The 144,179-nt window shown below is 44.6% G+C and overlaps 1 protein-coding gene across 2 annotated transcripts; it reads right to left on the bottom strand.

Moving 5' to 3' along the window:
- Positions 1-75,917: 75,917 nt before the first annotated feature.
- Positions 75,918-135,954, bottom strand: LOC308467749 (ras-related GTP-binding protein A-like). 2 transcript variants are annotated; one of them, XM_080989455.1, is made up of 11 exons: positions 135,844-135,954; positions 105,053-105,086; positions 102,991-103,090; positions 101,963-102,029; positions 100,174-100,245; positions 99,804-100,026; positions 91,359-91,454; positions 88,192-88,314; positions 78,114-78,205; positions 76,811-76,926; positions 75,918-76,150 (listed from the first exon to the last, which is right to left on the bottom strand). In XM_080989455.1, exons 2-11 carry the CDS (start codon positions 105,077-105,079, stop codon positions 76,053-76,055), a joined length of 1,014 nt encoding a protein of 337 aa, XP_080845581.1. In that variant the 5' UTR covers positions 105,080-105,086; positions 135,844-135,954; the 3' UTR covers positions 75,918-76,052. The 2 variants fall into 2 exon arrangements, with proteins under 2 accessions (XP_080845581.1, XP_080845582.1); XM_080989456.1 differs by lacking the exon at positions 100,174-100,245 and having other exon boundaries at positions 135,844-135,953.
- Positions 135,955-144,179: the final 8,225 nt, after the last annotated feature.

The following is a 144,179-nucleotide window of genomic DNA, read 5'->3' as shown; positions in this document are numbered from 1 at the left end:
AAGACTGGTTTCATTATGCTCAAATTCAAGAGCTTTTTAAATTGGATAAAAAAACAGGATTCCAGGTGGAAAAATCGAAATTAGAGACAGAGTTGTTGGAACCTAGGACTAAGGTACTTTCAAGAATGTATAACTTGCTGCTTAAATGGAACACACAGGATGAGACAGTTAAATCAGCCATGATAAAATGGGCTCAGGATATTGGGCATAACATTATGTTTGAGGACTGGGAAAGGTTATGGACCACCGGAATGAAATTCACGGCATGTAATGCCTTGAAGGAAAACATTATGAAAATGATATATAGGTGGTACATGACCCCAGTCAAGCTTGCTAAGATATATCACCTGTCTGATAATAAATGTTGGAAATGTAAGGAGGTTGAAGGGACATTCTTTCACCTCTGGTGGACCTGCCCAAAAGTGAAGACCTTCTGGGAAGTGATTTACAATGAGTTAAAAAAGGTATTTAGATATACCTTTCCTAAGAAACCAGAGGCCTTCCTTCTGGGCATTGTGGACCAGAAAGTGTCAAAGAAGGATAAAACCTTTTTTATGTATGCAACTACAGCAGCAAGAATCTTAATTGCAAAGTACTGGAAGACACAAGATCTACCCACACTGGAAGAGTGGCAGACGCAATTGATGGACTATATGGAATTGGCAGAAATGACTGGCAGAATCCGTGATCTGGGAGAAGAAACAATGGAAGAGGACTGGAAAAAATTTAAGGATTATTTGCAAAAACATTTTAAACTATATGAATGTTAAGAATGTGCATGATTTGGAAATTATAGCTTCAGCAACTAGATTTGATGAATTGGAAATTAAGTTATAAGAAAGACAAGGTAGAAACGTGAAGTAACTTTATTATGTTTATTTAAAGGTATAAGTAATTGGGAAACAGCATTTTGAATTTAGAAACATAATAACTGAAAGATACAGTGTCAGGGGTTCAGGAGCAGAGGCACAGGAAAGGGAGGAAATAGAGAGCGAGGGGGAGGAGTCCGAAGGAAATGTTAGCGATGACAGCGGTCCGAGGTCTCTGAGTCTTTCCAGCGAATCGGAAGATTCACAGAAAGGGGCTCCCATGGTCAGAGCAAGGGGGGTGCCGAGGGGGACACCCCAGGAAGAAGGGGCCAGAGGGGACTCAGAGAGCAGCAGTTGGAAATCAGGACCAGCGTCCACACCAGAGTGCAGTAGGGGGGAGGAGTCCCAGGCATCGGGATCAGGCGGCGCACTGCCAGTGGGAGGACATGAGTCAGGATTGGCCACGCCTCCATCGGGGAGCGAGGAAACGGTCGAGAGGAAGGTTGAAGGCTGGGCGCGCGCGCCAAGTTCAAATGTACAGGAGGGCGGCGCAGTTGGCAGCCCGGATAGGGAGCCAGGTCCCAAAGCCCGCCGAAAAGAGGGGGAGGAGTCAGGGGGGTCAACGTCAGCGTCAGAAGAATCCAGGAAGGAAGGGACCCCGGGGGGTAGCAGGACCCAGAGGAGAAAGGAGAGACGGAAGAGGTGGAGTAAGGCTAGAATCTTAAACTGGTGTACAGGGGGCGGAGACTCAGATGGAGCTTCGCCGATCTAACCCCTAGACGTAGAGCTGGGGCGCTGCGGCTTGAAAATGGAAACTGTACTTCAATAAAGACTTTTGTACATTACTGCCGGCTAGCGTTGGTCCTCTGTGAGCTGGGACCTGGAGCCAGCTCTGACATACAGCAAGGTATAAAACAAGGTAACAAATTGCTGATGTTTTTATTGTAAAGAACGCAGGGTCTGGAAGATGTGGGGAAGTCCGATTAGATTGGCAAAAATGGTTTGGAAAGTTGGTTCTTCTTATATTTCTTTTTCTTTTCTTTTTTTATTTTCTTTCTTTTGTATTACATTATTGACTTTGTATAAGAAAATCTAATAAAATATTTATTAAAAAAAAAAAAAAAAAAAGGAATACAAAAGAGGGAGGTATGAGGAAGTCCAGAAAATAAGCAAACTAAAAAAACGGAAATGGAAAAGAGATATTGTTTTTAATTGTTATGTTTTTTGTCTTTTATTGTTGAATTGTGTTCTTTTTTGTGTGTTCTTGTTACCTTTTTTTTCTTTTTTTTGAGATATGTATTGTGTATGTTTTTCTTTTCTTTTTTTGTTGTTTAAAACTTAAATAAAAATTATTCAAAAAAAAAAGGAGCTGCTATGAAACAGACGATCCTCAAATCACAGCTGTTTGATACAAGGATGGAATCAATCCTTTTGCTTCAGTAAAAACCTCAAGGGTCGTAGGTTGTGGTTAAATGAACTGGATGGTGTTACGAAGGATCTCAAAATGAAACACCGTTTTTCGATTTGAAAACTGTTGAATGATCTTTACCTATCCTGGGCAGTTCCACAGACCCTCCTCCTCTGCTCAAAATGCATACAGACCCATCTTTGCACAGGGAAGATCCAGACAAAAGGAATCTGTTTTCAAGGTGTGCGAACCTTCAAGCTTCAAAGAGGTTCAGGAGTTAACCTCTAAAGATGCTGAGCCATGGCTTAATGCTATGAAGGCTGAAGTTGATTCCTTGGATAGGAACCAAACTTGGGAGCTGGTACCAGTAGTCCCAGGAATAGGACTGGTTGGCAGCAAATGGGTCTTCAAGGCCAAGACAGACCAGACTGGCAAGGTTGTCAGGCACAAAGCCAGATTGGTTGCCAGAGGTTTTTCACAGGTACCAGGACAGGATTACCACAAGACCTACTCACCCACCGTCAAGTATGAGAGCATTAGACTTATGCTCAAGATTGCTGCAGAGGAGAAACTGCACATCACGACATGAACACAGCTTTTTTTGTACGGGGTTCTGGGGGAGGAGATTTATATGCTTCCACCTGATGGAATGCAGGTACAGAAGGGAATGGTCTGTAAGCTACAGAAATCCTTATATGGTCTCAAGCAGAGTGCCAGGTGTTGGAACACAAAACTCACTGAGACATTGCTTTCTCTTGGTTTTCACCAAGGCAAAGCTGATCCATGTGTGTTTGTCAAGGAGGAGGGGCAAAACAAACTGTATTGTTTGTGTTTTGTTGATGATCTTCTGATGTTTTGGAAGAATCAGGCTTTGTACCAAAGCACCCTCGCTCAGCTGAAGGAGCACTTTGACATGAAGGATCTTGGTGAGGTATCCAACTTTCTTTCTCTGCAGGTGGAGAGGGACCAAACAGGTAATTTTCTGGTACACCAAACACAGAAAACACAGAAAATTGCTGATGTATTAACCAGGGCAGGGTGCTAAGAGATTGTTCAGACCAACTGGCAGGAATCTTTACGAAGATTTTTAACCAGTCTCTGGCCCAAGCCACCATTCCACCCTGTCTGAAATCTGCTACCATTATACCCCTGCCAAAAAAAATCAAAAAATAGACAGCCTGAATGATTTTCGCCCTGTGGTGTTGACACCCATTATAATGAAATGTTTCGAAAAACTGGTGAGGAAGCACATCGTATCTTGTCTGCCAGTAGGACTTGACCCTTACCAGTTTGCGTACAAGGCAAAGAGATCCACGGAGGATGCTGTGGCAATGGCTTTACATGCTGTCCTGACTCATTTGGAGAAGCAAGGGAACTACGCGAGACTGTTATTTGTAGACTTTAGTTCTGCATTTAATACTATTCTTCCGCATAGATTGGTGCCCAAATTATTAGACCTGGGACTTCCACCATGTTTGTGCAGGTGGATATTACATTTTCTATCAAACCATTCCCAAAGGGTCAGGTTGGGTTCCCAGGTCTCTCTTTTTTTTTTCTTTTTTTTTGAATAATTTTTTATTAAATTTTCCACCATAATAACACAAGCCACAAAGCAAAAGAATACACAAAAACAGAAAAGGAAAATGAGAAGAAGAGAAAAAAAGAAAAAAGGGAGGGGGAAAAGGGGGGGAACAATAAACAAATAGACAATAATAACAAACTTAATTCTTCACAAATCCAACTTTTTAAACATCTTGATTGACTTCCTCAAATCCCTCCCTTCTGAGTTTCCTTGTAATTTAAAAGTAACAGCTTTCCAATATCATCATTAAACTAAAACAATTTCCAATTATAGTCATCTTATTCACTTTTCTTGACATTCTGAATCCCATTTATTTAATTATAACTTAAGGGACTTCCGGGGTGGCGCCATCGGCAATGGCGGACTCCCTCTGAACTGGAGGGACTAGCTCCGCGCGAAACGGGTCTTTTCCGCTACGGTGAAGCGGGGACCCTTTTAAAAATCACAGGCAGATGAAGCCTGTGACCATGGGACTCGGCGGGCACCCTTAGCGCACCCCCAATCCGCAAAGGAACCCACTAACGGGCTCCGAAGCGAAGAGGGGAAAGTGGCGCGTTGCTGTGAGTCAACTGCTATTTCCGTGGAGCGAAGCCGCATAGCCATTGCCGGAGAGCACTGCCTTTTTCCTGGGACAATTTGGCTTCTAAAATAAGCACCCGTGAGTACTTAAACTTTGAACAATTGGACTTTAAATAAGGACTTGCGAGCAGAAAGGAATTGGACTTAAAAATTTACTTCAATTTGGTACTGAAACAGGAAGGTCTAAACAGGAAGTCAGCCTTCCGTTTCTTTGTAGACAGAATAAAGCAAAGACAACGTAAACTAGAGCTCAGAAAATTGCTTCTAAAGGATTGGCTTTCATCATTTAAAATTCTTGAACCCCCGTTCGGCAGCAGGAGAAGAAGGGGGATCTTTTTTGGACTGTTTAAACCTGCAGAAGTGAGTTTAAAGTAAAGTAACTTTCCACCGTCCTGATCCTGGAGCGGGGTGTCAGGACTGACGTTTGAAGCTCATTGACCAGAGACAAATGTTTTTGACAGATAGCTAAAAGAAGAGAAACATAGTGATTCCACTGTTTCCTTTCGCATTTTAAAGGAACAAATATTGACAAAATATCTCAAAAAAGAAACTTTGTTGCAAGAACAAATAGAAGTTTTCCCCCTAGAGGGAGACTGTGAAACTGTAACTAATTCCAGGGAGCTTGCAGCTGTCACAGATTACAATCGTGGGAATAGGCTTGTGACCTTGTAGGACAATGTATTCAGAAGCTCTGTTGTGTGCTCTCTGTAAAACAAATGCCCTACTGGGACAGTTAACTGAGAAGACGGATTTGATGACTAATGCGGTCAGAATTTTTGAACAGGCAGTGGGAAACTATATGGAGCCCACCCAGGAATTAAAACAGGAGTGTGCCCTGACAGAACAGATGAGAGAAGAGGATGTTGCGGAATTTTGGGCGCCAGAGATGGAGGGAGCTGCGGCCCAGCAGGAACAAGAGCTTTTGGATTTGACAAATGAACTTGGAAAAAGCCAGATTTGGAAAGATAAAGTTTGGACTGGTTTGGAAATGAGGGGTTGGATAGACCCCCCTATGCAGGGATGTTTGGACTTTCCAAGTCTGGCAATGGGCCGTGAGTTGTTTGGAGCTGTGGGGGCTCTCAATTTTGGAGGGATTCTGAAACATGTTTTTAAATACCACATGGAGTTTAGTCTGGACTATGGAAAAGGGGCTGATTTGTTGAAAAGGGTCAAAAACATTACCAAGCTGGAGTTCCCACGAGTGAAAGGTGAATATGAAGAAGAGCTGCGGAAGGGACATGGAAGAGACTTAAGGGCCTCGGATATAAGGTTACCAGGTTAATGCGTTAGATCAATGGGATAAAAAGGACTGACAAAACCCGGGACCAGGAGGAAGGGACGCTGGATGAAGATTGGATTGTTTCTATTTCTTTTTTTTTATCACTAGGATTGTTTTATAAAATTGATGACTGTTAGAAAAATGTTGGAATGAAATTACTTGGCTCTAGCAAAAATGTTTAAAGAATTAGGCAAGAATATTATGGTTATGAGAAGTGGGTAAAAATAAGATTTAAGTTTTAAGTTTTAAGGTTTTCTATAAGATAAGATGAAAATAGATTAAGGTAATGTAATGACAGAATATTATGAAATATGGAAAGGATTTGCTGCGATAATTATTAACTAGGATACAAAAAAAGGGAGGAGGAGGAGGTCAAAGAAAGAAGGTAATGAAAGTTGAAGATTTGAGAATGATGGTTTTATTTTTATCTGTTTGTGGTGTATTTTTGTTTTTTGAATTTGTATTGTTGGATGTGGCTTGTTTTCTTTTTCTTTTTTATTTTTTCTTTCTCTGCTTTGTCTTTTTCTGTAATTTAAAAAAAAATATCAATAAATATCATTTAAAAATATATATATTTAATTATAACTTAATTTGTCCTAGGCCTATTTGTTTCTTTCAAGTAATTTCTAATTTTTTATATTAGAATATTTGTTCAAATAGTCCTTGAATTTGCTCCAGTCCTCTTGAAACTCCTCTTCTTTCTGGTCGCGGATTCTTCCAGTGAGGTCAGCTAGCTCCGAAAAGTCCATCATCTTCATATGTCAATCTTCCACTGTTGATAGTTCTTGTGTTTTCCAATTTTTAGCAAGTAATATTCAGGCGGCCGTTGTGGCATACCAAAATAATTTAACATCTTTCTTGGGCAATTCCAGACCTGTTATTCCAAGAAGAAAGGCCTCTGGTTTCTTAATAAATGTATATTTCAACATTTTTTTCAGTTCATTATAAATCTTCTCCCAGAAGTCTTTTTTTCTCATTCTGTATCTTTTTCCTTATCAAGTTCTGTTGTATGAGGAAACCTCTCATTACTGCCTTACTTGCATCCCAAATGACTCTTGTTTCAACCTCTGTGTTCATATTTAGTTCAAAATAGTCTTTTAGAGTCTTTTGGGCCTTACTAATCATCTGTTCATTCCTCAACAACTCATCATTCATCCTCCATCTAAAGGAACCCTGCAGGTATAATTTCATCTCCAAAACCACTGCATTATGATCTGAGCAAGTCTTAGGGCAAGTTTCTGTTTTAGGAACCTTAGGAACCAAATCTCTGGATACCCATAAATAGTCGGTTCTCGAGAAAGATTGATTTGAATTTGAGAAAAAAAGTGAAATCTCTCTCCATTGGATTTCGTAGCCTCCATATGTCCGACAAATCATATTTATCAGTCATATCAAAGAAAGTCTTTGGTAGTCTGCCGGAACTTGGATTTTTCTGACCCTATGTTTTATCCATTAATGTTGATGCTACTCCATTCAGGTCTCCCATTAAAATCAATTTGTAATCCATATAATCCATGAGTTTTAAGTCCAGATTCTTAAAGAATTCCACTTTGCCATCATTTGGTGCATAAATTCCCAGGAAAAGAAATTTATCACCTTGTGCCGTAATTTCAACTGCAATGTACCTCCCTTCCTCATCTTTAAACAACAATTTGGGGTTCCATTTTTCTTTAACTTAAAAAACCACGCCTCTTTTTTTCACTTGGTCGGATAATTCCTGTCCAAGTTTCTTATTTTGGAGAATTTTCCTGTGAAGTCTTATAACATGTGTTTCTTGTAAACAAATTATATCCAAATTCTGTCTTGCCAGTACATGATAAACTTGATTCCTCTTAAAACACGAATTTAGACCATTCACATTCCAGGAGTAGATTTTCAAAGACATCCTGATTTGTTAGGGGCCCACTGCCCCTGCCCCTGATGAAGGAGAACTTTCCAGTCCAAGCTCTTTTGCGTTTTTCTCCAAAAATCTTACTTTCTCTCTGACAGTTGTTATTCTTTGTTTCCTTCCTTGAAATTTAAAAGATAGTCCTTCTGGGAACTCCCACCTGAAGAAAATGTTCTTTCTTCTTAGGGCACTGGCCAAATCCGTATAATTATTTCTCAGGGCCAAAAAGTATGACGGAATATCTTTAAACAGAATTATTCCCTTCTCAGCTATCTTTAAACTTTTTTTATAATGGTGGCCTAAAATAATGTCTCTCTGCTCTTTAGTTTTAAAAATCACCATACAGTCATGTGTGATCTTAGTATCTTTTTTAGGTCCAAATCTGTAGGCCTTGTCTATCCAGGAATTTAATTCTTCTTTTGAGAGGCCCCAGTACGCTGCAAATTCTTCAATTAACCAATCCTTCAAATTATCCTGCTCTTTCTGGGGTATGCCCCTCAATCTCAGATTACATTCCCTCTGTTTTAGCTGCAGAAACGCAATTGAAATTTGAGATTGTTGCTGATTTGCCTCTAAGTCAGGAATTCTCACAGTTTCCAAATGTGCCAGTCTTGACTCATGTGCTGATACATCTGAATTAACTTGCGTCAAATCTTGTCTTAATTGAGCAAAGTCACTTTTTAATTCCTGTATAGACTTTTGATTTCCTCTTACTTCCGTTTTAATTTCCTGAAACAGTTGCAACACAGAGTCCTCAAAAGATGGTGACTTAGAATCCCTCCTTGCTTTGGTTTTTGTTTTCTCTGTCCTCTCTCCTTTCTCTCCCCCCTCCATAACTTGCAATTCTTTTGTTCAAGGTCAGTCTCAAACACAAAGAGGAGATAAGGAAACAGACAGTTTCTCTTCTCAAGCCTCTCCACCAGTCTTAATATACAAGTCAACAGTCTCTCTAACTTGTAATCCTTTCTTAATTCCCCAGAAGTTGTTGGTTAAACAAGCCCCCTCCGGAGAGGCTGGCCCCTCTCACTGCTCTCGGAGCTCGTTTACCGGTAACCTCCTCTGGCTGACATCCCGGACAGACCAGGGAGATTTTGATAGGCGACATTTTCCCAGCTTGGGTAAATGCACACCCCCTCCTTCTGCTGCCCTAGCAGGGAAAGGAGACAGTCAGAAACGTCTATTTACATCCTTTTATTTCTGACTTTAGAGCACTACAGAAAAACATGTCCGATCAATTCAGTTCTTCTAGCAAGTCTGACAAACTTCCTGTACATACGCAAACGGAAGGTTTCAAATTACACTCTTCACAGAGCTCTGAGAAGCCTGTGAACTTCCGGGAAAGTTCTTTCCCACAGATAGCCGCATCATGTGATGTCAACAAGCTACCGGTTTGCAGCTGCATTGCTTTCATATACTGACAGAAGTTAATAACACAGTCACAATTTACAATTTATATCTGGGGGTAGGGGTACTGTTTAAAAGAGAAAGGGAAAAGGAAAACCTTTGAGTTTGGGCAGCTGCAGTTACTTTTTTCCCCCCAAGTAGGAAAACGAAAGTTGAAAGTGTCCTTTTCTTTACGACGTCACAATGGAGTCTAGTCTTCCCGACGGAGTAGTCCGCTTCCACGAAGAAAATACCTCGTAAATCCAAACTGTCTACAAGGATTTAAAAAGTCTGAAAAGTATCTCCCCCCTGCTAAAAGGAGGAATACAAAGGTTAACTTGAAAGTCTTTAGAAAGTCGTAAATTTTAGATCGCGGCTTTGGCTAATGTAGCTGTTTTGTCTCTTAATCAGAGGAAGGGACTGACCTACGTTGTTTTTTTAAGCCCCTGTCCTTTCCAAATGAATGTCCAAATTTTTACTCACTCTTTTCCAATCAAAGTTGCTTGGAGAAATTGGCCGCTCATGATCGCCGGACTCGGAGCTTCATGAGATGAAGGAAGCGAGTCTATTCCCAAGTGCCTCCGTCTCCAACCCCACCCGCTCTCGGAGCCCTTTTCAAGAGCTTACCAGGGGGTGAGGGAGTCATTCCAGGCACCCGCAGGAACACCAAGTCCTCGGAATGCTCAATCCGAGGTTTTTAAGGGGTACCGCGTCGCTCTAGCGGTTTCCCCAACCTTCAAAGCACCGGTGCTCTTTCAAGTGAAAGAGCTCACCCTTCGAGCAGAACAGGCAGCCAACACGGAAGTGGGTTCCCAGGTCTCTGCAGATCTCATCACGAATACGGGGACGCCGCAGGGGTGCATGTTGAGCCCGCTTTTATATATGCTCTATACAGCTGACTGTGCCCCCAAATACCCCAGTAATAAGATCATTAAGTTTGCAGATGATACAACAGTGGTTGGTTTAATCACGGCTGGAGAGGGGGAGGCGGCCTATAGGAAGGAAGTTGAGCAGTTGGGGGAGTGGTGCAGGAAAAGCAACTTACTCCTTAACTTAAAGAAAACAAAAGAGATCATTGTGGACTTTAGGAAATGTAAATTGAATATTCAGCCACTTATTATTGAGGGGAAGTGCGTGGAACAGGTCTCGGTGTTTCAATTTCTGGGAATGGAGTTGAGAGACGACCTAACCTGGGGAGAAAACAGCAAAGACCTGATGAAGAGAGCACAGCAGAGGTTATATTTTCTGAGAATCCTCCGGAAAACAATCTCTCTCTCAAAAGACCTGTTGACGGCATTTTACCATTGCACTGTGGAGAGTGTATTAACTTATGGTCTGTGTGTGTGGTTTGGGAGCTGCACAGCCAGGGAAAAAACAATGCTGTCCAGGGTTGTAAAGACTGCAGAGAGAAGAATTGGGTGCACTCTTCCCACCTTAGATCAAATCTATGCTGTCAGGTGCCATAAGAAAGCGGCAGAGATAGCGCAGGATAGTACGCACCCCGGAAATGATCTCTTTCAGCTTCTGCCTTCTGAAAGAAGGTATAGGGTTATAAAGGCCAGGACTAGCCGCCTGAGAAACAGTTTCTACACAAATGCAATTCTGGTTCTAAACGCAGAATAAGGGGTCTCTATAGTATAGTGTATTTTAAAATGGGGTGTAATGGATTAAGGGGTTGCTCGTGCGTAAGTTGCCGCCACTCCTGGCTAGGTTACCTGGTTAAACCTTTTCTGTCTGGACAGCCCTTCACTTCGTGGCTGTTTCAGTCGCTAGCAGAATCCGTCAGTGGGCGTTTCTTAAACCTTTTCCAGCATAAAAGCTGTTTGACGCCAAGTCTCCTCCTACTCTCCCTGCGCGGAAGTCTTCTGCGCAGGGAGGGTGTGGGCAGCGGAGGACCCGTACTCTCTCCGCTGGTCTCCGGCGAGGAGTCTTGGAGCCTCCTCTCCGATTCCCCCATTTGCCCCCCTTCTTTACTGGTGTTACGCTGATTTCCTTCCACAGTGGACGGGCTGCCTCTCTCCCTACTGGGACCCTCTCCAGCATCGCTCTGGAGCCTTCCCTCCGCCTCTAGCTCCGATGGCAGTTCCCTGACATCCATCTCCCCCCCAGGACCCCCTCCACCCTCGGCCCGACCTTCTGATCCAACCTCGTCCCTTTCCTCGGCCGATGATGCGGGGAATCCCCTGAAGGAGCTGTTGCCATCCTCTGAGGATTCAAAACCCGCTTCACACCCGCTCCGAACTCTTACCGCGGGGTGGGCCTCCCAGTCTGATTCTTCTCCCTCTGACACCTCCCCTCCCTCCTCTTCGGAGGCAGGAAAACCCACAAATTCCTCTTCGTCGTCTGTGGTTCCAAATTCTTCCTCCCATAATCTCGCTAGTGGTTTTGGTTTGTCTGGGAACAGGCTGTGGAATTCTTCCACTAGATATCCATCATTGACCGCCTCAGCGGGGACCCACGTGTTTTCTGACCCGGGTTCTCCTTCCCAAGCTACTAAGTACTCCACCTGGCGCCCTCGCCACCTTGAATCGAGTATTTCCGTGGCTTGGTGGTGGAGTTCCCTCTCCTCTACCCACGGGTGGGTGGTGACTGCTCCCTCCCGCCCCGGGAATTCCCGTCCCTCCCTGTACGGTGAGAGTAGGGACCTGTGGAACACCGGATGTATCTTCATGCTGTCAGGCAACTTGAGCTTGAATGCCACAGGGTTCACCTGCTGTGTTACCTCAAAGGGTCCCAGCCGTCTTGGCTGCAACTTCTTGCACCCTCCCTTTAGGGGTAACCCTTGGGTTGACAACCACACTCGGTCTCCCACCCGTATGGCCTCCCCCTCCCGACGGTGCTTGTCTGCCTGCCTCTTATAAACTTCCTTGGCCCGCTCCAAGTTCATCTTGAGTTGCTGGTGCAAGGCCTCCATTTCTTCCACAAACTGCTCTGCCGCAGGTACACTCCACCCTTCCTCCCCCCTCCCCGGGAAGGCCCTGGGGTGACACCCATAATTGGCCATGAACGGGCTCATCCCCGTGGACACATGTTCAGCGTTATTGTACGCAAATTCAGCCAGCGCTAGTTTCTCTACCCAATCTTTCTGTCTCTCGCTGACGTAGCAGCGTAGGTATTGCTGGAGTATAATGTTCGCTCTTTCTGCTTGCCCGTTGGTTTCCGGGTGTCGCGCCGTCGAGAAGCCCACCTCTACCTGCAGCAAGCTCATGAGCTTCCTCCAGAACCGGGAAGGAAATTGTTTCCCGCGATCTGAGATGCCCCTCGGAGGAGCCCCATGCAACCTGAAGATGTGATCCACAAACAACTTGGCTGTCTCCTCTGCCGTCACCGCATGTGAGCAAGCTATGAAATGGCACATCTTCGTCAGTAGATCGACTACTACCATGACTGCTGTCTTCCCCCTTGACTTGGGCAAATCTGTCATAAAATCAATGGACACCACCTCCCAGGGTCTTCCCGGCGTGGGTAAGGGTTCCAGTAACCCTGCGGGGGCAGCCCTCTCCCCCTTTGCCCTTTGGCAGCAGTCGCACCCCCGTACATATTCTCGTACATCTTCACTCACCCTTGGCCACCAGAACTGCCTGGTGAAGAGCAGCATGGTTTTGTGCTGTCCAAAGTGCCCCGCTGTAGGGTTGTCGTGGAGTTGAGTACCTTCCCCCTTAGGGTCTCCCCCGGTACATACAGCGCCCCCTTATAGTGCAGCACCCCTTCCTTTTCCTCAAACCCTCCATGGTTTTCCCTTCCGTCTCGGAGTTCCCTGATTTTAGTTTGAGCGAACACGTCGTTTCTAGTAAGCCCAGCCAGTTCTCGTTTCCCAACCAAGGCTCCCCCACACACCCATCGGTCCTCGGGGATCACGTGTCGGATCTCCGGCGGTCCCTCTCCTTCCATGTACTCCGGCTTCCGGGAGAGAGCATCTGCTCTTACGTTTTCCTCTCCCGGCACGTATCGGATCTCGAAGAAAAACTTGGAGAACTCCTGTGCCCATCGAATCTGTCTCTGGTTGAGTACTCGAGCGGTCCTCCAGTATTCCAAGTTCTTGTGATCAGTACAAACCTGGATCTTGTGCTGCGCCCCTATTAACAGATGTCTCCATCGGCGAAACGCCGCATAGATCGCAAGCAGTTCGCGGTCATACACCATATAGTTTTGCTCCGACTTGCTCAGCTTCCTCGAGAAAAAGGCACACGGCTTCCAGTCCTGCTTGCCCCCCCCCCCCCGGCTGCAAAAGTACCACCCCAATGGCTCGGTCGGACGCGTCGGTGTCCAGCCTCATGGGCTTCTCCAGATCAACGTGCAGGAGCTGCTCTTCCGAAGCGAACGCCTTCTTCAGTCTTTCAAAGGATTGCTGGGCACTTTCTGTCCAGGCGAACTTCCTTTTGCTACTGAGACAATCTGTGATGGGCGCTGTCAAGTGGGCAAAGTTCTTGATGAACTTCCTGTAGAAGTTGCTGAACCCTAGGAACCTCTGCACATCCTTCCGGGTTTTGGGGGTTTTCCATTCCAGCACTGTCTGCACCTTGCTTGGGTCCATAGCTAGGCCCTTGTCTGACAACTTGTACCCCAGAAACTCGACCTCTCTGGTGTGAAACTGGCATTTTTCCAGCTTGACCCACAACTGGTGCTTCTGCAGCCTCTTTAGCACTTCCCTGACGTCTCTGACATGTTGCTTCTCATTGTCTGAATAGATTAAGACGTCGTCCAAGAAGGCTGCGCAGTTCTTGTACAGCAGGGGCCCCAACACGTGGTGCATGAATGCTTGAAAGCAGGCGGAGCCCGATTGTAATCCAAATGGCATGACTAAGTACTCAAAAGCCCCCAGGGGGGTGAACATGGTGGTTTTCCACTCGTCCCCCTCCCTTACCCTGATCAAATTGTACGCTCCCCTGAGGTCCAGCTTGGTAAAAAATTTCCCCTGCCTCACCCGTGTTAAAATGTCGTCAATCCTGGGCATTGGGAAGGTCACGGGTTCTGATACCTGGTTTAACGCCCTGTAATCTACGACTAATCTAGGCCAATTAGTCCCTTTTTTGTCCACAAAGAACACCGGACTGCCCCCCACCGCCTTTGATTCCCTAATGAACCCCCTCTTCAGGTTCTTGTCAATAAACTACCGTAACTCCTGCATCTCCCGGTCTGACATGGCATACAGCTTACCCACCGGCAGCTGAGCCGCTGGGAGTAAGTTGATTTGGCAGTCAAAGGGCCTATGGGGGGGTAGTCTATCCGCCTCCTTCTCGCTGAAGACTTCCTTTAGGTCAGCATATGGTGGTGGCACCTCCCCCTTTGTTTCCACCGCCAGCCCAGCCACCCTGGCCACTGTCATTCTTGGGGTTCCCCCCCCCCCAGACAGTGTTCCAAGCAGTAAGCTGACCCAAAGGTGACTGACCGCTGATGCCATGACACTACTGGATCATGCAGTGCCAGCCAGCTCATCCCCAGTATTATTGGGGGTCCTGCCAGTGTGGCCACGTGAAAGGCAATGGTCTCCGTGTGCCTGGAAACCCTCATTCGCATTGGCGGGGTCTGGTGTGTCACTTCCCCTCCCAGAAGTTCCCTGCCATCAATGGTGGTCACTTGCAAGGGAAAATCCAGGGGTAGCAAGTGTAGTTGGTGCTCCAAAGCGAAGTCCCTGCTGAAGAAATTGCAGGAGCTGCCCGAATCCAGCAGCCCCTCAACCTTGACTGGGTGCCCATTCAGGAGTTCTAGCACCACTGCTATGGCTATAGCTGCCCTGGGGGGGTCAGGCTGGGGCACTTCTATTGGTTGCTGGCCTGGCTGCTGGCCCCTCTGGTTGGCAGCCAGGCGTTGTCGTTTCCCTGTGCCTGCCCTTCCTCCCCCTTCTCCTCACAGCCAGCAGCCCCCACCATCCCTTGCCAGGCCTTCCTTTGAGGGCAGACCCTTGCAAAATGTCCCGGCCGTTGGCAGAGGAAACACTTCTTGGTGGTTTTCCAATCCTTCCCCTCCCTCTTGCGACCTTCACTGGAGTTTGAAACCTCGCGCGCGCCATCTATTTCCATTGGCTCAGCCGCCTGGGAAAGCTGTCTCGGTATCTCAGGAATGCGGTAGTCATGGCAACGTTCCCCTCTCACTTCGCGTTTCTCCTGAGCCAGCGCTTCCTGCTGCACTCCAATCGCAAGCACAGCCTTGGTCAGCTGATCCATCGACTGTGGCCGGGGTGCGCGGGACAGCTCGTCCTTCACCGTTGGGGACAACCCGTCCTCAAACAGCATTTGAATAGGTTCAGAGTCCAGATCCCACCCGAGCCGGTGGATCAACATTGCAAAGCGCGGCCAGTAGTCTCTAACTGACTGGCTCCCCTGCTTGCACCCCATCAGTTCTTGCCGAGTCACACTTTGCTGCACTTCACTGGAATACATCGCATCCATCACCTGAAAGAATTTCTTAAGGTCCTTCAAGGCATGATTTTGCGTCGCCATAAGGGGCCTAATCCATTCCCGTGTCCCATCCTCCAGATGCCCCACAATGTAGGCTACCCTTTGCCCATCGTCAGCAAAGTCATCATGCTGCAGTTCCAAAACGTACTCTATTTTCGTTCGGAACGCATTGTAGTCCTGGGGTTTCCCCCCAAACTTGTGTACCAGCCCCAGTACCTTCCTTGCGATGGGGGTGGGTCTGACCTGAGCATCCTGAGCTCGTCTTTCGTCCAGCCGCACCTTCAGGAGAGCAACATGCTGTTCCAAGTCTTGGTTTCTCTCTACCAGACCTTGCACTCCAGCTGCTTGCTCCGTCTCTCCGGCTCCTCTGGTTTGGCTCATCGTGCTGCCTCTCTGGAGCTGCGCACAAGCAACGTTGGGGACTGACGGATTGCTGTAATGGATTTAGGGGTTGCTCATGCGTAAGTTGCCGCCACTCCTGGCTAGGTTACCTGGTTAAACCCTTTCTGACTGAACAGCCTCTAGCATCGTGACTGTCTCAGTCGCTGGCAGAATCCGTCAGTGGGCGTTTCTTAAACTTCTTCCAGCACAAAAGTTCTTTGACGCCTAGTCTCCGCCTAGACTCCCTGCGCGGAAGTCTTCTGCGCAGGGAGGGTGTGGGCAGCGGAGGACCCGTACTCTCTCCGCTGGTCTCCGACGAGGAGTCTTGGAGCCTCCTCTCCGATTCCCCCATTTGCCCCCCTTCTTTACTGGTGTTACGCTGATTTCCTTCCACAGCGGACGGGCTGCCTCTCTCCCTACTGGGACCCTCTCCAGCATCGCTCTGGAGCCTTCCCTCCGCCTCTAGCTCCGATGGCAGTTCCCTGACATGGGGTTTCAGAGTTTTTAGGAATTTTTGAATGTTTCATGTAGTTTTTCAATTTCATTGTTCTGCATGGGACAATGACAATAAAGATATTGTATATCGTTTCATGTGGCCATCTTGGCAGGACCTCCCATTATTCTGGGAATGAGTTGGTTGGCACTCCATGACCCGGTGGTGTAATGGCACCAGCGATACCTCACCTTTGGGTCAGCACACTGTGTGGAACACTGTCTGGGGGAGGAGGAGCCATGGGAGGGGATGGCTGCCCCTCTGGTGCAAAACTGTGGAGTTTGGTTGGTTAAACTCCTTGGTGTCCTGTATCTGGGGGAGGGGCCTTTACGTAAAGCCGTGCGTCACAGGCTTTGTCTGTCTTTGTCAGCTACTTTCGATTTAGACTGAGTGTGTTTCTAACACGGAAAGATGCCGGAAAGCTCCAATGGTGGATAAACTATTTATGGCTTGTAAATAAAGCTTTAGAGATAACAAGAAACTGTCTCTGGACTTGATTTATCCCTCTATCTCACAGGGACGGCAGGACTGCTGCGACTCTGCATTTTCTGCCCAGGTCGGCCTCAGCAGATATTACGCAGGGGAGTGCGACTGGACGGCAGATTGACAGCCATAAAAACCTTCTTTAGTTCCTCAAATCCCCTTTGCACCTCCTCAGTCCACTGGAACTTTTCTTCCCACTGAGGCAAACGGTTATGGGCGCTATCAAATGGGCAAAGTTCTTGATAAACTTTCTGTAGAAGTTGCTGAAGCCAAGGAACCTCTGTAGATCCTTCTTTGTCTTGGGTCTTTCCCAATCCAAAACCGCCCTCACTTTCTCCTGATCCATGGCTAGTCCCCTATCCGACAACCGGTAACCCAGGAACTCCACTTTCCAAACATGGAACCAGCATTTCTCCAGCTTGACCCACAACCAATGCTCTTTTAGCTTCTCCAACACTTGCCGGACATCTCTCACGTGCTGTTCCTCGTTTTCTGAGAATACTAGTAAGTCATCCAAAAAGCAGGCGCAGTTCCATTACAGGAGGGAGCCCAGTATGTGGTGCATGAAGGCCTGGAAACAGGGGCTTCCGCTTTGTAGTCTGCAGGGCATAACAAGATATTCAAATGCCCCTAGGGGGGTAAACATGGTTGTCTTCCATTCGTCTCCCTCCAGCACCCTGATCAGATTGTATGCTCCCCTGAGGTCCAGTTTGGTAAAAATTCTCCCCCTATGGACTCTCGCCAAAATGTCGTCAATTCTCAGCATGGGGACGGCCAGGGGTTCTGTCAATAAGTTGACAACTCTAAAGTCAACCACTAGGCGGCATTCTTTTGTCCCTTTCTTGTCCACAAAGAACACAGGACTGCCGCCCACTGCCTTGGATTCTCTGATGAAACCCCTTCTCAAGTTCTTATCAATAAACTTCTTCAAATCATGTATTTCTTGGTCAGACATTGAGTAAAGCTTACCCGCCGGTAGCTTGGCCCCTGGGACTAAATTGATCTGGTAATCGTACGGCCGATGAGGCAGTAACGTGTTGGCCTCCCTCTCGCTGAACACCTCCTCAAAATCCACATATTGCGGAGGGATTTTGTCCTCTCCCAGACACACCGTCGCCACCTTGGCTCTCCTTTCCCGTGGTCCCTCCCCTCCCAGACAGTGCTCTACGCAGTGTGCCGACCCGAAGGTGAGAGATTGCTGTTGCCACGACACCACTGGGTCATGCAGGGCCAACCAACTCAATCCCAGAATAATGGAGGGTCCTGCCAAGGTAGCCACGTGAAAGGCGGTGGTTTAGGAGTGCGTGGAGATCCTCATTCTCATGGGAGGGATCTGGTGTGTGACTCCCCCCCAGCAACTCCCATCAAGAGTGGTTATTTGCAACAGAAAGTCAAGAGGAAGCAGGTGCAGCTGATGCTGCAAAGCAAAGTCCCTGCTGAAGAAGTTTGCACTAGCCCCAAAGTCCACCAAGGCCTGTACTTTCACTGCGTGGCCATTGGGAAGCTCCAGCAACACCGTGACCACTATGTCTGCTTTGGGGGGGCATGGTCGGGGCTCTTCCACTGTGCTTCTGCCTGGCTGTTGCCCCGATTCCCCATCAGCCAGGCATCCCCGTTTCTCTGTTCCTTGGCCCTTTCCCCTCCTACTTGGTCGTGGCCCCCACCATCCCTTGCCAGCCTCAACGCTGAGGGCAAGCTCTGGCAAAATGCCCTGGTTGTTGGCAGAGGAAGCACTTCTTGGCTGTTTTCCAGTCCCTTCCCTCCTTTTCCCTTGGCTGCTCAGCGTTTGAATCTTCCCAGGCCTGGACTGCTTCTATCTCCATCGGCTCTGGCTGAGTCCATCGTTGAGAAACCCCGGCTGGCATCTCAGATATGTGGTTTCCATGGAAACACTCTCCTCTGCTCTCCCTCCTCTCTAGCGCGCGGGCTTCTTGACGCACACCAATGGCTTGTTGGTTTCTATTTCCCTCACTGAGCAACAACTGCAGTCACAAGCCATTGTTTTGCATTCCACAGTCAGAGTTACTGTTGGATTCCCACGGGAATGGGAGACTGGATGTGACGTACACTGGTTTCCTGTTTTTCACTGTTCTCTCGGTGTTCTTTGTTTTCCGAGAGGGGTTGCTTCTCTGCTCTCACAGAGGCAAGATGCATGTTTGTATTCTCTCAGCATAGAGTGGAAATAAAATTAAGAATGTGGCACATACTGCTTATCCTTCTGCTGTGTGGACTACTCTGTGTGGGCTCAAGATGAGACGAGCCTGTATCAGTTTCAGGTGGGCCGAAGCTGGTCAAAATCTCACATTTTTGGTTCCGGGCCCAGAGAAACGGAATCGGACTGAAGAATGGCTGCTGGCAGAGGAACAGAGGAACGGATCGGACGTTATCTGCTCTGCGCGTCAAGAAGATTGATGAGAGGTATGTGCTCATTGTTCCGGGAAGCCTGCCAGCTCCTAATTAATGGCTATAAGACTGGACTTTGAACTTTTAAGCCTGCTACGCAGAGGCTTGAAAAGCGAAAGTACTTTTACAAGTGCTTTTGGAAGCTGCTGTACACAGACGCAGCTTGTTTAAAACAGCAGAGATGGCTAATGCAAGGCTGGCTGATGCTTGTGGGATTCCTAAGCTCAATAAGAAGAATTATGCGGAGTGGATACTCTACGCCGAGGCTCTTCTGCGTAAAGAAGGTCTGTTTACAGTTATTACAGACAACCCCCCAGCTCCAATAACAGATGAATGGGCAGCTAAGGATTCCAAAGCAAGGGGAACTCTTACATTGATAGTCTCCCCAGAAGAGCTCTGTCTGTTGCGTGATAAGACCTCAGCCAGAGAGATTTGGGACACTTTGAGAGAGGCTCATTTGAGGACAGAAGCTGGTGCTTCTTTGTTCTACTATGCCAAGCTGCATGATATGGCACTTGCTGAAGGTGCAGATGTTCGTACACATCTGATGGAGATGCAGAATCTGAGACATGAGCTGCAACAGAGAGGACTCACCTTTCCGGAGGCTGTGTATTCCTTCATGATACTACATTCTTTGGGTTCAAGTTGGGAGTCCGTTGCCACTCAGATTGCTGTTCTGCCAACTGCTCAGATCACAGTAGCCCATGTTACTGCCGTGATTCAGAATGAAGCAGACCGCCGGGGTGCTAGCTGCATCGGTAAGGGGGAGTCTTCACAGACGTCATCCCAGAATGCAGTGGAACCACCAGATGGCGCCAAAGCTTTGAAGGCAGTGAAATGCTACTCGTGTGGACGTCTAGGCCTTATGAAGAGGGAATGCAGATTTCCCAGGGCCAAGACAGAGCAGCACAGCGAAAGCTCAACACGTGGAAAAGGCAAAGGCAAAGGTCCGGTGTCCAGGACAACGCAGCACAAGGCAATGGTCTCACGCTTCACTCCAAAGGTTGCAAAGGTCCAGAAGACGTCTAGATCTTTCTTCGTGGTGGATTCGGGCGCATCGCACCACTTATGCAACAACAAGCGACTGTTCGTGTCTTTTACACCGCAGGAAGGTGCGATTCACCAGGCGGATGACCACACGATCCCCAGTCAAGGCTACGGAACTGTTGTTCTTCACAGTTTGAACTTGTCGATACATAATGTGCTCTACGTTCCAGAAGCTGCACACAATCTACTCAGTGTTGCGCAGCTGAATGAACAGAAAATTGACGTTTCCTTCAAGAACAAGAAGTGCACCATCACAAAGAAAAAGGATTATGTATCGCATGCTGAATATGTTGATCGTTCGTTTGTTTTGTATTTCGATGATGATGTGCAGGATGAAACTTGTTGCATTGCAGGTTCTAACAAAAGTTTGCATGCAGGATGTATTCATGATTTTCACAGGAAATTTGGTCATTTGCATTTTGAGGCAGTATCTAAAATGCCTGCCTTGGTTGAAGGTATGACTATTAAACCCTTCAGGTACCACATGAAGTGTAAGGCATGCGCAGCAAACAAGGTGAAAATGGCTGCGAAAGGTAAGGTGTCTAGTAGGCAAGCTACAGAACCATACCAGGTTGTTCATGCTGATTTGGTTGGTCCACTATCGCCCTCTGTGGGTGGAAACAGGTACTTCATGGTTCTCATTGATGCATTTTCCAGATATATTTATGTGTACAATCTCGAGCAGAAATCAGAGGCTTTTCCAAGGTTCAAGGAATTCTGTGCTTGGTTGGAAAATGTGCATGGTAAGAAGATAAAGACTCTTTTCACTGATTGCAGGGGGGAATTCACTTCTCAGCAGTTTGAAGCTTTTCTGACTGAGAAAGGAATTCAGCATGATTTGTCTAGTCCTCACTCACCATGGCAGAATGGACTTTGCGAGAGAGCAAATCAGACATTGCTTCAAGGGTTAAAAACCTTGCTGCATGATGCCAATCTTCCAGAGAGTTATTGGGCGGAATCTTTGGCGTGTTTTGTTTACAGTTATAATCGCAGGTTATCTTCAGTGATTGGTTGTACCCCCTATGAGAAGATGTTTGGCAAGAAACCATACATCAAACACATGAGAATTTTTGGTTCTGACATGTGGGTTCACACACCACAAAGCTCCAAGTTAGGCAAGTGTGGATTGCATGGTATCTTTCTTGGGTATCAGAAAGGTTCTTACAGAATAATGATGACTGACTCTAAGACAATTAGGCTCACAAGAAGTGTTGAGTACAATGCCAAGTGGGGGGAGAATGTGGGAATTTTCCAATGTTATCCTGATGACAGTGATGAGACTGAGGATAGGCAACAGCCACAGCAACAGCTGCCGCAACAACCCAAACCCACTGATGAAGGTCTTGATTCTGAGTCTGAGACTGAATCGGGTGATTCAGAGGATTTCAAGAGTGTGAAAGCCTCTATGCGACCCTCTGAAAGCTCTGATCAAGAATTGGAGGAACCATTGTTCACTATAGGCCACTTTTCTCCTAAGAAGGAAGAGGAGAGTGTTGAAGACTTAAGGCTAATTCGCAGGTCTCAGAGAGCCACAAAAGGCAGACCTCCAAAGAGATTTGCTGATGAGTTTGCTAAGACAGCCATAGCAGCTGTTAAAAGCTCCAAGAAGGTATTTGAACCTTCAAGTTTCCAAGAAATCCAGGATTTGGATTCAAAGGATGCTGAGCCATGGTTAAATGCCATGAAGGCTGAGCTTGATTCCTTAGAAAGGAACAAAACATGGGAGCTAGTTCCAGTAGTTCCAGGAATGAAACTGCTTGGAAGCAAATGGGTCTTCAAAGCGAAGACTGATCAAAATGGCAAGATAGTCAGACACAAAGCCAGATTGGTAGCCAGAGGTTTTTCACAGGTACCAGGTGAAGACTATCACGAGACCTACTCACCCACCGTGAGGTATGAGAGCATTAGGCTTATGCTCAAGCTTGCTGCAGAGGAGAATCTTCACGTTAGTCACCACGACGTGAATACAGAGTTTTTGTACGGATCTCTAGGTGAATAACTTTATATGCTTCCACCTGATGGCGTACAGGTAAAACAGGGATTTGTTTGTGCTCTGAAGAAGTCTCTTTATGGTCTCAAACAAAGTGCACGGTGTTGGCACACAAAACTCACTGAAGTATTGTTTTCTCTAGGTTTTCAGCAAGGGAAAGCTGATCCATGTGTATTTGTCAAAGAGGAGGGGCAAAAGAAGCTGTATTGCTTGTTTTATGTTGATGATATTCTGTTCTTTTGGAAAGATGTCACAATGTACAATAACGCCCTAGCTCAACTGAAAGAGCACTTTGACATGAAAGATCTTGGTGAGGTAAACAACTACCTATCTCTGGAAATAGAGAGAGATCAAGATGGTAACATTCTAGTACACCAGTCACGGAAAATTGCTGATGTGTTAAGCAAACTAAACCTGATGGATGCTAACCCTGTAGACACACCGATGACAACAGGTTTTCAGGTAGATGACACTGAAGGAGCATTTTCTGACACTACACTGTACAGAAGTGTGCTAGGCAAACTAAACTTCATTGCCAGATGTTCAAGACCAGACATTGCTGTTAGCTGTAATTTGCTAAGCAGACAAGTCAACAATCCTACTGTTAAGGATTGGAAAGCTCTGAAACGCATAGCTCGCTATTTGAAAGGCACTATGCATTACAGACTAAGATTTAACAATCAGAAGTCTGGTGGTCTTGAAATATTTGCAGATGCAAATTTTGGAAGTGACACTACAGACAGGAAAAGTATGTCTGGAGTTTGCTACATGTACAATCAGGGTCTATTTGATTGGTCATGCAAGAAGCAAACAACAGTTAGCTTAAGTACTTGTGAAGCTGAACTGAATGCACTGTCTTATTCACTTAAGGATTGTGAATGGTTATTACAATTATGCAAAGACATGAAAATTCCTGTCAAATGTCCAATCCAGGTTTACCAGGACAACAAAGCATGTTTGGCTTTGCTGAATTCTGAAGGTTGTAAGCAAAGCACGAAGCACTTGCAATTGAAGTTGCGACATGCTAGGGAACGTATTCAGAAGGGATTCGTAATGGTGTCCTATATGCCAGGTAATGAAATTCCTGCTGATGTATTGTCCAAGATTGTATCAAGGGATCAACACTGTACCTATGTGCAGAAGTTGGGTTTGTACTGATACTGTACGAACATGCTGCCCAGTGATGTTCACAGAAAGGGGGAGGATGTTGGTTTCTATTTCCCTCACTGAGCAGCAACTGCAGTCACAAGCCATTGTTTTGCATTCCACAGTCAGAGTTACTGTTGGATTCCCACGGGAATGGGAGACTGGATGTGACGTACACTGGTTTCCTGTTTTTCACTGTTCTCTCGGTGTTCTTTGTTTTCCGAGAGGGGTTGCTTCTCTGCTCTCACAGAGGCAAGATGCATGTTTGTATTCTCTCAGCATAGAGTGGAAATAAAATTAAGAATGTGGCACATACTGCTTATCCTTCTGCTGTGTGGACTACTCTGTTTGGGCTCAAGATGAGACGAGCCTGTATCAGCTTCAGGTGGGCCGAAGCTGGTCAAAATCTCAGATGGCTAACGCTGTCTTGGTTAATTGATCCATCGTTTTGGGTCGGGGGCCCCTTGACGGCTCATCTTTCACATCTGAATTTAATCCAGCCCTAAAAAGAGCCTTCATGGGTTCAGACGCCAAGTCCCAGCCCAGTTTGTGCACAAGCATCGCAAATCGCGACCAATAACTGCAGACAGTTAAGGAGCTTTGCTTAAGTTCAATAGTTCCTGCTCGGTCACCTCCCCCTGGACCTCGCTGGTAAACATGGCATCCAGTGCCTCAGAAAATGTCCCCAAGTCCTGGAGGGCATCCTTTTCGGCTGCAATGAGGGCTCTCACCCATTCTCTGGCAGCCCCCTCTAAGTGACTCACGAAGGCAACCTCCTCGTCGCTGGCAAACTCCCTCCTGTGCTGGTCCCGGGGGGGGGGGTTTACCATGCAGCGTGGTCCGTGGCCAGTCCAAGGCTGAAGCGGGGTCCAAGGCAGGGAGTCGGGCGTGGTCAGGAACTCTGGCAGAAAGCAGGACAGAGTGCCGGCAGGAACAGGTATCCAACGATGTTGCTCCCGCAACCTGGGACTGGGCAGGCTGGCCTTTGTCTCCTCTGAGGCATAGGGCGGCCCCAGTCCACAGGTGACTCGCATCTCCTGCGAGAACTTAGTTCCCTCCGCCTCTCTGCCCTGAGCCTCTGCAGCTCAGGAGAGGCTGGAGGGTTACTGGACCCAGACGCAACCTCACCTTCCCCTGACAGGGCTGGGAGAGGAGCACCTGCAGGCAATGGGTCCTCGATCACCTCCGGAGCCAGAGCGGATTCAGCTGGTGTCTGCTCCTGAGGATCCGGCACAGGTGAGGGCCCTTCAGATTCAAGCCCCTGCACCGGCTCAGCCGGCCCTGGAGGCAGGGACTCCTGTGCAGGTTGGGATTCCTCAGGTTCAGCCTCTGAATCAGATTCCCAGGCCATCACACCTCCTTTGCAAATCCAGGGCATACTTAGTCTTAAAAGCCAGGTATTCCTGGGGGTTCCCACTAAATTTACTCACCAGGACTTCCAGTTGGTCGCCTTTTCATGGTGGACAAGAGCTCTTTCAGCAGAAAGAGCTCTGCACACTGAGACTGGGGGTGACTGCAAGAGCGTTGCGGTACTCCTTTAAAAACCTCAGGTCGAGCGTTCTGAGGACCTGGTGCTCCGGCGGGTACCCATTGCGACTCCCCCGCTTCCCGGTAAGCTCTGTTAGAGCCCCAAGAGCGAGTGGGGTTGGAGACGCGGGTACTGCAGAATCAATGCGCTTCCCTCACTTTGTGAAGCTCCTGAGTCCGGCGATTGTGAGCGGCCAATTTCTCCAACCAAATTTGAATACTGGACAATTGTGAGTAAAAAGGATATAAATTTGAGTAATATTTGGAATGGAAGGGATTTAAATTACAGAGATTGATTCCTTTCCGCTGAAGCAAAAGAGAAAGCAGTGCTTGTTTACCTAAGCCACAACTTTAAAGAGACTGTTTTAACTTCTAAGGAAATATCTTCAACCCTCCTCTCAGCAGGGAGAAAGGGGGGAAGCTTACCGGTAATTGCTTTGTTACCCTGCTAGAAACTGTTAAAAGACTAGAAAAGACTCTTGCTTTTTGGAAGCGGACCTCCCAGCAGGGAACTGCCAGACTCAATTGTTTACGTCACAAAGGGAGAGGATACAATTACTTTCGCTTTCCGCTTTGGGGAATACAAAGTTTCTGCTGCTGTCTGAACCTGTCTAAATTACATATAAAGTTGTCTCTACCCCCAATGCCTCGATTATAAATGTTTGAACAACCGTAAGGGTTCCCAATTTTGAAAAATAGAAGCCAAGGATTAAAGAATAAGACTGTGTATGATGTTCAGGGGCAGTCTGAGTTGCCAGCTGGTGTTTGTGCTCAAAACCCCGTGACTGAGACTGAGTAATCTGACCTTGAAACTTTATAAATAGTCATGCACGGGGCTGAAAAGTCGGATAAAATAGAGAGTAAAACCAGAATAGGTTCCAAATCTGCGAATTTTGAAGAAACTGTGATGACCCTATTAACTGAAATAAAATCAGAGGTCACTGAAAATAAGCAGACATGGAAGGAACTTAAAAAAGGTTTTGATGAGTTAGAAAAAAATCAACAAGTGAAACAACAGGTGTCTGAACATGAAACAAGACTTACAGAATTGGAATCAGTGAGAGTCCCGTATGTGGAACGATCCCATCAGGAAGCTTTAAATGCTATAGTTTTTTTTACAGTTAAAAGAGTGAATCTCATTTGAGATTGAGAGGAGTCCCTCATTTGGAACAAGAGAATCTTTTAAAAAAATTAATAGAGGAATTTGCAGCATGTTGGGACTTGGATAAAGACGAGCTAAGCACTTGGATTGAGACGGCTTACAGGTTTGGGCCCAAGAAAAATCCCAAAATCGTGCATGACTGTATAGTAGCATTTAAGACAAAAGAACAGAGAGACCAAATTTTGGGCAAACACTATCAGAAAAGTCTCAGGATAAAAGAGAGTGTAATTGTCCTGTTTAAAGAGATTCCAAAACATTTTTTGAACCAGAGAAGTAATTACGCTGATTTGGCAACAGTTCTAAGAAGAAAGAACATTTATTTCAGGTGGGAATTTCCAGAAGGCCTTACTTTCAAATTTCAAGGAAGGAAACAAAGAATCAAGTCCACTGAAGAGAAAAAGACGTTCCTGGACAAAAACAGTAAGGAATTGGGACTGGAAAGCCCACCGACACCAGGGGCAGGCACAGGCACAGGGGCCCCTTAAGACTTTAAGATGGCGCTGAGAGCACTTTCATGGAATGTGCATGGACTTAGTACACGTTTAAAAAGAAACCAAGTTTTTCATGAATTAATAAAACAAAAATTGGACATAACTTGTTTACAGGAAAACCCACGTTACTAGACTACATAGAAAAATACTTCAGAATAAAAAACTTGGGCAAGATTTTATTTCCTCAGATAAAGTGAAGAAAAGAGGAGTGGTGTTCTGTATTAAAGAAAAATGGAACCCGAAAATGTTCAAAGATGAAGTGGGGAGATACATAGCGATTGAAATTAATGCACAAGGTGATAAATACTTATTGTTGGGAACTTATGCACCAAATGATGGAATTTTTTGGTGGAATTTTTTAAGAATCTGGAAACAAGACTCTTGGACTATCTGGACTACAAAGTAATATTGATGGGAGACTTGAATGGTGTGGCATCTACACTTATGGACAGATCTCAGAGACAGAAAATTACAAACACAGGGAGACTCCCAAAGGTTTTCTTTGATATGGTGGATAAATTTGAGTTGTCAGATATATGGAGAGTGAGAAATCCAATAGAAAAAGACTTCACATTCTATTCAGATGCAAATAAATCATTTTAACGAATCGATTATTTGTGGATATCCAGAGATCTTGTTCCCAGAGTAACTAAAACTGAAATATGCCCAAGGACTTGCTGTGGCCATAATGCTGTGCTATTGGAAATGAAAATATTCCTGCAGGGATCCTTTAGATGACGATTTGTTGAAGAATGATCAGATGATCGGGAAGGCCCAAAAAAACTCTCAAAGATTATTTTGAGACTAACATGAATACTGATGTGGAAATGAGAGTTGTATGGGACGCAAGCAAGGCAGTGATGAGAGAATTCCTCATACAGCAAAATTTGATTATAAAAAAGACACAGAATGCCAAAATAGAAAATATTCTGTCTCAATTAAAAGATAAAGAGAAGGCTTTGAAAATTAATCCAAAAAATCAGCAGATTCAAAAGGAAATTAAAGCATTACAGATACAGTACTCACAGATTATAAACAAAGAAATAGAATGGAAAATAAGAATAACGAGACAAAGGAAATTTGAATCAGCAAACAAATGTGGAAAATTACTTGCCTGGCAGTTAAAAAAGAGACAGAAACAAAATACTATCACCAACATTGTATCAGAAGGCAAATCCGTGGAAAACCCTGCAGAGATAAGATGTTTTCAGAAATATTTCAAACAGCTATATAAATGCAGAAAGGAAGATAAAGGAAAAAATGAGCAATTTATAAAAACAAATGGACTGCAAAAATTCCTGAAAACAAAAAGATCCTACTCAATGGACCGATTAACAGACAAGAAGTGGAAAATGCCATAAACTTGATGAAACTTGGCAAAACACCAGGACCAGATGGTTTATCAGCAAAATATTATAAGGTTATGAAAGATTGGATCATTCAACCTTTGACGGAAGTTTGCATCATGATATTAAAAGGAGGCAAGACACCCGAAACCTGGAAAGATGCTTATATAACTTTGATACCAAAAGCTGACCAGGATAGGTCCAATGTGAAAAATTACAGACCAATCTCACTACTTAATGTGGATTATAAAATCTTTGCTAATATATTGGCCAATAGATGGAAGAAGGTCTTAACTGATTACCGTATTTTTTGCCCTATAGGACGCACTTTTTCCCCTCCAAAAATGAAGGGGAAATGTATGTGCGTCCTATGGGGCGAATGCAGGCTTTCGTTGAAGCCAGGAGAGCGAGAGGGGTCGGTGCGCACCGACCCCTCTCGCTCTCCAGGCTTCAGGAAGCTATCCGCAAGTCTTGCAAGCCCGGCGGGATGTCCCGCGGGCTCGCAAGGCTTGCGGGCAGCAGCCTGCAGCCCAAAAGCTCAGGGGACAGCGGGGAGGCGCAGCACCGCCACCCCGCTATTCCCCGCCCTGATCTGGAGGCTGGCGGGGGGGGAGAAGCAAGTTTGCTTCTCCCCCCGCCAGCCCCACAAACTCTGGGGACAGCGGGGCAAGCCGCTGCCCCATGGAGGCTAGAGAGGCTGTCCCTGAAGGCAGAAGAGGGAGACGGAGCGCTCCGTCTCCCTCTTCTAGCTTGGGGATGGCCGCGCAAACCTGGGGGGGGGGGAAATAATTTTTTTTCCCTTGATTCCCCCCCCCAAAAAAAAAACACTAGGTGCGTCCTATGGGCCGGTGTGTCCTATAAGGCGAAAAATACGGTATATTCACAAAGACCAGGCAGGTTTTCTGCCTGGAAGACATATGAAAGATAACATTAGAAATATAATTGATGTTTTAGAAAGATTGGAAATGAAAAAAATACTAAAGCAATGTTAATGTTTATTGATGCAGAGAAGGCCTTTGATAATATCTCTTGGAGTTGTATGAAAAAGAATCTGGAATGTATTGAGGTTGGACAAGATTTTCTAAATGGTATTGATGCGATCTATTCAGAGCAAAAAGCCAAAATTATAGTCAATAATGTGGTGTCAGAGGAAATTAAAATTGAGAAAGGGACAAGGCAAGGGTGTCCACTTTCTCCTTTGCTTTTTATTTCAGTCCTGGAGGTTCTGCTAAATATGATAAGGAATGATGAAGAAGTGAAAGGCATAACAGTAGGATCAAAGCAATATAAGTTAAAAGCCTTTGCTGATGATTTAGTTTTAACATTACAAGACCCAGTAAAAGCACTGGATCTGATACAGGAGTTCGGACAAGTTGCGGGTTTTAAATTAAATAAAAGCAAAACCAAGGTGTTGGGGAAAAAATTAGACAATGATGAGAGGAAAATCCTCCAGGAAAAAATGGGCCTTGTGTTTGTTAAAAAAGTAAAATATTTGGGTGTGAATCTATCTGGGAAAAATTTAAATCTTTATAAAGATAATTATGATAAATTATGGAATGAAATCAAGAGAGATTTGGAGGTTTGGTCAAATTTAAAATTGTCTTTAATGGGTCGAATATCGGTGGTAAAGATGAATGTACTGCCAAAAATGTTGTTTTTATTCCAAGCTCTACCTATTACTGATAACGTAAGATGTTTTAAGGAATGGCAGAAGGCACTGTCCAAATTTATCTGGCAGGGGGAAAACCCCAGAATTAAATATAAATTATTAATGGATTCAAAAGAAAGAGAGGGATTTTCCCTGCCAGACCTAAAGATATATTTTGAAGCTGCGGCCTTCTGCTGGATTAAGGAATGGATACAACTTGCGAATGCAGATGTGTTAGACTTGGAAGGTTTTGATAATGTATTCAGATGGCATGCATATCTATGGTATGATAAGATATCGGCACATAAAAGGTTCAAGAATCGTATAATTAGAAAATCTCTTTATAATGCTTGGATAAGATATAAAGATCTCTGTCCCTTCCCCCACCTCCCAGAAAAGCCCCCAAGAGCCGTACTCCCTTTAAAGAGCGTGCGGCTCTTGCGGGAGGAAAGCCAGTAGGCTTGCTTTCGCTGAAGCAAGGAGGGCAAGAGGGATCGGTGCGCACCGATCCCGCTTGCTCTCCTGGCTTCAGGGATAGCCCCGCAAAGCCTCCTGAGCGAAGATGGAGGAGCACTCCCTCTTAGCTCAGGATGCTTTGCGTTGCTTTCTTATTTTTTGTTTTCCTCCCCTAAAAACTAGGTGCATCCTATTGTCCGGTGCATCTAATACAGCGAAGAATACGGTAATGCAATCCAGATTGGAGGGGGTTGAGGAAGTCTTTTAGCAATGTAAATGTACCAGGAAACAAGAAGAAATAATTCTTTTCTTTTTTCATTTTTATTGTTGTTATGTTTTTTATGTTGCGTTAAGTGTAATGTTTTTTCTTTTGTGTAAATGCTTATGCGTTATAAGAGAAAACCAAAAAAAATTTTTTTGGGGGGGGGAATTAATTTGCTCACCAGCGAAGGCACCTTTTCCCCCACGGGAGTAGTCCTGGGTTCCCGGTACTGTGATCTGCGCTCCTCCAGCCTGATACTGAGCTCCATCACGTGCCGTTCCAGCTCCGAGTTCCTCTGCCTTAGAGCTGCTACCTGGCGCTTTGTTTCTTCATCCATCGTGCTGCCCTGCCTTGCCACCCACAAGCAACTGCAGTGACTCTTGAAATGCTGTCAGGGATGAGTATGGTTGCTCACAAGTAAACAGCCAGGACTCCGACCTGCCTTTTTACAGGTTTTATTAGGTGCAAACTATGTACAGTGCAGAGATCCAAAGTTCATGTCTGCCTCAGTCACTAGCAGATTCTGAGAGTGGGTTCTTCCTGTTCTCCCTGTTGGGAGCTCCGTTCAACCGAGCCTTTGAAATCGCCTCCGACAAACAATTAATGACCTGAGCCTTTGATAAGGCTCCAAGCACATTCTTCAATCAGCAGAGCATCAGAACAGCATGCGGAAGTGATGAGATCGTATGAGCTACATTTTTAAAGAGTTTTATTTCTAAACTACGCAGAACAGAAAAGACATCCTCTCTCTATGAAAGCAGAGAGCAACAGAACAAAGGAACAAAGGAAACAGGAAACCAGTAACGTCACATCCCGTCTCCCTTTCCCGTGAGACTGCCAACAGCCTGGACTGTCTGTGGAATGTAAACACAGTCCTGTGACTTGTAGCAGCTGCACAGTGAGAAACAGAAACTAACACACACACACACAGCATAAGAACCTCAACCTTGATTGCATTGCTCTGTCAGCCGGACGGCTCTGGGAAAACACGAGTGTGGCGCTTGGGGTAAAATAAGAGCAAGACGACTGAGGCAGCATTCACTGCCATCACTCATATTTGCTGCTATGTAGTTAAAGGTACGGCTCCAACAAGAGAAGAACCAGCCTTAAGGAAGCGTGATGTGAGCATAATTGAAGGTAACTTTTATCACCTTTTTGCAATTCAGCTTCAGACCTTGTTGGGCTAGGCAGCCATGAGGCATCTTATCAATTGAACAATTAACAAAGGTTACACAGGTGACATTGTCAGCTCCGGCTGGATAAGGGGTGTAGAGAGAAAAAGCAGAAGCAGTAAGGGTCTTTGCAATCGTTCCCCAGTGTGGCATGGAGGGATAGGCGACTGTCAAATTCTCATAAATGTGCAGAATAGTATCTTTGCCACCCTCTCTGGATGATGACACACTGGGATAATACAGGTCCCTAGAAGCTCTCCAGCCTTGACTGAATTACTAAGGCAGACATGAGAGACTGTCAGGTGTGTGTGCAGGAGCAGGCCCTGTGGCCAAGAGGACTTTGCAGGACTGGGGCCTTCCTAAATTTGTTCTGAAGAGGCAAGGTGCGGCCTCACAGGTGAGGCCGATTGGTAACTCACAGCACCTGGTGGCAAGAGCTGGGAAGGGATATAAGGTCAGCATTTCCCTTCGGCTCTTTGCCACAGCAACACATTCCCTGCCTTGCTGCTTTTGACTTTTTCAGGTGCTATTAGGTGCCCTCGTAGTCAACAAAAGAGGGGCAAAAGCTGTACTGGGATGCAATCTCAAAAATGATAGAATGATCTCGATACGAATCCAAGGCAGACCTTTTAACATCACAGTAATCCAAGTTTATGCACCAACTACCGGTGCTGACGAAACTGAAATTGACCAATTCTATGAAGACTTACAACACCTTCTAGAAATGACACCAAAGAAGGATGTTCTTCTCATTATAGGGGATTGGAATGCTAAAGTAGGGAATGAAGTGATAAAAGGAACAGGAGGAAATATCCCGAATACTTGGAAAGATGCGTACATAACACTAATCCCAAAACAGGAGGCTGACCCTTTAAATGACCGAACCCAAAGGGTGCTCATCAATGGTTCCTCTTCATCCTGGAGAAGAGTGACTAGTGGGGTGCCACAGGGTTCTGTCTTGGGCCCGGTCTTATTCAACATCTTTATCAACGACTTGGATGATGGACTCAAGGGCATCCTGATCAAATTTGCAGATGACACCAAACTGGGAGGGGTGGCTAACACCCCAGAGGACAGGATCACACTTCAAAACGACCTTGACAGATTAGAGAACTGGGCCAAAACAAACAAGATGAATTTTAACAGGGAGAAATGTAAAGTATTGCACTTGGGCAAAAAAAATGAGAGGCACAAATACAAGATGGGGGACACCTGGCTTGAGAGCAGTACATGTGAAAAGGATCTAGGAGTCTTGGTTGACCACAAACTTGACATGAGCCAACAGTGTGACGCGGCAGCTAAAAAAGCCAATGCAATTCTGGGCTGCATCAATAGGAGTATAGCATCTAGATCAAGGGAAGTAATAGTGCCACTGTATTCTGCTCTGGTCAGACCTGACCTGGAGTACTGTGTCTAGTTCTGGGCACCACAGTTCAAGAAGGACACTGACAAACTGGAACGTGTCCAGAGGAGGGCAACCAAAATGGTCAAAGGCCTGGAAACGATGCCTTATGAGGAACGGCTAAGGGAGCTGGGCATGTTTAGCCTGGAGAAGAGGAGGTTAAGGGGGGATATGATAGCCATGTTCAAATATATAAAAGGATGTCACATAGAGGAGGGAGAAAGGTTGTTTTCTGCTGCTCCAGAGAAGCGGACACGGAGCAATGGATCCAAACTACAAGAAAGAAGATTCCACCTAAACATTAGGAAGAACTTCCTGACAGTAAGAGCTGTTTGACAGTGGAATTTGCTGCCAAGGAGTGTGGTGGAGTCTCCTTCTTTGGAGGTCTTTAAGCAGAGGCTTGACAACCATATGTCAGGAGTGATCTGATGGTGTTTCCTGCTTGGCAGGGGGTTGGACTCGATGGCCCTTGTGGTCTCTTCCAACTCTATGATTCTATGATTCTATAAATGTTAAGAACTACAGACCAATATCTTTGCTGAATAATGATTATAAGTTATTTTCAGACATACTAGCAAATAGATTAAAGCAAATTCTATTTTTTTTAAATGATATTTATTAAAGTTTCAAAAAAGGTTACAGAAATAAGAAAAAGAAAAAAAAGAGAAGAAAAAATACAAAATACAGAAAAAATAAAAAAACACTTAAAAACAAATCAATCTTTCCATGCCTTGTCTTTCATTTGCTTGTTTCTCTGACCTCCTCACGCCTCCCTTTTTTGTATTCCAGTTCAGTTAGTTAATTCAGCAATTCCTTTCCCTCTTTGTTTTTGTCTTAGTCCTTTAACTTAATATATTATAACTTTAGATTCTCACCTGTTAACAATCCATTTTTACATACACCTTTATAACATTGCTGCTAAAACCACTTAACTTCATTCTGACATCATTCTAACATTCATTAATTTTGCAGTATTTCTGTAAATAGTCTTTAAATTTCTTCCAATCTTCTTCCACCGACTCTTCTCCCTGGTCTCGGATTCTGCCAGTCATTTCCGCCAGTTCCATGTAGTCCATCACTTTCATCTGCCATTCTTCCAGAGTGGGTAGATCTTGTGTCTTCCAATACTTTGCAATAAGTATTCTTGCTGCTGTTGTGGCATACATAAAGAAAGTTCTGTCCTTCTTTGGCACCAATTGGCCGACCATGCCCAGGAGAAAGGCCTCTGGTTTCTTCAGAAAGGTATATTTAAATACCTTTTTCATTTCGTTATAGATCATCTCCCAGAAAGCCTTAATCCTTGGGCATGTCCACCAAAGGTGAAAGAATGTACCTTCAGTTTCTTTACATTTCCAACATTTATTATCGGGCAGACGATAGATTTTTGCAAGCTTGACTGGTGTCATGTACCACCTGTAAATCATTTTCATAATATTCTCTCTTAAGGCATTACATGCCGTAAACTTCATACCTGTGGTCCATAACTGTTCCCAGTCAGCCATCATTATGTTATGTCCAACATCTTGTGCCCATTTAATCATAGCAGATTTCACCGTTTCATCCTGAGTATTCCATTTCAACAGCAAGTTATACATCTTTGACAAAATCTTGGTTTTGGGTTCTAGCAGTTCTGTTTCCAATTTTGATTTTTCCACCTGGAAGCCAATTTTCTTGTCCAAATTGTATGCCTCCATTATCTGATAATAATGAAGCCAATCTCGAACTTTATTTTTTAGTTTTTCAAAACTCTGCAATTTCAATCTATCTCCCTCTTGTTCCAGAATTTCCCAATATTTCGGCCATTTGGCCTCCATATTGGACATTGACTCTTATAGAACTTTACAGGTTGCTAGATTCCTGATCTCAGTTCTGTCATATAAAAGACTTCAGGGAATGCTGCATGACTATTAAAAATTCAGTAAACTCTATGCACCATCTTTATCTTCAAGGCCATAACACGGTACATTTAGAGATTATGCGTTGAAATATTTTAGTTGATATTTTAGATTGTAAAATGCTATTGATTTTATCTATTGATTTTTATCTATTGATTTGTTTTACCTTGTGGGCTTATAGCCGAATAAAGTATTATCTATCTATCTTGGCCTCCATATTGAGCTTTTTCTGAGCCTTCGCTTCCATCGGTGACAACCACCTTGGGGTTTTATTTTCGAGTAGGTCCTTATATCTTATCCAGACATTAAACAATGCTTTCCTGACAATATGATTTTTAAATGCTTTATGTGCTTTGACCTTATCATACCATAAATATGCATGCCATCCAAATACATTATTAAAGCCTTCTAAATCCAAAATGTCTGTGTTTTCAAGAAGCAGCCATTCTTTCAGCCAGCAAAAAGCTGCTGGTTCATAGTAAAGTCTAAGGTCTGGCAGGGCAAATCCACCTCTTTCCTTTGTATCCGTTAGTATTTTAAATTTTATTCTAGGCTTCTTGCCCTGCCAGACAAATCTAGAAATATCTCTCTGCCACTTCTTGAAACAGTCCATTTTATCCAAAATTTGCAATGTTTGAAACAGAAACAACATTCTAGGCAATACATTCATTTTTATCGCAGCAATACGGCCTAGCAGTGAAAGTTTCAAATTTGACCAGATTTCTAAATCTCTTTTCACTTCAGTCCAGCATTTTTCATAATTGTCTTTAAATAAATTCCCATTTTTAGCTGTCATGTTAATCCCCAGGTATTTCACTTTCTTAACCACTGTTAAACCTGTCTCATTCTGAAACCTCTCTCTCTCAATCTCTGTTAAATTTTTCTCTAAGACCTTTGTTTTTAACTTATTTAGTTTAAATCCTGCAACCTGACCAAATTCTTGAATCAGTTCCAAAACTCTTTTGGTACTAGATTCTGGCTCCTGTAATGTCAATACTAAGTCATCTGCAAATGCTCTCAATTTTTACTGTTTAGCTCCGACTTGTATAACTTTAACCAATTGGTTCCTTCTAATCATATTCAACAGGACCTCCAAGACCGATATAAAAAGCAGTGGGGAGATTGGGCAACCTTGTCGTGTCCCTTTTTCTATCTTAAATTCCTCCGTCACCACGTTATTAACAATTAGTTTAGCCTTTTGTTCTGAATAAATTGCACTTATACCGTTTCCAAAACCTTGACCTACCCCCATCCCCTGTAGATTCTTCTTCATAAAACTCCAAGAAATGTTGTCAAAAGCTTTCTCCGCGTCCACAAATACCAAAACTGCCTTGGTATTAATATTCACTTGTAATTTTTCTAAAATATTGATTATGTTTCTCATATTATCAGACAAGTGTCTACCCGGGAGAAAGCCTGCTTGGTCTTTATGAATCTCTTCCGCTAACACTTTTTTTAGTCTTTTAGCCAAAATGTCTGCAAAGATTTTATAATCCACATTAAGCAATGATATGGGGCGGTAGTTCTTAAGCTGCGTCTTTTCAGTCTCTGTTTTCGGTATAAGTGTAATATACGCTTCTTTCCACGACTCTGGTGCCCTTTTCCCATCCATTATTTCGTTGCAGACTTCCTTTAAAGGTTGTACTAACCATTCTCTTAAAGATCTGTAGTATCTAGAAGTCAGTCCATCCGGTCCTGGAGATTTACCTAATTGCATATTCTGAATGGCACCTTCTACCTCCTGTTCAGTTATTTTATAGTTCAGCATTAATTTATTTTCTTGAGAGATTTTTTGTAATCCATTTATTTTCAAAAATCAGTCTACATCAATTTCTTTCTGTGGCCCTTGTGTATATAGTTGTTTAAAATACCTCTGGAAACATTTTCTAATCTCAACTGGGTTCTGTATGTTCTTTCCTTCCACTTCTAAATTTATAATAGTATTTAGTTTTTGTCTTTTTTTCATTTGCCAAGCCAACAATTTACCACATTTATTAGCCGACTCGAATGTCTTTTGTCTCATTTGTTTAATTTTCCATTCTATCTCCTGATTCATCATTTTCATGTATTGTACTTGATATAACTTTATTTCTCTCAAGATCTCTTGCGACTTTGGTTTTGCTCTCAATTTCTTTTCACTTTCCTTTATTTTCTCCAATATTTTATCCTTCTTCTCATTTTGAATTCTCTTCTTTATTGCATTCTGTTGTATCAAGAACCCTCTCATAACAGCTTTGCTTGTGTCCCAGATTACTCTTTTTTCAACATTGGTGTTCATATCTGTCTCGAAATAGTCTCTCAAGGATTTTTGGGCCTTCTTAGTCACGTCTTCATCTCTAAATAAGGTGTCATTCAGGACTTCCGGAGGTGGCGCCATCGGTAATGGCGGATTCCCTCTGATCCGGAGGGAACTTGCTTCACAGAAATCGGGTCTAACACCGCTTCGGCGCAGCGGGGACCCCTTAAATCACAGGCGGGTGAAGCCTGTGACCCTGGGACTCGGCGGGCACTGTCTGTGCCCCCCCAAACGGCAAAGGAACCCGGCAACGGGCTCCGGAGCAGAGCAGGGAAGTGGCGCTGTGCTGTGAGCCGTCTGCTTCTTCTGTGGAGTGAAGCCGCGCAGCTGTTGCCGGAGAGCGCTGCCTTTTTCCTGTGACAATTTGGCTTTGAAAACAACGATCCATGAGTAGGATAATTTCGCAATTTAAGGAACTGTACAAAATTTGGAAGAATTGGGTACCGAAGCGGAGAGGTATAAATAGGAAGTCTGCCTCCCGCTCTTGTAAACAGAACAAAGCATTGAACTTGAAAGCGGAAGCTTTAAAAAGATGCGCAAAAGGATTACAATCCGATCATCAAACTGTGATTTCCCCCCCTCAATTTGGGGGAGGAGGGGGGAGAAGGTTTGAAAGTTATTCCCCTAAAAAAAGAGAGGAAGAGGAGACAAAAACCACCGCTCAAAACCCCCGGAACGGGTTCCCAGTGTCAGTAAGAAGCCTTATTAGAGACTGCACTGTCTCTGAACGTATTTTGACAGCTAGCTCTGCATCTGAGATACAACTTGGCTACAATATTGCTGATAGGTATCTCCTGGTTTTAAAGTAACAGCCTGAGATAGAATGTTGTTTTTCTGGTGAATTGGGGGACTAAAGGGAGAAGTAAATTACTTTAAGAACTTTATGACTGTTACAGTGTCCCCCTAGTGGAATTTGGAACTAGTTACAACTGCAGCTGGCCTGAGGAAATCTTCCACAACAATTTCCTGGGAACTTTCCATTTCAAAACAACTTTGACTCTGACTGTGTGACTGACCTTGAGTTTTATCTTGAGGGTTATGGCAGATGGGAAAGAGAAGATAGATTTGTTACAAGCAACAAGGTCTGGCAGAGTATTTCGCACAGACGGTGGACTGCAAAGGAGGGCCTCGACATCTGCCCCCCCCGGAGTTCCAACAGCAACCTCATCGGCACAACCTAAAACCAAAGGTATGGCAACTGACGATGCCCTGGCTCAGGCACTAGCTAAAATTAATGAATCTTTGGATAGAATAAGTAAACAAGTAGCCGAGGCATCGGATAAGATTGATCAAAATACGACAAGTATCAATAATTTGGGACAGAAAGTAAATACTAATACAGAAACTATTCAGAAATTATTACAGGAATCTGCTTCGACACGTAAGACTGCCGAAGAGGCTAAAGAAATTGCTACAGCTACTGCTACAGTGGTTCAAGAGAAGATACCACCGCTACATAAACAACTTGAAGACCATAAGTCAATTCTGTCTATGATCGAGTTGAAGGAGAAACAAGTGAACTTAAGAGTCAGGGCTGTACCTGAAGTGGAGAAAGACAATTTGGTTGAATTTCTTACGCAGGAATTCCTAGATTTTTGGAACCCAGACTTGGGGAAAGACAGTTTCAAGATAGTGAGTGCTTTTAGACTTGGAAAAGGAGGGAGAAAGAACAGGGTGAGAGACTGTTTGATCACCCTCCGAACAAAAGAAGAGAGAGACAAGATTTTGAGTTTGCATTTCCAGAAGACTTTGGAAATACAACAGTCAAAAGTGGAGATATTCAAGGATATTCCGAAACATCTTCTGGACCTCAGGTTTAACTACAAAGATTTGGTCACCCTGCTGAGAAGCAACGGAATTATTTTTAGGTGGGAATTCCCTCAAGGCCTATCCTTTAGTTACAAAGGAAAGAAGATAAAAATAAGATCAGAAGATGACAAAGACAAATTTTGGAGAGACCACGGAGAAGACCTACAGAAGAAAGTTACAGGAGAGTTAAGAGCAATTGTAAGAGAAACTTTAGACACACCAGAACTATCTCTGGAACTAAAAGACCGTCTGAGAAAGGTGATACCACCGACGGAACAGGAACAGGCACTGGGTGCTGTTGGAGGAGAAGCAAAATAATTACATCATGGCCCTGCAACTATTAAGTTGGAATTGTAATGGTTTGAACTCTCCCCAGAAAAGGAAATCTGTGTTTCATTTATTAAAAAAGGAACAATTGGACTTGATTTGTTTACAAGAAACACATATAACAAGGTTACACAGGAAATTATTGATAAATAAAAGACTTGGTCAGGAGTTTATTTCATCGGATAAAGTAAAAAAAAGAGGAGTTGTGATTTATGCAAAGGACAGACTATTACCGAAATTTATTTTTAAAGATGACCAAGGAAGATTTGTGGCAATTGAAATTCAAACACAAGGAGAAAAATTTTTGATAGTAGGGATCTACGCACCAAATGAGGGGAAATCTGACTTTTTTAAGAAGTTGCATGAGACTTTGATGGACTATCTGGATTATAACATGATTTTGATGGGAGACATGAATGGAGTGGTATCTACACATATGGACAAGGCACAAAGACAGGTAGTCACCAAGGATGGTAGACTACTGAAAACCTTTTTTGAGATGACAGACAACCTGGACTTAGTTGATATTTGGAGAACAAGAAACCCCATGGTTAAAGAGGGAACCTTCTTTTCTGAAGCCAAAATGACATGGACAAGAATTGACCAAATATGGGTAACTAGAGGAATGGCACCAAAGACAAGAAAGGTGGAAATCTGCCCGAAAACTTGCTCCGACCATAATGCTGTCAAGATGGAAATGAAACTAATACCAACTGGCTCCTTTAGATGGAGGATGAATGACACCTTATTTAGAGATGAAGAAGTGCTTAAGAAGGCCCAAAAAACCTTGAGAGACTATTTTGAGATAAATATGAACACCAATGTGGAAAAAAGAGTAATCTGGGACGCAAGTAAAGCGGTTATGAGAGGGTTCTTGATACAACAGAATGCTTTAAAGAAGAGAATTCAAAATGAGAAGAAGGATAAAATATTGGAGAAAATAAAGGAAAGTGAAAAAAGATTGAGAACAAAACCAAAATCCCAAGAGATTCTGAGAGAATTAAAGCTATACCAAGTACAATACATGAAAATGACGAATCAGGAGATAGAATGGAAAATTAAACAAATGAGACAAAAGACATTCGAGTCGGCTAATAAATGCGGGAAACTGTTGGCTTGGCAAATGAAAAAAAGACAAAAATTAAATACAGTTACAAATTTAGAAGTGGAAGGAAGGAATATACAGAACCCAGCTGAGATTAGAAATTGTTTCCAGAGGTATTTTAAACAATTATATACACAAGGGCCATTGAAAGAAACTGATGTAGATAGATTTCTGCAAACAAATGGATTACAAAAAATCTCTCAAGAAAATAAATTAATGTTGAACTATAAAATAACCGAACAGGAGATAGAAGGTGCCATTCAAAATATGCAATTGGGTAAATCTCCAGGACCGGATGGACTGACTTCTAGATATTACAGATCCTTGAAAACATGGTTAATACAACCTTTGAAAGAGGTCTGCAATGAAATAATGGAGGGGAAAAGGGCACCAGAGTCATGGAAAGAAGCCTATATTACACTTGTACCGAAAACAGAGACTGAAAAGACGCAGCTTAAGAACTACCGTCCCATATCATTACTTAATGTGGATTACAAAATTTTTGCAGACATTTTGGCTAAGAGACTGAAAAAAGTGTTGTTGGAAGAGATTCATAAAGACCAAGCGGGCTTTCTCCCGGGTAGACATTTGTCTGATAACATGAGGAACATAATTGACATTTTGGAGAAACTAGAAGTGAATATAAACACTAAAGCAGTTTTGATATTTGTGGACGCGGAGAAAGCCTTCGACAATATTTCTTGGAGTTTTATGAAGAAGAACCTACAGGGTATGGGGGTAGGCCAAGGCTTTGAAAATGGTATAGGTGCAATTTATTCAGAACAAAAAGCCAAATTAATTGTAAATAATGTAGTGACAGAAGAATTTAAGATTGAAAAAGGGACACAACAAGGTTGCCCAATCTCCCCATTGCTTTTTATTTCGGTCCTGGAGGTTTTGCTGAACATGATTAGAAGGGATCAGTTGGTTAAGGGTATACAGGTTGGAGCCAAACAGTACAAATTGAGAGCATTTGCAGATGACTTAGTATTGACGTTACAGGAGCCAGAATCTAGTACCAAAAGGGTTTTAGAACTGATTCAAGAATTTGGTCAAGTCGCAGGATTTAAATTGAATAAAGTAAAAACTAAGGTTTTAGAGAAAAATCTAACACCAATAGAGAGAGAGAGGTTTCAGAATGAGACAGGTTTAACAGTGGTTAAGAAAGTTAAATATTTGGGGATTAACTTGACAGCAAAAAATGGGAACTTATTCAAAGATAACTATGAAAGATGTTGGGCTGAAGTGAAAAAAGACTTAGAAATTTGGTCAAACTTGAAGCTTTCACTGCTGGGTCGTATTGCTGCTGTAAAAATGAATGTATTGCCTAGAATGTTGTTTTTGTTTCAAACATTGCAAATTGTGGACAAAATGGACTGTTTCAAGAGGTGGCAGAGAGATATTTCTAGATTTGTCTGGCAGGGCAAGAAGCCTAGAATAAAATTTAAAATACTAACAGATGCAAAGGATAGAGGTGGATTTGCCCTGCCAGACCTTAAACTCTACTATGAATCAGCAGCTTTTTGCTGGTTGAAAGAATGGCTGCTTCTTGAAAACACTGACATTTTGGATCTAGAAGGTTTTAACAATGTGTTTGGATGGCATGCATATCTGGTATGACAAGGTCAAAGCGCATAAAAGCATTTAAAAACCATATTGTCAGGAAAGCATTGTTTAATGTTTGGATAAGATACAAGGATTTTTTGGAAAACAAAACTCCAAGGTGGCTGTCACCAATGGAAGCGAAAGCCTTGAAAAAGCTCAATATGGAGGTCAAATGGCCAAAATATTGGGAAATTTTGGAACAAGATGGAGACAGATTGAAATTGCAGAGTTTTGAAAAACTAAAAAACAAAGTGCGAGACTGGCTTCATTATTATCAGATAATGGAGGCATACAATTTGGATAAGAAAATTGGCTTCCAGGTGGAAAAATCAAAATTAGAAACAGAACTGTTAGAACCCAAAACTAAGAATTTGTCAAGAATGTATAACTTGCTGCTGAAATGGAATACTCAGGATGAAACGGTGGAATCTGCTATGATTAAATGGGCACAAGATGTTGGACATAACATCATGTTCGCTGACTGGGAACAGTTATGGACCACAGGCATGAAGTTTACGGCATGTAATGCCCTAAGAGAGAATATTATGAAAATGATATACAGGTGGTACATGACCCCAGTCAAGCTTGCAAAAATCTACCATTTGCCCGATAATAAATGTTGGAAATGTAAAGAAACTGAAGGTACATTTTTTCACCTTTGGTGGACGTGCCCAAAGACTAAGGCTTTCTGGGAAATGATATATAATGAGTTAAAAACGGTATTTAAATATACCTTCTTGAAGAAACCAGAGGCCTTTCTCCTGGGCATAGTCGGCCAATCGGTGTTAAAAAAGGATAGAACTTTCTTTATGTATGCTACAACAGCAGCAAGAATACTTATCGCAAAGTGTGATGGGACGATGAGCTGCTTGTGTGTAAAATCCTAGTCCCTCAGAGTTTGGTCAAGTTTGCAAACCTCTGTCTGTAACGGAGCCCCTTAAACATGGCTCCGTCAGTCGCTGGCAGATTCCGACAGTGGTTGCTTTCGGAATCGCTTCCAACATAAAAGCTCCTTAACGGAAACACGTCTTCTGGACTCTCTGCGTGACAGTTTCCGGCGAGGAGTGGGTGTCCCTACAGGAGGTCCTGAAACCTCCCCACTGTTTTCGCTGGAAGTGTCTCTGAGCCATCCCTCCAGCTCCCTTTCCCTCAGCCCAGCTCCTCTCCCCCTACTGGTTCCCTCTTCAGCTGCTGAGTCTCTCCCAACCTGTGTGAGCCCTTTCACTTCCCTTCCTTCCGATGGCAGTTCCCTGACATCCACCTCCCCTCCAGGGCCCCCTTCATCCCCTCTCGCCCCCTCCTCTACGGGCGGTGAGGAGGAAAAACCCCGGAATGAACTTCCTTCATCTTCCGATGTCCCGAACACTTCTCTCCACCTGTTGCGGTTCCTGGTCTCGAAGTACTCCTCCTCCTCAGAGTCCATCTCCCCTTCCCCTTCCGATTCCGAGAATCCTTCCAACTCCTCCTCCTCATCGGTGGTCCCAAAGTATTCCCTCCGGAACCTCTCCACAGGCTGAGGTTTCCTTGGGAACCTTTGATGGAACGTTTCTATCAATACCTCGTCATTGATATCTTCTGCCATTACCCAAGTGTTTTCTGACTCCGGTTCTCCTTCCCACGCTACCAAATACTCCACCTGATCCCCCTTCCATCTGGCGTCGAGGATTTCTGCCACATGGCTGCTGCATTCCCTTTCTTCTATGACCGGTCCCCGAGTGGCCATCCCTTCTCGTCCCCCCTCATACGGTGACAGTAACGACCTGTGAAATACTGGGTGCAGTTTCATGTGGTTGGGTAACCGGAGCCTGAAAGCCACTGGGTTGACCTGTTGAATGACCTCAAAGGGACCCAATCTCCTGGGTCTTAATTTCTTACAACCTCCTTTGAACGGCAACCCTTGGGTTGACAGCCACACCCTATCTCCCACCCTTATGGTTTCACCTTCCCTTCGGTTCTTGTCTGCCTGCCTCTTGTATTCTTCCTTCGCCCTTTCTAAGTTGAGTTGGAGCTGACGATGGATTGCTTCCATTTCTTCTACAAAATGCTCGGCTGCCGGGACACCCCATCTCTCCCCTTCTCCCCCTGGGAAAGCCCTGGGATGACACCCATAATTAGCCAAGAAGGGGCTCATCCCTGTGGACACATTCTCGGCATTGTTGTAGGCAAATTCCGCCAGCGCCAACTTTTCTACCCAGTCATTCTCTCTGTCATTGACATAACACCTCAGGTATTGCTGGAGGACCCCGTTTGCTCTTTCCGCCTGCCCGTTGGTTTCAGGGTGCCGGGCAGTCGAAAAGTTGACCTCCACCTGCAGTAAGCTCATGAGCTTCCTCCAGAACCTGGACGTAAATTGTTTTCCTCGGTCTGAGACCACCCTCAATGGCACTCCGTGCAACCTAAAAATGTGTTCTACAAATAACTTCGCTGTCTCTTCCGCCGTGACTGCATGCGAGCAGGCTACAAAGTGGCACATCTTTGTTAGTAGGTCTACCACCACCATGATGGCTGTTTTCCCCTTGGACTTCGGCAGATCAGTCATAAAATCTATCGACACTGCCTCCCAAGGTCGTTCTGGGGTTGGTAAGGGTTCTAATAGCCCCGCCGGTGCCCGCCTCTCCCCTTTGGCTCGCTGGCATTGCTCACACCCTCTTACATACTCCCGTACATCTTCCCTCACCTTAGGCCACCAAAATTCCCTGGTGACCAACCACATGGTTTTGTGTTGTCCAAAATGCCCCGCCGTGGGGCTGTCGTGCAACTGCTTGAGTACCCTCCCCCTTAAGTCTCCTTCAGGGATATACAGTGCCCCTTTGTAATACAAAGCTCCATTTCTTTCCTCGAAACCCCCTGGTTCCTCTCCCTCACCCCTAAGACCTCTGAGCTTATTCTGGGCGTATTCATCATTCTCTGTTTCCTCTACCAGTTCTCTTTGTCCCACCAATGCCGCCCCACACACCCAGCGGTCCTCTGGAATGACATGTCTCTCTTCGGGTGCTCCCTCCTCCTCCAAATATTCAGGTTTGCGTGAGAGAGCGTCCGCCCTAATGTTCTCTGGGCCTGGCACGTAACAAATCTCAAAGTTAAATTTGGAGAACTCCTGGGCCCATCTCACTTGCCGTTGGTTGAGCACTCGTGCCGTCCTCCAATACTCTAGGTTCTTGTGGTCAGTGCACACTTGCACCTTATGTTGTGCGCCAATTAGCAGGTGCCTCCATCTCCGGAACGCCTCATGAATGGCTAGTAGTTCTCGGTCATACACCGTGTAGTTCCTCTCGGATTTGTTCAGCTTTCGCGAAAAAAAGGCACACGGTCTCCACTCTGACTCCTCCTTCCCTGGCTGCAGAAGCACCGCCCCAATCGCTCTGTCTGATGCGTCAGTTTCCACTCTCATCGGTTTTTGTAAATCCACATGCAGGAGTTGTTGTTCCGAGGCGAAGGCCCTTTTTAGTTCCTCAAATGCTCGCTCCGCCTCCTCAGTCCAAACGAACTTCTTCTTACTGCTGAGACAGTCCGTAATGGGCGCCGTCAGGTGGGCAAAGTTTCGGATGAACTTACGATAGAAGTTCCCAAATCCTAGGAACCTCTGCACATCCTTCCTTGTTTTGGGTGTTTTCCATTCCAGCACCGCCTGGACCTTGCCGGGATCCATGGCCAATCCCTTGTCTGACAGGCGATACCCCAGGAATTCCACCTCCTTGGTATGAAACTGACACTTCTCCAGTTTCACCCACAGCTGGTTGGCTTGCAGCCTGCTCAACACTTCTCTGACGTCTCTCACATGCTGCTCCTCATTCTCAGAATACACCAACACGTCGTCTAAGAAGGCCACACAATTCTTGTAAAGCAAAGGCCCCAGGACGTGGTTCATAAACGATTGAAAGCACGCGGAGCCTCCTTGTAGGCCGAAGGGCATAACTAAATATTCAAATGCCCCCAAAGGGGTGAACATGGTGGTTTTCCATTCATCCCCCTTCCTTATTCGTATCAGGTTGTACGCCCCCCTTAGGTCCAGTTTAGTAAAAATCTTTCCCTTCCTGACCCTTGTCAAAATGTCGTCAATCCTGGGCATAGGGAAAGCCACTGGTTCTGACACTGCATTTAAGGCCCTGAAGTCACACACAAGCCTCGGCTTGTTCGTGTTTTTTTTATCCACAAAAAACACTGGGCTGCCCCCCACCGCCCTGGACTCTCTGATGAACCCTCTCTTCAGGTTCTTGTCAATGAACTCTCTTAGCTCCTGCATCTCTCTGTCTGACATGGCGTACAGCTTGCCTACAGGGAGCTGTGCCCCAGGGAGTAAATTGATTTGACAGTCAAAGGGTCTATGCGGGGGTAATTGGTCAGCTTCCCTTTCGCTGAAGACGTCGCGGAGATCTGCGTATTGTCGTGGTACCTTCACGTTCTCCGTTACTTCAGTCCCTGCTAGGGTGGCTTGGGCCCCTGCCAAACCCTTTCCCTCTTTGCAGTGTTCTAAGCAATGTGCTGAACCAAAAGAAACCACTCTCTGATGCCAGCCCACCAGCGGATCATGTAACGCTAGCCAGCTCATCCCCAATATAATGGGAGCTCCTCCCAAGGTGGCCACATTAAACGCTATCAGTTCGGTGTGCCTTGCCACCTTCATTATCATTGGGACGGTCTGCAAGCTGACTTCTCCTCCCAACAGCTCCCTGCCATCGATCGTGGTCACCTGCAGGGGGTTGCTTAAAGGGATCGTCTGTATCTGGTGTTCAGCTGCAAACTCTTTGCTCATGAAATTGCAGGAGCTGCCTGAGTCCAACAGCGCCTTTATCTTTAGAGGGTGTCCGTTTGGCAGCTCTAGCGCCACTTCTATCACTAGGGCGGGTTTAGGAGGTTCTGGCGTGGGCACTTTCACTGCTCTTTGGCCTGACTGCTGTGCCCCGACGGTGGCAGCCAGGCGTTGGCTTTTACTTGCTTCGGTATTTCTTCCTCTCTTCCCTCCACAGCTCCTACCATCCCTTGCCATTCCTTCCTCTGGGGGCAGACTCTGGCAAAGTGACCTGGCTGTTGGCAGAGATAGCATTTCCGGGCGCCTTTTCCCTCCTTCTTTCCCCCCTCACTGGGCTTTGAAACTGCGCGCGCGCGCGCTGTTCCGATTTCCATCGGCTCTGCCGGCGGGAAAGTTGGCTCTGGAATGTCTGGAATGCGGAACTCCTTCCAACGTTCCCCCTTCCCTTCCCGCCTCTCCAATGCTCTCGCCTCCTGGCGCGCTCCTATGGTCAGCGCTGATTTGGTCAGCTGGTCCATAGACTCCGCCCTGGGCGCCCGGGAAAGTTCGTCTTTCACAGCCGAAGAAAGCCCTTCTTCAAAAAGCATTTGAATGGGTTCCGCCGATAGATCCCACCCCAATTTATGGATCAACATGGTGAATTCAGTCCAGTACTCACGGACAGATCGGCTCCCCTGTTTGCAAGCCATTAACTGTCTGCGGACCACTCCCTGTTCAATATCGCTGGAAAACATCAGATCCATGGCGCGAAAGAACTTCATCGTGTCCTTTAGGACGTCACTATTCGCTGCCATCAGGGGTCTAACCCAGTCTCTCGCCCCCTTTTCAAGATGCCCAATCACGAAAGCCACTCTTGATTCCTCGTCAGGGAATTCATCAAACTGCAGATTGAGGGCATATTGCATCTCTGTCCGAAAGCCATGATAGTCTTTGGGCTCCCCCCCAAACTTCTGCACCAATCCTGGTACCTTTCTGACGAGCTGGGTGTCTTTCCCCTTTTTGTCTGCATCCTGAGCCCTCCTCTCCTCAAGCCTCGCCGTCTGCAGCGCTAGCTGGACCTCCAACACCCGGTACCTTTCTTCCAGGCTTGGACCCGCTCCAGCTCCTGCTTCTCCGGTTCCGGCTGGGTTGCTCATGATGCCTTCTCCTGCACAAGCTGCTCACGAAGACTGTCGGAATGCTGTGATGGGACGATGAGCTGCTTGTGTGTAAAATCCTAGTCCCTCAGAGTTTGGTCAAGTTTGCAAACCTCTGTCTGTAACGGAGCCCCTTAAACATGGCTCCGTCAGTCGCTGGCAGATTCCGACAGTGGTTGCTTTCGGAATCGCTTCCAACATAAAAGCTCCTTAACGGAAACACGTCTTCTGGACTCTCTGCGTGACAGTTTCCGGCGAGGAGTGGGTGTCCCTACAGGAGGTCCTGAAACCTCCCCACTGTTTTCGCTGGAAGTGTCTCTGAGCCATCCCTCCAGCTCCCTTTCCCTCAGCCCAGCTCCTCTCCCCCTACTGGTTCCCTCTTCAGCTGCTGAGTCTCTCCCAACCTGTGTGAGCCCTTTCACTTCCCTTCCTTCCGATGGCAGTTCCCTGACACAAAGTATTGGAAGACACAAGAGCTACCCACACTGGAGGAATGGCAGATGAAAATGATGGACTACATGGAATTGGCGGAAATGACTGGCAGAATCCGTGACCAGGGAGAAGAGTTGGTGGAAGAAGATTGGAAGAAATTCAAAGATTATTTACAGAAATATTGCAAAATTAATGAATGTTAGAGTGATGTTGGATTGAAGTTAAGTGGCCTCTAGCTGTACAGGCTTTAAAGTTATAAATATATCAAGATTAAGGATTAGGATTAAAAAGGTTAAAAGAATGGAAAAATTGGTTTTTAATAGGTAAAAACTTAATGTTACAATATATTAAGATTAAGGATTGGGATTAAAAAAGAGGGAAAGAAATTGCTGGACTAACAAACTGAATTGGAATACAAAAGAGGGAGGTATGAGGAAGTCCGGGAAACAAGTAAATGTAAAAGAAGTTATGAAAAGACGGAATTGTTTTTAACTGTTCTTTTCTTTTATCTTTTTGTATTTTGTATTTTGTATTGTGTATTTTTCTTTTTTCTTTTTAAATTTTTCTTTTTTATTAATGTGATTTTATTTCTTCTGAAACTTTAATAAATATTAATTAAAAAAAAAAATAGTTGTCATTCATCCTCCATCTGAAGGAGCCAGTTGGTGTTAGTTTCATCTCCATCTTCACAGCATTATGGTCGGAGCAGGTTTTTGAGCAAATTTCCACTTTTCTTGTCTTTGGTGCCATTCCTCTAGTTACCCATATTTGGTCAATTCTTGTCCATGTCATTTTGGCTTCAGAGAAGAAGGTTCCCTCTCTGGCCAAGGGATTCTTTGTTCTCCAGATAACAACTAAGTCCAAGTTGTCTGTCATCTCAAAAACGGTTTTCGGTAGTCTGCCATCCTTAGTGACTACCTGTCTTTGTGCCTTGTCCATATGTGTAGATACCACTCCGTTCATATCTCCCAAATAGTCCATCAAGGTCTCATGCAACTTTTTAAAGAATTCAGATTTCCCCTCATTTGGTGCGTAAACTCCTACTATTAAGAATTTCTCTCCTTGTATTTGAATTTCAATTGCCACAAATCTTCCTTGGTCATCTTTAAAGATAAATTTCGGTAATAGTCTCTCCTTTGCATAAATCACTACTCCTCTTTTTTTTAACTTTATCCGATGAAATAAACTCCTGGCCCAGTCTTTTATTGATCAATACTTTTCTATGTAGCCTTGTCACATGTTTTTCCTGTAGACAAATCAAGTCCAATTGTTCCTTTTTTAATAAATGAAACACTGTTTTCCTTTTCTGAGGGGAGTTGAGACCATTACAATTCCAGCTTAATAGTTGCAGAGCCATGATGTAGTTACTTTACTTCTCCTCCAACTGCACCAAGTGCCTGTTCCTGCTCTGTCGGTGGTATCACCTTCTCTAGGCGGTCTTTTAATCCAAAAGGTAGTTTTGCTATGTCTAATATTCCTCTTTCTAGTGCTCTTAACTCTTCTCCAGATTCTTTCTGCAGGTCTTCTCCGTGGTCTTTCAAAAATCTTTCTTTGTCGTCCACTGATCTTATTTTTATCTTTCTTCCTTTGAAGCTAAAAGATAGGCCTTGGGGAAATTCCCACCTAAAGATGATTCTGTTGCTTCTCAACAGGGCAACCAAATCTCTATAATTGGACCTAAGGTCCAAAAGATATTTCGGAATGTCTTTAAATATCTCCACTTTTGACTGATGTATTTCCAAAGTCTTCTGGAAGTGCAGACTCAAGATTTTGTCTCTCTCCTCTTTTGTTCGGAGGGTGATCAAACAGTCTCTCACCCTGTTCTTCTTCCCTCCTCTTCCAAGCCTGAAAGCACTCACTATCTTAAAATCTTCCTTCTCCAAATCTGGGTTCCAAAAGTCTGCAAATTCCTGCATAAGAAAGTCAGTCAGATTGTCTTTCTCAAGTTCAGGTACGGCCCTGATCCTCAAATTCGTTTGTTTCTCCTTCAATTCAATCATAGACAATATCGACCCGTGGTCTTCAAGTTGCCTATGTATCGGTGGTATCTTCTCTTCTACAGCAACTGCTATTTCCTTTGCTTCTTCAGCTGTCTTTCGGGTCAAAGTAGATTCCTGTAGCAGTTTCTCAATAGTTTCTGTATTAGTATTTACCTTCTGTCCCAAATTGTTGATACTTGTAGTATTTTGATCAATTTTAATTGATGCTTCAGCTACTTGTTTACTTAGTTTTTCCAGAGATTCATTAATTTTGCCTAATGCCTGAGCTAAAACATCTTCGGATGCCATTCCTTTGGGTTTAGGTTGTACAAATGCAGCCCCTGTTGATGGGCCAGAGGGGCCAGATGTTGATGCTCTTCGCTGCAGCCCAGCATCTGGGCGAAATGATCTACCAGACCTCGTTGTTTTTTCCTGAGGCAAATCTATCTTCTCTTTTCCATCTGCCATAACACTCTAGTTAAAGTCCAAGGTCAGTCCCACGGCCAGGATTTGTTTTGAAGTGGAAAATTCCCCTGGCCCAGTTGTTATTGTAACAATTTCAAACTTCCTCTAGGGGGACACAGTAGCAGTCAGAAGTTGTTGCCTTAAAATAAATAACCTTTTTTTTTAATCCCCCAATTCACAAAATAGACTACAGTTTCAATTTCAGTTATTTTCCAGTTACTTTAAAACCAGGAGAAGCCAGCCAGAAACATTGTATCTCACTTGCAGAGTTAGCTGTCAAAAAGTACTCTATTCACCAACAGCGCATTTCACAGTACGGCATTCTTATTGTCCATTGGCAACCCGTTCCCAGGTTTTAAGCGGTGGATTTTAGCTTCCTTTTCTCTCTTTTTGCAGGGAAATACAGTTCAACCCTTCCCCCCTCCTCTCCTGCAGCCAAGGGGGGAGATCGCTTGTTTTGATGTTAGAATTATAGTCCTTTTCAAGCGTCTTTCAAGGTCTTAGCTTACAAGTTCATTGCTTTACTCTATTTACAAAGAACGGAAGGCAGACTTCCTGTTTATGCCTCCCCGCTTCAGTATCAAATTACGTCTTTGTTCTCCTTTATTTCCAAAATTAACCTACTCACGGGTAGTTGTTTTGGTAGCCAGATTGTCACAGGAAAAAGGTAGCGCTCTCCGGTAACGGCTGTGTGGCTTCGCTCCACAGAAGAAGCGGTTGACTCTCAGCACCGCGCCGCTTCCCCGCTTCACTCCGGAGCCCGTAATTGGGCTCCTTTGCAGATTGGGGGGGCGCAAAAGGTGCCCGCCGAGTCCCACGGTCACAGGCTTCACCCGCCTGTGATTTTTTCAACGGTCCCCGCTTCGCCGTAGCGGAACAGACCCGATTCCCGTAGAGCTAGTCCCTCCGGATCAGAGGGAGTCCGCCATTACCGATGGCGCCACCCCGGAAGCTCGATTAAAGCAAATTCTAAAGGAGGTAATTCACAAAGATCAAGCAGGGTTCTTACCCGAACGTCAGCTAAAAGATAATGTAAGACACATTGTAAATGTAATAGAATACTTAGAGGTTAGAAATGACAAACCAGCGGCATTAATGTTTATCGACGCAGAGAAAGCTTTCGATAATGTGTCATGGCAATTTTTGAAGAAAAGTATGGGATTAATGGGAGTAGAGGGAGCCTTCATGAAAGGTATAGAGGCAATCTACTCCGAACAGAGAGCTAAATTAATTGTAAATAATGTCTTAACAGAGTCATTTGCTATAACCAAGGGCACAAGACAGGGATGCCCTTTATCCCCATTACTGTTCATAATAGTATTGGAGGTCTTAACAAACTTGCTGAGAAAGACACCAGAAATAAGGGGTATAAAAATTGGAGTAAAAAAATTCAAATTAAAGGCTTATGCCGATGATTTAGTACTAACCTTAGAGGAAACACAAATAAGTGTTATGAAAGCAATGGAGGAAATGGAAGAATTCGGCAGACCATCAGGATTTAAATTAAACAAAACAAAGACAAAATTGGTGGTTTAAAATATGGATAGAAAAGAGACAGAACTGTTGGAACAAAAGTGTGGAATCAAAATAGTGAAGAAAGTGAAGTATTTGGGAATCTGGTTAACAACTAAAAATATTAGTTTGTTTAATGACAACTATGTACCGATATGGAGAGAAATCAAAAGAGATTTAGATATTTGGAATAGACTAAAATTATCCTGGAGTGGCAGAATGGCGGCAATCAAAATGAACATATTACCAAAGATGTTATTCTTATTTCAAACGATCCCAATTATTAAAGGTTCATCACAATTTCGGGACTGGCAAAAAGTATTATTAAGAATCATATGGCAAGGGAAGAGGCCCAGGATAAAATTTCAACTACTAACTGACAAGAAAGAGAAAGGAGGGTTCTCTGTGCCAAATTTAAAATTTTATTATGAAACCTCCTGTCTGTGTTGGGTGAAAGAATGGATAGTATTGAAAAATACGAATTTGCTGGATCTAGAGGGGCATAACAACAGATATGGGTGGCACTCCTATTTGTGGTATAATAAGGTAAAGATACATAAAGGATTTGTAAACCATATAATTAGGGGTGCCCTATACGAGGTATGGGATAGAAACAAGAACCTATTAGAGAGACATACGCCACGGTGGTTATCCCCGGCAGAAGTGCTAACAGTGAAAAAATTGAATATGGAAGGGAGGAGGGCAACCTATGAAGAAATATTAATGAAGGCTGATAAAGGATGGAAGTTAAAACCCTATAACAGCATAGTGAACGCCTTCACGGGATGGTTACAATACCACCAAGTAAACAAAATACTCAAAGAGGATAAGAAATTAGGATTTAGTGGGAAAAAATCAAGATATCAAATTGAAATTATAGAGGGTAGGACAAAACTTTTATCAAAAATGTATGAATATTTGTTGGAATGGAATACAAAAGACGAATTGACAAAGGAAGTTATAATAAAATGGGCAGTTGATTTCAGTTATAATATTGATTATGATGATTGGGTAAAATTATGGACAGAAGGTTTGAGGTTCATGGCATGCTCCACTCTAAAAGAAAATTTAATGAAAATGATGTACCGTTGGTATATCACCCCGGTTAAACTAGCAAAAATGTATAGAGTAAGTAATAAAATGTGCTGGAAATGTAAAACAAAAGATGGTGATTTTTTTCACATGTGGTGGACGTGTGAAAAAATGAAAAAATATTGGGACATGATATATAACAAAATGAAAAAAACTATTTAAATACACTTTCCCAAAGAAACCAGAAGCATTTTTGCTAGGGATAACAGGGGATGAATTAAAAAAGGAAGATTACAAACTATTCATGTACGCAACGACCACCGCTAGAATCTTAGCTGCTCAGAAATGGAAAACCCAATAAATCCCAACTTTAATGGAGTGGCAGACAAAAATGTTTGAATACATAGAATTGGCAAAATTGACTTATAAGATTCGGAACCAAAAAGAAGCAAAGTTTGAAAAGGATTGGAGTAAATTTGTTGAATATATACGGAGTAATTGTAAGAATTTAAAAACTGTAGCAGGATTAATGTAAATCTTGTGATGTGGATGGAGTACAAATAAGAAACTGTAAGAAAAGATTTGAGATATGAAAACTGTTGAAGGGATGGAAGGAAGTCCGGGCGCAATAAGGCGCAGGGTAAATAAGAAGACATACAAATTTTTGAATGTAAGAGTATTTATTTTATTTGTTGTTGTTACAAAAAAGCAATAAAAAGTATTTGAAGAAAAAAAAAACGAGATAAAAGGAACAACTGGCAAGTTTGGCCTTGGAGATCAAAACAAAGCAGGGCAAAGGCTAATAGAGTTCTTTTCCAACAGCACAAGAGACGACTCTACACATGGACATCACCAGATGGGCAGCATTGAAATCAGATTGATTACACTGGTCAACAACAAATTTGTTGTCTGCATTTTTTCAGATGATTTAGGACGAATCTGATGCGCTGAATCCAAAAATCACATTGGTTTTGCTCAATCAGGTCAAGTTTTTGAGCTATGGCCACATGCCTTTTTTTACGTTTTTGTTCACATGTACGCTTGTGTGGAGCATTTTAGAAGAAGTTAGTGGGGGTAAAATGCCATGTCGAATAATTGTTTTGATTGGAAATGATTATTTTAATGACAAGAAGTATTCAGGTCCGATAGTTCTGGGTGATTATGTCGAAAAGGGATCAGTTTGAAGTCATAAAACCTCGAAATCTTCCATAAATTGGTGCGGCTGGGATCAACAGAAAGAACCGGAGCAGCCTCAAGTATCCTGATCTTCAATCAGCACGTCGTCCTGTAGCTCACTGTGGTGAAATTCCAGTGCCTATCTTCAGATAACTTCCTGATATTAGTGACGAAGATGCCTCCAGTGTTGAAGGACATGAAGAAGAAGAAGTGGTTCTTGAAGATGATGCTCCACATCCATTTTCCCAAAATGAGTTGAATGATCTAGTTCGTGACCTCAGCTTGTCAAAGGACTCTGCCGAACTGTTGGCATCCAGATTGAAGGGAAAAAACCTCCTCTCTGACAGTGCTCGCATCAGCTTCTTCCGCAACAGGCATCAAGAGTACCTCCATTTTTTCTCGGAAGAGAAGGACTTGGTGTACTGTACAGATATTGCGCAGCTTCTGCTCACGAACCCAAAGATTGGAGACTGTTCATTGACAGCAGCAAGCGATCACTGAAATGTGTTCTGCTACACAACGGCAACCAGTTTGCCTCTATACCCCTGGCTCACTCGACTACACTGAAGGAGAACTATGAAGCGGTGAAGTGTGTGCTGGAGAAAATTGGTTATGATCAGCATAAGTGGTTTATTTGTGTTGACCTGAAGATGGTGAACTTTTTGTTGGGACAACAGTCTGTCTTCACCAAGTACCCATGTTTTCTGTGCATGTGGGATAGTAGGGACCGTGCTCAGCATTACACGAAGAAGGACTGGCCTGTGCGGGAGGAATTGGTGCCTTGCAAAGAAAGGAACGTCATCAACGACCCTCTGGTGGACAGAGACAGAATATTCTTCCCACTGCTGCACATCAAGCACGGCTTAATCAAGCACTTCACCAAGGCTCTGGACAAGGATGGTGACTGCTTCACTTACTTGTGCCAGGCTTTCCCAGGATTGACCATGGAGAAGTTAAAAGCTGGCATCTTTGACGGTCCTCAGATCCGTCAGCTCATCAGAGATCCAGAGTTCGGAAACTCAATGAACGAAGTGGAACTGTAAGCGTGGAAGGCATTTGTTCTGGTAGTGAAGAACTTTCTTGGAAACAATTGTCGGGAATCAAGCCTTTATCAGGAGAAACTGGCAACTCTCCAGGCACCCGGCTTGATCTCCTGTTGACCTCCCTGTCTGCATTCCCCAGCAGGATACAGGCTAGGTCGCGATAGGCGATTCTTCTCGGCGTGAGAAGAACACACACCCTCTTTCCTGCCCCCCCCGGCAGGGGAAAGAGATAGACAGAAACGTATTTACATTCCTTTATTTCTGTTTTTGCAGCATTACAAAAGCATGACTGCTCTCTTCAAATTCCAGCAGTCGAGAGAGAAAAACTTCCTGTACAAGAGCAAAAGGAAGAGCTAATTCCGGTGCATTGCCCTGTGAATTGACTGTCCCTCTGTTTCCCACGGAACAGTCCTAACATTCCATCATGTGCTGTTTTCAAGCTAACAGCTCGCGGCTGCATTGCTTCTATATCGTAACATACTCCCCCATATGAATCAATGTGCACTGCGAGCAAAGCTTGATCCAGAGAAGAAAACAAACAGTTGTTATACATATAACACTCCCCTGTTGTTTCAGTTCCACCCTTGGAACTACCCGCCACTGGTTTCCCCAGTGTACCTCTCTGGTTGTCTGACTTCCAAGGAATGAGTGCATCTGCATTACCTTGGCTAGGGAATGTAGTGTTATGCTTAGCAACTCTCTGTTGTGTCTTTGTCTCTGACTTAGACACAGCTTCAACCTGTCTTGAGTTGTCAACAATAGTAACACATACAGCTGAGTTAGCAAACTCTTTGGAATACCTCTTGGGTGGTACACCCTTTGTAACTCTCTCGGACCTGCGTATGAGGTGCTGATCCGCTCTGCTCACTGGTTCAGTCTTAGGACTCTTTGGAAAACCAGTTCCGATAGTAAACAGTGGTTCATCCTTCACCTGTGAAGGTCTAGCCATTGTGTGAGATTTCCTCTCAATGACTGTGTCAACTGAGCTCTTTGAGCTATCACTGTCACTCTCAGTACCACTGTAATCAGTAAAATCATCATCATCATCTGAATTGTCCTCTCTCCTGTTCAAGAGCACTCTCTAGAAATTTTGTGAGAATCACCTGGCCAGATTCAGACAAAATTACTCTGTAGAGACCCTTTTCATAACCCACAAAAATGCCTCTAGCATTCTTTTTTTTTTTTTTTAAGAATATTTATTCCAATTTTAAAGTTACAGAAAAAAAATATAGAAGAAAAAAAAACCAAACCACATACATCTTACAAAAAACAGACAGTAAAAAAGAAATAAAAAAGACAAAAAATCACAGTAGAAAATAACAAAAATCAAATTAGACCATTACAACCATTTTCCCTTTTACTTGTTTCCATGACTCCCTCTCACCTCCCTGCTTTGTATTCTAGTTTAAATCGTATCTCCAGCAAATCCTTCTAACCTTCTTTTCTTTTACTTATTTTAACATTCGAAAGTATTTAATTCTCCTCTATCCTCATTTTACACTTCATATTTACTTATTCCATTATACCCTGTCTGCCAATATGGTCTAGTATTCTTCTCCAACCTTTTTCTAACATTCTTGTATATTACAGTGTTTCTGGAGATATATTTTAATTTTTTTCCAGTCTTCTTCCATCAACCCTTCTTCCTGATCTCGAATTCTGCCGGTCATCTCAGCCAGTAAAAATGCCTCTAGCATTCTTTACTCCACCTGGAGCTTCAGTCTTCACATGAGACCCAAAAACCTTAAAATGGGCAACAGAAGGTTTTCTGTGGAACAGCTTTTCAAAAGGAGAACTTCCCAAACCTTTTGAAACCTTTCTCAACCAAGAGTAACAATAACACAATAACGATTCCGCCCAATACTCATGTGGCAAATGTGAACTCAGCAATTGCGCCTTCATCCCATTTTGCAATTCTTTGTTCACTTGCACACAGACACTTTTGTTCCATGCATCTTCTGAAACAGCAGTCTTGTGCCTTATCCCTTTCTTATCCAGGAAATCCTGCAAAAGAAAAATTGGCTTTTCATCTGTGAAAAGACAAACAATATTAGCATCATGAACATTATTAACCTTGTCACAAAACTCTTTAAACCTTTCTAAGGCTTCTTGTGGTTTGTTCATTATGTATATCCACACATAATGAGAGAAATAATCCACACACACAAGATAATATCTTGCATTGCCTCTAGATGGTGCTAGAGGACCAATCACATCAGCATACACTCGCTGAAAAGCTTTGGTTACTTGCGTCGTCTCCTGGAAGTTTTTCTTCATACCTGCAAGAGAAATCATGTTAGACTCAGATGCATTACAATTCACGCAATCACTTTGATCAAAAGTCAACAAATACAGTCCATCTTTCTCTCTGGCAGAAAGATACAGCTCTCCATCTTTGAAGATTTTGCAGCTTTTTCTATCATAGGACAAAATCAGTCCTTTCTTTGTGATCTGCGAAACACTCAGCAGATTGAACTTTAAATCAGGAACCAAATACACATTGTTAATAGTCAAGTTCAGACTCTCAAGATACACAGTTCCAAACCCTTTCAGCTTTCAGCTCCTGGCCATTGGCCTGTTTCACAGTGAAGCTTTGCTTCTTAAACGTTGAAAACAGTCCTCGGCGCGACGTCATGTGTTGCGTGCAACCCGTGTCAAAAAACTAAAGCGTTCTCCGTTGAAAATTCGGCTTTTGTTGACAGCAATGCTTTTGCAGGTTTCACCTGGGACTTGGTACGACTTTTGCCTGACGCCTCAGGCTTTGCAGAGCTCCCCTTAGCTCCTTTCTATTGACGTGGCTTCTTACAATTCCGCTGAAGATGCCCAGTCTGTCCACAATTGTAACAACGGACAACGTTCAAAGCAACAGCCTGTTCTTCACTTGCAGTAGCAGTGGGGGTGTCAGAACTCCGAGCTTCTCTCCCCGTCTTTGACATATATTGCAGCAAGTCTGTCTCTCTCATTGAGAACCACCGAACAAATTCTCTCCACCGTAAGATCTCGGGCAGGTAGAGAACCCAGTTGACTTGCAACTGTTTTATAAGTCCGATTAAGGCTGTTAATAATCATGAAGCAGAATATCTCTTCCTGAAGAGGGAAATTGCGTTGCGCCATCTGCTGGCGTAAGAATTTCATCTCTGTCAGATGCGCTTGTACATCTCCATCAGGCGCTAGCCTTAGATTGGTCAGTTTTTCAAAATGCAGCAACGCTGAAGAACCAGCATCTCTTTGATGTATTCTACGCAGCATTTGCCAAATCTCACACGCGTATTCCAAATCCTGAATATGCACGAGTTGATCATCTGAGATACACAGAATTATGGCCGTCCTGGCTCTCACATTCTGTGAATTCCAACCTGGCGTTGGTGCAGCAGGGATGGGGTTATCAATCACCCCAAAAATCCTCTGATTCTGAAGCAGGGCTTTCATCTTTACAGACCATGAGGAATAATTGTCATTAGTCAGTGGAGGTGGGTAAGGTAAGCCTCCCCCCTTCTTGGTATCCATTTTGAATCCAAGCCTCAGCTCTCACTCTCAAGCCTGTAAAATCCAAGAGTTGTTTACTGCCTTTCACCTGGCAGCTAAACGCAGGCAGCTCCGGAAAGTCCCTCCAAGAGCAGTGAGACAACAGACAAAACAAACGCTGGAATTTTTACCAGTGTTTTTCCAGCCTTTTACAGTCCCAGCCCCTCTTCCGTTGGCTAGTAAATTTCCACTTTCTTTCAAGCTAACTATCTCCGACGTAGCTGAAAAGATTGACGTCTCATTGCTTAGCAACTGGACTTGGCTTTCCGGCTATAGCAAAGCTTATCAAGCCTCAGGAATCTGAAATATGCAGGCTATTTCTCCGTGCTGTTTTCATCCAAAAGCAGACACTCATTGAACCAAAGAATGCTTCAATTCGCATTCACTCTCACAGCCATAAAATCACCATACCTTGAGGGAATCCGTTGCTCAGCAAAAACACCTCCTCCGGTGCTCAGCCGTCCTTGTAGCTTCCATCCGCCCGCTACCACATTCTTTCTTTATCTCCTTGCAGAGGATGAAGTACGATCCATCAACCTCTCTTGCTGCTTTCATGGATCGATGCCATCGGCTCCGTGCTACCAGATGTCGGGAATCAAGCCTTTATCAGGAGAAACTGGCAACTCTCCAGGCACCCAGCTTGATCTCCTGTTGACCTCCCTGTCTGCATTCCCCAGCAGGATACAGGCTAGGTCGCGATAGGCGATTCTCCTCGGCGTAAGAAGAACACACACCCTCTTTCCTGCCCCCCCCCCGGGCAGGGGAAAGAGATAGACAGAAACGTATTTACATTCCTTTATTTCTGTCTTTGCAGCATTACAAAAGCATGACTGCTCTCTTCAAACTCCAGCAGTTGAGAGAGAAAAACTTCCTGTACAAGAGCAAAAGGAAGAGCTCATATTACACTCTGAGCTAATTCCGGTGCATTGCCCTGTGAATTGACTGTCCCTCTGTTTCCCACGGAACAGTCCTAACATTCCATCATGTGCTGTTTTCAAGCTAGCAGCTCGCGGCTGCATTGCTTCTATTTTTTTTTTTTTTAATGATATTTATTGGGGGGGGAATTTTTTTTTTTGAAAAGTTACAAAAGAGAAAAAGAGAAAAACAAACCACTTCCAACAATACAAATACAAATTAAGAAAGAAAAAGAAAAAAAGAACAAAAATACACCACAAACATTTAAAAACATTGCTTCTATATCGTAACAACAATAAGGCCAAAAACTACGCAGAACTTGTCAACAACATGCTGACTGCTTTCAGAAACTTGGGCTGCAACATGAGCGTCAAGATGCACTACCTATTTTTACATATGGACCGGTTTCCTGAGAACCTGGGTTCAATGAGTGACGAGCAGGGGGAGAGATTCCATCAGGACATGAAAGAGATGGAGACCAGGTATCAGGGTTGCTGGGACGCAGTCATGATGGCTGACTACTGTTGGACTCTGAAGAGAGACCTCCTGCTGCTGAGCATTCCAGGAGTTCCAAGAAACGGAAGTTCAAGCCCTGAAGTTTGAAAAATGGTGAAGCAACATGCAATTTACGTGTACTTACCTTTATCAATGCCCACCATTCAGTTTACAGTAAACCTGACCTGATGGAGAGAAACGGGTGCCATTTCCTGATTCAGCAGTGCAAAAATACCCTAAATCAGTTGTAGAAATCTAGACAACATTCAAAAAGTAAAAAATTGTTGCCCAGTGTTATATTCTCTGCAGCCAAAGATGGAGAAGCTCTATACAGTCAGCAAAAACAAGACCTGGAGTTGACTGTGGCTCAGATCATCAGCTTCTTATAGCAAAATTCAAGCTTAAACTGAAGAAAGTAGGAAAAACCACTGGGCCGGTAAGATACAATCTAAATCAAATCCCTTATGAATACACAGTGGAAGTGAGGAACAGGTTTAAGGATTTAAATTTGGTGGACAGAGTGCCTAAAGAACTATGGATGGAGGCTCGTAACATTATACAGGAGGCAGCAACGAAAACCATCCCAATGAAAAGGAAATGCAAGAAAGCAAAGTGGCTGTCCAATGAGGCCTTACAAATAGTGGGGGAGAGAAGGCAAGCAAAATGCGAGGGAGATAGTGAAAGATACAGGAAATTGAATGCAGATTTCCAAAAAATAGCAAGAAGAGACAAGAAGGCCTTCTTAAACGAGCAATGCAAAGAAATAGAGGAAAACAATAGAATGGGAAAAACCAGAGATCTGTTCAAGAAAATTGGAGATATGAAAGGAACATTTCGTATAAAGATTACCATAATAAAGGACAAAAGTGGTAAGGATCTAACAGAAGCAGAAGACATCAAGAAGAGGTGGCAAGAATACACAGAGGAATTATACCAGAAATATATGGATGGCTCGTACACCACAGGTAGTGTAGTTGCTGTCCTTGAGCCAGACATCCTGGAGAGTGAAGTCAAATGAGCCTTAGAAAGCACTGCTAATAACAAGGCCAGTGGCAGTGATGGTATTCCAACTGAACTATTTAAAATTTTTAAAGATGATGCTGTTAAGGTGCTACACTCAATATGCCAGCAAATTTGGAAAACTCAGCAGTGGCCAGAGGATTGGAGAAGATCAGTCTACATCCCAATCCTAAAGAAGGACAGTGCCAAAGAATGCTCCAACTACCGCACAATTGCACTCATTTCACATGCTAGCAAGGTTATGCTTAAAATTCTACAAGGCAGGCTTAAGCAGTATGTGGACCGAGAACTCCCAGAAGTGCAACCCGGATTTCGAAGGGACAGGAACCAGAGAGCAAACTGCAAACATTCGCTGGATTATGGAGAAAGCTAGAGAGTTCCAGAAAGACATCTACTTCTGCTTCATTGACTATGCAAAAGCCTTTGACTGTGTCGACCACAGCAAACTATGGCAAGTTCTTAATGAAATGGGAGTGCCTGATCACCTCATCTGTCTCCTGAGAAATCTCTATGTGGGACAAGAAGCTACAGTTAGAACTGGATATGGAACAACTGATTGGTTCAAAATTGGGAAAGGAGTACGACAAGGCTGTATATTGTCTCCCTGCTTATTTAACTTATATGCAGAATTCATCATGCGAAAGGCAGGGCTGGATGAATCCCTAGCCGGAATTAAGATTGCCGGAAGAAATATCAACAACCTCAGATATGCAGATGACACAACCTTGATGACAGAAAGTGAGGAGGAATTAAAGAACCTTTTAATGAGGGTGAAAGAGGAGAGCGCAAAATATGGTCTGAAGCTCAACATCAAAAAAAGAAGATCATGGCCACTGGTCCCATCACCTCCTGGCAAATAGAAGGGGAAGAAATGGAGGCAGTGAGAGATTTTACTTTCTTGGGCTCCATGATCACTGCAGATGGTGACAGCAGTCACAAAATTAAAAGATGCCTGTTTCTTGGGAGAAAAGCAATGACAAACCTAGACAGCATCTTTAAAAGCAGAGACATCACCTTGCCAACAAAGGTCCGTATAGTTAAAGCAATGGTTTTCCCAGTAGTGATGTATGGAAGTGAGAGCTGGACCATAAAGAAAGCTGATTGCCGAAGAATGGATGCTTTTGAATTCTGGTGCTGGAGGAGACTCTTGAGAGTCCCATGGACTGCAAGAAGATCAAACCTATCCATACTGAAGGAAATCAGCCCTGAGTGCTCACTGGAAGGACAGAACCTGAAGCTGAGGCTCCAAGACTTTGGCCACCTCATGAGAAGACTCGACTCCCTGGAAAAGACCCTGATGTTGGGAAAGATGGAGGGCACAAGGAGAAGGGGACGACAGAGGACGAGATGGTTGGATAGTGTTGGATAGTGTTGGATGAGATGGTTGGATAGTGAAGCTACCAGCATGCGTTTGACCAAACTGCGGGAGGCAGTGGAAGACAGGAGTGCCTGGCGTGCTCTGGTCCATGGGGTCACGAAGAGTCGGACACGACTAAACAACATTAATAATCCACTCTGACCCAGGATCTGAGAAAGATCCTCTATATGTGATTCTGTCAAAACCTTTCCTCCAATGAGCACATCATCTGTGAAATGATAGAGTAACAGCTCAGGGTATTTGTCCCGAAAGGCTGCAGGGTTCAATCTACAAAGTACTGGCACAAGGTCGGAGTGTTAAGCATACCTTCCACTGATATCTCTTTGCTGGCCGTTCATTATTTAGCACTGGAATGGTGAAAGCAAATTTCTCCCTGTCAGTGCTGGCTAGTGGTATGGTAAAAAAGCAATCTCTTAGATCTACAATACACAACTGATATGAGGAAGGGATCAAGTTGGGGCTAGGTAAACCAAATTGCAGGGGGCCCACAGTTTGTATGTGCTGGTTGATGACCCTGAGGTCCTGCAGAAGCCTCCAACGGCCTGACCATTTCTTGATCAGGAAAACCAGAGTATTCCAGGAGCTAACAGAGACCTCTATATGCTGGGAGGCAAGCTGCTCCGCTACCAGGGCATGTAAAAATTTTAATTTCTCCGCTGATAGGGGCCATTGCTCAACTTAGACAGGCTCTGACCTTAACCACTTTAAAGGCAGTGCTGGGGGGGGGGGAGGTCAGACATTAATTTAAAGTGCTGCATCCAATTTTTGTAGCAAGTCTCTACCCCAGATGTTCAAATGCACAGGGAACACAAAGGGATGTATAGTTGCAATTTTGCACTGGTGTACGTACTGTGACCCAAGACAAGCTCTGTCACCCTCCCACACCCCACAGCTCCTTAAGAGCAGTTGTTGGCCAGGTGCATGGCCACTCCGCTGCAGAGATCACCATAATGTCTGAGCCCGTATCCAAAAGCCCTAAAAAAGCAACACCGTTCAAGGTCAGTGTTAACTTGGACTTTTCTTGCATGATGGGTATTGCCAGAGCGATCAAGGGAGAATAGAGTTAAACTCTCCCTCAGTGCAGCATGCGGCAGGCACAGTAACAGGAAGTAAAACTAGCTGTGCCACAGCCTGTCCTTTAGAAAGAGACTGAGGAAGCTGAGTTCAGACTTGCACTTTAAGAGCCTCTCTGCAATCAGCTTCAACCACATCAGGAATCACAAAAAATCCCTGCTTCCCTGCCTGGGACTTTGGGAGAATTAAACCCACTGTCCCGGCAGGTAAGGGTCCTTTAACTTGAGTGGGGACATTATGGACTTCTCCTGGCAAATGGAACACCGTGTCCTCCTGCATAACCAAATCCAGTCCTGCCCTGCCTTTTGCAGCTTTTAAAGCAGTTACTGGCTGCTTCCCATTGCTGGCTGCAGGACTGCCTGCACAGGAAATATCTCATTTTGGTCCTGGGCTGGGGGAAGGCCTGATTGGAAGTTTCTCGAACTTTGGCACTGACTTGCCCAGTGGTACCCCTTGTTGCAAATTGGGCATTTCTTTGAAGGGTGTGTGGCTGTGTGCTTTGAGGACCTGCATTCTCTCTGAAAATGTCCAATTTTTCCACATTTGAAGCAGGCCTTATTGGTCTTGTGGGTGCAAGGCAGCTGCTAGGATAGTGGCCTTATGCGCCTGCGTGCCGATATCCTGGCACGATCTGAGCATGTCTGACAGGTTTAAGACATTGTACGCTTGGGTTGCCCGCAGCGCTTGTTTGCAATCTGAGTTTGTGTGCTCCACTGCCATCTTAAGTAAGATTTCATTTGCAGCATCGGGGTTATCAGTTTGCCTTAATATGGCCTCCTGTAACCTATTTGTGAAATCCAGAAAAGACTCAAATGCACCTTGTCTTATACTAGCAAAGCTCTTAAAGGGCTTGCCAAATTCAGGAACTTTCTTAAATGCTTGCAGAGCACATGCAGAAATCACAGGGAAGTATTCTTGAGGCAGCTTACACTGCATGTCCACAGTACTAAACTGCCCTTCCCCTTCTAAATGGTCAAAGATTACACCACATGCAGCATGCAACTGGGCCTGGTGTTCTGCAGCCTGGCAAAATTTGCTAAGCCAAATGACATACTGGCCAGGATTCAAGAGCACTTGATTCATTTCTCTGATAACAGAATAAAGCAGAGGGTCCCAACGGCTAACCTGTTGGCCCTGACCATCCGGTGCCCATGTAACCAGACAAACCATAGTTAGGTCAGCAAGCTCTTCTGCAGTTAGGTGAGAAGATACTTTTGCCTCCTTAACCATTCACTGGACAGCAGAGAGGGTTGCCTTCTGAGCCTTTACCGACTCAGGAGGCACTTCTATATCTGCCAAGTCAGGCAGACTTGAGGACTGAAATGGAGTGTTACAGGAAAAGTTGGGCTGGGATAGGAGAGTGGGCTGCTGAGAAACCTGAGAAGTTTCAGAAGCTGGCTTCTCAGACGCTGGTTTCTTAGAAGCTAGGCTCAGCAGCGCTGTCGCCAACAAACCTGGTGGGGCGGAAGGAACAGATGGAGAATTGATAAGTGAAAGTACAGGCTGAGCTTCTGCGGGGGCGAAACACTGAACAGAGTCTCGGCAGAGGTGCCATGTATGAAGGACCTGCACCGAAGCTCGAGGCTCCGAGTGCAGGGTCTGCCCTATTTTCTCCCAGTCCCTGAACCAGAGAGACCTGCTCTCTGGATACTAGGGACACTTCATTGATTTCTTGCAAGAGAACATTAAGTGCCTTGCAAGAACAAGGATGCTGTGCCTTTAAAGGTAAATACTGCAGATCTTTACGATGTTGCAGCTGCTAGGCAGAAAGGGAACTCCCCATACTCACACTCCTTCCAACAGATTCCTCCTCCTCTCTCTCTCTCGCTCTCTCTCTCTCTCTCTTTCTCTTTCTCTCTCTCTCCTCACTGTCTCTCTCTTGCTCTCCATTCCTCTCTCAAATCTCCCTTCCTCTATCCCTCTCTTCTCTTTCCCTCCCTCTTCCTCCCTGCACTACTACTTCTTTCTCTCTCCTTCCTTTATTTGCCAGCAGAGGAGGGCGAGGCCCGGAGAAAATTCCTGCCGTAGGTGCGGACACCGACTGGGTGTGCCCCCATCTCGCCAGCTCCTTAGGCCGGCCAGAGCTTTCCTTGATAATAAGGATAATTTTATTATTTCTACTCCGCCCATCTGACCCTCTCCGCCCAGCTTCAGCTGCCGATTCATCCTGCCATCTCCACAGTCTTTTCCAGTGCGGTTTTTTGGAATTGTCCCTCAAGCACAGCTGAAGGTGATACATTCAATCTTGCGAGAGTAGAAGCGCATCACTACTTTGGAATTAAGTTGTGCAAATAGGGTGCCAAAGAGTCGAACCGACTAGGTGGAAAATAGTGATACCTGTTAGTTTCTGTTTCCTCACTGAGCAGCTGCTTGCAGTCACAGGACTGTTTACATTCCACAGTCCAGATACTGTTGGATTCTCACGGGAAAGGGAGATGGGATGTGACGTTACTGGTTTCCTGTTTCCTTTGGTCTTTCGTTTATTTGTGCAGTTGCTCTCTGCTTCTCATAGAGAGGAGGTGTATATTTCTTTGCTCTCTGCATAGCTTAGTAATAAAGTATAGCAATGTAGCACCATACCTGCCTCATCCTTCCGTTGTGGACTTTGTTGTTTTAATGCTCTGCTGGGCTCAAAGGAAGATGAGCCATATCAGCTCGGACGACCGGAGCTAAAATTCTAATATTTTTGGTTATGGACTACAGAAGGACGGAATCCAGAATGGCGGACGGCAGAGGAACGGAATGCAGTTATCTTCTCTGCGTGTCAAGAAGATTGATGAGAGGTATGTGCTCTTGCCCCGGGAAGGCTGCCAGTCCCTAATTAATGGCATTAAGGCTGGACTTTGAACTCTTTGCCAAAGCACTAACCGGCAGTGGCCAGAGAAAGCGAAAGTGTGTTTTTGGAATGCAGCTGGTGGTAGAGAGACACAGCTTGCTGTAAATGACACAGAAAGCTAATGCCAGAATAATGGAGGCCCTTCGAAATGCCATGAGTTTTCCAAAGCTTGGAGAAGGGAATTATTTGGAATGGGTGCAGTATGCAGAGGTTCTGCTAAGAAAAGAGGGTCTGTTTAATGTGATAACAGATGCCCCCCCAGCTCCTGTAACTGATGAATGGAAAGCTAAGGATTCAAAACCAAGGGGAACCTGTTACATTTGACCAGCTCCGGCCCATCTGGAGCTGGTACAGGCTCGTCTCATCTTGAGCCCAAGCAGAGTGTAGTTCCGCAACGAAAGGATAAGCAGGTAATGTGCTACATGCTGAAGTTTATTTACAAGCTATGCTGAGAGCATACAGACATACATCTTGCCTCTGTGAGAGCAGAGAAGTAACTCCTCTCAACACAAAGAAACCGAGAGAACACTGAAAAACAGGAAACCAGTGTACGTCACATCCAGTCTCCCATTCCTGTGGGAACCCAACAGTAACTCTGACTGTGGAATGCAAACAATGTCTTGTGACATGCAGTTGCTGCTCAGTGAGGGAAATAGAAACTAACATCCTCCCCCTTTCTGTGAACATCACTGTTTCAAAGGTCCGGTGTCCAGGACAACGCAGCACAAGGCTTCACTCCAAAGGTTCACTCACGCTTCACTCCAAAGGTTGCAAAGGTCCAGAAGACGTCTAGATCTTTCTTTGTTGTGGATTTGGGCACGGCCAGGCACATATGCAACGACAAGCGACTGTTTGTGTCTTTTACACCGCAGGAAGGTGCGATTCACCAGGCGGATAACCACACGATCTCCAGTCAAGGCTACGGAACTGTTGTTCTTCACAGTTTGGAATTGTCGATACACGATGTTCTCTACGTTCCAGATGCTGCACACAATCTACTCAGCATTGCGCAGCTGAATGAACGGAACATTGACGTTTCCTTCAAGAACAAGAAGTGCACCATCACAAAGAAAAACGATTATGTATTGCATGCTGAATATGTTGATCGTTTGTTTGTGTTGTATTTTGATGATGATGTGCAGGATGAAACTTGTTGCATTGCAGGTTCTAACAAGGTTTTGCATGCAGGATGTATTCATGATTATCACCGGAAATTTGGTCATTTACACTTCAAGGCAGTTTCCAAAATGCCTGCCTTGGTTGAAGGTATGACTATTAAACCCTGCAGGTACCACATGAAGTGTAAGGCATGCGCAGCGAACAAGGTCAAAATGACTGCAAAAGGTAAGGTGTCTAGTAGACAAGCTACAGAACCATACCAGGTAGTGCATGCTGATCTCGTTGGTCCACTAACACCCTCTTTGGGTGGAGCCAGGTACTTCATGGTCCTTATTGATTCATTTTCCAGGTATATTTATGTGTTCAATCTCAAGCAGAAATCAGAAGCGTTTCCTAGGTTCAAGGAATTCTGTGCTTGGTTGAAAAATGTGCATGGTAAAAAGGTGAAGTGTCTATTTACAGATCGAGGGGGAGAATTCACTTCTCAGCAGTTTGAAGCTTTTCTGACTGAGAAAGGAATTCAACATGATTTGTCAAGTCCAAGGTCTCCTTGGATGAATGGACTTTGTGAGAGGATAAGCCAAACATTGCTTCAAGGCTTGAAAACCTTGCTGCATGATGCCAATCTTCCAGAGAGTTATTGGGCAGAATCGCTCAGCTGTTTTGTTTAGACTTATAATCGCAGATTATCATCACCGATTGGTTGTACCCCCTATGAAAAGATGTTTGGCAAGAAACCATACATCAAGCACATGAGAATTTTTGGTTCTGACATGTGGGTTCACACACCACAAAGCTCCAAGTTAGGCAAACGTGGTTTGCATGGTATCTTTCTAGGATATCAGAAAGGTTCTTACAGAGTAATGATGACCGACTCTAAGACAATTAGGCTCACTAGAAGTGTTGTGTACAATGCCAAGTGGGGGGAGAATGCAGGAATTTTCCAGTGTTATCCTGATGACAGTGAAGAGACTGAGGATAAACAGCAGCAACACCCCACACCCACTGATGAAGGTTCTGATTCTGAATCTGAAACTGAATCGGATGGTTCAGAGGATTTCAAGAGTGCGAAAGCCTCTATGCGACCCTCTGAAGGCTCTGATCGAGAATTGGAGGAACCATTGTTCACTACAGGCCACTTTTCTCCTAAGAAAGAAGAGGAGAGTGTTGAAGACTTACGCTTGATTTGCAGGTCTGAAAGAGCCACAAAAGGCAGACCTCCAAAGAGATTTGCTGATGAATTTGCTAAAGCAGCAAAAGCTGTAACTGCTGTTAATAGCTCCAAGAAGGTATTTGAACCTTCAAGTTTCCAAGAAATCCAGGCTTTGGATTCAAAGGATGCTGAGCCATGGTTAATTGCCATGAGCTTGATTCCTTAGAGAGGAACAAAACATGGGAGCTAGTTCCAGTAGTTCCAGGGATGAAACTGCTTGACAGCAAATGGGTCTTCAAAGCAAAGACAGATCAAAATGGCAAGACAGTCAGACACAAAGCCAGATTGGTAGCCAGAGGTTTTTCACACGTACCAGGAGAAGACTATCACGAGACCTACTCACCCACCGTGAGATATGAGAGCATTAGGCTTATGCTCAAACTTGCTGCAGAAGCGAATCTACACATTTCTCATCACGATGTGAATACAGCATTTTTGTACGGAACCTTAGGTGAATCACTTTATATGCTTCCACCTGATGGCGTACAGGTAAAACAGGGATTTGTTTGTTCTCTGAAGAAGTCCCTATATGGTCTCAAACAAAGTGCATGATGCTGGCACTCTAAACTCACAGAAGTGTTGTTTTCTCTAGGTTTTCAGCAAGGGAAAGCTGATCCATGTGTATTTGTCAAAGAGGAAGGGCAAAAGAAGCTGTATTGCTTGTTTTATGTTGATGATATTCTTTTCTTTTGGAAGGATGTCTAGATGTACAATAACGCCCTAGCTTAACTGAAAGAGCACTTTGACATGAAAGATCTTGGTGAGGTAAACAACTACCTATCTCTGGAAATAGAGAGAGACCAAGATGGTAATATTCTAGTACACCAGTCACAGAAAATTGCTGATGTATAAAGCAAACTAAACCTGATGGATGTTAACCCTGTAGACACACCGATGACAACAGGTTATCAGGTAGATGACACTGAAGGAGCATTTTCTGACACTACACTGTACAGAAGTGTGCTAGGCAAACTAGACTTCATTGCCAGATGTTCAAGACCTGACATTGCTGTTAGCTGTAATTTGCTAAGCAGACAAGTCAACAATCCTACTGTTAAGGATTGGAAAGCTCTGAAACGCATAGCACGCTATTTGAAAGGTAGTATGCACTACAGACTGAGATTTAACAATCAAACATCGGGTGGTCTTGAGATATTTGCAGATGCGAGTTTTGGAAGTGACACTACAGACAGGAAAAGTACGTCTGGAGTTTGCTATATGTACAATCAGGGTCTATTTGATTGGTCGTGCAAGAAGCAAACAACAGTAAGTTTAAGTACTTGTGAAGCTGAACTGAATGCACTGTCTTATTCACTTGTGGATTGTGAATGGTTGTTACAATTGTGTAAAGACATGAGAATTCCTGTCAAATGTCCAATCCAGGTTTATCAGGACAACAAAGCATGTTTGGCTTTGCTGACTTCTGAAGGTTGTAAGCAAAGCACGAAGCACTTGCAATTGAAGCTGCAACATGCTAGAGAATGTGTTCAGAAAGGACTCGTAATGGTGTCCTACATGCCAGGTAATGAAATTCCTGCTGATTTATTGTTCAAGGTTGTTCCAAGGGATCAACACTGTACCTATGTACAGAAATTGGGTTTGTACTGAGATTGTACTAACACGCTGCCCAGTGGTGTTCACAGAAAGGGGGAGGATGTTAGTTTCTGTTCCCTCACTAAGCAGCTGCTTGCAGTCACAGGACTGATGAGCCATATCAGCTTGGACGACCGGAGCTGAAATTCTAATAATACCATGGGCAAAAAAATCCTGATTGTGGTAAAGTTGTTCTGACACTCGAGATCATTTAGGCACTGGCAAATTAGACTGTTTGCTTTACTAAAACCCAAAGTGAGTAGCCATTGTGGTGATAAAGCGCAAGAGTGAAGTTTGGGAGAGAAAATTTCAGTCCAGGCGCTCTGATGACAATCTTGTAGCACTAGGGATATTAGGGGGTGGGGATTTGAGCTCAGACGAAGCCAGTACCGTGGTACCTTGATTCTCAAATTTACTTCATTCCGGATCCCTGCCCGCTCTTCCTCTTCCCTGTGCACTCTGCTGCACCCTCTGCCGCTCCTGTTTCCTGGGGTGGCGCCGCCTCCGTGCTTCCTTCTCCTCTGCCCACCGCCCAGGGCACCCCCACCTGTTAACCCGGAGCCAGTTTCACTCCATCACCTCGCCGCCACCGGGGGCGCAGCGGCCACCCGCGGGATCGTTCTCACAGAGCCTGCTCGAGCCCCAGACTTGCTGCCAGCCAGAACCAGGGGGACCGTTGGGGGATTTCTGGTGCGGATCTACTTCCACCTCCACCCCTTTCTGGCTGGCAGCGAGTCACGGGCTCGAGCGCACCCCTCGGGAGCCGCTCAGCAGAGGCTCTCCCATGCGTAATAACAGACGCAACGGCCCGGCCTCTCCAGCTCCTCCTCTTCCCTGCACGCTCAGCTGCGCCCTCTGCCGCTTCCGTTTGCGGGAGGCTGCTGCCACCTCTGCACTTCTGCCTCCGCCCACCGCTACCTTGCCCACCCACCCGCCACCCACCCCGCCTCGCTGGACCACCTCTCTGCCAGCTCCGCGCTGAGCGCACCTCTGACTGGGGGTCCCCAAGCCTGACTGGACGTGCCGGTGGCTGCTCAGGGCAGGAGCCGCCGCTGAGAAGGCCCTCTGCCTGGTTGCCAACATAGAGTGGTACCTTGATTCTCAAATGTAATCCATTCCGAAACCAAAGCATTCCGAAAACGAGGCACGCTTTCCCATGGAAAGGAACGCCAAACAGATTAATCCGTTCTAGACTTTTAAAAACAGCAATTTGAACATGAGTTTTACTCTCTAATGAGACCACTGATCCCTAAAACGAAAGCAATAATCAGTATACAGGGGAACCTTGGTTCTCAAACGTAATCTGTTCCCAAAGTCTTTTCGGAAACCAAAGCATTCCAAAACCGAGGCGCGCTTTCCCATAGAAAGGAATGCCAAATGGATTAATGCGTTCCAGACTTTTAAGAACCCCTAAAAGTCATCTAACATGAATTTTACTCTCTAACAAGACCACTGATCCACAAAATGAAAGCAATCATCAATGTACTGTATGATAAAATAAAGAAGACAGTATTGTAGATGATAAAAATGAAATTTTTTTTTTTTCCTGACCTGCACTGATGATAGTCATTGTTTGGATGGGGGGCTTTGATCCATTTCCGCAGTCACACAATCAATCAATCAGTAGCTGAACTGGGTTCCACACAGTCACAAAAACAAATGAATCGGAAAAGCCTCCGAAACAAAAACGGCAAATAAAGAGCAAAAACAAAAGCGGCAAACTTAAGTCTGTTGGACTTCCAAAATGTTCAGAAACCAAGGCGCGGCTTCTGCTTTGACAGCTCGCTGGTTTGTCAGCGCTCTCCTCTGACAGCTTCCTCATTTTGACAGCTCTCTGGTTGACACCTACCTATTTTGACAGCTCCTCTTCACATCTCACAACCACCATGACCCCCACCAATGTCAGTCCATTTTTCCCCGGGACCCTTCTCCTTGTATCCTCCATTTTCACCACCTTTCTTCCCCACTCCAAGACTGCCATGTCCACACAAACCCAACACGTTTCATGTCCAAGATTACACATCGAATAGCGACATCTTGATTTTGGAATTGTCGACATGGTAAAGAAAGGGTTGTTAGATGGCCTAGGTGACTTTGACTTTTGCTTGCTGGAAACCCGTGTCCTCCTTCGCTATTCCGTTTTACCGACCCTTACAGCCCATCAGACCTGGGAACTATTCATCCGCTCACCAGCTTATACCCTCCTTGGGAAACTTATCCTCACCCGAGATGGCACCTGGAATCGAGCCCGCTGCTTAAATGGCTCCTACACACTTTTCTCTGACGCCGTTACCCTCCAACCACTAAACTAGACAGTATTGGATAACGGCGGAGGGGAGTCAGTATATATGGACCGCAATCACCCAACAGACCGCCTAATCCACGGATTCTATTGTCAATGTGTCGACTCCATACCCCGCCCCACCACCCTCCAAGGAGTCTGTCTACGAAGGTACTGTTGCGTATGGGACATTGGCCTCGCCTCCACATGGGACGGCAAAGCCTATCTAGAAGGGTGGCACCACTCCACCACACTGCCCACAGAATGGGACACTACCAGCCCACAAAGGTGTGGAGGACTAGCTACAAACCTTACCTACCTACACCATCAAGACTCTCTACACCCTGCAGGTACAGCACCTTGACAGAGGAAATCACTAAACAAACAACCTCAGACAACTGCTGGATTTGTGCAAACGCCCCAGCCCAACTCCGAAGTGTCATCCCCTTTCTTGGGGTGCCCCTCACCCTACAACAACATCTTTCTGCCTACGTGGAATCCTGGAACATAACAGCGGTAAACTTGACCCATCAATACATTTACTTGACTGGACCTACCAAAGGAGACCTGTGCCGGAAATTCAGCGGCGAAGACAGGGTGATCGGAGACAGTACTTGTAAGTACATCATTGATATTACCTTGACCGGTAGAATAACTTTGTGGCAACAAGACATCCCCACTGTCCACCCAGACCTACTGTCCGCTTGGAAACGAGTAATGAACTTGCCCAATTCCTGGACCCCCTCACCTATTTCCCAGTGTTTTTTCTGCGCATTCCTCACGGGCCGCATAGGCTCTTGCCTACAAGGACTGTTCTGGGTGTGTGGCCATCGTGGCTACGTATGGGCTAGCCCTCACTCCCGTGGCACCTGCTACCTTGGGTTAATCTTACCCGGGGTCAGGGTCACCCCTGACGTTCCCTCAGGAAGGAGACGAAACAAGAGGGAGAAGGACCTGTCAGAAATGTCAGATGTGTCTGCAAATGGAGAGACCTATGGCAGAGCCCTCTTCCCGGCCTACGAAGAAGGTCTAACCATGTAGATATTCTTAAATTGACTGATATTCTGTTAACGTTTATGGAGGAGTCCAATGCAGCCACCCAGTCTATTCTAACGGAGCTAACGGAAGTCAGGCGAATGACGATTCAGGACCAACTTGCTTTAGATTATATTTTGGCCTCGACCGGAGGCGTTTGCGCCCTTGTGGGGACAGAATGCTGCACATATGCCTCTGACCAAGCCTTAAACATCAAGGGTCGTTTAAACAACATTCACAAATTGACCGACGAACCTAGGAATATCCAGCATGAAGGCCTCTCTGACACCCAATTCTGGAGCTGGTTACCCGGGTCCGGGTGGATAAAACAACTTTTAGGAAACGGCCTCATGATCTTGATCGCTGTGGCAATTTGCATTACTTTGTTCTGCTGCACTATTCATTGTTTTCCGCTCTGCTGTCAAATGTGCAACACTTGCGCTCCAGTCATTCAGCTGTGCACGTCCACCCGCCCCAGGACGCTCCCTCAGCCATCAGGTGTCCCTTCTGCCTGCATTGAAATGAGACCCTTCAGAACCCAGCGGAACAGACTTCGGGACATGTCGGATTTTTACTAACTTGTGTGGAGAAAAGGATTGCGCGGGGCCCACCTTTGCAATCTTATCTCCAAAGGGGGGAACTGTTGCAGGAGAAACGCCCCCCCTTGTTCCTTTAGTGTTCAGTTCTGCACAAGCACAACACCCCCCCTCTCAACCACTCCCGACCCCGGGGATGTCCCTTTTAGAGAGACATCCCCGAAAAGCCTTCCGTAAATAAGGAAGCGCTTGAATTGACAGCTCGCCTCAATGACAGCCCGTTATAGCCCTATGTTTGCCTGGGTTGACCAGTTCCCTGAACTTAGGTGAACGAGCTGCCGCTTCAGCCAATCAGCGTTACCGAACAGCGCCCCTTGTGGTGACTACGCAGGTACTGCAGGGGCTGCACCTACTTCCCAATGCTTTTGACAGCTGTTAATACAATGTATCCGGATTTAATTGACCGTGACTAATCCAATCAAAATGTATCAAGGTGCTTCCGCCAAGTGAACGTGCTTTTGACTTCTAACGGGTTTCTGTTATAAATTCATAGTAAATCAACTGTACATCGGATTTGCACCGGACCACTTTTATTTTGCTCCATGAAGGAAGGACTATCAAAGGGGGGTGGTTTGATCCAGGACAGCCATAATCCCTTGAGCGTACCAACACGTACACAGGAGCCCTGCCCGGTTGGCATGCCAACTTTAATGGTCCTAGACAGAAGACCATCAAGGACACAAAGAACCTGCATATGGGAGTGGATTCAACTCGGACTGAACAACAAAAGACAATGATCAGCTCTTCCCTCTGGGGGCAGGAAACTGCCACTTCCCTTTGTCCCCTGGAAAGTACTCATGGGGAGGGGGAAAGGAGGGACCAGCCAGGTGACGAGATGCTCTGGTTACCTCCACAAACTCCTCCCGCAACCCCTCCTTTTTGTGATGTATCACTGATGTAGTTGTGATGTAGTTTTAGGGGTGTAGTTTGGGGGATTAGCAACTAATAAAAATTGGAGGCTTCTTTGGTTCTGGGCTTCCATCTTGCTTCATCTTGTTGTGGGTGGGAGTCCTGTCGCGACAGTCTTAAATAAAGACCAAGCCTACAGGCTGCTGTTTGCTCCAATTATCCTGGTTGGTGTCTTTGCTTTTGTTCAAGGGAGCCTTCGAATTTCTCCATTAAGACTACCCTTCCCCTTCCTTTCCCCTTCCCTTCTCCTTCCTTTCCCTGGGAAGCAGTGCCTAGTGGTTAATGACTTGTAAGCATCACCTAGTGGTTCAAGCGAGGGGCTGGGAAGCATCGTCTAGTGTTTAGAGCAAGGGGCTGGGAAGCAGCGCCTAGTGGTTAGAATCGGTGACTTAGAAGTAGCATCTAGCGGTTATAGCAAGTGCCTAATGGTTAGTGACCGGGAAACAGCAGCTACCAACATCTAGTGCCTGGGAAGCAGTGCCTAGTGGTTAGAATCCTGGACAGGGAAGCAGTGGCTAATGGTTAAAGCCGCTGACTGGGAAGCGGCACCTAGTGGTTAGAGCGAGGGGCTGGGAAGCATTGCCTAGTGGTTGGAGCTCTGGCATTTCGACCCACAAAAACTACAGCCGAGTCGTCAGGAAGTGCATTTATTATCTTATAATGTTCTGTATCTAATTGCCGTTTCCGCAGGCGGCAGACCCGAAGGTTGCGCTCTTTTCCGCGTCGGCCGAGCCTCCCCAGGCAGGAGCAGTCGCTAAACCACCGCTCAGTGCATTAGCAGGCTGTGCTTGGGCCCATCCACCCTCTCCAGCTTCTCAAAGTGCTTGCGGGCGTTGCGGATGTTGATCAGGGTGGCGGCAGAAGCTGGAAGGGAGCAGAGAGACGAGGGGTGAGCTTCCCTGCGGAAGTCCCCGCCACTGGATCCCCCAACATCAGACCTTTCACAGGAGCTCTTTCCAAATTTCCCCATACTGGTGGAACTCCCTGCCACTGGATTCCCTCGGCATTGTACCGCTTTCTCACCTTCCCGATACCCATGGAACTCCCCGCTGCTGGATTTGTAGAGGATTCGAACCTGAGCCTTTGCTTCCCCTGCCCCCGAGCAGTCCGGCGGGGCAGCAGGAAGGCAGGGATGGAGAGAGCTCCAACCACTAGGCTTCCTCTACCCTTTCAAACTTATGTATGGAAGGGGAAAGGAAAGGGGAAAGGGAAGGGGGAAGGAAGGGGGAAGGGAAAGGGAAAGGGGAAACGGAAGGGGAAGGGGAAGGGAAGATAAAGTGGAAGGGGATGGGGACGGGGAAGGGAAAGGGAGAAGGGAAAAGGGAAAAGGGAAGGGAAGAGAAAGGAGACGAGAACGGGGAAGGGAAGGGGAGAAGGGAAAGGAAAAAGGAAAGGGAAGGGGAAAGGAAAGCGAAGGACACTGGATTCCCCCGGCATTGGAGCGCTTTCCCACCATCCCCACACCCGCGGAACTCCCCGCCACTGGGTTGGCAGAGGAACTGAACCCGAGACTTTGCAACTTACGTATGGACGGGTCGGACATGACAACCATCACGTAGGTGTTGGAGGTGAAGATGTCTATGAAGGCGGCAAAATTTGAATTGCGCACCTCCATGCTCTGGAAGGAGGCAGCCAGTTTGCTGGGGGAGTGGGGAGGACATTTATGAGCGCGGCTCGACCGTTCCAGGATTCAGATTTGCAGTTTTGATTTTACAAATTGATATTTATATGGATTTTAATGTTATAAATTCAATATAAATAGTAGGTTATTTTCACATCAAATTGATAAATATTATAAATACAATATAAATACTTTATTAAATCGGCATGAAATTTATAAATATGTTAAATTGATATCAAATTGATAAAGATTACGAAATAAACATATATTAAATCTATTATTACAAATTGTATTATACAATGAATATTGTATTTATATTAAATCTGCACTAGATTTATACATAGAATAAAATATAATTATTGTATTTATATCAACTTTATAAAAATTATAAAATAAATAAGAATATTAAATCTATCAAATTTATAAATTAAATATAACTTTATTAGATTTATATCAAATTTATAAATTATACTATAAAATAAATAAAATTATTATATTAAACCTGCCTTACATTTATAAATAGAATTAAATATAAATATTATACTAGATTTCAAATTTATCAATATTATAAAATAAATATAAATATTAAAACTGTTTTAAATTTATAAATAGTGCAAATTAAGCATAAATATTATATCAAATTTGTAAATATAAATTGAATTATAAAACAAATATAAATATTATATTAAGTCTGTATTAAATTTATAAACCAAATATAAATACTACATTAAATCTGTAATAAACTTAGAAATATCGATCAATCGCCTATGTTATGAACTGTATTTTGGGGGAAAGTTTAAATTGACATTTTAGACATGTCAATTAATCAACTACCCTCCCTCCTGCCTCATGGTTACCATATTTCCTTTCTACGTCATAGCATTTGTATTTTTTCCTACTTATCTTTCATCATTTCAATTGTCACATTTTAAAATAAATATAAGATATGAATCATAAAAAAATTACATTTTAGACTTGTCAGTTAATCAACAACATTATCGCCTCATTTTATTTTATTTTATTTTTAAATTAAAAAATCATTTTAAAATTTGAATTTTAAGAATTTTAAATTTGAGGATTATAATTTTAGGCTTGTAATTATAAATAATATTTGATGTCATCAATTAAGTTTATAAATAATTATATTTATGAATCCCCCCCCCCCGAAACAGCTGTCTAAACTTTAGACAGTAACATATTTCTCACCTGCAGCTCAGTTTGAATTGCTTGATGATATTGCTGATTTTCTCGAATCGGTGGATATCGCGCTGCTGTTTGCACTGATAGTGGGAAATCACCTGCATGGAGGGGGAAACCAAAATAAACAAGTTTTATTTCTACAGAAAGCATTTGTTATGGGCTTGGTCTCTCCTACAAACACAAGACGACTCTGGCTGCTAATTATTTCAGATTTATTGCTAAAACAACAAACTAGGATGGAGCTCCTCTACTCATCCTCCTCCCCAGAAGAGGGAATTGCCCAGACTGAGCTCTTTCCCCTTCCCCAGCACAGAAGCCCCCACCTTCTCTTCCAGTATCTTTTGCCTAAGAGATTTGGGAGAGAATGCTTCCTGCATTCCAACGTCTGACTCACTATTGGAGCTCTCACATAGCTGCCTGTCACTCTGGCCCTGTTTTTCTCCTCCCCTTTGTTCTGAGCTCAGATTGCAGCTGCTCTCCCCCTCCTCTCTGCCTTCGGCTTTTAACTGTTCTCTCACTATGCCTGCTTCTTCTTCTCCTGTCAGCATCTGAGCTTCGCTGACATCATTGCCCAACTCCTTTCCCAGAATGCTTTCCTGGAGAGGCAAAAAAAAAATTATATACTGTATTTTTTTTTACAGAAAAGGTTCAGCCTTTTAATATCGACAAGCGAAGGTTTTATTTTCAGGATAATACATTTTCAGAGCAGGGTGGATTTGATTTGAACCAAATCAATTTAAATCACGGCTTAGATTGCTCGTCAGTTAAGGATATATTGAGCCAGATATATGGAGAAACGTGACTCAAAGAAGTAGGAGGCCCAGGGTTCGCTCTGATTGTTTAGAAATACACAATCGCTTTGAGGTCCTCTCCCCTAGCATGGAAGACGAAGAGCAGACTCCATTTGAGGATCTCTCCCTCATTACAGTCGATCAGGTATATGAAGACGAGCAGCAAAGTCAGTCCTCAGGGAATGTGCAGGCGACCTTGGAGCGGACAGCTCACGGAAGAACCCCGACCAAACCTAAGAGGAGGCGTGTAGTGGTGATAGGGGATTCCCTACTGAGGGGAACAGAAGCAGTGATCTGTGGGCCTGACAAGATGTCTCGGGAAGTGTGCTGTCTCCCCGGGGCTAAGATCCAAGATGTAACTGAACGACTGCAAGGAATCATAAAACCCACTGACAAATACCCCTTCCTCTTGGTTCATGTGGGAACCAATGACACTGCAAGCAATAGCCTCCAGAAGATCAAAAGAGACTACGAGGCTCTGGGCAGGAAATTGAAGCAATTAAATGCACAAATTGTGATCTCATCTGTCCTCCCAGTTGAACGACGTGGCCCAGGGAGAGAGGGGAAAATAGTGGAAGTGAACAGCTGGCTTCGCAAATGGTGTAAACAGGAACAGTTTGGATTCTTAGATCACGGACTGCAGTTTCTTGAAGATGGACTTCTGGCAAGCGATGGGCTGCACCTCACAACGGTTGGGAGAAATGTTTTTGCCAAAAATCTCAGAAACCTCATCAGGAGGGCTTTAAACTGACTAATGTGGGGGAGGGAGACAGTGCTCCTGAAGGTAGGAGTCTATCAATTGATGAAGATGATCATCCAAATGTCATAGACCAAATGGAGCAAACAGCACACAGACCTAGTGGTGGGAGGAAAAAATCCTTAAATAAGAGTCACGGGGGAATGATTAATGGACTTCAATGTCTGTACACTAATGCGCAAAGCATGGGAAATAAACAAGATGAGCTTGAGCTCTTGGTACAGCAAACTAAATATGACATAATAGGCATCACTGAAACCTGGTGGGATAAGTCCCACGATTGGAATGTAATAATGGGGGGATACAATCTATTTCAGAGAAACAGACCAGACAAGAAAGGAGGAGGAGTGGCGTTATATGTCAGGGATGTGTATACCTGTGAAGAGATCCAAGATTTAGAACCTCAAAACCAAAGTGAGAGCATTTGGGTCAAAATTAAGGGAGAGAAGAATAACAGTGACCTCATTGTGGGAGTTTACTATAGATCCCCAAGCCAAACGGAGGACATAGATGATGCCTTCCTGGAACAGATGGCCAAGCATGCAAAAGGAAGGGAGATAGTAGTAATGGGGGACTTCAATTACCCGGATATTTGTTGGATGTCAAACTCAGCCAAGAGCATAAGGTCAAACAGATTCCTCACTGGCCTTGCAGACAACTTCATTGTCCAGAAAGTGGGAGAAGCAACAAGAGGAACAGCCATTTTAGATCTGGTCCTAACCAATGTTGATGACCTGGTTAGTGGGGTAGAAGTGGAAGGATCATTAGGCGCGAGTGATCATGCTCTTCTGAAGTTTACTATACAGCGGAAAGGAGCAGCCAAGCATACTAGGACTCAATTTCTTGACTTTAAGAAAGCTGACTTCATAAAACTGAGGGAAGTGCTGGGTGAGATCCCATGGACAGTAATACTAAAAGGAAAGGGAGTTCATGATGGCTGGGAGTTTGTTAAGAGGGAGATACTAAAAGCACAACGTCAGGCAATACCAATGAGACGGAAACATGGAAGGTGCCTAAAGAAGCCAGGGTGGCTATCTAAAGAACTTTTAACTGAGTTAAGATTAAAAAAGGATGTGTACAAAAAATGGAAAAGGGGGGAAACCACCAAAGAGGAATTCAAACAAATAGCCAGCACGTGTAGACACAAAGTCAGAAAAGCTAAAGCACAGAATGAACTCAGGCTTGCTAGAGAGGTTAAAAGCAACAAAAAAGGCTTTTATGGGTATGTCCGTAGCAAAAGGAAGAACAAAGAAACAGTGGGGTCACTCAGAGGAGAAGATGGTGAAATGCAAACAGGGGACACAGAAAGAGCTGAACTCCTCAATGCCTTCTTTGCCTCAGTCTTCTCCGATAAAGAAAACAATGCCCGACCTGAAGAATTTGGAGCAAATGATTCAGCAAAGGAAACACAGCCCAGAATAACTAAGGAGATAGTACAAGAATACTTGGCTAGTTTAGATGTATTCAAGTCTCCAGGGCCAGATGAACTGCATCCAAGAGTATTAAAAGAACTGGCAGATGTGATCTCAGAACCACTGGCAGTCATCTTTGAGAATTCCTGGAGAACAGGCGAAGTCCCGGCAGACTGGAGGAGGGCAAATGTTGTCCCTATTTTCAAAAAGGGGAAAAGAGAGGACCCAAATAATTACCGCCCAGTCAGTCTGACATCAATACCAGGGAAGATTCTGGAGCAGATCATTAAGCAAACAGTCTGTGAGCACCTAGAAAGGAATGCTGTGATCACCAGTAGTCAGCATGGATTTCTGAAAAATAAGTCATGTCAGACTAACCTGATCTCGTTTTTTGACAGAATTACAAGCCTGGTAGATGAAGGGAACGCAGTGGATGTAGCCTACCTTGATTTCAGCAAGGCATTTGACAAGGTGCCTCATGATATTCTTGTAAAGAAGCTGGTAAAATGTGGTCTTGACTATGCTACCACTCAGTGGATTTGTAACTGGCTGACTGACCGAACCCAAAGGGTGCTCATCAATGGTTCCTCTTCATCCTGGAGAAGAGTGACTAGTGGGGTGCCACAGGGTTCTGTCTTGGGCCCGGTCTTATTCAACATCTTTATCAACGACTTGGATGATGGACTCAAGGGCATCCTGATCAAATTTGCAGATGACACCAAATTGGGAGGGGTGGCTAACACACCAGAGGACAGGATCACACTTCAAAACGACCTTGACAGATTAGAGAACTGGGCCAAAACAAACAAGATGAATTTTAACAGGGAGAAATGTAAAGTATTGCACTTGGGCAAAAAAAATGAGAGGCACAAATACAAGATGGGGGACACCTGGCTTGAGAGCAGTACACGTGAAAAGGATCTAGGAGTCTTGGTTGACCACAAACTTGACATGAGCCAACAGTGTGACGCGGCAGCTAAAAAAGCCAATGCAATTCTGGGCTGCATCAATAGGAGTATAGCATCTAGATCAAGGGAAGTAATAGTGCCACTGTATTCTGCTCTGGTCAGACCTCACCTGGAGTACTGTGTCCAGTTCTGGGCACCACAGTTCAAGAAGGACATTGACAAACTGGAACGTGTCCAGAGGAGGGCAACCAAAATGGTCAAAGGCCTGGAAACGATGCCTTATGAGGAACGGCTAAGGGAGCTGGGCATGTTTAGCCTGGAGAAGAGGAGGTTAAGGGGTGATATGATAGCCATGTTCAAATATATAAAAGGATGTCACATAGAGGAGGGAGAAAGGTTGTTTTCTGCTGCTCCAGAGAAGCGGACACGGAGCAATGGATCCAAACTACAAGAAAGAAGATTCCACCTAAACATTAGGAAGAACTTCCTGACAGTAAGAGCTGTTTGACAGTGGAATTTGCTTCCAAGGAGTGTGGTGGAGTCTCCTTCTTTGGAGGTCTTTAAGCAGAGGCTTGACAACCATATGTCAGGAGTGATCTGATGGTGTTTCCTGCTTGGCAGGGGGTTGGACTCGATGGCCCTTGTGGTCTCTTCCAACTCTATGATTCTATGATTCTATGATTCTATGAAGGATCTCCTCTGATTGTTGATATTAAGAGGGGGCCGGCAAGGCTGAACCTTTCCATAAAAAAGGATTTAAATGAAGTTTTACTTTATTGGGAGAAAAACAAGCATTTCCTTAATAGCAATTTAAACCATTTATTTAACTATTTGTTACTATTAATAATAAGAAATAATGTTGATGATAATAATAACAACAACCCTATCCCTAATAATAATAATTATAATTTATTCTTTATACCCTGCCTATCTGGCTGGGTTTCCCCAGCCACTTTGGGCAGTGTCAGGACTGGTCGTTGTCCTCTTCAGATCACCACACAAACGCTTCTTGTTCTTTTATAAAACTTTTTATTGTGTATTAACAAAACATTCGTATAAACGGTTCTTAACTATTATTCCTCAGAGTCACTTATTTCAGATACCTTCTGAGCTCTGCTACTCCATGACCAGCCACTCTCAAAATGGCGAAGGCGCCCTTCCCTTCGCTTTCCTGCTCTTTTTTCTAACCTCCTGGCTAGAGCTGGCTTGTATCTCCCCTCCTCCAAATCTGAGCTAGAACTTAACCCTTGCCTTTCCTGTGAACAGCCAGTCCCTCCCTGTTGTTCCTCTTGCTCTCTTCTGTTAGATTCACTGCTCTCCTTCCCCCCTTGGCGAATGCTTTCTCCCTCTGAGAAACTGGAAACTTCTAACTCTTCCCTGACATCACCCCCTCCCTCCTCCTCGCTCTCCTCTGTTTCTGAAGGACCAAACCCTATGAACTCCTCTTCCTCGCTATCTGTCTCTTCAAAAATTTCTTGAAGATGCCAGTTATGGGGTTTTGGCTTGTGGGGATATTTTCTATGAAATTCTCTCTGCAATTCTGGAACGTTAGTTTTTTCTGCTGGTTCCCATGAGTTCTCAGACTCATCTAACCCTTTCCATGCAACCAAATACTGTAATTTCCTCCTACTTATTCTCGAGTCTAATATCTCTTCCACTTCGGTCTCCTCTTCCCCCATCATGGTGGAAAAAGGAGGTGGTTCCCTTGAAATTTGATACTTATGCGCTGGTACAAACACTGACAATAAAGATCTATGAAATACAGGGTGTATTCTCATATTTTCAGGCAAATGAAGCTTGAAAGCGACTGGGTTAATTTGAGCCTTTACTTGGAAAGGTCCCAATCTCCTTGGTTCTAGCTTTTTACACCTCCCTCGTATTGGTAGTCCCTTGGTAGACAGCCATACCCAGCTCCCTACTTGGATTTCTTCCCCAACTCGCCGGTGCCTGTTTGCAGCTTTCTTGTAAGCCTCTTTAGCTTCTTCCAAATCCTCTTTCAATATCTCATGAATGCTCCTCAACTCCTCTATCATTTGTTCTGCTGCTGGTACTGCTAACTGCCCCTCTTGACCTGGGAATGCCCTTGGGTGCAAGCCATAGTTTGCCACAAATGGGGCTCTGCCCGTAGACACATGCATTGCATTATTATACGCAAACTCTGCTAGACTCAACTTCTCTAACCACCCGCTCTGCTGATAACCAGCATAACACCTCAGATATTGTTGTAGTGTTGCATTCGTTCTTTCAGCTTCCCCATTGGTTTGCGGGTGTCTCACCGACGTGAGGCTTAGCTCCACATCTAGTAACTGCATTAACCTCTTCCAAAATTGTGATGTAAATTGGGCCCCTCTATCTGAAATGATTTGTGATGGCATACCATGCAACCTAAAAATATTATCTAAAAACATCTTTGCAGTTTCCTGTGCGGTCGGAATTTTGGTACATGGTATGAAATGTGCCATCTTGGTTAGCATGTCAACCCCACAAAGATCACTGTTTGCCTATGCGATGATGGTAGATCTGTTATAAAATCCATAGACACCACATCCCAAGGCCTTCCCGGCGTGGGCATAGGTTGCAACAACCCTGCGGGAGCTGCTCTGGGTGCCTTGGCTCGTTGACATACTTCACAACCTCTTACATATTGTGTTACTTCCTCCCTCAACTTTGGCCACCAGAACTGCCGTGTGATCTGATACAGGGTCTTTTCTCTACCAAAATGTCCTGCAGTCGGGTTATCATGATGTTGCCTCAACACTTTACCTCTTAATTCACCTGCAGGTACATACAGCACCCCTCTCCTGTACAACAATCCATCTTTTTCTTTGAAACCTTCCTCTTCCCCTCTACCTTTTCTCAGTTCCTCCATTTTCTTTTGTGCAAACTCATCTGTTACTGTCAATCACTGGAATTCCCTGCCGTCCACTACTACGGCTGCACACCCCCACTGATCCGATCTCAGCATTTCTCGCAACTTGGAAGGTGCTTCCCCTTCCATATACTCAGGTTTGCGCAATAGCGCGTCTGCACGAACGTTTTGATGCCCAGGTATGTACTCAATCCTAAAATTAAACCCAGCAAAAAACTCTGCCCACCTAATTTGCCTTTGGTTTAGCTGTCTAGCAGTTCTCCAATACTCTAAATTCTTATGATCTGTTTGTACCACCACCTGATGTGACGCCCCTTCCAAAAAATGTCTCCACACTTTAAAGGCAGCATGCACAGCTAAAAGTTCCTTATCAAATATGGTGTAGTTTTGTTCTGATTGATTTAATTTTCTAGAGTAGAATGCACAGGGTCTCCAGTCCCCTTCCTTGTCCTGTTGCAGCAGAATGGCCCCAATAGCCCTATCAGAGGCGTCAGTTTCTACCTTTATACGCTCACTTGGATCTAGGTGCATAAGATATTTTTCTGAAGCGAACACCACCTTTAATTTATCAAAGGCCTTCTGTGTTTCCTCAGACCATATGAATGGCCCCTTGCCTCTTAGACAATCAAGTCAGTGGCGTTGTGATTTTGGAGTAATTACCTATGAATTTACGATAGAAATTAGCAAATCCTAAAAACCTCTGTAGATCTTTCTTAGTTTTAGGTGCCTCCCATTCCACCACTGCCTGAACTTTACTGGGGTCCATGTGCGCCCCTTTGTGGGAAATGCAATATCCCAGGAACTCCACCTTTTGTATGTGGAACTTACACTTCTCTAACTTCACATATAACCTGTTGGTCCTCAATCTCTCTAACACCTGTGTGACATGTTTTACGTGTTCCTCCATACCTTCACTATATATTAAGAGGTCATCTAAATAAGAGACACAGAACTGATCCAGTATACCTGCTAAGACGTGATTGATGAAGGTTTGAAATACCCCTGAGCCATTTTGCAAGCCAAAAGGCATTACCAAGAATTCAAATGCACCATACTTAGTACGAAAACTGGTTTTCCACTCATTCCCTTCTCTGACCCTTATCAGATTATATGCTCCTCGTAGATCAAGCTTGGTAAAGACTTTGGCTGACCTTACTCTCTCTAAGAGGTCATCTATACGTGGCAGTGGGCACACGCGAGGCTTCATTTGACTGTTAAGGATTCTGAAGTCACATACTAATCTTGGTGCCCCTTCCTCCCCTTTCTTTTTGACAAAAAAGACGGGAGCACCCCCAGAGGCCGTGGACTATCTAATAAAACCTCTCTGCAAATTCTTTTGCAGGAACTCCCTCAATGCTGCAGATTCTACTTCCAACATGGCATATATCTTGCTTGGTGGCAACTGTGCCCCAGGGACTAGATCTATCTTGCAATCATAGGGCCTATGTGGTGGAAGTTTATCCGCTTCTTTTTCACAAAAAACATCCTGATAAGCCATATATTGTGATGGAATCTCACTTTCATTCCCCATCAACTTCCCTTCTACCTCTGTTCCCATTCCTTCCACCGAGATTTTTCCCTTTTGCCCCAAACAATGTGTCATACAATATATCGAACCAAAAACCAAAGACCTTTGATGCCAGGCAATCACTGGATTATGACGATTGAGCCAACTCATGCCCAGCACCATCGGGTGCCCAGCTAGTCTGGTCACATGAAATGCCCTGGTCTCTGAGTGATGACCCATATCCATTCTCATTGGTGGAGTCTCATAAGTCACTTCTCCTGAAAGTAGCGGTCTGCCGTCGATTGTTTTCACTCGCAGTGGGAAACTCAAAGGTAACAAAGCGATTTTGTGTTCCTGTACCAATTTCTGGTCTATGAAATCTGCTGACGCTCCTGAGTCTAACAACGCCTCTACCTGGACGCTGTGTCCATTGGGTAGTTGTAGTTGCACCTTCACCGTTATTCCTGGAATAGGTGGTTCCGCATGAGAGACTTCTATTGCTTCTCCACCCGGCTGCAAGCTCCCATTTCCAGCCGGGGACATTCGTTTCCCTGATGCAGTTCCTTCGGGCAATTGTCTTCTCTCATGTCTGCTCCAGATAGAGACTCCCATCCTTTACGATTGTGACATTGTCGTGCTAGATGCCCTGGTTTTCCACAGACAAAGCAACGCCTTGTGTCTCTTCCTTTCCCTGCATTTCCTCTTACCATGGAAGAGGTAGTAACTGGGAGGGGTCTGGCTGCTCCTAATTCCAGGGGCTCTGGCCGCTCTCGTCCTGGCACGTTGCCCACTCTGTTCTCTGTACTTTCGATAATATTCTTTTCCCGCCACCGTGGTCGCCATTGTTCCTTCTTTTCACTAGCCCTCCGTTCCACGTGTAGGCTCAATTGCAGGCACGTTCGGACCAGAGAGTCCAAGGAACTAGGTTCTGGCATTTGGGCCAATTGGTCTAAAATCTCATTATTCAGTCCTTCCCTAAAAAGGGCTGCAACTGTTGGGGAATTCAGATCCCATTTTAATTTCTGCACCAGCAAACTAAAGTTGGACCAATAAACTCCCACAGTGTCTTTTCCTTGTCTCATTCTCAACAGCTGCCTAGCTGTGGTTATTTCATGCGCAGGTTCTAAGAAAATCGTGTCTAGATACTGCAGAAAAATTTCCTAGGGCAGCATCCCTGCGAGATATTAGGGGTATAACACAGTCCTTAGCCCTCCCTTCCAAGAAATTAATCACATAAGCAACCTTCTCTTGCTCAGATTGAAATTCTTTATCCTTTATCTCAATTATGTAAGAAATTTCTGTCTTGAAAGCCATGTATTCAGAGCTTTCTCCCTTGAAGCTATGTGGACGTACAATAAATGTTTTACTCACTCTATCTCCACACGTTGCTTGCAGCATGGTTCTATGTTCTCCCAGTGCTGCCAATAGTATATCGACTTGACTTTTCAACTGTAAGTTCTGTTGCCATAAGTCCTATAATGTTAGCTGGAGCGCTGGGGTTTCTCCTTGCCCAACTGGCGCCACAGCTCCATCCATTTTGGTTTCTCCTTCTTTACTTATAGTGAAGAGGCACAGAGCAGAAGGTATTCTAACTCTTCCCTGACAGGCAGCTCCCAAAATAATAATAATAATAATAATAATAATAATAATAATAATAATAATAATTTATCCTTTATACCCCGCCCATCTGGCTGGGTTTCCCCAGCCACTCTAGGCAGCTCCCAACATCATCATCATCACCCTATCCCTAATCCATATTCCTATCCCCAATAGTATTAATAACAACAACCCTATCCCTAATCCCTATTCCTATCCCTAACAACAACAACAATAATCTTACCAGGAAAGTCGCCCGCTCGAAAAGAAGGACCTCGTCGGCTTCAATGATCTGTGCAAAATTCCTCAGGTTGGTCTCTAGTTGCTGAACGTTGGGGATCAGCTGGTAGACTATGCTGGACCACGCCTGCCCGGCGAAAAATTGAATGAAATTGAATGAATTTGTGTTATTAAATCGAATTAACGAATGAAATTGAACGAATTTGTGCTAGTAAATGAAACTCCATCGAACAAAATTGAATGAATTGGTGTTATGAAATTAAACTAAACTGAATTCACTTGAATTAAGGCTTTTTTTTCCCTTTGAAAAAATGAGTCGCACGTTGGCAAGTTGAACAGTCTGTTCCGGAAGTCTGCACGAAAACCAAAGCGCAGGGAGCTCCTAATAAAATCCATTTTGACTGCTGCTGCTGCCATTGTGAGTGCTGGGGAAGGCTGCTCCCTCCTGCAGGCCAATTCCACCAGGCCTAGGGGGCAGGGCCCACACTCACCACCGCCACAGCTTTAAGAGGCTCCAGCGAGGCCTCAGGACACTGGTGTTGCTGCTACTGCTGCAGCAAATGTCAAAAATGTTTTTACATATTTTTAAATGTTTTAAACGTGTTTTTACTTTGTTGCACCACTGTGAACGGTGGTTTTTATTTATGTATTTTTATTGTATTTTATTTTGGTTTGGGGTGAAATAAATGTTGAGTGGGGTGGGGATTAGTTTTATTTTAGTATAATTGTTTTTGGCTTGTTTTGCTTTTACTATTTTGTTTGGCCACTGTAAAGTTTGTATTTTGCTTTTTAAGGGGAAAGGGTCAGGGCTGCCTGGGAGTGGGACTCAGCCAACAGAATGGCTGGGGCAGGTTCTGCAGGGGCAGAAGCACCAGAACACCCAATCTCAGTGATCACGGGCAGGAGGAGGAGCTACGCTAAGACCAGACCATGTCATTACAGAGGAGGCAGGTTTAGTCGTTGTCTGAGGACTATCCCTGCCTCCGGGTCTGGTCCTGACCGGACGGATACTAGAATCAGCAAGGGATACCCACATGACCTGAAGGTGCTGCTGTGCAATGTCAGGTCAATGATGAATAAGACCACTGCCATCCACGACCTGATTGTGGATGGAGGACTTGACCTGGCATGTGTGACAGAGACTTGGTTGGATGAAGCAGATGGGCCTGTCCTTGCCGCTGCTTGTCCACCAGGTTTCTCTTACGCACAGCAACCCAGGCCTTGTGGGCGGGGAAGGGGGGTTGCAGTGATTTTTAGGAAGTCATTAGTTTGCACCAGGCATCCTATTGGGAAGACCCAGTTCTCTGGGTGCATGTTCTGGAAGTTGGGCAATAGGGGCATTACAGGCTTTCTTTTGGTGTACTGACCTCCCCGCTGCACCAAGGATTCCCTGCCCAAGCTGCTTCAGGCCGTGGCAGATGTTCTCCTGGAGACACCTAGTTCGGTTGTCCTGGGGGATTTTAACATCCATGCCGACGCGACCTTACAAGGGGCCGCTCGGGACTTCGTGGAAAGCATGGCCTCCATGGGGCTGTCCCTGAATAAGTCTGGCCCAACCCATAGCCGCGGACATGCCTTGGACCTGGTGTTTACCTCTATGGATGTTGGTGATCTGACACTAAGTAAAAGCAAAACGAAAGAAATGCCATAGTCAGATCACTTTCTGGTGCAACTGGACTTCTCCGCGACCCTTCCCCTCTGCAGGGAGGTGGGACCGATTCGGATGGTCCGCCCCCGCCACTTAATGGATCCAAATGGTTTCCAGAGAGTGGTAGGGGATGTTTTATCCCATGTTGATGGCCTTTCAGCTGATTCCCTGGTGACTCGCTGGAATACGGAGTTAACCAGGACTATTGACTGTCTGGCTCCGAAGCGCCCTCTCCGATTGCATGGAGCCCGAACAGCCCCGTGGTTTTCCCCGGAGCTGAGGGTGATGAAACAATCGCTGAGACGGCTAGAGCGTCGGTGGCAAAAAACTCACTCTGACTCAGACCGGACACGGGTTAGAGCTCAAGGTCGAGCCTACCAAGTGGCGATGGCAACGGCGAAGAGGACCTTCTTTGCCGCTTCTATTGCATCTGCAGAAAACAGCAGCAGGAGACTCTTTCAGGTGGTTCGTAATCTATCGGAACCACCTTTGTCATCGGGGCCTAGTAGGGACCCCAAGATCTCCTGCAATGCTTTTGCAAAGTTTTTTGCAGATAAAGTCGCTCAGATTCAGAAGGGGGTAGACTCCACCGTGGTAGCAGGGCCAGGGCGGGAGAGTGTTAGAGTCCTGTCTAGTCATGTTATATGGGATCAATTTCAATCTGTTACCCCCGAGGATGTGGACAGGCTGCTTGGACGAGTGAAACCAACCACCTGTCTTCTTGATCCTTGTCCATCCTGGCTGATAAAAGCAAGATGGGAAGGGCTGGGCAATGGGCTCCGTGGGGTGGTGAATGCGTCCCTCTGCGAGGGAGCCTTCCCAGACCCACTGAAAGAAGCGGTCATTAAACCGCTTCTTTAAAAAATGTCTTTAGACCCCGCCAATATGGCCAACTATCGCCCAGTCTCAAATCTTCCATTCTTGGGCAAGGTGATTAAGCGGGTGGTTGCTGAACAACTCCAAGCACACCTGGAGGACGCGGACCATTTGGATCCCTACCAATTGGGATTCAGGCCTCACCATGGGACTGAAGCTGCCTTGGTCACGCTGGTCAATGATCTCCGGCGGGCTAGGAACAAAGGTGAGAGCTGTTTCCTAGTTCTGCTGGATCTCTCACTGGCCTTTGAGACCATCAACCATAACATCCTTCTGGACCGTCTTGAGGGGCTGGGAGCTGCGGGCACTCTTATACAGTGGTTCCACTCCTTTCTCCTGGGCCGTGTCCAGAAAGTGGTGTTGGGGGATGAGTGTCCGGACCCCTGGGTTCTCACTTGTGGGGTGCCTCAGGGTTCCGTCCCCTCCCCCATGCTTTTTAATATCTATATGAAGCCGCTGGGAGAGATCATCAGGGGGTTTGGGCTGGGTGTTCATCACTATGCAGAATTAAGTTGAATGAAATTGAACGAAATTGTGTTATTCAATTGAATTGAATAATTGAAAGGTCCAAGTTTGAGGGCGTTCGCGAACCAAGGTACGACTGTATGGGCAAAAAAAAGAAAGAAAAGGAAAGATTTTGGGCGCACCTTGTAGAGAGTTTCGTCCCAGATGGAGGTCCGGAAGCAGGTGCACTCCAGCGGGCGCGAGAGCCGCTTCAAATCCTCTTCCCTCTCCTTGAAAATCTGCAGGAGAAAAAAATCCGTTCTGGCAGCGGGTTGGACTAGATGACTGCAGAGCCCCTTCCCCATTTAAATCCCTTGCCCATCAGACTTGATTTAAACCCTTTATTTACAGGAAGGTTCAGCCTTGCTGGCCTCCTCTCAATAGGGACAATGATTTTTGGAATAATAAAACCCCCTTTTTACAGGTTCAGCCTTGCCTGTATCCTCTTAATATTGGCAAGCAGAGGAAGGTTTCCTTTCTGGAATAATAAAATCCCTTTTTACAGGAAGGTTCAGCCTTGCTGGCATCGCCTCAATACATTCAATACTTTTCAGAATAATAAAATCCCGTTTTACACGAAGGTTCAGCCCTGCTGGCACCCTCTTCATGCTGACAATCTTGGTTTCATTTATTTGCTCTTATTTTTACCTCTATCCCCAATTCCCCATTTGCTTCTCCTCTTAGAAAGACGTAATTCGGACAAAAGGTTGAGGTTTAAGAAGCCAGCCATTTCAAACCATTTTTAATGCATGAAATTGCATGAAATGGCCTCCAATTCTTCACCATTTGCTCACCAGTACAGAAAATCAGTACTGAAATTGCATGAAATGCCCTCTGCCAGTCTTTAAATATCTTTATACCCTTAATTACAGGAATGTTCTGAAACAAAAACAACACTTTTGGAAGCACACACATCTTGATTGTGGCTATTCTGCCCCAAAATGACAGTTTTAGCTTGCCCCATGTTTCAATATCTTTCTTAACTCCTTTCCATACTGTCTCGTAATTATTTTTGAATAAGTCTATGTTTTTTGGCGTTACCCATATTCCTAAATATTTCACCTTTCTGGCCACCTCTATTTCCGTTTCTCTTTGTAATTCTTCAGTTTTATCTGTATTCATATTCTTTACTATAATTTTTGTTTTCCTTTTATTTAATTTGAAGCCAGCCACTTTTCCGAATTGGTCAAATTCTTCGAGTACCTCTTTTATTGAATCTATTGGATCCTCCATTGTTACAACCAGGTCGTCTGCGAATGCCTTAATTTTGTATTCGTTCTGCCCAACTGTTACTCCTTTTATCCCCTTATTTTCTCTTATCAAAGAGAAAGTCTATGATTGGCTGCACTATTTCCAGATAAACGGAATGTTCAGGAAAGATATTAAAGACAAAGGATATGCTGATAAAGATTCTAGATTCCAGATTGAGATATTGAATAACAACTATAAAATTTTGTCTAAAATGTATAATCAGTTATTGGAATGGAATTTAATAGACGAGGAAGTAAAGTCGGTAATGATATATTGGGCTAGAGATATCGGTCATAATATATATTTTGAAGAATGGGAGAAACTTTGGAAAAAACATCTCAAGTTTACAGCTTGCGTGACACTAAAGGAGAATTTAATGAAAATGTTTTACCGATGGTATATGACTCCTGCAAAATTAGCCAAAATGTATGGAACTTGTAATAAATGCTGGAAGTGCAAGGAAAGGGAGGGGACCTTCTACCATATGTGGTGGGAATGCCAAAAGGTTAAAGGGTTCTGGGAGAGTGTATATAACGAAATGAAGAAAATTCTAAGATATACTTTTGTTAAAAAACCCGAGGCTTTTCTGTTGGGATTGGTAGGAAGGGAGATAAAAAAGAAAGATCACAAGCTGTTCCAGTATGCAACAACGGCAGCAAGAGTCTTATTAGCTCAAAATTGGAAATCAGAGGGCCTACCGACAATTGAGGAATGGAGAGCAAAACTATTAGATTATGCGGAAATGGATAAGATGACAGGGAAAATTAGATATTCAAAAGACCAGAGGTTCATTAAGGATTGGGAAAGTTTTACGAAATATCTGGAAAATTTAAGTGATGGACAGATAACACTAGTGGGCTTTAAAGGAGCTCTGTAAAAAGAAAAGAGTATTGTCTAAAGAGAAATGGAAGAACTAGAATGATTAATGGCATTACAAATTAAGAAATGCGAACTTTTATAAAAGATTATTACGGATGATTTGTGGAAAGGTTGAAGGAAGCCATACTTAAAAACCTGTGAAAATGAGAATCGAACTTTTATATTTTGTTTTTGTATTTTGCATTATGCAAATTAATAAAAATTATGCATGAAAAAAAAAAAAAAAAAAAGAAATTGCATGAAATGGCATCAATTGGTTCCCCATTATGGAAAACTGATCATGAAAGTGATAATAGTGATAATAGTATTATTATTATTATTATTATTATTATTATTATTATTATCAGCAGCAGGGAAGTTGGCCACATTGATAACAGGATAATTATAATAATTATTATTATCATGATTAGGGAAGTTGGCTAGAGTGACAATAGTCTAATAAGTAGTAGTAGTAGTAGTAGTAGTAGTAGTAGTATTTGGGGGGTTGCAACTCCAGTCCTTCCTCAGCGCAATATTCCCCCCAGGAACCTAAGCGCCTCTGAGTAAGTGCAGAGTGCTTCCTGGCTCTCGGGAAGCCGACCTCCCCCCCCCTTCCCACACCCTCTTAATACAGACAATCGGAGGGAGGTTTCCTTTTGGAATCCGAAAATCCTTCCTTTTACGGAAAGGTTCAGCCTTGCTGAAATAGTTATAAGAGTTAGGAATACGGATAGGGTTATTATTATTATTCTGTTGGGAGCCACACAGAGTGGCTGGGGAAACCAGATGGGTGGGGTATAAATAAATTATTATTATCATTATTATTATTATCAATATTAGGGTTAGGGATAGGGTTTAGAGATAGGGATAGGATTATTATTATTATTATGTGTTAGGATATTTCCGTTCCACCTTAAAAGGGAGCAGGCTTTGTGAGTCAGAGTCTGCGTATTTTCTGTTCACAGGATGTTTATGTTTTCTGTTGCTTTCGTTTTCTCTCTGTGTCGTAGACACTAAAGCAGGCAGTCATGTTTTTCTGTGTTCTGATCAACGCTGAATAAACTTGTAAATAATGCTCTCCTGAGTGCAACTTTTGGCTGTGCATTATCTGCTGATAGAGTGTGCATGAGCTCTGGAATGTGGCAAGATATTTTCTAGAAACTCATGTCACTGCGTGCCTATGGGAGGTCGATGGATCGTCCGGCAGACAGCTTGGGGGCCATGATGGACTTTATCTCCCTGGCAGTATCCCAACAACAGGTTATGGGCCCAGATTCACAGCACTTACAGGAGAGTAAGACTGTGACAGACTGCTGAAAGGTATGTGGAGGAAAAGCGAAAGAGAGGCTTTTCTGTTTGCCGCGGCAAGGGCTTCAGATGTCCGGCTGGCCTAATTGGTCTGGGAGCTGAGCCAAAGGCTTCGTGATTAATGAGCTGCCGAGATAAGACGTCTCTGAAGTGAATAAGACTCACGGCTCAAATAAAAAGCTGGAATGGAGTTTTTCCAAGCTTCTGAGGCTGCTGAGTGCCCAAAGTTGAATCGGCACAATTATGGGACCTGGGCTGTGTGGTGTGAGAGCTTGCTTCGTCAGTTTGGAGTGTGGCATACTGTGTGTAAGGCCCCTCCAGTTCCTCTGACAGATAGATGGAAGGCCGAAAATTCGAAGGCGATAGACGTAATAGTCTTGTCCGTCTCTCTGGAGGAAATAAAAACGCTAGCTGGCAACGTCACTGCACGTAAGATGTGGAATGCTTTGAAAGAAGCTCATCTGCCAGTCATCCCAGCCCAGAGTTTGACTGCATCGGAGGTCCTGGCTGTTTCCCAGAATGCGAGTGAATGCAGGGATGCCGAGGGCACCGGTTGCAAGCTGCAGGGGGAGCTGACTGTCACGTCATCCCAGGCAGCATTCCAGCCTCCAGGGGGAGCCAAGGAGTCGGCAGCTGAGAGCTCTGTTTCTCATGGGAGCCAAGGTCATCGCCTTTGCAGAGGCCGGAAGGGCAAAGGTAAACAGAGGCAGACGCCTGCAGATGGCCAGAAGCAGAGGCAGGGTGAAGAGCCCACGCCAGTGGAAAACAAGGCTTTGTTTGCTGGCACAGCTTCACCAAAGGCTAAAGGCAAGTCTGATGGCCAGGAGCAGGGGGGCAAGCTGCAAAAGCCCACGCCGGTGGAAAACAAGGTTTTGCTTGCTGCAAAGGCTGCTCCAAAGGCCAAAGCCAGGTTTGTTGTTGATTCAGGCTGTACCCGCCATGTCTCAAAGGACCGCCACCTATTTATCTCCTTCAAACCTCAAGAAGGTGAGATCCACCTGGCTGATGGAAAGACGTTGCGAATTGCAGGAGAAGGGACTGTGAAACTGGCAAGTCTGCACACGACCATCAAAGATGTACTGTATGTTCCAGGTGCTGCAGACAATTTGCTCAGTGTCCCACAGCTGACTGGGCGTGGTTTTGAGATTTCCTTCAAGAGGAGCGTCTGTGTCATCAGAAAAGGCAAAGAGGACATTTTGCATGCAAAGTTTATGGATGGCTTGTTCTGTATAACTTATGACGACGATGGTGCTGTTGTGTCTAATGTTGATTCTTGTTGTGTTGCACCAACTAACAAAGTTCTTCATGCAGGATGCATTCACGATGCACATCGAAGGTTTTGTCACCTCTCTTGGAAGGCACTGGCCAAGATGCCAGAGATGGTTGAGGGTTTGAACATCAAACCCTGTAAGTTTCACATGAAATGTGTATCTTGTGCAGAGAACAAGGTGAAGGTTGCTCCAAAAGGCAAGGAGTCTAGCAGGCAGGCTTACAAACCCTACCAGCTAGTGCACGCAGACCTGGCTGGTCCACTTGCGCCCTCTTTGGGTGGAGCAAGGTACTTCATGGTTCTAATTGATTCTTTTTCCAGGTACATTCATGTGTTTATGCTCGAGCAGAAATCGCAAGCGTTTCCGAAGTTCAAGGCATTCTGTGCTTGGTTGGAGAATGTTCACGGTAAACGCATTGGTTGTTTGTTTACTGATCAGGGCGGGGAGTTCACTTCTCAGCAGTTTGAAGCTTTCCTGACTGAGAAGGGAATCCAGCATGACTTGTCAACACCTAGATCGCCATGGATGAATGGACTTGCGGAGCGAGCAAATCAAACGTTGCTGCAAGGACTGAAAACATTGTTGCATGATGCCAATCTCCCTGATAAGTTTTGGGGGGAGGCTCTGTCGAATTTTGCTTACACTTATAATCGCAGATTGTCATCACCTATAGGTTGTACTCCCTATGAGAAGATGTTTGGTAAGAAACCCAACATCAAACACATGAGAATCTTTGGTTCTGACATGTGGGTACACACCCCACAAAGCAACAAGCTTGGGAAGCGTGGGGCACATGGTTTGTTCATGGGGTACGAAAAAGGTGCATACAGGGTATGGATGACCAACTCTAAGTCCATTAAGTTCACAAAGAGTGTTGAGTACAATCCTAAGTGGGGGGGAAATGTGGGAATTTTCCAGAGTTACCCAGAGGAGGATGAAGGTGATGTGAAGAAAGCAGATAAAGTTGAGGAAGCTGAGGAAGCTGAGGATGATGATGATGATGATGATCAGAGTTCGGATTCCAGTTCAGTGGGCGGCGCTGCTGCTGATGTCGGTGACAGTGATGACACAGCAGACTACAAGAGCGCAAAGGCCTCAGTCAGACCATCTGATGCGCCTGTCAATGAACTGGAACAACCACTGTTCACCATTGGTCACTTTTCTCCTAAGTCCAGAAGACTTGCGTATAGTACGCAGATCTGAAAGAGCCACAAAGGGCAGACCTCCAAAGAGATTTGCTGATGAGTTTGCTAAGACAGCAACTGCTGTTCTTAGTAGCTCAGAGAAGGTGTGGGAACCTTCAAGCTTCAAAGAGGTTCAGGAGTTAACCTCTAAAGATGCTGAGCCGTGGCTTAATGCCATGAAGGCTGAAGTTGATTCCTTGAACAGGAACCAAACTTGGGAGTTGGTACCGGTAGTCCCAGGAATGAGACTGGTTGGCAGCAAATGGGTCTTCAAGGCCAAGACAGACCAGAATGGCAAGGTTGTCAGACACAAAGCCAGATTGGTTGCCAGAGGTTTTTCACAGGTACCAGGACAGGATTACCACGAGACCTACTCTCCCACAGTCAAATATGAGAGCATTCGGCTGATGCTCAAGATCGCTGCAGAGGAGAAACTGCATGTTTCCCATCATGACATTAATACAGCTTTTTTGTACGGGATTCTGGGGGAGGAGCTGTTTATGCTTCCACCTGATGGAATGCAGATACAGAAGGGAATGGTCTGTAAACTGCGGAAATCCTTATATGGTCTCAAGCAGAGTGCTAGGTGTTGGAACACAAAACTCACTGAGACGTTGCTTTCTCTAGGTTTTCACCAGGGCAAAGCTGATCCATGTGTGTTTGTCAACGAGGAGGGGCAAAACAAACTGTATTGTTTATGTTTTGTTGATGATCTTCTGATGTTTTGGAAGAATCAGGCTTTTTATCAAAGCACCCTAGCTCAGCTGAAGGAGCACTTTGACATGAAGGATCTTGGTGAGGTATCCAACTATCTCTCTCTGCAGGTGGAGAGGGACCAAGCAGGTAATTTTCTGGTACACCAAACACAGAAAATTGCTGATGTATTAACCAGGTTGAATTTGGTTGATGCAAACCCAGCAGACACACCGATGGTGACAGGTAGACAGTACTGCTGAAGCGTTTTCTGACACTACGCTGTACAGATGCATTCTAGGCAAGTTGAATTTCATTGCTAGATGCTCAAGACCTGACATAGCTGTAAGCACTAACCTGCTTAGCAGACATGCCAACAATCCTCCTGTTCAGGATTGGAAAGCTCTGAAGCGCATAGCCCGCTATTTGAAAGGGACTTTGCACTACAGGCTGAGGTTCACCAGTCAGAAGACTGGAGGTCTTGAAATCTTTGCAGATGCTAGTTTTGGAAGTGACACCACGGATGGTACAAGCACTTCTGGAGTATGCTACATGTACAACCACTGTCTGTTTGACTGGTTGTGCAGGAAGCAGACGACAGTAAGCCTAAGTTCCTGTGAAGCAGAACTCAATGCTCTGTCATTTTCACTCATGGATTGTGAATGGTTGATGCAACTGTTTAAGGACATCAGAGTTTCTGTGAAATGTCCTGTACAAGTGTATCAAGACAATAGATCCTGTTTGGCTTTGCTGAACTCAGAGAGTTGCAAGCAAAGAACCAAGTACTTGCAGATTAAGCTACATCGTGCAAGGGAGTGTATTCAGAAAGGACTCATTCAGGTGTCCTACATGCCAGGAAATGAAATTCCTGCTGATCTGTTGTCTAAGGTTGTTAACAGAGAACAACTTAAGGTTTACGTACAAAGGTTGCAATTGGGTTGAACCACAGGTACTACAGGTTACACGGTAAGGGGGAGGATGTTAGGATATTTCCGTTCCACCTTAAAAGGGAGCAGGCTTTGTGAGTCACAGAGTCTGCGTATTTCCTGTTCACCGGATGTTTATGTTTTCTGTTGCTTTCGTTTTCTGTCTGTGTCGTAGACACTAAAGCAGGCAGTCATGTTTTTCTGTGTTCTGATCAACGCTGAATAAGCTTGTAAATAATGCTCTCCTGAGTGCAACTTTTGGCTGTGCATTATCTGCTGATAGAGTGTGCATGAGCTCTGGAATGTGGGAAGATATTTTCTAGAAACTCATGTCGCTGCGTGCCTACGGGAGGTCGATGGATCGTCCGGCAGACGGCTTGGGGGCCATGATGTTGGGAGCTGCCCAGATGGGCAGTGTATAAATAATAGCATTATTATTATTATTATTAATAATACCACTACTACTACTATTATTATTGAGGGTGGATTTGATTTCAATTGACTTGATTGAAATTACAATTTAAATCATGAGTCAGTAAGACTTGATTTAAATTCTTTTTTACAGAAAGGTTCAGCCTCGCTGGCACCCTCTCAATATGGCTAATTGGAGGCAGGTCTCCTTTCCGGAACCCTAAAACGCTGGCAATCCTCCTAAGACCGATAACCTTAGTCTCTAACCCCTATCCCTATCCCTAATAATAATAACCCATCCATCCAGCTGGGTTTCCCCAGCCACTCTGGGCGGCTCCCAACATCATCATCATCATCACCACCCTATCCCTAATCCCTGTTCCTATCCCTAACCATAATAATAATAATAACCCTATCTCTAACCCCTAAACCTATCCCTAATAATAATACCCCGTGGCTCCGAACACAGTAATAATAATAATAATAATAATAATAATAATAATAATAATAATAATTTATTCTTTATACCCTGCCCATCTGGGCGCCCGCTCGGGGCGGCTCCCATAATAATAATAATGATAACAACAACAACAACAACAACAACAACAACAACAACTCTATTCTGATACTGACAACCTTTGGAAGAATTAAAGGCCCCCTCCCCCCCAGGGTCCCCTTTCGCTCACTAGGTCGCGCTGATCCTCCTGGACCAAGTCCATCTTGTGGACCAGGCAGAAGACCTTGGCGTCAGGTGAGTTTTGCAAGATGGCCTCCAGGCACGACTGGTAGTAGTGCATGTCCTTCTCCAGCTCCCGACTCTCGACGTCGAAGACGTAAATCAGGACCTCGACATTGCGGAAGATGTTGTCCCTCTGGCTGGTGAAGTAGTTCTCCATGAAGGTATCCTGGCTGAGGAAACCGGGGGATAGAAATCAATTTAGGGACCCTCAGGGGTCATCCAGACAGACCTGCCGCAAGGCAGGCATCTCCCACAAAGGCTTCTGGGAAAGGAGGTGTGCCAAGTCAAAAAAACGGGTGATAATTTATCATTTATACCTTCCTCTCGCTGCTGCGCTTCTTCTTCTGACTATCTTACTAGTTGTCCATATGGTGCTGGCAGGGCCAAACCTTTCGGTGAAAAAGGGATTTTTATTATTGCAAAAAAAGGAAATCTTCCTCCGGGTGTCAATATTCAGCAAGACTGTAAATTATTCCAAAAAGGAAAACTTTCACCGCTTGTCAATATTCGGCGGATGACAGCGAGGCTGAACCTTTCTGTAAAACATTCCGAAAATGAAAACTTCCTCCACTTTTCAATATTAGGAGGATGCCAGCAAGGCTGAACCTTTCTGCAAATAAAGGATTTTTTAAAAAATTGTTCTGAAAAGGAAACTTTCCTCCAGTTGTCAATATTAAGACAATGCCAGCAAGGCTGAACCTTTCTTTTCTTAAAAAAATAAATTTATTTTATTTTTATTTTTTTGCCTCTCCAGCAAAGCATTCTGGGGAAAGAGTTGGGCCAGGTTGCCTTTCCAGGAAAGCATTCTGGGAAAGGAGGTGGGCAATGCTGTCCTGCTGGCTGCTGAAGGTGTCCTGCCTGAGAAAGTCAATTTTATCCCAGTTAAAAAAACAGTTTCAAATTTCAATTCTATGCCAATTAAAAACGGGTTTGACCAGTCTCAGCCGGGGAGAGCGGGATACAAATAAAACTTTTATTATTATTATTATTATTATTATTATTATTATTTATCGATTTTCCATGCTGGGGAACCGACTAATGCAATTTCATGCCATTTCATTACCAGTTTCCCACACTGGTGAGCAAATGGTGATGAAATTGAGGCCATTTCATGCAATTTTGTGTATTAAAACCAGCTGGAAATGGCTCATTTATGAAACCTCAACCTAATGTCATAATGACGTCTTTCAATCTAAGAGGAGAAGGAAAAGGGAAATTTGGGATAGAGTGGTAAAAAATAAGAGTAAATAAATGAAGCCTATGTTGTGAACATGAAGAGGATGCCAGCAAGGCTGAATCTTTCCGTTAAAAAAAAATATGGATTTTTATTATTCCCAAAAGGAAACCTTCCTCTGATTGTCAATATTAGGAGGATAACGGCAAGGCTGAACCTTTCTGTGAAAAAAAAAAAAAGGATTTTTTGATTTCAAAAAGTATTGTCCCTATTCAGAGGGTGCCAGGGTGTCAGCAAGGCGGAACATTTCAATTGGATTTAAATCAAGTCATAAAGAACAAGGATTTAAATGGTGAATTGAAATGGAGATTTAAATCAAATCCACCCAGGATATCAGTGTAAAAACTACTCTGGAAATTGAGGACTCCAGAAAGAAAACGTTTCTCTGCTTGTCGATATTCAGAGGAGGCCAGCAAGGCTGAGTCTTCTTGTAAAAAAACAAACCCGGGATTTTATTCTTCCAAAAAGGAAACTTCCCTCTGCTTGTCCATATTAAGAGGAAGCCAGCAAGGTTGAACCTTTCGGTAAAAAAGGATTTAATTCCTTACTGACTAGTGATCTAGATTGTGATTTAAATAAATTTGATTTAAATAATAATATTAATAATAATTTGATTTATATCCCGCCCATCCGGCTGGGTTTCTCCAGACATCTGAAGGCAGCCTTGTTTAGGGAAGTCTGGCTGATTTAAATTGGGATTCAAACTGGACGAGGGGTTTAAATGGCAATTTCCATTGACTGGATTTCAAGTGGAGGCTGGGCGGCCGTCTGTCCTGGCTGCTTGTGCCAAGATTCCTGCCTAATAGCGGGTCAGACTGGATGACCGCTGGGGGTACCTTTTGACTTGGCGAGGGGGGGCAAGAGGTACTTACCCGCCGCAGTCCCAGAGGTTGAGGACCAGGTTGCCCAGGAAGCGGACGTGCGAGTGCTCCACATCGACTGCAAGGGGGAAAATGAGATGATGATGATGATGATTATTATTATTATCAGCAACACCAGAAGAAGAATGAGCTTGAATAAGAAGAACAAGTTGAAGAAGAAGAATAGATTATTATTCCTATTATTATCATTATTTTCATCATCATTTGGCCAAGAACAGCAGCATCAGAAGAAGAATGAGCTTGAACAATAAGAACGAGCTGGAAAAAAGAGGAAGAGGAAGAAGAGATTATTATTCCTATTATTATCGTTATTTTCATCATCATTTGGAACAGAATGAATGAGAATGAGCTTGAATAAGAATGAGCTGAAAAAGAAGAAGACGAGATTATTATTCCTATTCCTATTATTACCATTACCATTATCATCATCATCATCATCACCATTTGCCCAAGAACAGCAGCACCAGAAGAAGAATGAGCTTGAATACAGTAATAAGAACGAGCTGAAGAAGAAGGAGGAGGAGGAGGAGGGAAGAAGAGAAAAAGAAGAAGAAAATGAGATTATTATTCCTAACATAATCGTTATTTTCATTATCATTTGGCCAAGAACATCAGCACCAGAAGACGCAGAAGAATGAACTTGAATAATAAGAACGAAATGAAAAAGAAGAAAAAGCTCGTCCTTCTTTTTATTATTCTGGCACAGTTCTTTTCCTAATAATAATAATAATAATAATAATAGTTTCTCTTGACAGACCGAGATGAGCAAGCGACAGCGAAGGTTGCAAGGTACTTAGTAGTAGTAGTATTAATAGTAATACCAATAACAAGAAATTGAATTAACTTGAATGAAATCGAATGAATTTGTGCTATTAAATTGAATGAATTTGAATGAAATTTAATTCACTTGAAATCGAATTAAATCGAATGAATTTTGGGGGAAATTGTAATAAAACCTGGTTCCGCCCCGCCCATTTCCCACCCCACCCCCCATCTCTACCCAGCACCCTTCGTTTTACTTGTGGCGCCCAGTCGGCGGGTGTCGCGGGCGATGTAGTTGGCAAAGATGATGGACCTCATGCTGGTCTTTCCGGAGCCGCTCTTGCCCATCAGGAGAACCTGGGGAGGAAGAATAAATAATAAGACTATTGTTGTTGTTGTTGTTGTTGTTGTTAGGGTTTAGAGAGAGAGGGACAGGAGTTAGGGATATGGTTATTATTATTATTAGGGATAAGGATTAGGGATAGGGTTGTTGTTGTTATTGATAGGGATTAGGGATAGGGTTGTTGTTATTATTATTAGGGTTAGGGATTAAGGATAGGGTTATTACTATCATTACTATTATTATTATTCTGTTGGGAGGCGCCCAGAGTGGCTGGGGAAACCCAGCCAGATGGGTGGTTTATAAATAACAAAATTATTTATTATTGAGGGTGGATTTGATTTAAATCAAATCGTTTTAAATCACAACTTTTAAATCACTCATCAGTAAGACTTGATTTAAACACTTTTTGTTTTTACAGAAAGCTTCACCCTTGCTGGCATCCTCTGAAATTCTGAAATTATGGTGATGTTTCATCAGTTAACAGCTTCTATTTGGACCACTTTTCTGCTGTCCTTGATTGGAAGGAGAAAAAGAATCATTTCCTTCCTAACGAAACAATTTATTTCACTAAAACTAGAACATTATAGCGTCACGATTTAAATCACGATTGAAACCACAAGTCAATAAGACTTGATTTAAATCCTGTTTTTTGTTGGATTTTTTACAGAAAGGTTCAGGCTTGTAGGCATCCTCCTAATACTGACAACCAGAAGAAGCATTTCTTTTTGGAGTAATAAAAAGTTAAAGGGACCCCTGACCATTAGGTCCAGTCGTGACCGACTCTGGGGTTGCGCCGCTCATCTCGCTTTATTGGCCGAGGGAGCCAGTGTACAGCTTCCGGGTCATGTGGCCAGCATGACTAAGCCGCTTCTGGCGAACCAGAGCAGCGCACGGAAACACCGTTGACCTTCCCGCCGGAGCAGCACCTATTTATTTACTTGTACTTTGACGCGCTTTCGAACTGCTAGGTTGGCAGGAGCAAGGGCCGAACAACGGGAGCTCACCCCGTCGCGGGGATTCGAACCGCCAACCTTCTGATTGGCAAGTCCTAGGCTCTTGCGGGCATCCTCTGAATATAGACAATTAATGTTCATTTTTGGAATAATAAAATCCCTTTTTACATCCCTTTTTTGTTGGCATTGTCTTAATATTGACAACCGGAGGAAGGTTTCCTTTTTGGAATAATATATTTTCAGTCTAGTTTTCATAGTTATATCCAGGGTGAATCTGATATACAGTTATCTCAAAGGTGACTGATAACTATGAAATGATGGTGAGATTTAATAAGTCATCTACTTATATTTAGACAAAGGTTTTTTGCTGTACTTGATTGGAAGGAGAAAAAACATCGTTTCCTTCATAGCAATTGAAACAATTTATTTTGCCAAAACAAAAACAGGATTGCATATGTATCCATGTTTGTTAACTGATGCGCTTAAACAATTTTTTAAAAATAAAAAAAAACACTTAAGACTGAGTTTTAACACACATGAAAAACTTTAAACAAATCCTTCCTGTATTTATTTCCCCCCATTTGAACTATAAAATGGTGGTTTTCTGGAGTCAAAATGAGAGTGCCCCTTAATTTATTTCTTTTTTTAAAACTGAGTTTTAGCCCACGTGAAAATCTTTAAACAAATCCTTATTCCCTGATGAACAGCCTTTGCACTAGAATGTAACTGAAAAGAGAAAACCTTGAGAAATATTTTTTCCTCCAAAAGCATTTCACTTTAAAAACCCAATTTAAATTAAAAAAATCTGATTTAAATTTAAAAAATCTCATTTCTTTGTTGTTGCTTGTAAAAAAACATTAATTTTTAGCCTTCCTTCCTGTCAGACGTCTGGCTTCCGAAAACCAGAGCATTTCCTTCCAGGTTTTTTTGGCGTTTGGGAGCCAAAACGTTCCAAAACGGAGGCGTTTGGGATTCGAGGTTTAACTGTATAAGCAGCAGGCTGAGAGAAACTACAGCCCTCACCTTCTTCTTCATGGCTGAGTTTGGCATCACACGCCTGCAAGGGGAAAAAATATATATTTTATAATAATATAACAATATAATATAACACTAATAATATAATATGACCCCACTCATTATCAACTTTATTACAGTGGTACCTCGGGTTAAGAACTTTATTCGTTCTGGAGGTCCGTACTTAGCCTGAAACTGTGGTTGCAAGAACCCTGGTGTGCAAGAACAGCAGTCCCTCAGCCAGTGACGTAGGATGATGATGATGATAACCATAACCCTATCCCTATCTCCTATCCCTATCCCTAATAATAATAATACAGTGGTACCTCTGGTTACATACTTAATTCGTTCTGGAGGTCCATTCTTAACCTGAAACTGTTCTTAACCTGAAGCACCACTTTAGCTAATGGGGCCTCCTGCTGCCGCCGCGCCGCCAGTGCACAATTTCTGTTCTCATCCTGAAGCAAAGTTCTTAACCTGAAGCATTATTTCTGGGTTAGCGGAGTCTGTAACCTGAAGTGTATGTAACCTGAAGTGTATGTAACCCGAGGTACCACTGTATAAGAATAAAAGAAAAAAGATGGTCCCTGGGTGGATAGTCATGTTTGCATGATGGGGCCACCTCCAGTGACCATGTGGCCTGATGTAAGAGGGTTCTAAAATCAGTCCTGAAAGCAGACTGATTGAGAATGACACACGCATAGGCTTTGCTCTCCCATTAACAGCGTGAACTGAAGCAAATTCTTGCCTCCCTTTGGGCTTAGCAATATTTCCTACAGCACTCTTGTTGAAGGGCATTGGAGAGTTAGGTGAGGGTCACTTTTCTGTTTTTCCACCAAGCCCCCAGACAAGAATGCTACAGCATCAGCCCCAAATGCTCAGTCTCATAACAAAAAAAATACTCAACAAAGTTAGGGCTGAGGGTAGGGGAAGTACAATCTTCATCTTTCCAGTCCGCTAGAAGCTGACCCTTTTGGTCATTATGGTCATGGAGCCAAATATCTGTTCCCAAGTTTAAAAAGTCTAAACAAGTAAAGAACAAGTTTGCCCTTTACATACAAAAGCCCTGAAATTCAGCCCATTGGGCAACTGATAATGGGGCTGGGAGGAGGGAGGTAAGGACTAGCACCTTCTCTGCCCTCCACTTCCAACAGCTACACCTGAAAGTTTCGTGATGGAGTTCGATTTGAGAAGCTGAATGTTTATAAAGGCACTTAGCCAATTTCTGCCACGGAAATTCTGAACAGAAACACTCTGCAGGTTCAGGCCCCAAAAGAAACTGCTCTATGGTCTCTGTGTTGGGAAATGGGAACAGATCTTGCTCATCACCAACCTTCCCTCTGCAAATCAGTATCACTATGAGGCTGAACTGAACAGCTTGCTCCAGAGTTTTAAGAGATACGTTTCTGTGGTGGACTCTAATCTGGTGAGCCGGGTTCGCTTCCCCGCTCCTCCACATGCAGTCTGCTGGGTGACCTTGGGCCAGTCACACTTCTCTCTGAACTCAGCCCCACCTACCTCACAAGGTGTCAGTTCTGGGGGTGGAAGGGAAAGGAGATTTTTAGCCACTTTGAGACTCCTTAAAGTAGAGAAAAGCAGGATAGAAAAACCAACTCCATGAATAAGAATTCTATGGAAAAGGACCATCCCTGCCATGATGATGAAAACTATGTGTTTGGATTTTGCTGTATTATACCAACCTGTGGAATATAACAGTTCGCAGATTCAAATCCTACAAAGTACTGAGTGCAAATATAACATTGAATCACAATGGTACAAAATAACTCAGCAGGCTGACATTTATCAAGAGTTAAACGAAGGTTAGTGTACTAAATATTTCCAATTCTAGGTAGTGTGCTATTGGAGAAATACCATATATGATTATAAAAAACTAAAGCAAAATTATTAAAAAATATGATTTCATTTCTAGATCAGACAGAAAAGATTTCTTCTACTATATATTTCTTTCTTTCTCATATACACACAAAGCTTCTATTTTTAAACAGAAAATATTTTTGTAACCTAAGGTCTATTATACAAATCCATACAGATGTTCATTTTGTTACAGTTCTGTTAAGTTGTATACAAATTATAAAGATTCCAAGTTTTGTTGATGTTCCTCCATGGGTCTATTATTTACTAAATTGGCGAGTTTTGCCATTACTGCATATTCTGATAGTTTCTCTTTCTATGCATCTATTTCAGGACATATGTCAGATTTCCGTATGTTAGCCAACACACTCTGACTGCTGTGGTCATATAACTAAATAGTTCCACTGACGATTTCACAACAGCTGAAGGAGTCATTCCCAACAGCATAGTTTGGGGGTCCAAGGCAAATTTAGGGGGGGTGTTACATTTTTTGCATTGCTAAATGAACTTTCCTTCAAAACTTTTTGGTCTTTTCACAGATCCATCATAAATGGAAGAAGGTCCCTTGAGGTCTATGATATTTCCAGCAATTTCCATTCATTTCATTATTCATCTCCTGTATATCTTTCAAAGTTAAGGTTAAGAACCGTTTCAGGTTAAGAACGGACTTCCGGAACGAATTAAATACTTAACCCGAGGTACCACTGTACTGGATTTTAAGTTACGGTTACATCTTTTAAAACAGCTGTCAGTATATCACACTGTATTCCACTTGCCTTCCAAAGGAACACGTGGCTCTCCCCACATAGCGGGTTAGGTTGAGACTGCTGATCCAAAGTGATCAGTAATTTTTACGGTAATTACAATCCTGCTTTCCCTTGTACCAGCTTACCTTGACTTCAGTAAGGCCTTTGAAAAGGTCCCCCATAATATTATTGCAAAAAAGCTAGTAAAATGTGGGCTAGACAAAGCTACTGTTAGGTGGATTTGTAATTGGTAGATGGGCTGAACCCAAAGAGTGCTCATCAGTGGCTCATCTTCATCCTGGAAAGAAATGACTATTGGGGTTCCACAAGGTTCTGTCCTGGGCCTGGTGCTATTCAGTCTTTTTATAAATGATTTGGATGATGGAATAGAGGGCATGCTAATCAAATTTGCAGATAACACCAAACTGGGAGGGACTGCTAATACCCCAGAGAACAGGGTCAGAATTCAAAATGACCTGAATAGCCTAGAGAGCTGAGCCAAAACCAACAATATGGAGTTCAATAGGGAGAAATGTAAGATACTACACCTGGGTAGAAAAAATGAAATGCAGAGGTGGGGGACACTTGGCTTGACAACAGTACCTGTGAAAGGGATCTGGGAGTCTTAGTCGACCACAAGCTGAACATGAGTCAACAGTGTGATGTGGCAGCTAAGAACGCCAATGCGATTCTGGGCTGCATCAATAGGAGTATAGTGTCTGGATCAAGCAAAGGAATGCTACCACACTATTCTGGTTGGTCAGACCACACCTGAAATACTGTGTCCAGTTCTGGGCACCACAGTTGGAGGTTATTGTCAAGCTGGAGCATGTCCAGAGGAGGGTGACCAAAATGTAAAAGGTCTGGGATCCAAGCCCTATGAGGAGAGATTTAGGGAGCTGGATTTGTTTAGTCTAGAGAAGAGAAGATTAAGGGGTGACATGATAGCCATGTTTAAATATTTGAAGGGATGTCATGTTGAAGAGGGAGCAAGATTGTTTTCTGCTGTTCTAGAGACTAGGATGCAGAATAATGGATTCAAACTATGGGAAAAGGGATTCCACCTAAACATTAAGAAGAACTTTCTGACAGTAAGGGCTGTTGGACAGTGGAATACTCCACCTTGGAGAGTGGTGGAGTCTCCTTATTTGGAGATTTTTAAGTGGAGGCTGGCTGGCCATCTGTCAGGACTGCTTTGCTTGTGTGTTCCAGGATGACAGGGGGTTGGACTAGATGGCCCTTGTGGTCTCTTCCAGCTCTATGAGTTTATGATTCTATGACACTAGCTAGTACACTGCACTGTTCCATTAGATAGATATTGTTGCTATTTTTTAAGCTAAAGGTTATGTATAGCTGGCATCTATTAAGTTTTTGAGCCAGCGCGGTGTAGTGGTTAAGAGCGGTGGACTCGTAATCTGGGGAGCGGGGTTCGCTTCCTCACTCCTCCACATGCAGTCTCAAAGCATCTCACAATCTCCTTTCCCTTCCTCCCCCACAACAGACACCCTGTGAGGTGGGTGGGGCTGAGAGACTTCAGAGAGAACTGTGACTAGCCCAAGGTCACCCAGCAGCTGCATGTGGAGGAGCGGAGAAGCGAACCCAGCTCACCAGATTATGAGTCCACCACTCATAACCACCACACCACACCTAAAGTGCCTTTTCCAGTTGTCAATAATGCTCTGTTGTTATCGTTTTTGAAACATTAGTGTTATGGTGGCACCTAAAGCCGGAAATATCTTCCTAAAAGATAAGACAAATGTTTAGGAAAAGTTGTTATGAAAGGAGGAATGAAGAATGTAAGTTCAGCATATAATTCTCTGCATTATGCTTTCAGGTCTCCATATGATGAGCATGTGGACAGACAGGAGAAGGCTGCATGAGGCTGATAGTTAATTGCAGGATGACCTCTGCAAAAGAAAGTTGTGCACATTTGATCTTTGTGACTGTTAAGTAAATGTTTAAATTATAGTTTTTTAATATCCAACCCAAGCTCTGACTTTCTCACTTCTCCCTTCACCTGTGTGTATCCTGCTAGTTCTATCCATTTCGCCTTTCTCTTGACACAAACGTATATAAAATTATATAGGAAAATGTTAAATGATCAGCTTTAATGCAGTGTCTCTGTCTCTACCTTTCTGTGTAATTGCTCAATAATGTCACTAAGAAAGCTCTATATATTGGAGTGGTCTCTTTTATTGGAATAATTTCCCAAAGTTAATTCTAAAGGGGTGCATAAGACCAGTGGGCCAGAATTTTTGTCCAAATAATATTTTTATTTTTTTCCTGAGGCCATCATTAAATCTTCATGCCGTTAACTCCACAGTTTAATCTCTCATGGAGTAAAGTGGCACTTCCTTTTACTGGGTGCCCCTGAGGTCAGTATTATGGGAGAGGGATGAAAAGTTCTCTCTATCCACTTTATCTTCTTAAATTTTTAAACCTCTATCATGTCTGCTCCCCACTTAGTCACCTTTTATAGACTGAACATTTCCAAACTCTTCAGCCTTTTCTCAAAGGAAAAGCACTGTTACCCCTTAATCGTTTGGTTGCCCAATTCTAGATGTAAGAGCAATCTGGTTGCCACATCTATCACCCTGTTGATCACCAGGGTTGATTTGGCTGATCAGACTGGCAAGAAATGTGTCTGCCATCTCCATCACTGTGCATCCCTCCCTATGCCACACACTCCATGGAAGAGAACGACCATCCCACACAGAGCGAGAACACCCTCTTCTGCACTTTTCCCAGCTATGCCAAAACTGTACATGGTATTCCAAATGGGACCACACTATAGAACTGTACAGGGACATTACAATACTGACCATTTCATTTTCAGTTCCTTTTTCAATAGTCTCCAGCACGGAATTTGGTTTACCAACATAGCCACTATACTGCTCAGCACTAATTCCAGATCATGCATGAATAAATGAAATAATAGCAGTTCTGATCCTTGTGGGACCCAACTGCTCACTTTCTTTCACTGAGAGAGCTGTCCATTTGTTCCAACTTCCTGTCGCTTGACCAATTTGTAATCCCCAGTGGGCCAAATCTTTGGTCCCATGGCTGGTAAGATTACTCTCAGTAGTCTGGTGAGGTTTCTAATCAAAACCCCCTTTGCTAGTCTAAGCATATCATGTCTAACAGCTCACCCTCATGCAGGTGCTTGTAACTCTTCTCAAGGAACTCCAAAATGTTGGTGAGCAGGACTTCCTTTTGCAGGAAAGCTATGGAATGCACATGATATTTCAAACAGTGGCTCATTACGCACTCACCCTTGTGGTGGGTGAGTGCGGGTCCTCTGCACCCTCCCAGTGCAGACAATCAAAAAGGGACAAGAGCAAGTGCAAGGATTGTTGATGAAAGGGGATCTCTTCTGATTAAGTATATCTCATGGCCTGTGGGAATGGGAATTATCAGATGTTTCTGAGGCATATGACATCACATTAAAAATCAGGTGCAACCACCACTTAGTCCTGTTATAAGGCAATTGAGGAAAAGCAATATTCTAGCATTGCAAAAGAATGCAAGTATGCCATCAGTTCTATGGGCAAATCGAGACTGCGAAACACAAGATTGCCACAGGGACTTGCAGCAGGGCAGCAGTTGTGACCTCCTTGTGGGGAAAGCACCATGAGGGCCAAATCTGGATTGGTACCACAGTGAAAGGGGAGAATGGGCTTCAGCCTTCGCCCTGGCCCTTTTTAAACAACAACAATTCTTATTATTTATTAGATTTTTAAGCTGCTCTCTTCACCAAAGTGGGCTCAGAGCAGTGTACAACATCAGAAATTCAATAAAACAGATAGATTAAAAGACAATTTGACTCCAATAACTGAGGCACCCTGATTACCAGCTACTAGCCCAGCAAGGGGAAGGATAAAAGGGGAAGAGGGAAAGGACCAACAGGAAGAGGGAAAGAGTGAGAAGAAAATAAAAAGGGAAGGGAAAAGGAAAGGTAAAAATAAAACCATTGCTGCCCTCAACCTTAGGACTGGTGAAACAACTCGGTCTTAAAAGCACTACAGAACTGAGATCCTCTTCTTCTTCTTCTTTTCTTCTGCGATCACTCGTAGCCGAGTAAGATTGTCTTCCATAAACACGGTTTTAACAATGAGTCCGTAAGTGACTGTGGAGGCCAATTCTGGACCCACATGTCCTTCCACAGTGGGGACATTGGTTCCCGGGCAGGAGGTGATCATGGTGTGGATTTGCCAAGCGTGCCTTCCTCTTAGCACGTTTCTCCCTTGCGTCCTGAGTTTGAGTGTCTTCAAAGTCCATGACACCTTTGGTAAAGGCTATTCTCCAACTGGAGCGCTCGCAGGCCAGTGTTTCCCAGATGTCGGTGTTTATACTACATTTTTAAAGATTTGCCTTGAGACAGTCTTTAAACCTCTTTCGTTGACCACCAGCATTACGCTTTCCATTTTTAAGTTTGGAATAGAGTAGTTGCTTTGGAAGATGATGATCAGGCATCGGCACAACATGACCAGTCTAACGAAGTTGATGTTGAAGAATCATTGCTTCAACACTGGTGATCTTTGCTTCATCTATGTCAGGGAACTGACATCGGAGCTAGAGGCGGAGGGGAGGCTCTCGAATGATGCTGGAGAGGGGCCCAGCAGGGAGAGAGGCAGCTCCGCAGATGGGGAAGCAAATCAGCGCAACACCAGGGATAAAGAGGGGCTGATGGGGGAATCGGCGAGAGGGCTCCAGGACTCTTCACCGGACACTAGCGGGGAGAGCACGGGTCCTCTGCTACCCACGCCCACCCTGCGCAGAAGACTTCCGCGCAGACAGAGTAGGAGGAGACTGGGTGTCAAACAACTTTTATGTTGGAAAAGATTTAAGAAACGCCCACTGACGGATTCTGCCAGCGACTGAGGCAGTCACGAAATGAAGGGCTGTCCAGACTGAAAGGTTTAACAGGGCAACAAGGCCAGGAGAGGCGGCAACTTACGCACGAGCAACCCATACTCATTACAGCAATCCGTCAGTCCCTGACGTCGCTCGTGCACAGTGACAGGCAGGCAGCATCATGAGCAAAACCGGAGAAACAGGCGCCACGGAGGGAGCAGCTGGAGTGCAAAATCTGGTGGAGAGGAACCGAGATTTGGAGCAGCATGTGGCTCTGCTGACGGCGCGGCTGGAAGAAAGGCGGTCTCAGGATGCTCAGGTCAGACCCACCCCCTTAGCAAGGAAGGTACCGGGACTGGTACACAAGTTTGGAGGGAAACCCCAGGACTACAGTGCGTTCCGAACGGAAATAGAGTACGCTTTGGAACTGCAACAGAATGATTTTGCAGACGATGGGGAGAGGGTTGCCTATATTGTCGGACATCTGCAGGATGGGGCCAGAGAATGGATTAGGCCCCTAATGGCAACGCAGAATGCCGCCTTGAAAGACCTGAGGAAATTCTTCCAGGCGATGGATGCAATTTATTCCAGTGATGTACAGCAAAGTGTGACTCGGCGGGAACTGATGGGCTGCAAACAGGGGAACCAGTCAGTTAGAGACTACTGGTCACGCTTTGCCATGTTAGTCCACTGGCTCGGGTGGGATTTGGACTCTGAACCCATTCAAATGCTGTTCGAGGAGGGGTTGTCCCCAACGGTGAAGGACGAGCTTTCCCGCGCACCCCGCCCGCAGTCGATGGATCAGCTGACCAAGGCTGTGCTTGCGATTGGTGTAAGGCAGGAAGCGCGGGCCCAGGAGAAGCGAGAAGGGAGAGAGCAACGTTACCATGACTACCGCATTCCTGAAATACCAAGGCAGCCTTCCCCGCCAGCGGAGCCCATGGAAATAGATGGGGCGCGCGCGCGGGAGATTTCAAACTCCAGTGAAGGTCGCAAGAGAGAGGGAAAAGATGGGAAAACCACCAGGAAGTGTTTTCTCTGCCAGCGGCCAGGACATTTTGCCAGGGTCTGCCCGCAAAGAAAGGCCTGGCAAGGGATGGTGGGAGCTGCAGGGGGTGAGGAGGAGATGGTAAAGGAGCAGGGAAACGCCAAAGCTTGGCTGCCACTCAGCGGGCACAGCAGCCAGGCCAGCAACCAATAGAAGTGCCCAGACCAGACCCCCCCAGGGCGGCTATAGCCATAGAAGTGGTGCTAGAACTCCCAAATGGGCACCCAGTCAAGGTGAAAGGGCTGTTGGATTCAGGCAGTTCCTGCAATTTCTTCAGCAAGGACTTTGCACTAGAGCACCAGCTCCACCTGCTGCCCCTGGATTTCCCCTTGCAAGTAACCACCATTGATGGCAGGGAGCTTCTGGGAGGGGAAGTGACGCACCAGACCCCACCAATGAGAATGAGGGTCTCCAGGCACACGGAGACCATCGCCTTTCACGTAGCCTCACTGGCAGGGCCCCCAATAATATTAGGGATGAGCTTGCTAGCACAACATGATCCAGTGGTGGCATGGCATCAGAGAACGGTCACCTTTGGGTCCGCCTACTGCTTGGAACACTGTCTAGGGGGAGAAACCCCAAGAATGACCGTGGCCAGGGTGGCTGGGATAGCTGTGGAGCCGGAAGGGGAGGTGCCACCACAATATGCTGACCTGCAGGAGGTCTTCAGCGAGAAGGAGGCAGATAGACTACCCCCACATAGGCCCTTTGACTGCCAAATCAACTTGCTCCCTGGGGCGCAGCTACCGGTGGGTAAACTATATGCCATGTCGGACAGGGAGATGAAGGAGTTGCGGGAGTTTATTGACAAGAACCTGAAGAGGGGGTTCATAAGGGAATCAAAGGCGGTGGGGGGCAGTCTGGTGTTCTTTGTGGACAAAAAAGGGACTAATTGGCCTAGATTAGTCGTAGATTACAGGGCGTTAAACCAGGTGTCAGAACCCGTGACCTTCCCAATGCCCAGGATTGACGACATTTTAACACGGGTGAGGCAGGGAAAGATTTTTACCAAGCTGGACCTCAGGGGAGCCTACAATTTGATTAGGATGAGGGAGGGGGATGAATGGAAGACCACAATGTTCACCCCCCTGGGGGGCTTTGAATACTTAGTTATGCCATTTGGATTACAGTCAGGCTCCGCCTGTTTTCAAGCTTTCATGCACCACGTGTTGGGGTCCCTGCTGTACAAGAACTGCATAGCCTTCTTGGACGACGTCTTAATCTATTCGGACAATGAGAAGCAACATGTCAGAGACGTCAGGGAAGTGCTAAAGAGACTGCAGAAGCACCAGTTGTGGGTCAAGCTGGAAAAATGTCAGTTTCACGCCAGAGAAGTCGAGTTTTGGGGGTACAAGTTGTCAGACAAAGGCTTAGCGATGGACCCAAGCAAGGTGCAGGCAGTGCTGGAGTGGAAGGCTCCCAAAACCCGGAAGGACGTGCAGAGGTTGCTGGGGTTCAGCAACTTCTACAGGAAGTTCATCAAGAACTTCGCCCACTTGACAGCACCCATCACAGATTGTCTCAGTAGCAAAAGGAAGTTCGCCTGGACAGAGGAGGCCCAACAATCCTTTGAAAAACTGAAAAAGGCGTTCGCATCGGAAGAGCAGCTCCTGCACGTGGATCTGGAGAAACCCTTGAGGCTAGAGACCGACGCGTCCGACAGAGCCATTGGGGCAGTTCTTTTGCAGCCAAGGAGGAGCAAGCAGGAATGGAGACCGTGTGCCTTTTTCTCGAGAAAGCTGAACAAGTCGGAGCAAAACTATACAGTGTATGACCGTGAACTGCTTGCGATCTATGCGGCGTTTTGTCGATGGCGACATCTACTAATAGGGGCGCAGCACAAGATCCAGGTTTGTACAGATCACAAGAACTTGGAATATTGGAGGACCGCACGAGTGCTCAACCAGAGACAGATTCGTTGGGCACAGGAGTTCTCCAAGTTTTCCTTCGAAATCCGATACGTGCCAGGAGAGGAAAACGTGAGAGCAGATGCTCTCTCCCGGAAACCGGAGTACTTGGAAGGAGAGGGGCCACCGGAGATACGACACGTGATCCCCGAGGACCGATGGGTGTGTGGGGGAACCTTGGTGGGGCAACGAGAACTGGCTGGACTTACTAGAAACGACGTGTTCGCACAGACTAAAATCCGGGAACTCCGAGACGGAAGAGAAACCCAAGGAGGGTTTGAGGAGAAGGAAGGGGTGCTGTACTATAAGGGGGCGCTGTATGTACCGGGGGAGACCCTACGGGGGAAGGTACTCAAACAACTCCACGACAACCCCACAGCGGGGCACTTTGGACAGCACAAAACCATGATGCTTGTCACCTGGCAGTTCTGGTGGCCCAGGGTGAGGGAGGATGTACGGGAATATGTACGGGGTTGCGACCGCTGCCAAAGGGCAAAGGGGGAGCGGGCTGCCCCCGCAGGATTACTGGAACCCTTACCCACGCCGGGGAAACCTTGGGAGGTGGTGTCCATTGATTTTATGACCGATTTGCCCAAGTCAAGGGGGAAGACAGCAGTCATGGTAGTGGTCGATCTACTAACAAAAATGTGCCATTTTATAGCTTGCTCACATGCGGTCACGGCAGAGGAAATAGCCAGGTTGTTTGTAGATCACATCTTCAGGTTGCATGGGGCTCCTCCGAGGGGCATCTCCGACCGCGGGAAACAATTTACTTCCCGTTTCTGGAGGAAGCTCATGAGCTTGCTGCAGGTAGAGGTGGGCTTCTCGAAGGCGCGACACCCGGAAACCAATGGGCAAGCAGAAAGAGCGAACAGTATTCTCCAGCAATACCTACGCTGCTACGTCAGCGAGAGGCAGAACGATTGGGTAGAGAAACTAGCGCTGGCTGAATTTGCGTACAACAACGCTGAACATGTGTCAACGGGAATGAGCCCGTTCATGGCCAATTATGGGTGTCACCCCAGGGCCTTCCCGGGGAGTGGGGAGGAAGGTTGGAGCGTACCGGAGGAAGAGCAGTTTGTGGAAGAAATGGAAGCCCTGCACCAGCAACTTAAGATGAACTTGGAGCGGGCCAAGGAAATTTACAAGAGGCAGGCAGACAAGCGCCGTAGGGAAGGGGAGACCATACAGGTGGGAGATCGGGTGTGGTTGTCGACCCAAGGGTTACCTTTTAAGGGGGGGGGTGCAAGAAGTTGCAACCGAGGCGGCTGGGACCGTTTGAGGTAACACAGCAGGTGAACCCCGTGGCATTCAAGCTCAAATTGCCAGACAGCATGAAGATACACCCGGTGTTCCTGTTGGGAAAAAGCACCAAGGCAAAAGCCAGCTCCAGATGGCTGGAATGCAAAACAGTGCAGATGTACTGTTGGGGAAAAGGTGGAGCCTATTCTCTGTACTGAGCACCGGATGTTAGCTCAGAGTGTCATCTGACCTGTACTGGAAGTACAGGGGAGGAGTGTGTGACTCTTCTGATGGAGTCTGAAGGGAACAGTCACATTTCTATGTACTGTTGAGTGACAGGAATAAAACATGTAGAAAGGACTCCTGTCTGTCTCATTTCCCCTCCCTGGGGAGAATGCAGGGAGGGAGAGAGAAGCAGAGAAGCAGAGGGTGTGTTCTTCTCACGACTAATGAGAAGAATCGCCGGGTTTATGACCTAGCCTGCCGGGAGACGCAGCGGAGAGGTCATCCAGTATCTCGCTCAATTGCCTCGGGGGAGGCCAGGTACCTCTGCCTGTGAGCTGAAGATACTAACATATGGCAGCCTTCGGATGGTTGCGATTCATCGGACATCTGCATGAGAGGCTGATGGATTGTCCTCCTCTGCTCCAAGGAGGAAGAGAAGCGTCTGAAAGAAGCCAGAGGCTCAACAGACAGCTGGTGGAAAGAAGAGGTGTTTTTCCAGAGCAACAAAGTTCAAGGTATGCTGCTGCATTTCGGGCTAAAAGTGTGAACGCAGATTGATTGATTCTCTGGTTCACGGGGGAGCTGCGTTTTGGAAAAATACAGCTCCGGGAGAAGAGGCCTGCATTCCACAAATTCTTGTGGTTAAGATAAGAAGTCCTATTGAAATGCATTGTTGCTAAGTAACGGAAAGTTGGAAAGTTACTGGCAAAGGGGCTGGACTGTGATTATGAAGCTTGAGAAAAGCGAAACAAAACCAGAGAGTGTTTTGGCTACAAAGTTTACGTGCCCTTGGAAGGGACTTTCAATAGCAGCCTGAGTTTAGCTGCCAGGTGCAAAGAGCGTAAACAACTTGCAGTTTGCTGCGTGAGAAAGAAAAAAACAACTGTTGGATTTTACAGCTTGTTTGAAAGTGAGAGAGGCTTGGATTCAAAATGGATGCCAAGAAGGGGGGAGACTTGCCTAACTCATCTCCCCTGACCAGAGACAGTTATTCATCAGAGTCTGGATGGATAACTACCCCAGAAGGGGTGAGCCAAGATGATGCTGGCCAAGTTCCTAAGAGCTCAACGAAAGCTGAGGAGAGCTTTGACCCCAGAGGGGAGAGTGCAGGAACTGTGGCTGTTGGAACTGTTGGTGTTCCTGAACAAGGTGCAATGGGTGTTGCTGACAGGGGGAGGGAAGAACAGAGTTCAAATCTCCCCACTGATGATGCTACTGGGAAGCATGGAGTAGCATTGAGTGCTGTCCGATGCTACAATTGTGGACAGACTGGGCATCTACAGCGAAACTGTAAGAAGCCGCCCCAGTCAAGAAGAGCAAAGAGCAGCTCTACGAAGCCTGAGGCGTCAGGCAAAAGCCGTTCCAAGTGCCAGGTGAAACCTGCAAAGGCTATGATGGCGAAAGGAACCACGCCAGATGTTGGGAACGCTTTCATAATCGACACTGGATGTACAAAACATTTATGCCCACACAGACAACTGTTTTCGACGTTGAAGAAGCAAAGCTTCACTGTGAAACAGGCCAACGGTCAGGAGTTGGAAGCGACCGGAATTGGAACTGTGTATCTTGAGAGTCTGAACTTGACTATAAGTGATGTTTACCTGGTTCCAGAACTAAGATTTAATCTGCTGAGCGTGTCGCAGATTGCAAAGAAAGGACTGAAACTGTCCTATGATGCTAAAAGCTGCAAGATCTACAAAGATGGAGAACTGTTTCTTACTGCCAAAGAGAAAGATGGACTGTATTTGTTGACTTTTGATCAAAGTGATTACATGAAATGTAATTCTTCTGTTTCTAACGAAATCTCTCTTGCAGGTGTGACCAGTGTGAGCACCAGGAAGGTGACGAAGAAGGTCGACAGAGCATTTCAGCGGGTGTATGCTGATGTGATTGGTCCTCTAGAACCATCTAGAGGCGGTGCACGATTTTACCTTTTGTGTGTGGATTGTTTCACTAATTATTCTTGGGTTTATATGATGGAGAAACCGCAAGAAACTTTAGAAAAGTTTCAGGAGTTTTGTGACAAGGTTAAAAGTATGCATGATGCTAACATTGATTGTCTTTTCACAGATGACAAACAAGTTTTTCTGTTACAGAAGTTTCAGAAGTTCCTGGATGGAAAAGGGATAGACCACAAAGTTGCTGTTTCGCCAGAAGCGTGGAACAGGGGGGTCTGTGTAAGAGTGAACAAAGAATTGCAAAAGGGGATGAATGCGCAATTGCTGAGTTCACATTTGCCACATGAATATTGGGCCGAATCGCTAGCGTCCTATCTTCATGTGTGGTTGAGAAAAGTCTCAACAGAGTTGGGATGTTCTCCTTTTGAGAAGCTGTTCAATAGAAAACCTTCTGTTGCCTATTTTAAGGTTTTCGGGTCTCATGTGAGAACAGAAGCTCCAGGTGGAGTAAAGAATGCCAGAGGCATTTTTGTGGGTTATGAAAAAGGTCTCTACAGAGTAATTTTGTCTGAATCTGGTCAGGTGATTCTCACAAAGTTTCTAGAGAGTGCTCCAGAGCAAGAGCGGGTTGTAGAACAAACATTTCCCACAGGTGGCAATTCAGATGATAATGATGATGATTTTTCTGATGTCACAGATTACAGTGGTACTGACGATGACAGTGATAGCTCAGAGAGTTCAGTTGTAACAGTCATTGAGAGGAAATCTCACACAATGGATAGACCTTCACAGGTGAAGGAAGAACCACTGATTGCTACTGGTTCTCAACAGAGTCCAAAGGTTGAACCAGTGAGCACAGAGGATCAGAACCTCATACGCAGGTCTGAGAGAGTTACAAAGGGTGTACCACCAAAGAGGTACTCAAAAGAGTTTGCTAACTTAGCTGTTGCATGTGTTGCTATTGTTAACAACTCAAAGCAGGCTGAAGCAGTGTCTAAGTCAGAGACAAAGACACAACAGAGAGTAGCTAGCCAAGGTAATGCAGAAGCACTCATTCCTTGGAAGCCAGACAACCAGAGAGGTACACTGGTGAAACCAGTGGTGGGGAGTTCCAAGGGTGGAACTGAAACAACAGGGGACTGTTATATGTATAACAACTGTTTGTTCTCTTCTCTGGATCATGTTTTGCCAATTGATGCTTTTGGGGGAGGATGTTGGGAAAAAGCACCAAGGCAAAAGCCAGCTCCAGATGGCTGGAATGCAAAACAGTGCAGATGTACTGTTGGGGAAAAGGTGGAGCCTATTCTCTGTACTGAGCACCGGATGTTAGCTCAGAGTGTCATCTGACCTGTACTGGAAGTACAGGGGAGGAGTGTGTGACTCTTCTGATGGAGTCTGAAGGGAACAGTCACATTTCTATGTACTGTTGAGTGACAGGAATAAAACATGTAGAAAGGACTCCTGTCTGTCTCATTTCCCCTCCCTGGGGAGAATGCAGGGAGGGAGAGAGAAGCAGAGAAGCAGAGGGTGTGTTCTTCTCACGACTAATGAGAAGAATCGCCGGGTTTATGACCTAGCCTGCCGGGAGACGCAGCGGAGAGGTCATCCAGTATCTCGCTCAATTGCCTCGGGGGAGGCCAGGTACCTCTGCCTGTGAGCTGAAGATACTGACAGTTCCATAGGTCCCTACTCTCACCGTACAGGGAAGGACGGGGATTCCCGGGGTGAGAGGGAGAAGTCACCACACACCCGCAGGTAGAAGAGAGGGAGCACCACAACTTGGCCACGGAAATACTTGGTTCAAGGTGGCGAGGGTGCCAGGTGGAGTACTTGGTGGCTTAGGAGGGAGAACCCGGGTCGGAAAACACGTGGGTTCCCGCGGAGGCAATCACTGACGGGTATCTGGTGGAGGAATTCCACCGCCTGTTCCCGGACAAACCCAAACCACTAGCGAGATTCTGGGAGGAGCAATTTGGAACCACAGACAATGAAGAGGATTTTGTGGGTTTTTCTGCCTCCGAAGGGGAGGGAGAAGAGGCTTCAGAGGAAGAAGAATCAGACTGGGAGGCCCACCCCGCAGGAAGGGATCAGAGCGGGTGGGAAGCGGGTTTTGAATCCTCAGAGGATGGCGACAGCTCCTTCCGGGGGTTCCCTGCATCGTCGGCCGAAGAAAGGGACAAAGTTGGGTCAACAGGTCGGGCCGGGGGTGGAGGGGGTCCTGGGGGGGAGGTGGATGTCAGGGAACTGACATCGGAGCTAGAGGCGGAGGGGAGGCTCTCAAATGATGCTGGAGAGGGGCCCAGCAGGGAGAGAGGCAGCTCCGCAGATGGGGAAGCAAATCAGCGCAACACCAGGGATAAAGAGGGGCTGATGGGGGAATTGGCGAGAGGGCTCCAGGACTCTTCACCGGACACTAGCGGGGAGAGCACAGGTCCTCCGCTACCCATGCCCACCCTGCACAGAAGACTTCCGCGCAGAGAGAGTAGGAGGAGACTGGGTGTCAAACAACTTTTATGTTGGAAAAGATTTAAGAAACGCCCACTGACGGATTCTGCCAGCGACTGAGGCAGTTACGAAATGAAGGGCTGTCCAGACTGAAAGGTTTAACAGGGCAACAAAGCCAGGAGAGGCGGCAACTTACGCACGAGCAACCCATACTCATTACAATCTAGTACACTGATATTAGTTTGCCTGTCTCCCCAAGTGATGTGTAAAATTTTTCGGAGACACCGTTGATGGAATCTTTCAAGAAGTTGGAGAAAGCCGCAGTTGCGATCGGGAGAAAGCCGCAGTTGCAGAGCTCAGGCGATGCTGGATTTCGGCATCAATGTTGGCCCTTGTGGAAAGATAACTGCCTAGGTAGAAGTGATCGACATTTTCCAATGTTACACCACTGAGTTGGATTTGTGGAGCTGCAGAGGGGTTATTTTGTACTCATTGGTGCAGCGCTTTGGTTTTTTGGATATTGAACGACAGGCCAAGCTTTTCGTAAGCTCCTGTGAAGATATTTAGGATGGTTTGGAGGTCATCCTTCCGAGTGTGCACACAATACATTGTCATCAGCATACTGAAGCTCTATGATGGAAGTTACAGTAACCTTACTCTTTGCTTTCAGCCTGCTCAGATTAAAGAGCTTTCTTTCCATCTGTTCGATATATGATTTCTACCCCAGTGGGGAATGTCCCTTCGACAAAGTGTAGGATCATGGCAATGAAAATAATGAATAGAGTTGGGGCAATAACACAACCCTGTTTAACACCTGATCCCACTGTGAATGGTTCACTTTGAGAGCCATTGTTATCCACGATTGTTGCTGTCATATTATCATGGAGGAGCCGAAAGTTTACAAATTCATCTGGGCAGCCAATTTTCAGAAGGACAGTCCACAGGGCATTACGATTTACAGCGTCGAAAGCCTTAGTCAGATCAAGAAATGCCATATACAGGGGTTGGTTTTGATCTCTGCATTTTTCCTGAAGTTGTCGAACTGTGAAAATCATGTCCACTGTCCCCCTAGAAGGCCGAAAACCATTTTGGGATTCAGGAAGGGTCACCTCGGATATTGTTAAGAGACGGTTTGCTAAGATCCTTGCAAGAATTTTGCCGGTCACAGCTAATAGAGAGATGCCTCAATAGTTTCCGCAATCAGTTCTGTCACCTTTTTTAAAGAGATTGATAATTTTGGCATCCCTGAAGTCTGCTGGGATCGCTTCTCTTTCCCAGATTTTTTTGATGAGCTTGTGAAGTTGTTGTGTAAATTCAATTCCACCCACTTTGAAGATTTCAGCAGGTATCTCATCAGGTCCACTGGCTTTGTTGTTTTTCACTTGGTTAATAGCTGTACACAACTCTCCCAGATTTGGAAATACTGCAAGCTCATCTCTAATTTGTTTTTGTGGGATTTGTGAGAGGACCTCAGCAGCTATGGGGGAGTTCCGGTTAAGGAGATGTTGGTAGTGTCCTTTCCAGCACAGTACAATAGTTTACCGTACTTTTTGGACCATAACACTCAGGTTTCCCCCCCTAAAAGATAAAGGGAAATGTGTGTGCGCTTTATGGAGCGAATGCAGGCGGGAGGAGCCGCTCTTGCTGGCTTTTCGGCAGCCTCTCTTCCTCCGTCGCTGGGAAGCCGGCAACAGCTCTTGCCTGCTTGCTGCTCTATTGCTTTTCGGCAGCCTCTCCTCTCCTCCTCCGTCGCTGGGAAGCCGGCAACAGCTGAGCGCAGCGTGTCTGCCTGCTTGCCTGCTCTATGGCTTTTCGGCGAGGTGGGAGAAGAGAGGCAGCTTGGAAGCCGGCAACAGCTGAGCGCGTGTAAAAGCCAAGGTCGGAGAAGGAAGACAGCCTCTCTTTCTCAGTGTCTGCCTGCTCTATGGCTCTCCCTTACACACATGTAAGCGGCTCTTACTCTGCTTTCCTTACAATGAGCCGGAAGGAGGGACAAAGAGGGCATCCCCTTCCGTCCATCCCCCAGCACCTCACTGGTAAATTCAAACAAAGCGGCTTACAAGGCTCGTGTCCCTGCATCTCCTCCTCCTCTTTTTGCTCTCGTTCGAGGCAAGACAGCTGCACAAAAGTGAGTTCCCCCTCTCTCTTCCTTCCCTCCCTCCCTCCCTCTTCCAACTTCAAACAATATTGGGGGGCAGCCAGGTAAGCCCCACCTCACATACCACAATGGGGGGTGGGGGATGACTCCCTCAAATATTTAATGGGGGGTGAAGGCACCTAGGCCCATAGGAGTTGGCTGCTTTGCCTAGGACAAATGTGAGCTCTCCCTCCCTCTTCCAACTTCAATAAAATATTGGGGGGGGGGCAGGTACAGGTAAGCCCCATCTCACAGACTGCAATGATCTCAAGACAAAGTGCATGCACACTGGTACCTTATATGAATGGCAATGCCCATCAGCATGGGGGGAGGATGACTCCCTCAAATATTAATGGGGGGGAAGGCACCTAGGCCTATAGGAGTTGGCTGCTTTGCCTAGGAGAAATGTGAGCTCCCCCCCACTCTCTTCCTTCATCACTGTATTGGAGATACCATACATTACTGACAGTTCCTTCATCATTTTCTTGCAGAAAACTGATAAGGATGATAAAGCAGAGAAGACTAGCATATAAGATTCCTTTTAACCTAGAGGTAGTAAAATATGCTAAGGAGCATGGAAACAGAGCAGCAGAGAGACATTTTGGGCCACCTCCAACAGAAAGAATGATAAGAGATTGGAGGAAACAGGAGGATCAGCTGCAAAAAGCAGATAAAAATAAGCACACTTTTCGTGGACATGCTGCAAAGTGGCCACAGTTGGACGTGGCCATGAAAGAATGGATCACACATCACCGGAATAATGGCTTCACAGTCTCCACAAAAATGATAATATATGAAGCCAAACGCATTGCTTTAGAGAAAGGCATTCATGATTTTACTGGCTCACCATCATGGTGCTACAGATTTATGAAGCGACGTGGCCTTGCTATGCGCACGAAAACTAGAATTGCACAAAAAATGCCAGAAGAATATGAATCTAAGATTCTGTCTTTTCATAAATTTGTAATTGATGCTAGGAAGAGAAATGGATTTGAAATTGGCCAGATTGGGAATATGGATGAAGTCCCGCTAACCTTTGATGTGCCATCTAATAGGACTGTTGATCTGAAAGGTGCCAAAACTATTGTTGTGAAAACCTCCGGACATGAGAAAACCCATTACACGGTTGTGTTGTCTTGCTGTGCAGACGGCACCAAATTGCCACCCATGTTAATTTTCAAAAGGAAAACATTTCCAAAACAAGTGATTCCACGAGGAATTGTTGTACATGTTCATGAGAAAGGATGGATGGACGGACGAAAATGGAATGAGAGTATGGGTTGAAAAAGTGTGGTCCAAACGTCCTGGAGGGCTTTTGAAAAAAACTGCCTTATTAGTACTGGACAAGTTTAGAGCACATATTAGCGAAACTACAAAAAAGTGCTTTAAAGAAGCGAAGACTCATCTAGCTGTAATTCCTGGAGGTCTTACCAGCCAGTTGCAACCTCTCGACGTTTCCATCAACAAGCCATTTAAGGTCTTTATGCGAGAAGAGTGGAACAAATGGATGGCTGCTGGTAATCATGATCTGACACCTACTGGACGAATGAAGAGGCCCACTATCACTCAAGTTTGTGAATGGGTGAAAACATCATGGCACTCGGTGAAGGAGGAAATCGTTGCACAGTCATTCAAAAAATGTGGCATTAGCAATGGTTTGGATGCAAAAGAAGATGACATTTTATATGAAGATGGCGAAGAAAGTGATGCCAGTGATTGTGAGCAGCTGAACTTCATAAATTCTGACTCTGGCACTGATGAGTTCTTGGGGTTCACAGAAGACTAGAAGAGTACTCGAACCTAAAATTCTCTCTTCATTTGTTAATGACAGTGATGATGGTTCTTAATGCCACTGTTGACTGCTGTTCACTTTACATGGTTGTAATATGATTCTGATATACCGGTTGTTTATTAAATAGTTTAGTACAACATTTGATTCAGAATATTTTTTTTCTTGTTTTCCTCCTCTAAAAACTATGTGCGTGTTATGGTCAGGTGCGTGTTATGGAGCGAAAAATACGGTATTTATCTTTTAGAAGTGTGGTACCATCTGCTGAGCATAGGGGGCATATGCCATGATTTATTGGTCCATAGATGGTCTTTGTGGCCTTAAAGAAACTCTGTGCATCATGAGTGTCGGCTAAGTACTGGATATCTTGAGCTTTTTTTTATCCACCAGGTGTTTTTTAGTTCTCTGGTTCTTAGCATTGGCATAGGTTTTTTTCTTAGTGGCCCAGTTTCTATCTCTTTGCTAGATCTGAAATGTCTTCCCTTTCTTGTCAATCATGCGTTCAATCTCAATGTCATTCTCATCAAAGCAGTCCTGGTGTTTCTTGGTTTGGTATCCAATAGTTTGTTCACAGGCTGCAATAATGGATATTTTTAGTTTGGTCCAGTGTTCCTCGATGTTATCAGGGAATTCTGAAAGTAGATGGTCCTTAAGAATCGTTTGGAAGCAATCCAGCTTAATGGGATCTTGAAGGGCTTGAGTGTTCATTTTGTGCCTTGGTTTCCTTCCTTGAAGCCTGCGTCGAGGTATAATCTTGATAGCCATCATGAAGCGTATTAGTCGGTGATCTGTCCAGCAGTCGTCGGCGCTCAGCATAGCTCTGGTAAGGAGCACATCATGTCGATCTTTAGCACGGACAATAACATAGTCTAAAGAGGTGCCAGTGGTTTGACCGAGGATGCCTCCATGAAGTTTAAAAAAAAGTATCTGTCAAAAGAGTGTGTTGGTAATAACAAGGTTGTGCGCTGCACATATCGTCAAAAGTAAGATTCCGTTCTGGTTGCTGTTGCCAACTCCTTCTTTCCCAATAGTCCCAGGCCACAGATCGAAATCTCGCCCAACTCCTGCATTAAAATCACCCTGGAGGATAAATTTATCTTCCTTAGGCGTCTCTGATAGGATGGTATCCAGCTGAGAGTAAAAATTTTCTTTAATGTCTTCATTGGCATCCAGTGTTGGTGCATAAGTGCTTATAATAGTAGCCTGTTGGTTTTTTGTGAGCTTTATTCGAAGGGTTGAGAGTCGCTCATTAATGCCAGTAGGGACTTCTGACAGGAGCTTCACAACGTCATTTTTCATAGCGAAGCCTACCCTATGTATTCAATGTTCTTGCTCAGATAGACCTTTCCAGAAGAATGTGTTGCCTCCTTTTTCTTCCTTCAGTTGTCCCTCGCCTGCTCTTCAAGAGTCTTGAAGTGCTCCAATATTGATCTTAAAACGTCACAGCTTTCTTGCAATGATGGCAGTTCTGCATTTAGGACGTTCGCTGTCTGTGTTATCTGACAAAGTCCATATATTCCATGTTCCAAAGTTCAATTGTATTTTTCAACCCCTGGGCACGGTAATCCAGTCAGGGAAAAAGGGAGGCAGACGATGTTTAGGGCACCTTTTCTAGCCCCTCCCCCTTTTCGGGGTGAGCAGAGTGGATCCTAAAAAGGGCTGCTCAGTCATGGATACAGCTGCCAAGCTGCTCAACTGCCTCGTTCCTTGAGTCAGAACGACTGAATCTGTATCCACCGCCCATGTGCCAGTTCATGACTAGCGGCTTCCAGATTTCACAATCCTGCCCCTGTAACCTTTTGCCGATCGCCATGGGACTTTTGGGGCTTGGATTGGGTTTTTGGAAGACACCTGTGTGTGAATTTGTTTTATGTGTGTAGATCAGTGCACGCTGACCAACGCACAGTCTTCGCAGTAGGGTTCTGTTCCGATGGCATGAGTAGTCACAACGAATTGCTAGATCCTAACTGCTGCAGCATTTATCTGCCATCACAGCCGTTGTAACATACCGCTTGTTATCATCCACCTGTTCTGCCGTTGAGGACTTCTTGGAGCATTCTTTGTCTAGCTCCTTCCCTGTTATGTACTAAGCTTGGATCCTAGAACAATAGGCAAGTAGGATCCTAGAATGCAAGAACTGATTGGCTTGCAGGAAAAGACCAATCAGGCTCTAGGAGGGAAGCAGAATCAGCCAGTCAGACGTGACTCATTGTGTAAATAATGTATATAAAAGCCTGAGGTTTGGGGGGCAATTCAATCACTGTTTTACAAGCTGCAATAAAGAGCATGAAATCACTACAGGACTCTGAGCATATTTCATTCCCTTTGACGCTACCGCCTTGGGTGACCCTGCTGGGAGTACGAGATTCCCAACGGCTTCGCTCACAAGGGTCATAGGAATGTGCAAGCCCACTCACCTCAACAAGGTGATGATCCAGCGAGTGAGAGAACTGAGATAGATTGCACTGAGCCCTGGTCTCATTAGACAACGCATTCCACCAAAAAGGCTCTGGCTCTGGTTGAGGACAGCTGGATATGTTTTGGGCCAGGGAACACCAGTAGGGATTGGACTTCCAGTTGGTCGCCCGTTATGGCGGACAGGAGCTCTTTTGCGGAAAGGGCGCCGGTGCTTTGAAGGCAGGGGAGAACCGCTAGAGCGCTGTGGTACCTTAAAAACCTTCAGATTGAACATTCTGAGGACCTGGTGTTCCTGCGGGTGTCTGGAACGACTCCCCCGCTCCCCAGTAAGCTCCAAAAAGAGCGCTGAGTGCGAGTGGGGTTGGAAACGGAGGCACTTGGGAATCGACTTGCTCCCTTCATTGCACGAAGCTCTGAGTCTGGCGATCGTGAGCGGCCAATTCCTCCAAAGAAAATTTGATTTCAAATTCGTGAGTAAAAGAATATAAATTTGATTTGTCAATTCGGAAGGAAAGGGATTCAAAAAACGGAGGTCGATCCCTTTCGCTGAATGAAAGTGAAAGCAGGCAACGTAACTGAAAGCCGCAACTTAAAACTTCTTTTTTTCAGAAAACTTTCAAGTAAACTTAGATTCCCCTTTCTAGCAGGGGGAAGGGGGTAAAAGATTAAAAACTAATTTCCCTGCAGAAGACTGCTTGAACTGTTGTATCTTCTTTGTGGAAGCGGACCACCTAGTGGGGGGAGGCTAGACTCTATTGTGACATCATAAAGGAATCGGATACTTTCAACTTGTGTTTTCCTCTTTGGGAAAAACCAAGTAACTTCAGCTGCCAGAACCCTAAAATTACTATTAACAGTATCTTTACCCTTGGATACAAATTATAACTTTGAAACTAAACTCTTGGGAACTCAGTTAAAAGAGAAAAGAAAGGATAAAAAAGATTGAGGAAAGGAGAGACTGTTATTTTGCAGTGGGGCTATTGGAGAGGCTGGGAAGAGAACTTGTTTGCTCCACTATCTCCCCCTTGTGACTGAGGCTGACCTTGGGAAAATAAAAAATAAAAAAGTATGGATGGGGGAGACAAAGGAGAGAAGGCAGAAAGACCAGAGAAAGCAAAAATAAAAGCAAGGAGGGACTCTAGGTCACCAACATTTGAGGAGTATGTGATGCAACTTCTTCAGGAAATTAAAGCAGAAGTAAGGCAATCAAAAATCTATTCAGGATTTAAAAAATGACTTTGTTGAATTCAAGCAAGATTTGAAAGAGGTGAAGACAGATGTATCTTCACATGAAGCAAGACTGACACAATTGGAAACTGTAAGAGTCCCTGATTTGGAAACAATTCAGCAGGAAGCTCAGAATTCAATCGTGTTTCTTCAATTGAAAGAGAGGGAGACCCATTTGAGATTGAGAGGAGCACCCCAGAAGGAGCAGGGTAATTTAAAGGATTGGCTTATTGATGAATTTGCAGCCTACTGGGATCTCTCAAAAGAAGAACTAAATTCCTGGATTGATAAGGCTTACAGATTTGGTCCGAAAAAAGACTCTAAGATCACACATGATTGCATGGTGATTTTTAAAACAAAAGAACAAAGAGAAATTATTCTAGGACATCACTATAAAAAAAAGGGAAGGGGGTAATTTTATTTAAAGAGATCCCAAAACATTTTTTGGCCTTAAGAAATACTTACACAGATTTGGCGACTGCTTTAAGAAAAAAAAGCATTTTTTTCAGGTGGGAGTTCCCAGAGGGTCTCTCTTTTAAATTTCAAGGAAGAAAACAATAGAATTAGAACTGTTGGAGAGAAAGAGAGATTTCTGGAGAAAAACGCAAAAGAGCTTGGTTTGGAAAGTCCCTCTTCATTGGGGGCAGGGGCAGTAGGCCCAAAAAATTAGGATGTCCCTAAAAATTTACTGCTGGAACGTGAATGGTTTGAATTCTCGGCGAAAAAGGAACCACTTTTATCATGTTTTGGCAAGACAGAATTTTGATATAATTTGCTTTCAAGAAACACATTTTATTAGACTTCATAGAAAGATCATACAGAATAAAAAACTTGGACAGGAATTTATCTCATCGGACAAAGTTAAAAAAAGAGGCATTTTTTTTTATGTTAAAGAAAAATGGAATTCCAAGCTGTTGTTTAAGGATGAGGAGGGGAGATACATTGCTGTTGAAATTACTGCACAAGGTGACAAATTTCTTTTATTGGGAATCTATGCACCAAATGATGGAAAAGTGGAATTTTTAAAGAACTTGGACCTAAAACTTAATGATTATCTGGATTACAAATTGATTTTAATGGGGGACCTGAATGGAGTAGTCTCAACATTTATGGATAAGTCACAAGAACTAAAACTTCAAAACGCTGGCAAATTACCAAAGCTATTCTTTGATATGATGGATAAATACGATCTGTCAGACATATGGAGGCTACGGAACCCTATAGAAAGAGACTATACTTTTTTCTCAAATTCAAGCCAAACATTTTCGAGAATCAATTATTTATGGATTACTAGAGATTTGGTCCCCAGGGTTTGTAAAACTCAAATTTGTCCGAGGACTTGCTCCGACCATAATGCAGTGTCTTTGGAAATGAAATTGTGTCTGCAGGGTTCCTTCAGATGGAGGATGAACGATGAGTTGTTGAGGAATGAACAGATGATTGGAAAGGCCCAAAGGACTCTAAAAGATTATTTTGAATTAAATATAAATACAGAGGTAGAAACAAGAGTCATTTGGGATGCCAGTAAAGCTGTGATGAGAAGTTTCCTCATACAACAGAATTCGATTAAGAAAAAGATACAAGATGAGAAAAAAAGAAAAAATTCTATCTCAAGTAAAACACAAAGAAAAGAGTTTAAGATCAAGGCCAAAACGCCAACAAATACAAAAAGAAATTAAAGCTTTGCAGATTCAATTTTCTCAAATTATAAATCAAGAAAGAGAATGGAAAATAAAATTAATGAAACAGAGAAATTTTGAGCCTGCAAATAAGTGTGGAAAATTGTTTGCCTGGCAATTAAAAAAGAGACAAACAAAATACTATCACAAACATTGTATCGGATGGAAAATCTGTGGAAAACCCTGCAGACATAAGGAAATGTTTTCAGAAATATTTCAAACAACTGGATAAAAAAGGTAAAGAAGATACGGATAAAATTGAGCAATTTCTTAAGGTAAATGAACTGCAGAAAATTCCCGGATATAAAAGATCCTTACTCAATGACATGATTACAAGACAGGAAGTTGAGACCGCTATAAATCAGGTGCAATTAGGCAAAGCCCCAGGACCAGATGGTTTATCTGCCAAATATTATAAGACTTTGAAAGATTGGCTAATTCAACCGTTGGCAGATGTATGTAATAAGATTTTAAGAGGGGAGAAAGCACATGAAACCTGGAAAGATGCATACATAACTCTGATACCGAAACCAGAACAAGATAGATTGGATGTTAAGAACTATAGACCAATCTCATTACTTAATGTGGATTATAAAATATTTGCAAATATTTTGGCCAATAGATTGAAAAAGGTCTTAATAGAATATATACATAAAGACCAGGCAGGATTTCTGCCTGGGAGACATATGCAAGATAATATTAGGAATATAATTGACATATTAGAAAAATTAGAGGCTAAAAGAAAACTGTAAACCATTATTAATGTTTATTGACGCGGAGAAGGCCTTTGACAATATTTCTTGGCTTTTTATGGGGGAAAAAATAGAAAAAATTGAGGTTGGTCAAAAATTCTTAAATAGCATTAAGGCGATCTATGCTGAACAAAAAGCTAAAATTATTGTCAATAATGTGGTATCAGAGGAAATTAGAATCGAGAAGGCAGGTACCCACTTTCCCCTCTATTATTTATTTTGGTTCTGGAGGTATTGCTAAATATGATGAGGAAAGAAGAGGAAGTTAAGGGCATTGTAGTAGGATCTAACCAGTATAAATTAAAAGCCTTTGTGGATGATTTGTGGATCCTCTACAGGATCCAGAAACCAGTGCATTAAAAGCATTGGAGATGATTCAGGAGTTTGGGCAACTGGCAGGATTTAAATTAAACAAGAGCAAAACCAAAGTTTTGGATAAAAAGTTAGATAATGATGAAAGGAAAATCCTTATTGAAAAGACAGGCCTGGTCTTTTCGAAAAAGGTTAAATATTTGGGTGTGAATTTAACGGCGAAAAATTTAAATCTATATAAGGATAATTATGGAAAAGTGTGGAATGAAATAAAAAGAGATCTAGAGATATGGTCAAATTTAAAATTTTCACTTATGGGCTGAATATCGGTGGTAAAGATGAATGTATTGCCGAAAATGCTGTTTTTATTTAAAACCTTACCTATTATTGACAATGTTAAATGTTTTAAAGAATGGCAGAAGGCGCCCTCCAAATTTATATGGCGGGGGGGGGAACCTAGAATCAAATATAAACTACTTATGGATGTAAAAGAAAGAGGGGGTTTTCCCCTGCCTGATTTGAAGATATACTTTGAAGCTGCGGCCTTCTACTGGATTAAAGATTGGATTAAATTACCGTATTGTTCGCTCTATAAGATGTACCAGACCACAAGACGCACCTAGTTTTTGGAGGAGGAAAACAAGGAAAAAAATATGCTGAATCTCAGAAGCCAGAACAGCAAGAGGGATCACTGCGCAGTGAAAGCAGCAATCCCTCTTGCTGTTCTGGCTTCTGTGATAGTTGTGCAGCCTGCATTCGCTCCATAAGACGCACACACATTTCCCCTTACTTTTTAGGAGGGAAAAAGTGAGTCTTATAGAGCAAAAAATACGGTAGATAATGAAGATATTTTGGACCTGGAGGGATTGGACAATCAATTTGGTTGGCATGCATATCTATGGTACGATAAGATAAAAGCCCATAGTGGTTTTAAGAATCATATAATTAGAAAAGCGCTATACAATGTATGGAGTAGGTATAAGGATCTCTTGGTACGAAAAACACCCAAATGGATTTCACCAATGGAAGAACAGGCCCCAAAAAAGCTAAATATGGAAAATAAATGGTTGAGATATTCAGATTTATTGTTAGAAGACAATGAAGGAGTTAAATTAAAACCGTTTGAACAAATTAAAGATAAAGTGAATTGGCTTCAATACTATCAAATTAATGAACTATTCAAGATTGATAAGAGAAATGGTTTTGCAACAGAAAAAACCAAATTGGAAACGGAGTTGTTAGACCCTAATGTTAAGAATATGTCTAAAATGTATAATTTGTTGGTGGAGTGGCATACAAAGGATGAACAAGTTGAATCGGTTATGATTGACTGGGCACAAGATGTGGGACACAATATAATGATGGAGGATTGGGAGAAGTTATGGAAGAAAGGGGTTAAGTTTACTGCATGTATGATGTTAAAGGAAAATATTATGAAAATGATGTATAGGTGGTACTTAACCCCTGTTAAATTAGCTAAGATTTATCATAACTGTGATAATTTATGTTGGAAATGTAAAGAAAAGGAAGGTACCTTTTATCACATGTGGTGGACCTGTCCCAAGGTGAAGGACTTTAATTGGAATACTGTGTTTTAATAATGATATTAGAAAACTGCTACATTCGAATACAAGGAAATTCAGATGGGAGGGCCCAGAGGAAGTCCAAAATATGTTTATAAGGCTAGATGTTTAAACAACTACTAATTAATTTGTGTTATGTTGTTAGGTGTTTGTTGTTATGTTTTTATTTTTTTATTTTTGCTTAGGTTTGTGATTCTGTTTCTTTTTTCTTTGTTGTAGTATGTGCTATATTTGTAAAAAACCTAATAAAAAATATTTCTTAAAAATGGGAACACCAGTAGGTTGCTGTTAGATGAGCGTCACGCTCTTTGGGGGGTGTATTGGAAGATAATTCCCACAGATAAGAAAGGTCACAGACTGTTTAGGGCTTTAAAGGTTAGCACCAAAACCTTGAACCTGATTCGATACTCCACCTGGAGCCAATCCAGCTGATGAGCAACCAACTGAATGTGGGCTCTCCACAAAGTCCCAGTAAGAACTCATGCACCTGCATTTTAGACCATTTGGAGTTTCTGGAGCAGTCTCAAGGGAAGCCCTGCATATCTATCTATCTATCTATCTATCTATCTATCTATCACATTTATACCCTGCCCTCTCCAGCTCAGGTGTAGAGTCCAGTCTGCAGGTGACTGCTGCATGGATCACCATGGCTAGGTTGGAAAGGGACAGGTATGGTACCGATCGCCTAACCTGGCATAGATTAAAAAATGCCCATTTGGCTACATTTGTGACCAATGCCTCCATAGAGACAGAAGCGTCCAGGATCACACCAGGACTCCTCATGGCGGCTACAGGTGACAATTGCGCCCCATCAAGAGCTGGGAGCTGGCAAACCAAACCGAAATCATTCTGGCCCAGCCATTGGACCCCCATCTTTAATGGAAAGAGATTCAGCCGACATCCGTTTCCTCCATCCCAGCACACCCACCTAAAAATTGCCCAATATATTCAGGGTAGCATCTGGCCAGGGCCACGTAGCAGTAGATCCATAATGTTTGTGGTCAGATCTGTGGTTATGTACAAAATATTTGAATAAAGGGTGAATTTGGGGTTCCCCAATGCAATTTCCTTAAGAATGGAATTGGGTTTCCCCAATTCCATTCTTAAGGAAATCAGCCCTGAGTGCTCACTGGAAGGACAGATCGAGAAGCTGAGTCTCTAATACTTTGGCCACCTCATGAGAAGAGAAGACTCCCTGGAAAAGACCCTGATGTTGGGAAAGACTGAGGGCACAAGGAGAAGGGGACGACAGAGGACAAGATGGTTGGACAATGTTCTCAAAGCTACCAGCATGAGTTTGACCAAACTGCGGGAGGCAGTGGAAGACAGGAGTGCCTGCCGTGCTCTGGTCCATGGGGTCACGAAGAGTCGGACACGACTAAACGACAACAACAATGGAAAACCTCTGAGGATCCATGAGGATCCGTGCTTCGGAACCACGTTTTTGTGCCATGGAGTTTCCAGGAAGCCGTGGATCCTAAATTTTTGTGGTGCAGGCTGTGACCCTGGCTATGATGTGTGATTTGACGGTGAGTTAGGGTTGGCCTAATGCAAAACGTTTGAGGATCCATGAGGATTCGTGCTTCAGAACCAAGTTTTCGGGCCATGGAGTTGCCAGTAAGCCGTGGATCTGAGTTTTTTGTGGTGCAGGCTGTGACCATGGGCATGATATGTGATTTGGCAGTGAGCTTGGGATGGCCCAGTGCAAAAAGTGTGAGGATCCGTGTTTTTTAACCATGTTTTTGAGCCACTGCGGCCCCATGAAACAGTGGATGAATGATTTTTTTGATGCTGCCTACAGAGTAAGACGTGGTCTACAGCATCATGGTGGTTTTAGTTACAGTGGTACCTCGGGTTAAGTACTTAATTCGTTCCGGAGGTCCGTTCTTAACCTGAAACTGTTCTTAACCTGAAGCACCACTTTAGCTAATGGGGCCTCCTGCTGTCACCGCACCGCCAGAGCCCGATTTCTGTTCTTCTCCTGAAGCAAAGTTCTTAACCTGAAGCACTATTTCTGGGTTAGCGGAGTGTGTAACCTGAAGCATATGTAACCTGAAGCGTATGTAATCCGAGGTACCACTGTAATTTCAATGAAAAAATCATATAAATTCATGAGGATCCGTTTAAAATCATCTGGATCCGCCTTTTACCCTTTTCCTGGTAATAATAATAATAATAATAATAATGGAAGTTGGCTAGAGCTATAATAGTAGTATTATTATTATTGTCATCATCAGAGAAGTTGGCTACAGTGGTAATAATATAATTATTATTACTATCATTAGGGAAGTTGGCAAGAGTTATAACAGTGTTATTATTAATAATAATAATAGGGAAGTTGGCAAGAGTTATAATAGAATAGTAACAATAATAATGAATTAGTAGTAGGAGTATTCGGGGTGTGGCGACTCCGAGCTCCAGGCCCTTCAGTCCTTCCCCAGCGCCACATTCCCCTCAGGAACCAGAGTTGCTCTGAGCAAGTGCAGAGTGCTTTCCGCCTCTCGGGGCTTCCGAGGCGATGGGGTTGCTCCGGGGACCCCCCAGGGACCAGAGTGCCTCTGAGCAAGTGCAGAGCGCTTCCCGCTTCTCGGGAAGCCGAACCCTCCCTTCTATTTTTCTTTTCCCGGCTAGGCCGCAAAAGCCCCGGCCTCGCGTGATCCACTCACCCGACGACAAGCGGCCGCGCCGGGGGAAGAATCGGCGGGGGAGACGCCGCGGCGCGAGCGAGCTGTCCCTCGACGTCGCTGGAGGGTCAGGTGACTTCAAGCAAACGTCAGCGTGACGAAACCACGTAAAGGAAGGGCAGGGGCAAGCGCTGCGAGCGGACGTCGCGGAGTCGCGAAGCGGCCATGTTTGGGAAGGGCATGGAGATAAGGAGCTCTTTGAATGCCAAGACTGATGTACAGAGAATGGAGCCCAGGGGTCATCTAGTCCAACCACATGCCAGGCACCAATCCCAGCTCTAGAATGCCGGAATGATTGACAGGGAGAGAAGCGCAGGGTCATCTGGGAAGAATATCGCGCGGGGCAACGCAACCATAGGTGGCAAAAGAGTAGCAGCTCATTACAGTTTCCCATATGGTCTAGCAGTTAGGATTCTTGGTTTTCACCCAGGTGCCCTGGGTTCAACTCCCCGTATGGGAAACTGGCTTTTTTTTAAAAAAAATTTCCTTTTCTGAAATAAAACAATTAAAAGCAGTGGAAGATGAATAACAATTAATTAGAGCCCCTACGGTTCGACTACCCCATTTCAGAGACTATAAACACAGGTCACAGTCACGTGGTGTGAACTCGCTCGGCCTAACAGCCTACCTGGCAGGGTTGTTGTGAAAAGGGCTCCAAGACAGGGAAGGCTTGGGAGCTCCTGGGAGGAAAAGGGGGGGGGTTATCTATCAATCAATCAATCAATCAATCAATCACGCCCCTTCACCAACAGCCGCCTTCCCCCCTCCTCCTTCTGCAGAGAATCCTTCTCTGGCCCCGCCCCAGCATCAGTTGAGCGGTTCCTCCTGCAAGGAAACTCATCTCTTATCTGGCCCCGCCTCTCCTGCAGCAACCGCCAGGTCCTCGCCTCACGCTAGCCCCGCCCTCCAGAAGCAGCCAACCACGCACCGCTACCTTTCCCTCAGGCAGGCCTCGCCCCCTACGCTAGCTCCGCTATTCAAGCCGCCCTCGATCTCCGATCGCATCTCCTCCTGTGACAAACCCCGCCTTGTCCCCTCCTTCCCGCTCTTCTTCCCCGTCGCGAGAGCCGCAGCGTCACGTGATAGTTCAAGATGGCGCCCGCGCGTTGAGGAGAGCCGGGATTTCCCTCAGGTGAGCCAAAGCCGCCTTCAGTTTCCTATTATTATTAATATTAAAAATATTAGATTTATGTTGCCCCCGACCCCTCCAGTTTCCTACTAATATTAATATTGATATCATTTATTTAACTTATGTTCCCCCAGGCCCCCCTCCAGTTTCCTACTAATATTAATATTACTGTCCTTTATGAAATTTATTTTGCCCCACAGACCCCCTCTAGTTCCCCATTGCCCTCCAAACCCCCTCCAGTTTCCTATTAATATTACTATCCTTTATTAAAGTTATATTGCACCCCAGACCCTCCTCCAGTTTCCTATTATTAATATTTTTATATAAAAAAAATTATTAGGAATTTCAACATAACATTTTATCAAGAATACATCATCCTCATCCCCCCTCCCATTTTTTTCCTCCCCAATAAGGAAAAAACCCACTCTCCAACCCCCCGGACTTCCCTCAGCTCCTCTCTCTGTTTTTTCAGCATACGTTATTTTCTGCATGTTATAAAATTGTAAACATCCTTAATTTATCTATCTATATATTACCAATAAAAGGTTTGTGAATGTTTATTCAAAACCTACCAAGGAGTCCAGTTCATTTTGTTGTTTCTTTAAGGAAAAAGGTAAAAGGTGGATCTAGACGGATCCTCGTGAATTCATATGATTTTTTCATTCAAATTAAATAAAACCACCATGATACTGTAGACCATGTCTTACTCTGTAGACAGCATCAAAAAAATCATGCATGCACTATTTCGTGGGGCCGCAGGGGCGCAAAAACATGGTTAAAAAACACGGATCCTCATGGATCCTCATGATTTTTGCACTAGATCAGCCCAAAGTCACCATCAGATTAAACATCATGGCCATGGGCACAGCATCCACCACAAAAATCACGGCTCCATGGCTTCTTGGCAACTCCATGGCCCAAAAATGTGGTTCCGAACCACAGATCCTCATGGATCCTCACGCTTTTTGCATTGGGCCAACCCAAACTCACCGTCAAATCACATATCATAGCCAGAGGCACAGCCTACACCACAAAAAACTCGGATCCACACCTGCCTGGCCATACTGTGGCCCAAAAAACGTGGTTCCGAAGCATGGATCCTCATGATTCTTGCACTAGATCAGCCCAAAGTCACCATCAGATCAAACATCATGGCCATGGGCACAGCCTGCACCACAAAAAACTCGGATCCACACCTGCCTGGCCATACTGTGGCCCAAAAACGTGGTTCTGAACCACGGATCCTCATGGATCTTCACGCTTTTTACATTGGGCCACCCCAAACTCACTGTCAAATCACACATCATAGCCAGGGGCACAGCCTGCACCACAAAAAGCGAGGATCCATGGCTTTCTGGCAACGCCATGGCCCAAAATCGTGGTTTTGAAGCACGGATCCTCATGGATCCTCATGCTTTTTGCATTGGGCCAACCGAAACTCAACGTCCAATCGCACATCATGTCCAGGGGCACAGCCTGCATCACAGAAAACTCAGATCCGCTGCTCCCTGGTCATACCGTGGCCCAAAAACGTGGTTTTGAAGCACGGATCCTCATGGATCCTCACTCTTTTCACAGCTTTCCTGGAGTCCACCACGTGTTTTTAGAAAAAGAACAGGATTAGTGGTGAACTGTACCCAGCATGACTTCAGATTGTTCATAGTACATTTGATTGACTGCAGGGGCATACGAAGGGGCAGCGGGGTGATGGTGCCCCGGGGTGCCGTGCTGGGGGGAGGGTGACAGTACGGTTGCTGTACTGGCTGCCGCTTGTGCGGCGTCCGTGTGGGCTGCTGCTCTTGCGACACCTGTACAGGCAGCCCCTCGCAGCGACCGTATGGGCCATATGGGCAGCTGCTCTCGCGGCGACTGTACAGGCTGCTGCTCGCGTAGCGTCCGTACAGGCAGCTCCTCTCATGGCAGCCGTACAGGCTGTATGAGCAGCCGCTCTCCTGGTGACCATACGGGCTGCCATGCATGCATAGTTCGTACAGGACATTGTGTGCAAGCCCATCATCCAGGACTTGTTACCATATTATAGCTGCCACAAAATCTATCGGCATGCCACCAGAACCAGGGAAGCCTCGCCAGTTGCAGCTCACACAGTTGAAGCGAAATAAAAGACAGAAGAGTAGATCGGGAAGAAAGTTCCCCAGACTGCAGGAACAGATAACAGTAGCTCCAGCATCTGATTCAGTGCAGGCTGCTGAGGGGTTGGACTCCTTAAGATCACCAACTGACTATGAGACACCTGGAAAGCACTCAACCTCAGATGACCTCCACTCCAAAAAGTGGGAAAGAGGATTTGACAGTGACCAATATTGATTTTTTTGATCCATATTCCCCATATTCTCAACACAAAGTGAGAAGTGTTTGGACAAATCGCTGATTTGTACATCAGTTCCCCCATGGCACAACTGTACCTTCCCCACAATCAGTCTACAAACCATGGGACTTGTGGGTTCAGTTGGCAACATCTGTGTGTATGACTATGACATAAACACACTGAAAGGATCAAACTGGATAAATGACCGCATAATAGATGCCTTTCTTGCCTCCAGGGTGATCATGGCCAAAGAGCTAGGTCACGATAGAACAATTTTCCCACTTACTTGCCACTTCATGCAGATATGTCAAAGATTGCCAGTGCAAGCTCTGAAGAACTGTTTGAGATTTGGAGTGCTAAAGAAAGATGTTTTGATTATTCCAGTAAATGACAGAGAAGTCCACTGGATACTGATAGTAATCATTTTTAAAAGGAAGACCATGCTCTATCTAGATTCCAAACATGGATTGAACCACTCTGTGATTGATGCAATAACATCCTTCTTAGCATGTCTGTATGAGATGGATTCAAAATATTCCTATAGTTTTGCGGACTGGTCATTTTTTGCACCAACTGATATACACAGGCAAGGTAATTCCAGTGACTGCGGTCCTTTCACATGTACCATTGCCCATCTGATTGCTTCTGCTGCCCAATTACAGTTCATACAAAAGGATATGGCTGCCATTAGACCCTGGATTGCAAAAGAAATAATACAGTACAGTGGGAAAACCTATTTTGAAGGACAAGACAAATATTTTCAAGTGGAAATTGATGCTGTTCCTCCCAAGAAGAGACAAATCTTGAACGAGAGTCACATTACTGTGTCTCGATCATGCCCAGAGGAATGGAAGGATACACTAACCTATTGCTCAGATAATTTACCTTCCTTGTTTGAAGGCTGCTGGTCACTATGTTTTTTGAAGGAAGGGTGCAGGAGGCCCAGTGGTAACCTAACTATGGTTTACTGTGAAGGAAACTGCAAGGACTGGTACCACTGCTTTCGCATAGGCATTGATTCAAAAGATCTTCCAGAGGTTTTCGTGAGTCCAGACTGTCAATCCACTGTGGCCAAATAGATTTTGAAACTGCGAATTGTCATATTCCACAGGTTGGTATAATACAGCAAAATCCAAACACATAGTTTTCATCATCATGGCAGAGATGGTCCTTTTCCATAGAATTCTTATTTATGGAGTTGGTTTTTATATCCTGCTTTTCTCTACTTGAAGGAGTCTCAAAGTGGCTAAAAATCTCCTTTCCCTTCCACCCCCACAACACCTTGTGAGGTAGGGGGGGCTGAGAGAGTTCAGAGAGAAATGTGACTGGCCCAAGGTCACCCAGCAGCCTGCATGTGGAGGAGCGGGGAAGCGAACCCAGCTCACCAGATTAGAGTCCACCGCTCTTAACCACTACACCACAGAAACGTATCTCTTAAAACTCTTGAGCAAGCTGTTCAGTTCAGCCTCATAGTGATACTGATTTGCGGAGGGAAGGTTGGTGATGAGCAACATCTGATCCCATTTCCCAGGACAGAGACACAGAGCAGTTTCTTTTGGGGGCTGAACCTGCAGAGAGTTTCTGTTCAGAATTTATGTGGCAGAAATTGCCTAAGTGCCTTTATAAACATTCAGCTTCTCAAATTGAACCCCATCATGAAACTTTCAGGTGTAGCTGTTGGAGGTGGAGGGCAGAGAAGGTGCTAGTCCTTACCTCCCTCCTCCCAGCCCCATGATCCGTTGCCCATTGGGCTGAATTTCAGGGCTTTTGCATGTAAAAGGCAAACTTGTTCTTGTTTAGACTCTTTAAACTTGGGAACAGATATTTGGCTCCATGACCAAAATGACCAAAAGGGTCAGCTTCTAGAGGACTGGAAAGATCATGATTGTACTTCCCCTACCCTCAGCCCTAACTCTGTTGAGTATTTTGTGTTATGAGACTGAGTGTTTAGGGCTGATGCTGTAGCATTCTTGTCTGGTGGCTTGATGGAAAAACAGAAAAGTGACCCTCACCTAACTCTCCAATGCCCTTCAAAAAGAATGCTGTAGGAAATATTGCTAAGCCCAAAGGGAGGCAAGAATTTGCTTCAGCTCACCCGGTTAATGGAAGAGCAAAAGCTATGTGTGTGTCATTCTCAATCAGTCTACTTTCAGGACTGATTTTAGAACCCTCTTATATCAGGCCACATAGTCACTGGAGGTGGCCCCATCATGCAGACTTGTCTATCCACACAGGGACCATCTATTTTAATTTTTTTTTCTGATACTGGATTTTAAGTTACAGTTACATCTTTTAAAACAGCTGTCATATCACACTGTATTCCACTTGCCTTCCAAAGGAACATGTGGCTCTCCCCACATAGCGGGTTAGGTTGAGACTGCTGATCCAAAGTGATCAGTAATTTTTACGGTAATTACAATCCTGCTTTCCCTTGTACCAGCTTACCTTGACTTCAGTAAGGCCTTTGAAAAGGTCCCCCATAATATTATTGCAAAAAAGCTAGTAAAATGTGGGCTAGACAAAGCTACTCTTAGGTGGATTTGTAATTGGTAGATGGGCTGAACCCAAAGAGTGCTCATCAGTGGCTCATCTTCATCCTGGAAAGAAATGACTAGTGGAGTTCCACAAGGTTCTGTCCTGGGCCTGGTGCTATTCAGTATTTTTATAAATGATTTGGATGATGGAATAGAGGGCATGCTAATCAAATTTGCAAATGACTGCAAACTGGGAGGGGTTGCTCCAGAGGACAGGGTCAGAATTCAAAATGACCTGAATAGCCTAGAGAGCTGGGCCAAAACCAACAATATGGGGTTCAATAGGGAGAAATGTAAGATACTACACCTGGATAGAAAAAATGAAATGCAGAGGTAGGGGACACTTGGCTTGACAACAGTACCTGTGAAAGGGATCTGGGAATCTTAGTTGACCACAAGCTGAACATGAGTCAACAGTGTGATGTGGCAGCTAAGAACACCAATGCAATTCTGGGCTGCATCAATAGGAGTATAGTGTCTAGATCAACTGAAGGAATGCTACCACACTATTCTGGTTGGTCAGACCACACCTGAAATACTGTGTCCAGTTGAAGAAGGATATTGTCAAGTTGGAGCATGTCCAGAGGAGGGTGACCAAAATGTAAAAGGTCTGGAATCCAAGCCCTATGAGGAGAGACTTAGGGAGCTGGATTTGTTTAGTCTAGAGAAGAGAAGATTAAGGGGTGACATGATAGCCACGTTTAAATATTTGAAGGGATGTCATGTTGAAGAGGGAGCAAGCTTGTTTTCTGCTGTTCTAGAGACTAGGATGCAAAATAATGGATTCAAACTATGGGAAAAGAGATTTCACCTGGGCGCGGTAATCCAGTCAGGGAAAAAGGGAGGCAGACTATGTTTAGGGCACCGTTTCCAGCCCCTTCCCCTTTTCGGGGTGAGCATAGTGGATCCTAAAAAGGGCTGCTCAGTCATGGATACAGCTGCTGAGCTGCTCAACTGCCTCATTCCTTGAGTCAGAACAACTGACCGCCCATGTGTCAGTTCATGACTAGGGGCTTCACATTCCTGCCCCCGTAGCCATTTAGTGATCGCCATGGGGGGAGGGGTTGGGTTTTTGGAAGACGCCTGTGCGTGAATTTGTTTTGTGTGTGTAGATCAGTGCATGCTGACCAACGCACAGTCTTCGCAGTAGGGCTCTGTTCTGATGGCATGAGTAGTCATGACGAACTGGTGGATCCTATCTGCTGCAGCCTTCATTCGCCTTCACAGCCGTTGTAACGCACTGCTTGTTATCACCTGCCTGTTCTGCCGTTGAAGACTTCTTGGATCATTCTTTGTCTAGCTCCTTCCCTGTTATGTACTAAGCTTGGATCCTAGAACAATAGGCAAGTAGGATCCTAGAATGCAAGAACTGATTGGCTTGCAGGAAAAGACCAATCAGGCTCTAGGAGGGAAGCAGAATCAGCCAGTCAGACGTGACTCATTGTGTAAATAATGTATATAAAAGCCTGAGGTTTTGGGGAAAATTCAGTCACTGTTTTACAAGCTGCAATAAAGAGCATGAAATCACTACAGGACTCTGAGCATATTTCATTCCCTTTGACGCTACCGCCTTGGGTGACCCTGCTGGGAGTACAAGATTCCCAACGGCTTCGCTCACAAGGGTCATAGGAATGTGCAAGCCCACTCACCATGACAAGTGAGAGAACTGAGATAGATTGCGCTGAACCCTGGTCTCATTAAACAACGCATTCCACCACAAAGGCTCTGGCTCTGGTTGAGGACAGCTGGATATGTTTTGGGCCAGGGGCCACCAGTAGGTTGCTGTTAGATGAGGGTCACACTCATGGGGGTGTATTGGAAGATAATTCCCACAGATAAGAAAGGTCACAGACTGTTTAGGGCTTTAAAGATTAGCACCAAAACATTGAACCTGATTCGATACTCCACCTGGAGCCAATCCAGCTGATGAACAACCAACTGAATGTGGGCTCTCCACAAAGTCCCAGTAAGAACTCATGCATCTGCATTTTAGACCATTTGGAGTTTCTGGAGCAGTCTCAAGGGAAGCCCTGCATCTCTCTCTCTCTCTCTCTCTCTCTCTCTCTCACTCACACACACAGACATTTATACCCTGCACCCCCCGGCTCAGGTGTACAGCAGGTTAAAGTAGTCCAGTCTGCAGGTAACTACTGCATGGATCACCATGGCTACGCTGGAAAGGGACAGGTACGGTACCGATCGCCTAAGCTGACATAGATTCAAAAATTCCAATTTGGCTACATTTGTGACCAATGCCTCCATAGAGACAGAAGCATCCAGTTTCACACCGGGACTCCTGATGGCGGCTACAGGTGACTATTGCGCCCCA

The sequence above is a fragment of the Podarcis pityusensis genome (genome assembly GCF_964106645.2).
Source record: "Podarcis pityusensis genome assembly, chromosome: W".
In the NCBI taxonomy this organism is placed as follows: Eukaryota; Metazoa; Chordata; class Lepidosauria; order Squamata; family Lacertidae; genus Podarcis; species Podarcis pityusensis.
Note: the sequence above shows the minus strand (reverse complement) of the source record. Positions and strands in the feature narration are given on the sequence as shown.

Bases quoted from the DNA above. Each gene is read 5' to 3' on its own strand.
- LOC308467749 (XM_080989455.1), bottom strand. From the start codon at position 105,079: ATGCCAAACTCAGCCATGAAGAAGAAG. The intron at 102,030-102,990 runs GTAAAACGAAGG...TCCCCCTTGCAG, and splicing joins CCGCCGACTGGGCGCCACAA to TCGATGTGGAGCACTCGCAC. The intron at 91,455-99,803 runs GTGAGCGAAAGG...TTTCTCCTGCAG, and splicing joins AGGAGGATCAGCGCGACCTA to ATTTTCAAGGAGAGGGAAGA.